Source organism: Rhinolophus hipposideros (genome assembly GCF_964194185.1).
Source record: "Rhinolophus hipposideros genome assembly, chromosome: 2".
Taxonomy (NCBI): Eukaryota; Metazoa; Chordata; class Mammalia; order Chiroptera; family Rhinolophidae; genus Rhinolophus; species Rhinolophus hipposideros.
Window position 1 is genome coordinate 42,894,492 of NC_138048.1, and position 144,179 is coordinate 43,038,670.

General features: G+C 38.5%; 1 protein-coding gene across 2 annotated transcripts; it reads left to right on the plus strand.

Moving 5' to 3' along the window:
- The first annotated feature begins 5,733 nt into the window (after window positions 1-5,733).
- GAP43 (growth associated protein 43) lies at window positions 5,734-101,918 on the plus strand. Of its 2 annotated transcripts, none has more exons than XM_081077112.1 (3): window positions 5,734-5,911; window positions 59,463-60,075; window positions 101,227-101,918. In XM_081077112.1, exons 1-3 carry the CDS (start codon window positions 5,882-5,884, stop codon window positions 101,313-101,315), a joined length of 732 nt encoding a protein of 243 aa, XP_080933238.1. In that variant the 5' UTR covers window positions 5,734-5,881; the 3' UTR covers window positions 101,316-101,918. The 2 variants fall into 2 exon arrangements, with proteins under 2 accessions (XP_080933238.1, XP_080933239.1); XM_081077113.1 differs by lacking the exon at window positions 5,734-5,911 and adding an exon at window positions 58,367-58,454.
- Window positions 101,919-144,179: the final 42,261 nt, after the last annotated feature.

The window sequence follows — 144,179 nt, forward strand, 5'->3', positions numbered from 1 at the left end:
CATGTCTGCCTGGAAGACTTTGGCAAGCTCAGACAATTTCTGAGTCTTCTCTCTTACAATCTGATCGTGTGGTGCACTTGAACATTTCAATGCTTTCATAAAATGAACACTTTCAAAACTGACTCATCACCTTCCTCACAATACCAGATCCCTTTCTGGATCATATGAGTTTTATATTCCCATTCTCCAAGTTGCCCAGGTTCAGTCTCCAAACGATTTTTGTTCTTCCATTTTTTTCATTTCCTCCTAGATATTCTTTTGTGAGGTAAATGAGACAGAATATGTAAAGCAAAAATATGCCTGGAACGTGCTAGGCACTCAACAAGTGAGAGTTCATGTCTGTTCCACCTTCCCTTCCTGATGTAGGCATTAAAACAATTTCACATTCCTCTCTGGGCCCTGTTGTCTCCTCTCCATTCCATACTATACAACATGACCATAGGCATTCTCTAAAATGCTCTTCCTCACAAATCTCATGTATAATTCCCTATTGTCGTGAGCGGGATGTGGCTATTAGAGTAGCAGTCTCACACACGTTTGTGTCTTTCCACAATGTCAGACTTTATTAGAATAGAGCCATGGGTTTAGTCCTACTGACTCAGTTTACTGCGGGCATTAACCAAGGCTACGGCCGGAGGATAGTCTCCCTTATTTGAGGTAGAGCAGTTCCACACAAGAGGGTCACACAAGTTTGCAAGCAATAGGGCTAGAGGTGAACAGAGGCTTAAGAAAGAAGGATGAAATAGAGTCCGGTGTCCAGCGACAGCCCCTTCAGCGCTGGAGTGTATAGCGTCAGGCATCAGACCTGGCTGGTAAGAAAGGCGGTCAGGAGGCGAGGCTCCAAGCGCTCCGCCTGGGACGAGTGCAGGTGCAGCTATCAGATGAGGTCTGAGCGATGAGCCGTCAGAGAGCTCTGATGTTATGCTCAAGGCTGGGTGCGGTGCACCCGTCTGCAGTTGGAGAAAGCCGTTCAGATGGTCACATTTCACCCTGTGTGTGGAGTTACCTGGTTAGGGCATTCACTGAGTACGACTTTCATGTGATGCTCTGGAATGAGTCACATAGCTATCAGAATTATTAGAGCTCATTTTGTGTCCACAATTAATGCATAATTACTGAGTTGACTTGTGTTCTTTAAAAAGCTGTATCCAAGTCCTAAATTCTAGTACCTGTCAATGTGACCTTACTTGAGAAAAGGGTCTTTGCAGATGCAGTTAAGACTCTGGAGATAAGATCATACTGGATTTACAGTGGGCCCTAGATTCAATGACAGGTGTCCTTAGAAGAAGAGGGGAAGAAGGCAGAGATTGGAGTGAATGCATCTTCAAACTAAGGAATGGCAAGGATTGCCCACAGACACTAGAAGGTGAGAGAAAGTTATGCCATGGATTCTCCCTCAGAGCCTCCAAAAGGAACCAATCCTGCCAACACTTTGAATTCAGACTTACAGTAATATGCGAGACACATTTCTGCTGTTTCAAGCCCTCACATTTGCGGAAGTTTTGTATGGCCCTAAGACATTAATACACGCCCTTAGCCTGACCTTCAAATCCTTCCTAATCAGGGTGTGTGGCCTACCCTTCCAAGGTTCTCTCTTACTACTCTCCTTTACAACTTCCCCTCTTCTGCATTTCGACAGTCCCTTGATCATGCAGTGATTATTTGTGCATTTGGCCTTTTCTAACGTGATGCCTTTGTTTCCTTTCTCTAAAACTCTCTAAAAGAAGTAAAGATACTTGTTCAAATCCTAATCACAAAATGAAAGACAAATCCTAGTCCACAGTGATTTCTTTTCTGTTCAGAATTCTTGTGACATATTTGACATTGACTCCTGTTTTGTTCAAATAGCAATTATTTTGCTTTTCATATATGTATGTCCTTGAGGGAAGGATGTTTATTCAACATAGAAAATTTTGAATAAATGCATGAAGTGAGAAAGTACTGATAGAGAACGCAGGTGTCATCAGCTGAATTGTGTACCCCAAAAGTCTTATGTTGCAGCCCTAACCCTCAATCCCCCAGAATGTGACAGTATTTGGAAATAGGGCCTTTAAAAAGATAATGAAGGTTAAATGAGGTCATATGGGTGGGCTGTAATCCAATCAGACTGATGTCCTTTAATAAGAGGAAATTTGAACACAGAGAGACCACAGGGGTGCACGTGTTCAGAGGAATCACCATGTGAAGGGGCAGTGAGAGGGCAACTGTCAGCAAGCCAAGCAGAGAGGTCTGGAAAAGAACTTTCCCTTACAGCCCCTCAGAGAAAACCAACCCTGCCAGCACCTTGATTTTGGTCTGCAAGCCTCCAGAACTATGAAAAAAAAAATTCTGTTTTGTTTAAGCCACATACTCACTCTGTGGTATTTTGTTATGGCAGCTCTAGCACACTAATACAATAGGTAAAAGGCTAAGACTAACATTTAAAAAAAAAATAAACTCCTAGAAGGGGGAGTAAAAAGACAAACATATTTTCTACCTGAATTGATGATAAGTTCTCTCAAATGCCAGTTATAAAATAGCAGGCTATTTGACAGAGCCCTTAGTAAAGCTCAGTGACTTTTGGGTTTATTATGAAAACAATATCACTTTTGCATGAAGTTCTAAAAGGTATAAGAATAGAACTGCAACCTGGCCTCCACCTCTCTTCACTTCTTCTAGAATGGTGTTACTGCCTAGTTTATAGTCGGGAAGTTACCTGATAGTTTTATAAGGTTAATCTGCTGATCGAAAATTATATAAGGTTCAATCATGGGATTTAAGCCTACGTATTTTGTGGCATTGGCTATCAGAGCATACAGATTAGGTAATCTATTGAATAGTTGGTTGGTGGGGATCAAAATAACACTGGTTATTTTATTTTTATTTTATGTATATTTTTTTTGCCAAGATCACATCAATATGTGCTTTTCTCTTTCTCATTCCTTTGTCATCCCATAACTTCCATTGTTTAAAGGAAAAACATGTATTGGAATTGATTCTATATTATTCAAATTAAATTTGTAATCTTAAATTCCCTTCTGGGAAGTAATTTTTAGAGGCTCATTGACGGAATGTACTATATCCAGAGGGAGATACCCAAAATAGGGAGGATTCTGAATACTGAGAGATCTGTAAGTGGTTGAAGTAGCTGATGTTTGGTCAGAAACATACGAAAGGCTCGCTACTGGATGAGGGTATCAGCTCGTTCTCCATGGTTCTTGACGTAAGTGCTGGGCCTAATAAGTGGAACTTTCAGAATGCTAATTTCATTTTAACACAAAAACTTCTACTACATAGTCTAATTTCCTAAGGAGCAGAAGTACTGAGGTATAGAGGCCCTTTGAATGGCAATGCATTTTAGTCGCTAATGGGGTTTTGGAGTTGTAGCTTTCTTTACCTCTCATCCTAGTAAGTTGTGTGACCTAGTTTAGGTACTTAATTTATTTAGCTTCCGTATCTCCTTCAGAATGGGATTAATGATTGCACCTACCTTGTTTTGAGTATCAAATGAAGTAATGCATGTAAACTGCTGAGGAAAGTGATGCTTAGAGGGTTAGTTTAATATATTTAGACACAAAGTTCATCTGGGCCTATGCCTAGTTTTATGTTGGACTATGTCTGATTTCATTATTCCACTTTGTTTCCAAGTTTCCTTTCATTAAGTAAAAGGGAAAAGAAGCTATAAATGGGAGGTCTGAGGGGAGTGCATTAAAAGGGAAAAAATTTGGCCTCTTTCTATGGACAACGATGTGGCCTTATATTTGGCCTTACTATTATCTCTGAGTCTGTTTAATCACCAAAAGAAGCAATTTCTTCTCCCTTGCCCCCAGGCCTCAACCCCTCTGCTTCCTCCCTTTATCACTCTCCTGTAGGTGGGGTGATTCTAATCCACAACTGGAATGTCTCTGATGAAGCCATTTCTGACCCTTTCTTTGCCCTCTTCTATCATGTAAATCCAGAGAAGGCTGTTTTTGAAAGCTTGGCTCTGACTGGGCTCATTACGACATTAACAAATATTAAACTCAAAACTAATTCTGTATTTTAATCACAAAATCTGAAAACCAAGAAGCAAATTAAGAGGAATAAAATACTGAGGAAGGCTGAATCTAAAGCAGTCATGCTCAGGAAGAACTCTGGGGACAATTTATAACCATTACTCCCTGGGTATCTCTCTGAGATCATCCATTCTGACATGGTTGTACCTTGAATTTTGTTCAAATGTATTAAGCACCTATTAAGCTCAGTGATCCTGATAATATATAGATGATAATAAGCTATAACTAGGCTCATGTCTACGAGGGAATAGGAAGAATATGAGTTGTTTAATTGGGGATGCCGAAAGTCACCAGTGAACAAGAGATAGTTTGGAAGTTTGGAAAGTTCTTTGAGATAGTCATTTAAAAATGTCACCAAAAGTTTAGAAAAGTACAGCCTGTGCGGTAAATCTATTTTGTATTGAGAATGGATCTGTTATGTTTTACATACATTATATTATTTGGTCCTCACCAGTCAGAGGTTGGCATTACTCTTACCTTTAGTTTACAGATTAGAAAATTAGGTGCAAAAAGGTTCAGTAGCATCCCCCAAAATCACATAGTAGTATATATATATCTAAAAATTGTGTTATGTTTCCTTTTTTTAAGTCAGATTTTCCTCCACCCAAATCACAAAAGACCATAGAAGGAATTAAAGAAGTAGGCTTCATTATGTACATTTTCTTCTCATAACAGATGAGTTTACTTGTGTTCTTCTTGCCCAAACTGTGAAATATCATTTTGCGCACTATTAATATTATAGAGATATTCAAATGTGCTCAGCCTTTTCAGTAAAATTAGAAAAAATATCCCAATTTTCAAACAGGTGTATGTTCATTAAGAAAAAAACAAAACTATGATTTTTAGATGTGGATGCTAGTTCCTAAACATTAGTTATTATTTCTGAACTCAAGTGCTTAGAACGTTTAAAATGCAATATATTTGTGTGGATTTTTTGATATTAGAGTATATCTGAGATATGTTTATGCATATCTAAGCTTATATGTATGTATTTGTTTTAGGTTATATGAATACTGAGTACAGTATGTATACAGTGTATGATATTTACACGTTATATAATTTTTTGAAAGAACTTAACCCTCACAATTATTAACTGTGCATAAAACCTAAATAGCAGATAGAAACATATTGTATAGGTCTGACTATCCATTTGGAATAGCTGTTCTTTACTTGTATGATATTGGGGAAAGAAAAGAGTAAAGAAATACAAGCATTCCTCAAGCCCCTCTTCCCTAAAACACATTCCATCCAGTCTTCAGAACCAGCTGGAATATCCTTCTCCGCACCCAACCCTCCCTCCCCCCAACGCTCACCCCCACCCCCACACACACTCTCAATGCAGCGGGAAAGTCGGTGGGTAATTGGGTCCAGATTGGAGATGTTTAAATATTCATGAGGTTGGCAGGGGACTGGGAGGGGGCGATGGTCTAGAATGGGGGTGGGGGCTGGGGGAAGTGATTAGTCATTGAAAGCTAGTGAATAATTCTGAGAAAGAGACGGGGAGACAGCGAAAAAGACAGAGTAGGTGGGGGGTTCAGAAAGAGAGGAAGTAAGGAAGTGGAGGGTAGAAGGAGAGGGGAAGAGAGAGAGAGAGAGAGAGAGAGAGAGAGAGAGGAGAGAGGAGAGAGAGAAGAGAGAGCATGTGCGATGAGCAATAGCTGTGGACCTTACAGTTGCTGCTAACTGCCCTGGTGTGTGTGAGGGAGAGAGAGAGGGAGGGAGGGAGAGAGCGCGCTAGCGCGAGAGAGCGAGTGAGCTAGCGAGCAGAAAAGAGGTGGAGAGGGGGGGAATAAGAAAGAGAGGAGGAAAGGAGAGAAGGCAGGAAGAAGGCAAGGGACGATACAACCATGCTGTGCTGTATGAGAAGAACCAAACAGGTAGAGCTAAGATTTTTACTTCTTGCTGATGTGAAATGACCAGAGTACAGTATTTCCCTGTAAAGACAGAAAAAGAAAAAAATGTTTTAACTGCTTCTGCTCTGGCCATGGTGCTCGCGTTTCCTTAGCATATGGGAATTGAGGATTGCGTCCCAGCTTTTATTCTATTCTCTCTCTCTTGTGCTCTGGTTTTGGAATGCTGCTCTTAATTAGGATGAGGTGAGGGAAAAATACGCCTGTTTGGCTGACATCAGAAATGTGTTTTGGGAGGGGGCTATTAGTAAATGTTCAGCATTTCAGGTCTCCGGTTTTGCGGGTGTGCATGTGGAAAGGGGTGTGGGGGGAAAGATGTGGGCGCTACCTACAAGGTAGGGAGGCAGCCCTGTATATTATTTGCAAAAAGCAGGATTGAAGGAATAACATTCAGTAATGAGTATTGCTTGTTCTGTCCTGCAATTTTGTCACATGTGCTGCGGAAGAAGCCTTATTTCCTACATGCCTGCGCCTCAAATGGGCGCAGGTGTCAATGGAAGAACATGTGAAGGCTTTATTTATTTATTTATTTTTCAATGAATGAATGAAACTGAGTTGGGATTTTCTTTTCTTTTTCTTTTTCTTTTTTTTTTTCAAAAAGAAAATCTCAAGACAACTGGGGCTGGGGGAGAAATTGGCGGTGTGGAAAGGGAACACCCCGGTAGCCGATTGTGCACCAGCTGGTCGGGGGAGAGGGTGGACCACGCCCCTAGGAGCTTTGAGCTCCGGGAAAGACGAGCCGCGTATTACCTGTTGGAAATCAGGTCTTTTCTCCCCTTCTCTTGCATCTTTCCTGGGATTGTCAGTGACTAGAGATGGGCTAACATTCTGGACGATAATCATGGTGACTCATTTTCATCCGGGAGAGGGACACATACAAGATTAGTGAGAATCTGAGCCCCCTTCCTTCCTCCCTCCCCCACTGCCCAGGTTTTCCTTCCATTTCAAATTGCTCACTTGTTTCTTGAAAGACATTTTAGAAACTTGATTGGGGTGAGAGTGGGGAGGAACGACGAGTATGGTATTCCGCAGGAACCCACAGTGCTGTGGCATTCGCCAAATGAAGCTTTCAAACATTTGTTGGAACACGTTTGGAGATTTTGGCGAAGGTTAAGGAGAAAAATGGGTGTGGGGTATGGGTGAGTGTGTGTTTGTGCGTGTGTGTATGTGCGTGCCCCTGGGGGGGGGCAGTCTTGGTAAAAGAAGCCCTTTGCAGATTGATTGCCTTAGGGATGGGGTGCAAGAGATAGGAATTGGGCATTATTCCTGTGCAGGTATTGGATATCGGGCAATTCGTAAAACACTCGCTAAACCCGAAGGGGGTGATGGGGGAGTGGAGAAGAAACAGTCTGCCAGCTTTGCACATTTAGCCAGCGCCCTGAAAGGAGGGGTGGGGAGTGAGGATGCAGGAGATGGAAGAGGAAGAGGAAGAGAGACTGAAACAGAATGTCATAGCAGTGGGTGGAGAGGGTGGAAAGGCATCGATTAAATAAATAAATAAACAAGTAACTAGCTAACTAGCAGGCGCTTGAAATTTTGTGTGTGGTTTTTGGAGGGGTGTTTGAGGAAGAGCATGAGAGTCTTACATGCAGTACTTCCCTAAACTGACTGTTCTATGGTTCTAGAGATTGATGCTTCCATTGGCTCTCATTTTTCAAACCAAGACACTTCCTCTCCTTGCCTTCCTTCATTCTAATACATAAATGCAATAGATACAGGTGGCTGGGTTAAGCACACTGTCAAGGAAATGTCCTGAGGTTGCCCCACTGGTGAGCTGGGGACATAAAATTTAGGAAGGCGGAGCCTTAAGGAAACCAGCACTATTCATTAAAAAAAGCTTTAATTTTGAAAAGAAAAATATGCCGGTTTATAACTTTTTGCCACTCTGTGTATACACATGCAAGTATAAACACACACCTTTCCTTCGACAAAGGAAACAGGCATAATTTTTAGAAAGGGAATTGAGCTAAAGGAATTCCCTTCCCCAAAAAGGGACAGCTGCCCTCACCAGGGTTCTAGCTCAGTGACAGCCCCAAGTGTTCGCTGGGATGTGCAAAGTGATTAGGTTGAAATTGTGTGTTTAGAGAGTTGTAGAAATTGGCATGTAAATGTGTATGACATCTGCACACTTCATATATAGTATGCGCTCTTCCGTATGGCTTCCACATGCCTGCCTGTGTTTTAGCATAATTTATATTCAAGAGAGAGAAAGCAAGGTATAGAAATTGTCCTATTTTGCCCATGCATTTTATGAATGTGTGCTTCGGTGTGAAATGGTCAGTTTCCCTATTTACCACTGTTATGTATCAGTCACATAAGTAGTCAGTGTTTAGGGTAGTATTAAATCTGACTGAAGGAAATGGTGTGTTCAGGGCGTGGGCTCCACACTACAGTGACTGGCATTTATATAGCGTGAGTACTTAAGTCTCACACAGGTTTCCTGTTTGGGGGTGAAATGATCCTATATCATTCATGGTAGAATCCGACTGGACTGTGTTTAATCTTTCTTCTGGCATCTATTCATCATCCTAGTACTTAACAGGGAATAAACAAGGGCAAAAACCTGCAAAGGTCTAAACTCTGCCACACCCATGAAATCCAGCAGAAACGTGGGAGGGGGCTGGAGAGATTGCACTTCCTTCCTCTTCCACTTGAGCAGCATAAAGAAGCAATCTTGGATTTCTGAGTTGTAATATGTTGTCCGTGGGTGAGAAGAAAGCATAAATGATCTTTATTGGTCATTAATTACCTACCACTATAGATTATTACAGCAGGAAGAAGAGAATGGGAGTGGGGTGGAGATGAGAAGATGATAAAGGAGTGGGCAAAGGAGGAATAAAATGAAAGAATTCCCGAGATTTTGCTAGCTTATGATTTTCAAATATCTTGGGGCTAACTTTAAATAGCTTAATTACCATGCATATTGCAGATGATGAAAAACTTGCAAGATAGGATCTGCGTCCACAAAAGCAAGAAAACTGTGAGGTATTTCCTTTGTTTAAAAATAAGGACTTTACTTTGTAATTGAAGTGTAAAGAACAGCAATGCCAGCAAATAGCCTCTCTACCCCCCACTTTCAAGGCCACGAGCATCTGCCTTTTTCCTCGTACAACAAATAATCCTTATCTTAGAGAGTGTGGTCTGTGGTTTAGAATTCCAGCCTCGCCTCTCCCTTGCAGTGTATGGGAAAGGTGTGGAAGGATGCCTCCTTGCTGCCTGGTGCAGACCATTCCTCCTAGTGATAGATTGGATTCCACCTAAATCTTGCTGAGCCACACCCAGTTTAACCAGGGACTAAGTGAATTAATTAAATAGAGGCATTCTACTTAATATAATAGAAACTGCTCATTTCTTAAAATGCTGATTTCTACCACACATTTTCAAATTTAAACAGAAGAAATCATTTTAAGAGCTTTTTTTTCCCCTCTGTTAAATTTTCTGGACTTGCAGAGAACCTTAGAAAATGCATGGTGAGTCTAGAAATGTGTTCCTATCTGGTGACTGAAATTCCTTCTAAGTCATTCACAATGAGCTCTGCTCTCTCTTCCTGTAATCTGTAACTCTGGTCCCTCCCTCCCCACCCATGCTGAGGAAACTGGGATAAGAACACGTAGGGTTAATTTTGTCTCTTGCTGAGCTGGCAAAACGATAGAAACCTCCTTTCATGGTTTATGCTAAAGAGCAGTGCTCCTATTCACTGAGAGGGAGAGTAGCAAGTGGTCTCCTCTGCCTCCCTCCTACTGAAATTGTCAGTGTTATGCCTGGGCCTAGTAATTCCATATACTACAGTTTTACCTGGCCCCATAAGGAAGGGGGGTTTCCTTTCAGGCAAGGGTAGAGCATATATATTAACCAAATGTTCTCCTTTTTCATATTGATAAAGTAAGACAACTTTAAAATCATCCTCTAATATTAAAGGAACATTTCAAAGGATGTACATACCCAGGTCATCTCAAGAGAAGCTACAGCATTCACTTCCCTATTAGTTATCATAAAGGCATTCAGGCAACCAAGCAAGAGTGTCTGTTGTCAAAGGAGTGACTGTCAAAGGGATTCTCCCTTCTGAATTTCAGAAGTGTGGTCAGGTTGCCAGTGAAATCTTTGTAATATTCTCTGAGGTGTTGGGAAGAGCACTGTGCTGAGAGCCCTTAGTTTATGCCCCTTATTGATTCTGTGATCTTGAAGGAATGACCTAATCTTGGGCTTCGGTTTCCTCCTATAGATGAAGACTAAAAAACAAAAACGAAATAAAAACAAGCAAAAACCCCGCTCTGCTTGCCTTAAAGGGTTTTTGTAGGGATTATACTAACCAAAATTAATGTGAAAACAAAGATCAAGGCAACTGTACAAACATTTTTCTGGCCAAGTTTTGCAATGCGAAGCTTGGCTTAGAATGGCCAGTTTTTCAGGACTGTTCAGTCCCTTCTATATTGCATTTTTCTGGTAGCAAGTAGTTCCTTCTGGTCACAGATGATTGCTCTGCTTGTGCTCTTTCTTCTCCTGGTTTTTTTTCTGCAGAATTTCATTCCATCATGTCCTACTCTCTCTTGAGGTTTCCTCTTCTGCAGTATTAACTCCTTTCCCCATAGCCTGTGAATATGCTCTTGTCTCCCTTATCTTAAAGGACCCTCTCCAGATTCTCCCATCCCCATCTCTGTAGTACTCTGCCTCACCCTTTTAGAACAAAGTTCCTAAAAGCACTCTTCACACTCACTTCCTCCTCTTCATCACTTCCCATTCGCCATTCCATTTATGTTACTAAGGCTTCTGTTCCCATAATTCCATTGAAATATATGGCCAAAGACACCAAATCCACTGACTCTTGTTCAGTTTGTGACTTATTTGATATCTCTTTGGCATTTTGTGTTATCTACTTTTCTTCCTGAAACTCTCTCCTCATTTGACCCCCATATAGCTCTTCTCCTCCTCCCTCTCAGATATGTCCATCTCAGTCTCCTTTGCTGGCTCCTTTCACTCTCTTCTCCCCCAAATATGAATTTATCTCCTGGTTCATGATTCATTTCTCCTTGATCCATTTCTCTTCTTACTTTACACACCAGTTCTAGGTGATCTCATTCCTGTCTGGAGTTTCAACCAACTGCAGGATTTCTAAATCTGTATACTGAATATCTCTCCTGAGCTCCTGACCCACAGATGTCTCTATTTAAGTATTTAAGAGATACCCACATTTACTGGGTACAAAATCATTCTTGACCTCCCTAAGTTTTCTTCTATCTACCTTGTTTTGTGACTGCTATATTTTGTAATATCACTATTATGTCACTTGTTGTACTGTGTAGCGTTTGTTTTTGTTTTTGTTTCTTTTTTCTTTCACTCAGTGCCTTGTGTTTTGTGCCACTCAGTCTTCTTTGAAAGTCCCTCCCTATACATCAACACTGTCTATCCAGCTTTTGAGGGACCTGGGAGTAATCCTAAACATAATCCCTTTTTTCAATCCCTACATCCAGTTACTAAATCCTTGGATTCTAGTTTAAAAGATTTGGAATCCATCCTCTGCTTTTCAACACCACCACACATAACCGGGTTCAGACTTTCACTACCTCTCGTCTGGACAAAGGCAATCGCTTCCTACATGGACTCCCTACCTCCATCTTGCTCTCCTTCAATGCTCCTTGCACATAACACTATATTTATCTTTACCTGACACAAATTTGGTCATGTGATTTTCCTCCTTAAAATCCTCTAATGGTTCCCTGTTAACTGTAAGCTAAAATACAAATTGCTCAGCATAGATGACATGATCTAGTCTTGTCTACTCTTCCAGTTCCATCTTTAAACATCTTCTTTCACCTTATGATACCACATCAATTTTTCAGGTCTTGGTGCCTACCTCATACTGTACTCCCTTCCCGCATTATATTCCATCTCAGCCTGGAAAAAATTCTCATTTGCCCTCCAAGAGTTAGATCTTTGAAGCCATTCTTGACCTCCCTAAGTTTTCTTCTATCTACCTTTTTTTGTGACTGCTATATTTTGTAATATCGCTATTATGTCACTCGTTGTACTGTATAGCGTTTGTTTTTGTTTCTTTTTTCTTTCACCTATTGGTGTCCGTACTGTGAGCTGCTTAAAGGCAAGGATAGGATAATTATTTTTCTATCTCCAGTGTCTACTACAATACTTGCCAAATATAGTAACTCGTTTTAACTGTAGATAATCTGTTTGCTAAATGAATATGGAACCAGGTTTACCGACTTTCCAGAAGTTGTAGCATGTCTAAATGCACGGAACCACTAGTTTTTTTTTCTCTTTAATTTATTGGCATCAAATTTTGACGTAGAGCTGATCATCATTGATTCTTATTATTGACCTAAGATGATAACCATCCCTTTTTAATGAAAGCAGGCACAAAATGAGCCCATTATTATTGTGTGTCTCCAAACTACCATAACTGGTATTATCTGGAAACCTCCTTTTGATGTCTTCTTCCCCCACCAACCAACAGGTAGCCGCACTCTCTGAGGTTAGCAAAGTCCTTGGAAAGATGCCTAGTTACAATAGTGTTGGGTCTTTTGATGCCCTTTCTTTTGGCCCCAAAGGCTTATGCTTGTTGCTTTGGTCCACAACTTTTCCAGATAAACCTCGACTCAATCTGTTGCTACTCTTGGTTGGTTTAGTTCATTGATCACACAAAGTTCAAAATATGCTGGCCTGTGCTCAGGGGGCCTGTGTTCAAGAATTAATTTTATTTCCAGTTGGGTTTCTTTCCTTTCTGCTGAAGTAGCCACATAATAATATTCCTCAAAGAAAAGTGTTGCATGGAGGTAAAGGGAGGTTGAATGGTAAGCAGTCCTTCAAGTGTCAGTTAAATGAAGGAAAATCAGATCAATTATCTTTCTTATGTTTGAAAGATAAAATTACACTGAAGGGATTTGGATTCTGAAGTAGGCTTATTGTGACCAATATGGGGCACATTGCAGCCACAGCTTTCCATGAAAATACTCCCTGCCAGACTCCAGATAGTATGTTTTCTCTGACTGAATTGGCGTGGCTTTGATAAGAGCAGTAAGACAAAATGATTTATAGGTGAAACTTGTCTTCAGCGGCTAAAGTTGAGTAGTGCTTCCCAGTCTCCACACTCTTTTCTATATCTGGCTCATTGCTCTCAATCTGTTTGAGTTTTTCTATTTTTTCTCCTCCTCCCAAATCCAAGTGGAGTTTTCCTGATTAAGTAATACTACCTCATACTAGTATTTAGTGGGTGAGGCTACGGGAAAAAAAAAAAACTTTCAGAAAGAAGTTGTCTCATCCAACTTTTCAAATGGATGTTTTAGACAAAACAGGCGTTTTAAGCTATGTCTAAAACATATTAACTTCTCAATAAATAAACATTTATCGAGATAATAAAAGTAGGAAGGGAAGGATCATCATGATGGCCCATTAGGGGAGATGTTTGGGACAGAAGACCATTCTCATATACCTTTTCAAAGCTGGCTGTACATACACATTCAATGATTCGTCCTCCTCACAAGTGGTGTGGTCAGTTACAATCCCTTCTTCTGTTTGCTTAGATCAGAGTGGCACATTTGCAGTGAGTTTTCATTGTAGTATGGGAGTCTGACCCTCCAGGTTTCCTATCCTTAATGATTTACAGATCTTATTTTCTTAGACGTTGTTGTTTAATGTCCTGTTTCATGTCTTTGTAGTGGAATAAACCTTTCCCCTGGGTTCTAGACCTGGCTCTGCCAATTGCTTGTCATGTGACCTTGGGTAAGTAACTCAATCGTCCTGAGACTCATTTTATTCATCTGTATAGTAGACACATGAAAAGAACACTCCAACTCCTCACTTGGATTTTCTATTAGGTTGGTTTGAGGCTCAAATAAAGTCATAAAAATAAAAGTGTTTTTCAAACAATGTGTTTTTCAAGTGTAGGATATCATTAATTCAGGAATTCCACATATTGAAACCTAAAGTATTCATGGTTCTATGCAAAGAAGTACCCTTGTTCTCTGTATACAATATAGATATAGGTCTCGCATTCTCATCTCTTCTCTCCTGTTCTCTATGGAGTAAAAATTAACCATGCAAATGAATGGGAGTATAGTATATCTTTGTTACAACAACCCAGGGGTCAGTTCAAATACATTAGAAAAATGCACTATATTTCTTTTTATCTTTTTATGTGTTAGTCTTTTCTTCCTGTTTACATTTCTTGTCTCCACCCACTAAGTTGACTGCTTCTCCTTTATCCCATCCTCACCCCCACCTCACTTCCAAACTGGGTTCTCAGCGTTAATGTTACCAGGCATGCTGTGCTCACATCCATCACATGAGGGCCCAGTCAGGCAGAAGAGTAGAGAGGGAATGTGGGACTGGTTGGAAGACTGAAAATGGGGTGAAGCCTGATTGGGGAAAGTTCAAAGATTGTCACCTGAGCACCATTTTTATAGAACTTCAGGGTTCCTCAGTGCATCAGAAATTAACCTTGACCAGAAGTGATAGGCAGTCCTGAGCCTTTTCCAACTCAATTCTAAATGCCATGAATAATTTCCTAAGCTTTCAGGATCTCTACAAAACACATTTCAGTTCTCCTGTATCCCTAGTTGACTGGGATAAGTTACCAATGTAATAAAACGAAATTTATCAAATTCTCATATAAGCAATGGGATTTAGCAAACTAAAGACTCTTATTTCTTAATATATGGATAATATTTGAAAATAGTTTTAAGTATAACCGTTGGATCAAGTTTATCTAAAATGATTCTGTTTTTCCTAGAAGCCAAAAGTCTAAAATAGAACAAATAATATTATGCATATTTTGAAAAATACTTTCAAACCTAGGGGAACCAGAGAAGTAGATTTGGGAACCTCAGTAACAGGAATTGATAGACTTTCTTTCTGGAGCCCTGCATTTAAAAGACTCAGTAACTAGTAACCGTAGCTTCTTTGTCTCTCCATTCAAAATTCTAAATGAGAGAGAGAGAGAGAGAGAGAGAGAGAGAGAGAGAGAGAGGCAGAGAGAGAGAGAGAGAGGGAATGAATTAGAGAAAGAATGAAAATTAATGAATCTGATTCATTTCTTGGGTCAACTAGTTATCAATGGACCAATCATCTCTCAATCTTTGTCTGCAGGAAGGGCCAGGTCACATGTTTAGACAGAGTTCTGAAAGGCCACACCTATCAGAGAGTAATTTTGTGCAAAAGAGTCTCCTGCATGTATACCTGTAGCACGGTAGCTGCCCAGATCAGGAGGGACTTACCTCAAATGTGGTAGACCACTAAATTTTCCCTTTGGTTGTTTTCATTTTGGTCTGTATTACATACTATTGTTGATAGGTAATCATCACTAATGATTCTAAAAAGAAGTAGTGACCACACAGATAACTGATCTCATGAGCTTTCATACCAAAAAAAAGAATGGTTAGTGCAAATCTCTACACTTGGAGTTGACAGGCACAGGTTTTTCACTGTCTTTCAGAAGCTGAATGCTGGCAGGTACTGCTTGTCTAAGAGGAATACCATATGTTCATGCTAATTTGTCATGGTGTGGTTTTGCTCTCTTTTCTTTTTTCAGTTTGCGGAATCTGTTTCTGTGAAAGTATCGGTCAATAATGGGTATAAAACATCTCCCTTGGATCTATATCAGAGAAATTCTACTCCTTGATATTAGTCATCTCATTCTGAATGTCCTTGAATTAATTCCAGCAATAATCATCATATTTATCTATTTTTAGCAAATTGGCACTTTCTGAAATATTGAGCTGTTGTCTCCATATGCACCAGTTTGCTCTAAATGCAGAATTTTGGCAATTAGCCTTACATCCATTATTTGTAATCCCAGTTCTAATAACTATTCAAAAATGTTATTTTTAAATGGAAATTTGAAAGACCCTCATATCTTCCCATTAATGAGTATATAAAGGAGCTAAATGAAGCAAAGAGAAAATAAATGAAATTGTCTCCAAATGTTAAGCAAACTCAAGAATTGGCTGCTTTTCTAAGTTGCTTCAGAACTTCTTAGTCAGCACAATTAGCCTAGAAACTAGCCTAGATTAGGAGCTGCTAGAATGTAAATTCTCTCCCCACTCCTATATGCTTTGGTTCAAAAACTAATTTATCTGCTTGGAATTTATGCTGAGAAGTAAAATTAATTGCCAAATTAGATCCTGAACAGTATTTCAAAGGATGCATTCCACAGTTGTACTCAAACTCCAGGAGAGGCAATCATCTCTATTATTTAAAAAAGAGAAAGGAAAAAAATCAAGGCAGGATGCTTTTTGAAGAAAAATTCTCAGTTTCCAAATAATTAACTTGCAGTTAGATTTCTTCAAAAAGTTGTATTGAGGGCAGCCTACTTTTGTTATCCAGACTCTTACAGAATTCTAATGGGGGAAGGGAAAAGGCATTGAGTATATTTAGGGTGGACATTGCGTTTCAAAATCCTTTCTCTTTAAATCAATGGAAAAAATAGTATTTCATTTGAGAGATGTAAAGAAATAGTGAGGCCTCATAAGAGATACATCATAAACTTCTCTCACTTCATCTTCACGTAGGCATTTGGAGAATTGTTCTTCCAGTGTTTTATTGGGTTAATAGTTCTAACAATTTCTGAGATTTTCAAAAGGAAGGAGAGAATGGTATTATCTCATTTAAAAAATATTGGCTCTTTCTTTAGTCAAATCTCACTTGGGGGTTTGATTTATTCAAATATATTTTTTTCTAAAGAGTAAGATCTTCAGAATCTTACCCTTAACCCTTGAATCTCAAGGATTTGTTTACTCCAGTGAAAGAGAAGATGATTCTGTTTTCTCTATCACCTGGGAAAGCTACTCTGGAGAAATCAGGTTGACATTTAGTATTCATTTGAACATCTTTCGTGCTAATCTAAATTCAGTGTTTCCCATGGCTTTGAGTGTCTCTCATTGAAAGATACAGGGTGGTCACAGGACAGTTAACTGGAAAGCTCCATAGAAAACATCAACAAGATTTAGTTTCTTGCATATTCTTTCTTCCATCTTGAACTTCATACTTTACATCTTTGGGGTAAAACCAGTATAGAGGATGAAATGAAGATTATAATTGAAAAGGAAGGAGGAGTTATAAAATAGAATTACTCAATTTAGAATTAAGCCATAGCCCTTGAGTGAAAACTGCATGAGAACATTGGGTCAGACTTCACCTCTGAACGTCATCTGGAATGCACAATAAGCCCAAGAACAAGAGTGTTCAGGAAAGAATTCAAGAAGTTTGGGTACCAGTATACTTAAGTATACTTAAGCATACTTAGGAACAAAATCAATTTTATCCTCACTTACATGGGAAGAAACTATTGATTCTTGGCTAAAAAAAAGAATGCCAATTTTGTCCTCACAGGCATTGTCTTATTTTATGCTAGATTATATTTCAGTGATTAAGGGTTTTCCTGCAGGCCTCTGTAATTCTCCTATATTATCATTCTAGTATCACTGGACACTGATTGACTTGTGTACAAACTGAAGTTTATTTTATTAAGTATGTCTTATCAAGATTGTTACTTTTACTGAACTTGGGTATATTGTAAAATCCATCTCTAAAGAACCAAACTATAAGAGCCATAGGGAAACCAATAGAAAAATCAACTTTCCCATAATTCAAGATCTACAGTTATTAAAATTGTTATTTTTCCTTTTATTCTTTGTTGTCACCTCAGAAAGTGTCATGTCATTTTTCCCTAGACTAGACCTCTGACTCCCTTACTTTTGACAATATCTTTTGCAGACCAGCACATTCCCAGTTACCCAGCTCATTACATGGAATAACTGATTACTCTTCCTTCCTTCATGAAAGCCACACATGCTATCTTATCAGTAGCCAAATTCTATTTGCAATGTCTTTCATATCTGTCCTTTCCTTATTCTGCCAGCCTTTCTCAACCAGCATTCTAAGAGAATCAAGACCTAATGTCCTAAGGCACGAAAGGCCAGAATTAACATCTAGCATCTAGACAGGACAGGTACTACTTACACACAACCGTTTGTGAGAATGGAGAAAACAGTTACTCAGATCTTTTTATTGTTGGTGTTCTGTTGTTCAGATGAAAAACCCCAGGTGAAAAAGGCTGGGTAGTCACCAAAATTCCCTGCTTTTGGCATCACCTTTGCACATTGCTTACTGGTTAATCTTGCATTTTACTTTCTTGTTTTCCTCAAAATTTCAATGACTTTTCTTTGTTTATAGGGCTAATTGTATTTATTTATGATTGTTTTCTCTGAATCTGATACCAGTCTTGTATTCTTGCCTTACCTCCTACTGGCTCTGCCATTGACGAGGCTTGTGAATTTAAACAAATTTAATCTCTCTGGATTGTCATCTGTATATAAACAAAAGTATTGAATTAAGTTGCCTCTAAGGCTTTCCAGCTTATAAAATAGCATGTTCTATAGCAAAGCTCCTCTTTCACGTTGGCATTCTGTCCCAGTCAGACTTAGTACGAATTGAAGTATTAGTTTCCATGTACTTTTTTTTATTGTCATTTCCACTGCTTCCCTTTCTGCCTAACTCAATCTCATCCAACCCCCGAGGCCTGAATCAAGAGTTATTTCATTTGTGAAGGCTTTCCCGACTACCACATTTCTCTGTGCCATCTTCCCCTCTTAGTTCTTCAGTAGTACATATTACCTGTCCCGTTTCTTTGGCATTCATTAAATCTTACCTGATTACCTGATTATCCGTTTGTATTTGTAGGTACGTAATTTTCCCCAATTAGTTTGCAAAACCTCTGAAGGTAAGGTATCCAGTTCAGTGCCTGGCTCAAAAAACACATGCTGATTGATATATGGATATCTACTTTGTGATAGTTCTGTGTTAGACTCTGTCGGGGTGTATAAGACAAAGACAAAGCTCTGTAAACTCTCAGAAAGATAAGTAGAATTATGACATTTCTGGGTCACTCAAAACCATGAATCATGGTTTCTTTCTTGAATCTCTTTACTTTCTTGGCATCTAGAACACCCATTTCTGCTGATTCTTTTCTCCTACATCTTTGGTTGCATATGTTTTTTTGGTGTTGTTGTTTGTTTTGTTTTTTTATTCTTGGCTCCTCTTTCTCTGACAGTCTCTGGAAAGCTGGTGTTACCCAGGTGGGCTTTTGTACTTATTCTTGCATGTTACTCAATGGAAGCGCCATAGATAATGTAATCCATGCCCCTAACTCACATGGACCAGTGGGTCTCAAATTCTTCAGGCTTTCTAATTCCTGGGTTCTAGAGCCTTACATCTAATTGTATACTGAAAATCTTTTGCTGATGACCCTCAGGAGCCCCAACCTCAACAGATCTAAAAATAAGTCATCATCTCTTATTTCTAAATCTCTTCTACTTTCTTGTCTTGTCACCTATATGGAAATGCAACCCTCATTCATTCCCCCAATCTTCCTTTTGTCATTAGATGCTGCTACTTTTTCTAATTTCTGTAAGTAAAAAACAAACAAAAAATCCTTTCATTTCTTCTTTTCCCTCACTCTCTACCTCAAAGTTATGTCTTGATCTTTTCACTTTTCTCCATCCCCACTGTCAACTCTAACCCAGTCATCTTTCACGAAGATTAATGCAATAGCCTTCTCTTCTAATTTTCCTTCTTTTACCCTCAATCCCTTAAATAATTCTCCTCTCGGTAGCCAGAGTGGCATTTTTTAAAATGTCAGTTTGATCATGTGTCTTCCCCACTTAAAAACCTTAAATAGCTTTTCATTCCACTTAGAACCAAAACCAAACTCATTATTACCAAGGCCTACAAAATCCTACATGATTCAGGCCTTGCCTCCTTGTCTGACTTCTTATACCTACCCTTCTTGATCACCAAGTCTGCTGACTTCCTTTAAGTTTTTAAAACACACAACACACATTCCTTTTTCAAAACTTTTGTATGTGTTTCTCCTTCTACACATAATGCTCTTTCTCTGGCTTTTTGAGACGCCTTCTGTGACAAATCTGAGTGGTATCCAAATAACTTTCTAACACATCGCCCCATTTCTTTCATTTTCTTTTAGGATTGCTCTTGATCTGACTTTAATATATATATATATATATATATATATATATATATATATATATATACACACACACACATACACACACACACACACATATATACACATATATATACACATATACACACACATATACACATATATACGTACATATGTATATATGTGTATATATGTATGTATATATGCCAAAAAAATGTATACAAGTGGAAACTTTGGTCAGCATTGCTCAAGTAGTAGTTCGCCGAAATCAGAAGTGTCTGGATGCTGATGGTAACCACTTTGAGTACCTCTTGTAATTGCAGAAATCAAACGTGACTTGTATTCATCTTGTGTTATCAGTATATATTATTGCAATTTTAATACAGTTTTTCTTTCTTAAAATATGTATACTTTTTTTTGGCACCCTCTGTATATATATTGTTCATTTTTTTGATCCCTGCTTATCTCTTAAAACTTCAAAGTCCACCCCTCTTCACATCATATGCTCCATTGAAATTGAATAATTTCATGGAATAACCCATATTATTTCACCTTTTCTCCTTTTCCAAACACTGTTCCTTTTGCCTGGAATATCTTTTCTCGCCTTTTCTATGTGACACATTTCCAATTTATTTCCACAATGTGGCTGGAGTTGTTTTTCTTTTGGGAGATCTCCCTGACCTTCCAGGCAGGTGTGAATATCCTCTCCTTTGTGCCATCATTGTGTCTAGTGTGTACCTCTACTGCAACATTCAACAGACTGTATAAGTATACATTTACATGTCTGTCTCTTTCGTTATAGTCGGAGCTCCTTTAAGGAAGAAATAATGTTTCATTTATTGCCTGTGTATAGTTCTAGTTCAATGCCTTGCACATAATAGGCTCCCATTAAATAAGAGCTGAGTAAATGGAGCCTACACAAATGAACAAACATCCATGTCCAATGAATAGTATGTAATGGCAAAATTTGGTTAGGTCTAAAGCAAAGGTTTCTCGATTTCCCCTGATCAATCATGGAACCTACCCATTCTGGTACAGTTTATAATTGGGCACCTAATAGGTAGCTCACACAGAGCTAAGACCATAGACTTGGATTTCACCCAAGTGGTCCCAGCTGGTTGCTTCAGCAAATAACAAGAAGCGTTTTGTAGAAATATATGTTAACACAGACTAAAACATGGCCATACTTAGCATGATTAACTTTTTCTGATCTAGGCTAAGGATGAGTAGCAGCTTAAAATATATAGGTACAGTCGTTTTCTTAACCCATTAATCTGCCTTCTAAGCCTGGTGCTAAACATTCAGCCCTTTCCTAACATCTAAAATGGGTGTCTCCGGGCGCTGATCCCACAGGAATCCTGGTGAGGCTTCAGGTCCTTCCTGTTTATTAATGATGTGGCATCACTTGTAGTTATACATAAACACACTCTCTCTCCTCTCACTCTCTTTCATTTTGAGTTAGAAAAATTATACAGTATGATGTTTAGTTGTTCTTGTTGTTTTTCCTGGTCCCTCTATATGTGCTATGAAAGCATCCATCTGTCTGATGTTGTTGTACCTACTTCCCAATTTATAAACAAAAGGAAAGATACTAGTAGATTTCCCTACAGGGAAATGAAGAAACAAATGGCCAGTTAATCATTTACTTATCAATGTCTGACTTATGTTTCTTACACACAAAAAGGATTCCTTCTGGGGAGTGTGGCTGAGAAGCAATGCCCCCTCCCCTACCTTGGAATTCTGAAGAGGGAGAAATAGTCTTCCATGTACTCTGTTTCCTTTTTAAGAATATGTTTGAGGATCAAGAAGGAGAAGAGTGACTCGTGGTTATTAGGTAGGTAGGTCCCTTTGAACTAAACCTAAAATAACAGAGATTAAATATACTCTTTTGGTTTGGATGGGAAACTTTAACACTTCTTTAGATTTTTTGCTTCAGGAAATGATATTCTAAGATTCAAACAACTAACATGTAAAAGCAAACTTGGAAACACATCTCATTTTTAGGTTTGGGTAAAGTTCACTCCAAAATCAAACTTGAAAAGGACCTAAAGAATATAATTTTCCTGTTTAAGGAATGGAAGAGCAAAAGGAAGGCAAGATGAAGCAGACTACAGTTGACAAAAAAAAAAAAAAAATGAGTCACTTTCCTCAGTTGTACATTTTTTATTTCAGCAATTATGTGGGAGGTGGCAAAGATGCATGAAAATATATGAGGGAAGCAAATATTCAACATTGGAGAGCTCTGGTGGGATATAGTGGAACTTTAAAAGACTCAGCAGACATGGGTGGAAAACCCTTGGAGCCATTTCTAGAAGATAATTCATTTTCCATTCCACTGATCTAGCTATACATTCCTTTGTTTCCATAGGCTGTTTTCTCAAATGAGCCCTTCAGAGAGTGGAGAACCATTTTCACATCAACGCTCTGGACTTATTCTCAATTGATGTGAAGAGACACTGCAGTGTCAGGCCACTGTAAATTTTAAGTTGCCAAAAATCTTATCATACTCCAGGAAGGGCCAACAAATCTTCATTGTTCTGATTAAACTAAATTTCAGCCAAATTCTCTGGAACTAAGAAGAGTTTTCTTTGGATTCCAGTAGAAGGTCAACAGGTCAGGCCTGTGTTGGTACAAGAAGATGAGAGAATAGACCAATGAGACTAAAGAGTAACAAAATCCTCGAGGCATTCTCTATACATATAAGCTTTTATTACGTCCTGACATTAAGTGATGCTATTATCACCACCTGAAATGCTTTCATTCTTCCATTCTGCCAAACCATGTTGTGCCTCCAAAAATTGTGTTGAAAAACAACCTACTTCATAAAACCATTCCAGACATTTCTTTATTCTACATCTGGATCCATGCTGCTATTACAATAGTAACCTTCCTAGTAACTCCTCCTCCCCCATGTTGTTCATGTATGTGTGTATGTTGTGTGTTTTATATGTTTTATACTTACCCGTGTTATCTTTTGCTATTTCCCTAGACACGGTTTAAGTTTCATTCCTGAATTCTCCTCTCTTTAGATTTCACGAGGGACTATGCAATGCTTGCACATACTGATTCTACAGTTTAAGCTATGAACTAACTTTTTATTTAATCTCCCAGGGAAAAGTTGTCATCTCTTTCACTGTATGCTCAGTGGTGATAATCATGGCTGATTAGTAGACTTAAAGGGATCTTAGATATTATCTAGGTGTTTTTGTTGTTATTGTTGTTGTTTTCCTTCTTTTTAGCCACAGAAACTTTTGTCCTAGATATTTCTCAAAACCCAAATGCACAAAACAGATAAAATTGGCCATTTTTGCTAATGAAGAGTTTGGTGGCCCAGAGCTCTGTGTGGTGTGCCCCATCATCTCTCCCCTGAAGCCCCTCAGATAAAGCTTAGGGAGCAGAGTTTTGGAAACACTGAGGTACATTCAGTCCTTCCTGGTGCAGATGTTGGGAAGTTCTGTGCTTAAGATTATTCCCCTCAGAAAGAGTGGAACTGGAATTCCTTGCTGTATCAGTACTACTTCTTTCAGAGGGGTGAAAGAGGTTTGTGTTCTTAATCTCTGGATGTACATATCTCTAAATATTCCAAATCTGTGAAGTCAGCATTTATGTGATTCGTCAATGGACAGGCTTCTTTTGCAAATGAAGACTAGAAGTTACTTTTCCGTTTTCTGTTTTCGACTCCTCTTATTTTCCAATTAGTCTTTTTCATCAGGACTAATTTTGGGAGACAGTATTTTCTTCAAATGTTATATGAAAGTCATTTATTCATTCAACAAACACTGATTCATCATCTACTGAGCCAGAAACTATGCCAAGTACTGAAAATAAAGAAATAATTTTAAAAAGAAAGATGAAGGCGGCTGGATAGCTCAGTTGGTTAGAGCGGGTTGCCAGTTCGATTCCCACATGGGCCGGTGAGCTGTGCCCTCCACAGTGAGATTGAAGACAACCAGCTGCAGCAGAGCTGCCAGAGGGGTAGTCAGATGGCTCAGTTGGTTGGAGCGTGACCTCTTGACAACAAGGTTGCCAGTTTGATTCCCGCATGGAATGGTGGTCTGCGCTTCCTGCAACTAAAGATTGAGGACGGTGACTGGACTTGGAGCTGGGCTGCGGCCTCCATAACTAGATTGAATGTTGAAGGACAATGACTTGGAGCTGATGGGCCCTGGAGAAACACTCTGTTCCCCAATATTCCCCAATAAAATTTTAAGAAAAAGAAAAAAAGCAAGAAACACTCTCTGCCAACAAGTAGCTCACAGTATAGTGTGGTAGACCCATCTGTGTCCATTTAAAAGTCTGTATTCTAGAATGTGCTGTTAGATAATTTCATTAACCAGTTGTATTTTCCTAATTGCTTAAAAATGCTTCCCATTATAGGAATGCATTAGTGTTTTGTTTCGTTTTCACGTAGATGTGACTATCCAACCTGCCTCGGAGGCCTGAAGGATGGATACCTTTTGTGAATAAGAGAACTTTTGTAGGTATTAAGACTTAAATACCACAATCTGAAAACCCAAAGGATTTTTAAGAATTCAATGTGTTAATACATGTACACTACTTAGAACTGTACCTGGCATATAGTAAGCACTTGATGTTAGCTATTGCTTGCTCATGATTGTTGATGCTTGATATTGTTGATTGTTGATAGTGATGTTGTGTGTACGTTAAATGAATCATATGTCTAAGTATCTTTTGGTAGGAATTCTACAAGGATTACTTTCTGGACTTTGGAGTGTGTGTGTGTGTGCGTGTGTGTGTGTGTCTGAAGTTTAATAACATTCAAAGCTCTTTAGGGCTAATATATATTCGTTCTTGAAGTCTGGAACTGGAATAAAATTAGCCTATCTTATAGATATGGTCAATAAAATAGGAATAGAAATTTCAGCCTACCTCACACTTAGAAGCTAGAGAAGCCCATCTTTTCCAAACAACTGGAATGTGAGCATCTCAAGAACTAGATTCAGCCACTTTGAATCTTCAAGGAATGATGCATAGATGTTATAAATTATCCTCTGTGATGGTGGCATTTGGGGTCTGGTGGCTGTGGTGCCCATGGTCCTGTCAGTGGTCTCACCTTGTCTGTGTTTCCTAGGGCCAGCTTGCTTCCCTCGGTTCCAGATTAGATTTTGAGCCTCATTTTCATGACTTGCTTGTTTACATTCTCAGGGCTCTTCTCACAACTCATCTATGTAGATCCCATCAGTGAGGTTTTCTCTCATCACCCAATGTAAAGTAGCACCCTACTTCTACACTCCCTTCCTGTCTCCTTTTTTTCTCTTCCATTTTTCTCTCTAGTCCTTATATCCACCCAAGATACCATGTTTCCCCCAAAATAAGACCGGGTCTTAAGTTTTGCTCCAAAAGACGCATTAGGGCTTATGTTCAGGGAATGCCCTCCTGAAAAATCATGCTAGGGATTATTTTCCAATTAGGTCTTATCGTCGTGGAAACATGGTGGTTATTATTATTATCTGTTCACACCAGTTGCATACAAACTTCATGAGTGCTTCTTGACTCTTTTATTCACTGATATTTTCTGGCATCTATTACAGTGCCTGGCACATATTGAATGCTCAATAAGTATTTCTTGAATGAATGAAAGAATTTAAATTCTGCTCAGATGCAATAATAGTAATGAGCTAAAAATGTGCTATACATCTCTTCCACCTTCCTCCATGTCATTCTCGATTTCTGTCCCTTATCTTGACCAGTAACATCCCATATACTTCTTTCCACCTGTGTCAAGATATGTGATGCAGTGTATTTTCTAAGATTAATGAAAAAGAAATTTGGTGCTGTCTACCACCACAAAATACTTATTTATTTTTCCTTTTACATTTTAATTGTTTAAATATTTGGGGAGGAATTTCCTGCTGTGGTAAATTTATACTCATTAAATTGTCAAATGTGACTGTATTATTTATTTATTTACTGCAGGCACCGTGAGGGGAAATGCTTGCTTTTGCCACTGGCACCATCTGGCTTTGACTGATTATTGTATTTTTACCTGATAGTCTTTGGACAGGACTATCAGGGTGATGAATGGGTAAGAGTGGGAGGAGTTCAAACACTGGTTGAGAAAGGATAACAAACCTGTAGCAATAAGTCAGATGCCATGAGGTATTCTAAACACTGAATAAAAAAGAACATCCATCGTATATCCTATTTGCATTCCGGGTTAATCTTCAAAGAGTCAACATGGCAAAAACATTCCAAGATAAAAATAGCAAGATCTTCTAGAGATTTAAGTTGCAAGACAAAAAGAAAAATCCTTTATGGTTACTGAGCATGCCACGATTCCACATAGTTCTAGTTGCATCTGGAATTCTGTGTATACCTTTTCTCAGCATCAGTGCCTTATAAACAGAGATTTTTTTAAAAAATGAAACTTTTTTTAAAAGTGAAACTTTTTTCAAGACATTCTAAGAGAAAATTTGATTTGCAGAATTTAAAAATTGAAATGCATAATGGTGCAATGTCAGGCATTAGGTTCTGTGGTTCCAATCTGACCTCAAATCTAAACCTATTCCCCCTGGAATTCTTGAATCCCCATCTTCATCAGAGGCTTTATTTCAGACAGAAGTGAGGTGATAGTTCTGTTAATATAGGGTATCTGCGGTATGTCTGGGTCCATCTGACAGTCTTATTGAGTCAGGGAGCCTAAAGAAGCTATTAGTCAATCTTTCATCTTTCCCCAGAGAAAGACATCTTTCAGGTACAGGTATGGCTGGCCCCTACCGTGTTTCCCTGAAAATAAGACCTAGCCGGACCATCAGCTCTAATGCGTCTTTTGGAGCAAAAATTAATATAAGACCTGGTATTATATATTATATTATATTATATTATATCATATCATATCATATCATATCATATCATATCATATCATATCATATCATATTATATTATATTCCTGGTCTTATATTATGTTATATTATATTATACCGGTATTATATTATATTAAAGACCCAGTCTTATATTATATTAAAATAAGACCGGGTCTTATATTAATTTTTGCTCCAAAAGACACATTAGAGCTGATGGACTGGCTAGGTCTTATTACCAGGGAAACATGACTATATTATAGTCATGCACCGCTTAATGAGGGAAAGAAGTTCTGATAAATACATTGCTAGGCTGTATGGTATAGCCCATTACTCCTGGGCTACAAGCCTGCACAGCATGTTACTGTATAAAACATGAGATTAAATCAAGCACAAGAGAAAATGATGCAATCAAAAGACGAGATGGACAAGAGATGTATGAGGCTGCTAGCATAACATGACAGTCTTTTACAGCAAACTTTATAAGTAGAAAGAGTACACTCTAAAATAAGAATAAAAAGTGTAGTAATTACATAAACTAGTAACATAGTTGTTCATTTTCATTATCAAGTATTATGTACTTGATACATAATACGTACATAATTGTATGGGTTATACTGGCAGAAGTCGGTTTGTTTACACCATCCCCACAAACACACGGGTAATGCATTGTACTATGATACTACAACGGCTAGGACATTACCAGACAATAGGAATTTTTCAGCTCCATTATAATCTTCTGAGAACCACTGGCCCCTCATATTTGTGGTCCATCTTTGACCAAAATGTCATTATGCGGTACATTACTGTATTTTGGTTTATTAATAGAGCATCTATTGCTTTCCCAGTATCTCAGAGTTAGAAGAGATTTTAGAAGTCACCTGGTCTATGAGCCACTCATTCATTCATCAGGAAATATTTATTGAGTGCCTACTATAAACTAAAGGATATAGGCCAATTATGTGACTCCAATAATGTTGTCCCCTCTACAGGATTCATTTATTCCTCTTCATGACATCCTTCTTGTTAGGTTGGAGTTCAGTCCTTGCTGGAGTATCTCCAACATTTTGTGTGTGGTTGTTGTTCATCCACACACTCTTCAAATGAGAAATAGTATGTTAGCCTTGCTTAAAAGGGGAGAGAGGCCCAACTGAAACTTGGCTCACCCCCATCATTCAAAAAGTCAGATGCAGAGATCAAAGTAGAATCTTTGAAACTTTGAACAGTTAATTTCCTGAACTTTTTCACCTTTGTCTTCTTATCTTGGTCCCTATCAAATTTCACTGTACCTGACAATTCCCCACGTTCATCCAGAGATGGGAGCTAAATACTACATTTGGATATTTGTATTCCAGTGAGTGTTAGTCTCATTGCCACAAAAAATATCCTCAAACCTCTTAAAGTATTTCAGAATACCTTCTCTTCTTTTGAATAAAGCCTCATTAACTCACTTTAGCTTTATTTGCATAGAAAAGTCAAGCTTTGGAATAAATCTAAAGTGTTAAAATGAAATTCCTACATTTGTAAAATGCTTAGAAATATCCCAAGAAAAACATTTCTTGAAGCTTTCCATCATTGGCTTTGGCAAGGATTAAGGCATCAGGAGCTCCCACAAAATGAAAAATCAAATGGCATGTAAACACATGCATATACACATAAAACCTAAACTGCAATTTTAGGGATTTTTGAGATTTCTGGTTTGAGTCTAAGGTAATGGTCAATTATCATTTATCAGAACTTTGGTTTAATAATAATTTTTAAAAATTATACATTGGGCTTTTAAATTTTAAAATGATACTAAAACCAAAGCATATTAGATTATGCCTCTTAATAAGATTATTATTAAACCATGATCTCAGATTCTCCTAATATTTCCTCACTGTCAGGGTCCAGAAACTCAGGGCCAAGGGTAAGTCAGCCTTAGATAAACAGATTGTCTGGCCTAGGCCACCAATCTGTCCAACATTTGTGACCTATAAAGATTTTTCCTGCAAGCATCTCTGCTTAAGCCAACTGTTTATGTGCACAGTGGAAACTTCCAAAGCTGTCATTTCCCAGGTTTGCTTTGCTTATACAACTAATTATTGCTGTGCTGGGTCTTTTTTTATTTCTTTCTTCCTCCCTCCCTCCCTCCTTTCTTCCCTTCTTTCTCTCCCTTTCCTCCCTCCCTTCCTCCCTCCCTCCCTCCCTCCCTCCCTCCCTTCCTTCCTTCCTTCCTTCCTTCCTTCCTTCCTTCCTTCCTTCTTTCCTTCCTTTCCTATTTGTTGGAGCCAAGAAAGGCTTAATTCACACATGCTTTTTGGTCAAGGATAGAAGTTGAAGGAGAAGATTTCAAAATTATAGTGTTCAAGGTTTGTACAGTATGCAAGGACTCAAGGATGGTTGCTGTAGGTGACGATTCTGAATGGTCTAATGAAAGAAAGAGAGAGAGAGAGAGAGAGAGAGAGAGAGAGAGAGAGAGAGACCTTTAAATCATTCTGAAGAAGTGGAAAAAAGTAGAAATAATCCAAGACAAAGGAGGTAGTGCTCAATAGGCATCGTAAATTAAACATAAGGCTTCAGAAATATTTGCAATGCCCTAAATTAGTAGGTTGTAATTTCTTATAGAGAAGATAGGATCAGTGAAGGCTCCAACCACAAGACATCTCTCCATTGAGACTCATTTGCAACTTGATGCCATATTTTGTCAGAAACCCCTTTCTCACCCTGTTTTATATATTTGTTTAGTATCTCTTTCCAAGAAACTAAACTACCAATTTGTGTTTCCTGAACCCCTATTATGAATCTAACTCTGTTAGGTATTATGGGACATATTCTGATGGGGTTGGGGAATGTAACCCTCACCATCAAGGAGGGGAAAAATGTTGATGTTTAAGAAATATGTATAAACTGAGGAATGACACATGAAAATAAAACAAGGCAGTCTATAAGTAAAGGATACAGGTGCTATGAAAGATCAGCAAGAGCTCATTGGAGGAGGCAGGGAAACATGAAGACTTTAAGGGTGGGAAATGCAGGGAGGTGTTTGGGATGAGGAAGAGGCAGTATTTCAGTTAAGTGAGATGACCCAGGGCATGCTTACGGAGCTTTGAGGGGACCATCCTGAAAAAAAGAGAAAAGTGTTTAATGATAGGAATTAGGGGGGAAAATAGGTGTGTAGATGAAGCCTAGTCAAACTATTCCGCCTGTTGTAGCAAGGCATTTGTGCCATTAGCAGCTTTTGGCTAAGGGAGTAAGTGACTTGATGAAGGTGTTATGTGATAGGGGTGTATAGTGTATATGCATACAGGATGGTGTGGGGAGACTAAAGACAAGAAGGCAAGTTAAGAGGTTATTCTTTTTTTTAAGTATCAATGAGGAAATGAAACCTTAGACGAGAGTGTTCACACCGGGAATTAAAATGTAAAGCTAACTGCAGACCTTTTGAGAAAAATGAACCATTTTCAGTGCCTATGGGGTATGAACAAAAGTCTCTGTCAATACATGAGGTCTGTGACCCTTCCAATTTGTCTGACCAAGTAACATGAGGTACAGGCAGTGTGACAAGGCAAGTCACAGACGCATTCTTGTTTTAGGAAATTACTGCAGGCCTTCTGCAGACCTACTTGCTTTTCATTTTTATTTCCTTAGTTCTTGGATTGCTAGCTCTATCTCCCATCCTTATTTCCTGCCTCTGACCCTTTCAGGTGGACCCTATCAAACATTCCTTCTTGGTCTTTAAAGATTGGAATCCCGTGTCCACGGTGCTCTGAGTCCTGCTTTCTTCTCTACCCTTGGGCGCCATCTATGGCATTGAACTCCATCACCCCATTTTAAACCTACTGAACTCTGCAAGGCATGATGACAATCCCCCTAACTGTTCCTGTGATGGGTAGAGAAATGAAACATAATTGTAAGATTTCCAGCTTAGATAGTGGAGTGGAAATGCAATTGGTACAACTGATAAACTTGAAATGAAGAGCTGTTTTGTAAGGAAGACAACAGCTTTGATTTGTAGCGTGGTAAGTGTGAGTAAGGCATCCAGAAAGTAATGCCTAGTTGAAGATTCAGAAATGGAAGGAGAGGAGACAGGTGCAAGTGATTCAAAGGGTGATTGAAAGCTTATTCATCTTCAAAGTCTTCAGTTGAGGGAGAGTTAGAAAGAGAAGAGCTGAGGGAAGGGCTTACTTTCCCTTCAATGGCAGAAGATAACTTCATTAAAAAAACAGAAAGATCAGTGAGTAAAAGAACCAGCACAGGGAATAAGAGAAGTCAGTAAAGGAGAAAGCTCCAAAATAGAATGGGCAACACTATTAAATCAGTGTCAAGAAGGATGAGAATGGAGAATAGACCATTGAATGTAAGAGGACCATTGATAGCCTCCAACTGGGCAATTTATTAGAGTGGTGAGAAGGGAAGCCAGATTGTAGGGGCTTAGAAGGGGATTGAAGTGAAAGAAATACAGACAATTGGCAGAGACCTCACATTCAAAAAATTTGGCACTGAATGGAGGAAGAGAAATGAGATTGTAGTAAAAGGGTACTACAGTATGTATCTTTCATGGTAGGGAGAGACCTGTTTCAAAGCATAGGGAAGAGTAGAGAAGGGGAGACTGATAGGCTAAAGGAGGAAGTAAATGTGACGTCAGTGAAGGGATGGGTTCAAATTCTTAGATTTCAAGAGGGTTCCTTGTGAAAAAACTATGTCCCTTAGGGAAAAGATGGGGACGAGAAATTTGTTGGATTGAGATGGTATCTATTCAGGGGATCCTGTCAAAATTCTGAACACCCCCCTCTTTTTTATTTCTTGGTGAAACACTTTGGTTAGCAGCTCAGAGTAGAAAGAGGAAACAAAAATCTTCAGCAGAGTTTACCAAACAAGAAGAATGAGTTAAGGAGCATGTTCCCAAGTGGTTTATGAGTCATCTGACTTCACATCACCTGGAGCAGGTTGTTAAAATGAAGGTTTCTGGAGGAGAGACTTCATTTACAAGCTCCTCAGATGATTCTTATGCATCCAAATTCAAGAGCCAGTGCTCTATTAGAACGTGAAGCCATCTTGGAAACACTGTCTAATTTAGGAACCTAACAAGAAGCTACAATGTCTCTCATCCTGTGTCCATTTAGCTCTTCACATCCCTCATAGTGTTTCCTTTACTAGGTATATTTTCATGGACAAGAATGAAGCACATCCCAGAGTACATTGGCATGAGCTCTTGGTTAGGTCCCACTATCCAGGAAAGCATTAAAGTATACCTACAACCAAAAATAAAATGTCAATACTGATCACCTATACACATGAAGTTTAGATGATGTAAACCACTTACTTTTTTCCACTGAATTTTTCTTTCAATCCATTAAGAGTTTACTTCAGGTGGATATCTGGGAGTCCTCTTCTCTTTCTGGCCTCCCCTTTTCCCCCCCTCTTTTCTCACATCCCATTTTGTTTCCCTTTGTCCTTCTTCCCCCACCCCAGTTTCATCCTAGACTTGAGGTGGGACATTATTAGATCTTTAGAGTTCTGTGCATTGCTCCATGTTCTATCCTAGAGGGTCTCCATTAGCAGCCTCAGACGTGTGGTCACTAGAGCTTTCGAAGCTGCACATGTAGAAGATGAAAAATACATTTACTTGCTCATCCTGACCCCCTCCCTAACCTAACTTTGTTATATTATTATATATTTAAAAAGTCTCTCTTTCTTAATCTAGTATTACTCCTCATAAAGAGTAAGAGGGAAAGAAAACGTGTGGAAAAATGTGAAGTTCAATTTTGCTACACTGGGATAGCTTTTATTATTTGGAACCCATTAGCCAGGAGGCCTACCATAGGGCATCATAGGCATTGGTGGTGGAGTTCTGTAAGCTGTAGCATGATGAGTTTCCTGCGAAGGGAAATATTCTCTCTCTCTCTCTCTCTTTCTTCTCACTCTCTCTCTCTGTCTCTCTCTCTACACACACACACACCCACACACACACACACACACACACACCACACAAGAGTTGTTGTTCTGTTTGAAAAGTTTGGCTTGGTGTTTGAAAAGTTTGGCTTGGTGTTTGAAAATTATCTTATTTGTTTTTAGTTTCATTGGTTGATTGGGGTTTTCTGTTTGGAAAAAAATAAATTATTACCAGTTATTTAAGGTCAAAGGGAGTCAACACTGAACATCACAACATTGAATTGGACCCTGTCATCAAGAGTAAACATATCCTAAACTCATTTCATACGTAAATTCTATATTTTTCTTTCTTCTCTCTGCATTCCATTTTATTTACCAATGCAGAAATAGGAGGTTTTAGTTTCTCAATTTCCTTCTGTCAATTTGCCAATATGCTCAAAATAGTATAGTAATTTCCTCCATTTTTATCTGTCCCACACTTTTCTTAAACACATGTAATCTGTCCTTCCTTCCATCCCTTCACTGTTCTAAAATTGTGCCCTCTGAGGTCCCTAGTGGCCTCTTCATTTCCATTTCCAAAGACCTTTTCTCAGTCTTCACTTAACAGTTCATTGGGTTGAACTCTGCTGTATACCCCTTCTTGGGATTGTTTCTCTCTTCTTTTGGCTTCTATTCTAAAACTTTTCAATTCTTACTCTCCTCGTCCAAGCTGCATTTCACTGGATCAACTTTCTCCTTTTGTTTTCTAAATACAAGTATCCCCAAAACAAGACCTTTTATCTCTAATTTTCTCCATCAGAAATCTCATCCACCTTCATAGCTTCAACTATAACCTTTCTATAAAGGACTCACAAGTTTATATTTCCTGTACTAACATGCTTCTTACTAGATATCTATAGTTAGAGTCCCCCTTGCAAATGTTTATAATTGAAACTGAGTCCATCACCTTTCTCCAAATCCACCTTCTCCTTTGAATTCCCTCCTTTCCGTCGATTCTTCCAGTCTCAGAGATGATTTTCTTATCTGAATTTTTAAAGCACATATTAACTTTACCACCCGTTTAATTCCAAATGTATGCTGCTATATGTTATTTACTTCTTTCATTTTATTGCTTGTTACCATACCTAAATCATAAATATTTTGAGGGCAAGACTTACATTTTCTATATCTCTATTTTCCTGATTCCTCTCCGGGTTCAAGAAATGATTTTTATTATTAAGATGTTTCCACTAAGTTGCTAATATTTTGCATATAGGTATTAACTCTCATTGTGGTCAGTTTTTAAAGAGTTGAGATTGTAATGAAAATTAATAGATAAGAAGATTTAATTGTGGTTCAGACCATCACCTTGAGACAAAATGGCAGTTAATAAATTTACTGATAGAATTGCTATAACATTAGTAACAGTAGATTCTGTACAATTTCATACAAGTTTGCACCAAATATGTCCTGCAATTCAGAACCTCTGATGGAGCAAGTTACCAGTCAAAAAGCTTAGGAGGCAAGTTGAAGGATCTAGAGTTAGGTTAGTTTTAGCAGACCCCTAAATGAGAGGTAAGGCTGAGCCAAAAATCAGCCTCCCTTGGGAGAATATCAAGGTATACACATTTTTCTATCTCTTGACCAAAATATGGTGCAGATATTCCAGTGTCAAAGGGGGGTAGGAAAATGTTGGAGGAATGGTTTCTGCTTACTTTGTGTTTTACACCGTTAGTTTACCAAGGGTAACCTCTACCTCTTAAACTCCTATGTCTCCCAGGACTAGGTTTACAGATTCTTAGAATTAATGAGCTGGAAGAGACTTGACCATCGAGTTCAAATCTCCTGTTTAGAGATATGTGACTTGCTCCTCTGGGCCTTATCTCTGAAGTCCCAATTTTGTCCTGGCCCTAAAATTTGGATAATTCCATCCAAATGAAAATATTGCTGTTTTATTAAAAATAAGATTTTTATGCTGTTTGTGTTTAGTGGAATTTTCCACCCCCAAAAAGTAGATTTCTTTCTTATTTTTCAGACACTTAACATTTGGAATTAAAAAATTAGTTCTAAAGGATATTTTCCAAAATATACGGAATGACAGTAGGAAAAAATATTACTCTCCATCTCTCCCCTGTCTAATCCTACCTTTAACCGAAATCCACTGTATATAGGGATTGAAGCATTGCTTGTGCAATAAGATAATTCTGCCATTTTTAAGGCTGGAAAACTCAGCTAACTGAATCACATTGGTATGAAGTTTTCTGCGCTGGTGTAAAACAGTGCATATTTCAAGTATTCCATTGTTTGCAGTTTAATTTATCAGTTGGTCACTATATGTGTAAAATAGAATTGGTGCTCAGAACAAAGTCCCAAGCGATTCAAATAATGACTATTAGATTCGTTTCTAGTATGACCTTAAGCTAGTCACATGCTTGTCCACTAACCACCTACAGTGGATGCAAGAACAAATTACGAGGGTTTACCTGAAAAGTTCTTCTTTGGAAAAAGACACATAGGCAAATACAAACTCTTCACTGAAGGACCCAGCTCTTTCCAGGGAGAACTGAGGAAACGGTGAGCAAACCCAATACTACTTCAGCACACTTCTCACAGTCTGTTTTTCAAAGCCCTGTTTTGTTTGAATACTACTTTCCTGAGTCAAAAGAGTGCTTCAGTAAAATCTGCCTTCGTGGGGGCAAAAGCAATCTCTCACAGTCATAGTCTCAGAAAAGCAGATACAACTGAACACTGACTGGACAAAAGATGTATTTTGGTTGTTGGTTTCGTTTTTTTTTTCCCTCCAGCAAAAATTGTTCAAATTGCTGGAGAAGGAGACACAATATGATGTTTATCCCTGTTTACAGATGTTTAACCAGTGCCCCCTCAAAGGGTCATGTGCCTACAAACAGCATCGTGGTAATTATAACCATTGCTGCAAAGAACAGATGTGTAAATTGGTGGTTTCTTGGGGAAAATAATACCAAGTCCACTTTCCAGAAATGTACACAGTGCAGTGCAGCTGTAACATTCTGTGCCAAGGTCTCTTTAGTGTCTATAATTGAATGTGCTTATATTTAAAGAATATGGAAGTTCAGTAGGGCACCTGGCAGGGAAGTCTGGAGGAATCTAGAAAATGATTCAGTTTAGTGTGTTTAAAGCTTTCTAGCAATAATGGCTGAATCTTCATATCCAAAGAAGGTAATAACAAATTTTGATTCTAAGTTTTTCTAGGCAAGAAATATGTATTGAGTAGAGAATGGAATTAGAAAACCTCTGGTGCTCCATACATCTCTGAGGTCTGTGTTTCTTAGATATAAACAAGACTTCAGCGAGGCCAGATTGTACCAAGGTGATCATACTTTTGACATGTGAACATCGGAATATTCCTAAACTGACCACTGCAGGGTCTGGCAGGGGTCAGGGGTCTCCAGGTCCTCTTCTGAAAACTAGAATTCAATGGTTTCTTACTTTAAAAGCCTATGTTGGCTTTTTTATATCTAAAACCTTGGATGTAACAGGAAGTATTAGATGAAATGATTTCTCCTAATGAATTTATTGCATTGAAAATATTTGCTCTCCCTCAAGGTGTATATTTATATAAATATATGGAACTCAGTATTTTATCCCTGAAAATTAAAACAACACTAACCAAGATAAGCTTATAGTCTTAAAATAGCTTATTGACAGGTCTGTTATCACAAGTATGTATGTCATTATAAGCTTCTCTCTGTATGAATTCTCTTTTCCTCTTAAACTATGTCAAATGTTTGTGTGCAAATGTTATAGAGTGGTCCAGTGTGTGCCTAAAGGATGAGATTTCTCCTGGACTGGGGATCTGTACCTTTACATGCACCAAAACTTTGCAGAAGACAAATATGTATCCTATAACTCAGTAAATATGATGAAACATTGGAAGCTAATTTGCATTTACATTGCATACTATAATATTCAGTGACATTATGACTAACTTGGGAATTTTGCTCCTCGGCAGAAAAGCATAATTTTTTTTCAGGCTATGCTTTTCTGCTTTCATAATTCCATACAAACTATTCAGCACCAAACCAAGTCTCTATGATTGAAATGTAACAGAGGAACAATCTAGTCTGCTAATCTGGATCTTTCAGGACCAGAATGGAAGGAAAATAAAGAAACATGCCAATTGTCTTAGGCCAAAGCATGCCTTTTCACACTAATGATCTAATTCAGCTACCTACTTTGTCCCAAATTCAGCCTCATTCTCTGTGGCCATTGGACTCAAATGGAAACACAGGGAGGAATGAATTCTAGCCCCATCTCTATCCCTGACTGCCTTCCCTTTCTAGGTCTCACTTTCCATGGCTATGAAACAATGTGGTTTGATGATTTCTTCTAGAGCTCATGTCTGTGTTAAGTGTGTCGATGCATGTTGGAATTTAGAACAGGAATTCTTGGTCATAGGTGTGGGATAGCTCCAATTGTCTCTAAAATTAGGAGGCAGTGGGATACAAATAGAAAATTCTGACTTGCTTAATATAAACATTTTCATCCAAATCAAGGAAGCTGCTTTTCCAAACAGAACTGTGGCTCAGGCCTCGTGGTGGTCTAAGCCACCGAGAGGACTTATTAAAATGCATTTCAGGTGCTTCATAGCTCTACACCATACTTCCTCAGTCAGTATAGGTGGTGGAGCCATGGATCTGATTTACACAAGCACCTCTGGTTGTAAATACATATGCCGAAGTATGAAAAACCCTAATCTAGGCGAAAGAGTACTTTTTCTGCTAATCTGACATTTTATTGGGGAAAAAATAATTTAATCTACCCTAAACCTCATTTTTATAATAAAGGAAACATTATCTGCCCTTCCTCGTTTTCCAGAAAGTGTAAGTGTTAGTGAAATAGCCTTTTAGAACAGTTTCTTAGAAAAGCAAGCAATTTCCTAGTTGCAAATGGATTATATTTCAAAAACAAATTGTTAAACTTGAAACTTAAAATGCTTTCCCTACAGAAATAGTGTGAAGTAGTCAGTCTTAAGATTTCTAGTGCTGTTTATAAAATTTAGATTGATCTGAAATGTAGCTGAAATTCTATTCATTTGTAATGGGGACATAGGAGAAAACAATAATGTTACTGGGTTTTGGAGAGTAATAAAACCAGTTCTTTATATCTAATTTCAATTGAAAAAATACATACATATGCACATGCATGTATACACACACGCACGCCCACACATAACTTTCCTTTTCTGGTCAGGTTTTATGCTAGCACCATTAAGCAGTAGTGAGAATGAAAATTATAGCAAAACTCTGGTTTATTAGGTACCTTTGTGTCATAACGGAATTCTTATGTGGAATGAAAAGAGGGATTCAAAAGGAAATTTCCAATGCTGATTGGGCAAAAGTTGGAATGGGAGGAGGGAGGTTTGGAATCAGGAAGAAAACAAAGAGAAAAAGAGGATTAAAGAGGAAATGAGAGGTTTATTTGAGCAGGTGATGACCGGAAGTGTAGGAGAGAAGAGCTGCTTAAGTCTACAGAGAAAAAGTTATTGGGTGTTTACATGTTCACCCCCAGGGTGAAAGAAAGGAAAGGTGGTAAGAGATTTTTGTCAATTACCCATATTTACCACCAGATGGCGAAATTAATCCAAGGCCTCTGGGGAACTGGTCAGTTTATAGGGAAGAGGGGAGAATAAATGTATCACTTAGTAATTCATTTATTTATTACACAATTAGTCCTTATTATGGCCCATGAACTATGCTAGAACTGATGTTGAAATGACCAAGGGGACAAAGTCCTGCCCTGAATGAACTTACAGTTGGGTGGAGGGCTAACCAGTCACAAGAGTGGACCTAGGATGCTAGTAAACATTTTTCTTATATAGTGAGGTATATGCTTACTCCATTGGTGACTTGCCTCAGTATTAGCCCAGACAACACCAAAAAACAAGAAACAAATACAGACCCAGTAGTTCATTTTCTTCACTGACCTGCCCATACCTCCTTGCCCGTCTCCCCTGCTGCTTCTCCACCCTACTTACCTCTTGGTCTTTCAGAATCTAGCTTTCAGGCTTCTCTCATGTAAATAATTTGTTTTGTAATTTGCAGTGGTCTAAGGATGGTCTTCAGGGTGTCTGTGAATCTGAAGTATTATGCAATCCATAGCTTTTCTAGGAATGTCAGAAGCGTCCATTACCCAAATATGGTCAACTTATGGACATTCAACAGAAAAATAACCATGTAAATGAGGTACATTGCATAATACTTCAGATTATATATAAATAATTCAAAGAATTGACCCAAATGGTGGGAGTTTGTGAAACAACAGGAGGAGCAAAGGAGAGTGTTTAGCAAACTTAAATTTTTCCTAAGCAGGGCTGGTTCTGTGTCTCTCCACTGTTTCTCTCCTGCGCAGAAAACTGTCCGCTTGGTCTCCCTTCCCCAAGTCTGTGTCTTCTTTCCTCGGCTTTTGTCTCCCAGCCCCCTCCCCCTGTACTAGGACTCTGGTCTCCTTCCCATAGCCCCTCTTTCAGTCTCATTCTCTGCCTCCTTTAGGCGTTCCATCCGGCTTCTCAGGGTGACCTCATCCCTTTGTTTCTGCACCGTGGCCACCAGTCAGCCCCTCCCTGCGCCCCATCCCCAGCTCCAGGCCGCCAGTGGTGGGCGGGGCCTGGCATCTTTGACCGGAGGACTGCAGGGCGTGGCTCGTACCCTGCCAGCCACCGGGAGAGAGTTGCCAGTGGAGCCCCTCCTCCAATGTCCTCCACCTTGGGGAGGAGTTTTGCTTCTCAGGAACCCTACGGAGTTTTAATTTAACGAACCTCCACACTCTTGTCTGGGAGATAATTGCTTCATTCAGTGGCTGGGAAAACAAAAGCATCAGCCCGTGCGCCCGGCCTCGCCAGTGCCTCGCCAGTGTAGCGAGGGGCGATGCGAGCTCCCTCCGCCCTTCATTAGTCTGTTGACCTTCACCTCCTGCTGCTTCAGCAGCAGCCAGCTTCCAGAAACAGAGCCCTCTGTCAGGTCAAGGTTACACAGTGGGCGGGGAAGGAAGAGGAGGGAAAGCTGGGCGGATTGGATGTTGTATTCTTGTTCCTCCCAATTTTTCCTTGCTAGGGGCTGCAAAGAACACATTAGCATTCCTAGGGCTGTTGGCACCAGTTTCTCTACCACCGAGAAGGAAAGAGGCAAAGGAGTTGGCAGGAAGGTTTCTTTACGTCTGCAGGAAAAGGCCTTTGGAAACTAAGCGGGAATGCCTTGTCGTTAGAATATAGCAGAGGAGAAAATATCAGCTAAGGTCTGCGCCCATAGACAGTGATTCTGCTTTATTAAAAGAAAAAGTTTTCTGATCTTGTTCAGGTGAGCTTTCTGTTTCCCACATGGAATGCAGGCTCCAGAGACAATTGCAAATGAGTTTTCCTTCTTTCATTCTTTTTTTCTTTCTTTTGGTGTTGTGGTTAAAGTAAATGAAGCAAGTGGGGAGAAGGGAGATGACTTCTGTAGGTGTGGCCAAATTTAGAATTGGTGTGAGATTTTCTTAGTTTGGAGACACGTGGCACCAGTACGTATTGGTTCATTCGTTCAATAATATTGTTTAAAAATGATTTAAAAAGACAATTTAGATGATACAAACTATTTACCATTTCATGAAGCCAGCAGTCTCCCTACCTGAGGGTCCAGAGAACAGCAAAATGGGGCAGGAGACAGGAAGTGTTTATAGATAAAGAATAAGTAATGGTCATGTAAGTAACGTGCAAACCTGTAGAGTTTTTTTGAGTTTATTTGAGCCAAATTGATGACAATTGCCAGGAAGCAAAATCTCAATGGATTGAGAAAATGCTCCAAAGAATAGCAGTTTCGCAGCTTTTTTTATACATTAGAATCAAAGGAGGATACATAAGGAGGATTGCGTGAAATCCATTGGTAGTAGAGTAAGGGGGCAGGAAAAAGCAAAGCTGGAAAATTTCTGGGATTGGATAAAAAGCAAAATGGGGAGACATTTCTTTTACGTTGGTGGGTACAGGATAGTAAACATTCACAGCACATAGAGATGGTATGAGGGCAACAAGATAACCATGAGGAGTTTTGTGCTGACGGTTGTGACTTCAAGGGGTCTGGAAAAGATTATGCTGACATTTCAAAGGTTATGTTATCTTAGACGCAAAAAGACAATAGACAGGCTCATTTAAGGTAAAGACTGACCTTTGTCAAGGAATCTACAGTCCTATGATGTGACTACCTGCCATGACCCTTTTTTAGTTTGGAATTTTTACTTCAGGCCATCCTGTGTGGGTATTTTTGGTTTCAAGAGTATGTAAATTCCACCATGCAGGCCTTCCCTGACCTTGCCCCCTTTTCTTCTACAGGAACAAGGAAGTAAATATAGAGCCTAGAGTTGGCTTGGTGTTTGGGATTGGCTAAGTGGATATACTGCATATCTGGTCAAGAGGAGCCTTTACAGGGACATAAAAATTACTTACGTTTTTGTTTGCTGACATGGCACCCCTGGGAGGAGTGGCTCCATGTTGGGCCTAGAAATTTATTTCAACACTATGTATTGAACATTTACGCCGTGATGGATTTTGTTTCTGGCTGTAGAATGACCTTGAGTCCACTTGAGAGGATAACTAAGCTGTAAGGAAGAGAAAAAGAGAGGCCAGGTGTCAAGTCATTGAGCTACGTAGGGCCTGGATGGGTCCCCAGCTCTGAAGGGGAACAACTGTGAAGAGAGATGGGAAAATGGAGGAGCTGCCGAGGAGACCAGCACACTTGGAAGTGCAAAGCGTAGGAAGCTGATTGGGAGTTGGAACTTCCTCTCTCTGTGTTCTGACCTCCTTTTCTTGCTAAAATAGGTTGAAACCAACTGTGGCAGAGGGTGAGTGATTTGCATATCTTACTTATTTATTTTTAGCAGTCTCGGTGTTTTTTTTTCTCCTCCAACTAGGACGGTGGTTTCATTCAGATTTTCCACACACACTGACAATTTGCTTTTCAAAATTGTCAAGTAAAGCGTTCCTTTAGAATACTTCACTCTCTCATGTAAAGGCTTTGGAGAAAGTGGGGAAGGTGCAACTTTTTGCTGACTGATGAAAGCAAATCTTTTGCATTCCGAGAGGTGCCTAAAGGAATTAGGTTCCTAAAGGAAGGTGATGTCTGCTTTCCTGATGAGGTGGGTCATTTACTGGTTCACAGAAGCACATGAATGAAGCCATCCTGAACTGTGCAGAGTCAGGAGTCTCAGTGCATGGGAGACTGGCCAACGGATAAATTCTGTGCTCGCTCAGGTTGGTGATCTTCTCTGGAGACTGGCACATTACAGAAAGATCTTAATCTCATGGTATGTTCAATGTGTATAACTAATTTAAGAAGTTAAGTGACAGTAGAGGCCAAAATGTATGGGGGTACGCTGTCCATGCCAGAATAGGATTAGAGATCACAGTCAACTTCTTTGACGCTGAAGTAGGAAAGCAGTACATATATAGCCAAAATTTGCACACAATTAGGACTTTCATACTTAGAATGTTTGAGTCTTACATCTAAGGGAGTCTTAACTCCCTTCATGCATAGACATAGTAACGAAGGCCCAGAGAAGTGAGGAGACATCCATGAGGTTCCAGTCGGGTTGGAACATGTCAGATTTACAGTCCTGGTCTCCTGGTTTCTAATCCAGGGCTTTTGTTACTTTACCCACTGCTTCTTATTTTCTGAATTTCATAATAGAGGCACCTCTGAAATTGTACTTTTGTTTATAAGAGGGTCTGTGGACTGCCCAGGACAGGTGTGTTTCGTCTGAGTGTTATAGGTCAGTACATTTCACACTGTGATTTGTTAAAATAAAGATCCTGATGAATAAATCTGGAGTGGAGTGAGAGTGCATTGTCACCCAGCTCTTGGCCTCCCAGGTGCTATGGAACAGCAAAATTGTAAACGGCATCTTTCTTTCCTTTCCTTCCCTTCCCTTCCCTTCCCTTCCCTTCCCTTCCCTTCCCTTCCCTTCCCTTCCCCTCCCCTCCCCTCCCCTCCCCTCCCCTCCCCTCCCCTCCCCTCCATCACTGATAATACAGCCCTGGGGATTTAGAGTCCTACCCCCCACTTTTTTTCCTGTTTCAAGATCACTGTGCTCCCTCAGCTAATCCAGATGCCTTTCACTGCTTTATCCTCACCCAGACCTGAGACTGTTAGAAACAGTCCCCAGAGATAGGTATCTTGAGCCAGAGGGTGTGATCTTTTGTCTAGTGAGATAGCACCATCTCACTTGATTCCACAAATCCTTTCTCACATACGCAACTTACTCAACTCTGATGGTAAAAAAAAAAAAAAAAAAAAAAAAGTCTTTTTTCTCTCTCACACAAGTGTCCTCCCAGCTGCAGCTGATTTCTCTCCTTCTGGGAGTGCAGCTGGCATGCTGCTAGCTCATAGGCGTGGCCTTTCATCTGGGGCTCAGCAAGTCTCTTTCAGCATTTCCCACCACTCACTTCTGTCCTGCATTTCTCAAGCTGCATATAATACCTATGAGTAGATTCAGGTCCGAGTGCCTTTGTGCAGCATCTGAGTTCAGCAATTAGCTAGGTGATAACAGGGCAGAGAACCTTCTACAGCGGGAAATTTTCAGGGAGGACCATTTCTTCATTCTCTGAAGCTTACCTGCCTCATAGGTTCCTCTTTCTTATTAGAAGCTGTTCTCAGGCAAGAAACAGAATTTAATCCAACTATAATATACATTCACCAGGCATTTATTGAGGCTTTACTATATAAAACTGGTAGAGAGGGTGCGCGCTCTAGTCAGATTACCTAAATTGTCAAATCCTAGCTCTACACTTATTAAATATGGAACCTCCCTAAGTATTAGTTTCCTCATGTGTAAAAATAATAATACCTACCTCATACATTATAATAATACCTACTATACATTTGTTACGAGGTTTTCCATTGTGGGGGAGGAACAAACTTTCCCATCAATGTTCTTCTGGCTAGTCTAATAATCAAATAGACAAGAGATAAATTAGCAAGAGAAAATAACTAAATTTAATACATATATATACATATATATGTATATATATGTATATATATGGGAATCCCACATATGTGAGAGAATTAGAGAGCCCATGCAGGAGAGGTTCAGAGATAGAAAGGGAATATGGATATATATGACATTCTGAGCTAGGGATGAGGCAATGCACCTTGGGGGCTTCAAAGAGTCATTACAGGATGATAAGAAGAGCAGATGTTTAGTAAATTGAGTAAATAAAAGTTTGCCCTGACATATAAGTGGGTCACGTTTATCACTGATAATCTGTTATTAGGGGCAAAGTCACTAATTTGAGTTATTCTAGATAAAGGGAGAAGCAGAAGTTTCTCTCTAACCTGAGGCTAAAATTACCTTTAGCTCAAAACAATCTGCATACTACAAGAGTACCTCTTGGGGTGGTTTGTTCTGAACCCCCACACCATGCAAAACATTTAGATCAATGCCTGGCACAAAGTGATTAATAAATGTTATCCTCTAAAAGGATCTTGAATTCAATTCCAGTGTGGAGAGAGGGGTTTCCCACACTAACAACAATTCTCCAGATAGCAGTTTGGTGTCCTACCATTCAACTCAGTGCTTACACTATCTACTCGAACATGGCATCGGATTGATAAGTAAAGGGTTCAGTCCCATAAGACTACCCGTCACTTAAGATGACAGTTACAAGCCCAGGTTGTTAACCTTTGCTTCTGATGATGAGCTGCAAATTGGAGGTTTTCACGGTGCCCTCCAACTCAGGATGCCATGGCAAGTCCAGGTTGTTACCTATACTTCTGACTGACTAGCTATAAATCAGAGGTTCCTACAACCTCCTCCTGGATTCAATTAGCTTGCTAGAGCAGCCCACACAACTCAGGAAACCTGTTTACTCACTAGATTATTGGTTTATTATATATATATGTAAAATGTTTATTATATATATATGTAAAATATTTATTATATATATGTAAAATATATAATATATATATGTAAAATATATTATATATATATATATATATATATATATATATATATATGGAACTCAGGAACAGTCAGATGGAAGAGTTGCATAGGGAAGATATGGAGAAAGGTGAGGAATTTCCATGATTTCTCTGAACCTGCCTCTCTGCCTGCACCTGGAACAAACCTGGAAGCTCTCCAAACCCTATCTTTTTCAGTTTTTATGGAGGCTTCATTACATAGAAATGATTGATGAAATCATCAGCCATTGATATTTTGATTCAACCTCCAGCCCCTCTCCCCTCCCAAGAAGTCAGAAGTGAAACTGAAATTTCCAACCCTCTAAGAACTGGGTTAGTTCTCCTGGCAAAGAGCCCCCACACATCCTTAGGTGAGGTCCAAAAGTTACCCCAGTAACATAACAGAACATACCTTTATGGCTCTCATCACAGGAAATTCCAAGGGTTTTAGGATCTCTGTGACAGAAATCAAGATCTCTGTGACAGAAATCAAGTATGTATTCTTACCGTGTTTCCCCAAAAATAAGACCTAGCCAGACAATCAGCTCTAATGCGTCTTTTGGAGCAAAAATTAATATAAGACCAGGTATTATATTATATATTATATTATAAGACCCGGTCTTATAATTATAATAAAATAATTATAATAAAATAAGACCAGGTCTTATATTAACTTTTGCTCCAAAAGATGCATTAGAGCTGATTGTCTGGCTAGGTCTTATTTTTGGGGAAACATGGTCATATAAATCATAATATCACAGACTCTATTATTAATGAGAATATTCTTGTCCTCAAAGAATTTGCAGAGTAATGGAGAGTTTGGGGAATAAGTACACTAACTACTATAATGCAAACCAAACTAACCAACCAACCAAACAAACGAAAAACAACCAAGGATGCAGTGGGATTTTAACATAAAGGTATCCCCTGCCCCAGATATTGACAATCTACAGCCTGTAGGCTAAGAATGGTTTTTACATTATAAAGTGGTTGACAGAAAATCAAGAGTAATGATACTTTGTGATACTTTAAAATTATATGAAATTCAAATTTAGTGTTCATAAATAAAGTTTATGGAAGACAACCATGCTCATTCATTTATGTAGCATCTATAGCTTATTTCACCCTACAATGACAGCGTTGAGTAGTTGTAACAGAGACAATATATGGGGCTTAGAAAACCAAAATATTTACTGTCTGGCCCTTTGCAGAAAATGTTTGCTGACCCCTGGACTGTCCATTTAGGGTGATGCAAGAAAACTCTCCAACCAAGGAGGTGAGAATTGAGATGAGTTGTGAAGGGTATGTGGGGTTTCAGCAGACCCATAGGAAAGAGAAATGTTTGAGAGGGGCCACGTTAGAAGTGAAGTCAGAGAATTCATGAAGTGAGGCACATGTTCAGTGAACAGGATGTGGATTTATTTGTAAAGGAAGGGGTGTGCTCACAAGAGAAGTGAGAAGGTCAGACTGGGTCTAGCCCATGAATTTCTCAAATGCTAAAATGCGTATCTTCTTAGCTTGATAAGCAGTGGGAATATTTAAAGTTTTTTTAAGGGGTTGGGGTTGGGGTGGGTGAGAGTGGGCATATTATAGAACCCTAATTCTATATTAGCTCAATCTGATAAAATGTATAGCATAGAGTAGAAGACAGACCAAGAGAGCGTCTATAGTGTTAGCTTTCAGTGTCTGTTTTAAACCACAAAATGAGGGAATAATATTCCAAGGTAGAATTTCAGATTTTTGGCAAAAGGAGAGTTTGTCTAGGTCTTCCCTGCATACCTCCTCTACCATTACTGCCAGCCACTCCCATTATTACCTTGATTCTCCATAGTGTTTTAAACCTTCTGTGGTATGTTTCTGAGTGCTTCTATTAGGTTGGCACAAAAGTAAGTGCGGTTTAAAAGGTTAAAAATAATTGCAAAACCCGCGATTGTTTTTGCACCAACCTAATAGAACATGACAGAGCTGGACTGACGTACACCCACAAAGCCGTGCAGTTTTATTTTGTTAGGCTCACTGGACTTTGATATGACTTTTAAAACTAGGGAATTATTTTAGCCTGGAGCTGTTTGTTGCATTGCCTCAACCACAAGGAAAGATGGTCATTGGATTACCTGTGGAATCTTCTATTCCTAGTCTGAGGTCTAGTCCTGAGCTGACACAGGAATAATGGCTTCGGATGAATGAATCAGAATTCTGGCAAGAGGGATTGCGTCATCCTACCTTGCTGGAACTCTCCAGCCCAGGACCACCTCCAAAACTCCATGTTAGGACACATCTGTAAAGATTTTCATTTTTTTTTGCAGTGTCACCATGCTAGGCAGACTTGACTCTCTGTGTGACACTGGGTCACGCAACATCACTTATGGGAGAGTTGTGGCATATCTCATAGTTGTCTATGCATCAAGAAGAAAAGTAATTTTTATTGACCTCAAGATCTCAGCATCAGACTTAATATATTTTTAAATTTTTACCCAATTCAGCTGAATTATTCTGACTCAAAGATCAGGTTATTTTAAATTCCTGGACAGTAGGTTCACATGGACTAATTCAGAAATTGTAGAATTTGCCTGCCTAGTTTAAAAACAGATAAGAGGTAATTCTCACTCTTTGATGGCTCCAAAGGGTGCAGTGTTTCTCCCTGTAGAACCATAATGTGGGAAGTGTGCTGGTTCTTTGTGTCATGCTAAACACCGTTACTAAATTCCTCCAGCAAGCTAGGTGACATAAATAATATGACATTTTTGGAGAATATAATCAGAACAAGAAGTATGACTGATGGCCATGGAATAGTTCTAGATGGATTTCTCTATCTGCCACAATTGTCAGGAAAAGAACAGGAATAGTTGTTTCAAGGAAAAGGCGATGTTTAATTCAGGAACTCTGGTTGGATTTAAATTCTCAGACTCGAGAATAAATCACAGAAACCTGCTCTTTACCACCTGCTCAACCCCTTCCTTCTCATAAGAATGCATAAGGGTGACTCTAATTTATTCATCTGCTTTTCTTGTTTAATTAAATAGTCTTAATTCCTGGTTTGAGGCCCCATACCTCCCATTTCCTCCAGTGTTGCTTTCTATGCTCTCTGATATTTTCTCTCTCCTGCTTTCAGAATTAATGGGAAACTTGGTCTCTGGGCTGTTGTCAATGTCTCAAGCGTGAATCTGCCCTGTCAAAATCTTCACAAGGAAAATGAGTCACAGTGTCACCTGGGTGATGAGGTTATGATACCTCAGCCCTAGCTTTGAAATGTTATTTGTACTTTTCTATCATACAGTGATTTGGAAAGAAGATGCAATGGCAGTGACAGATTGGAAGCCTGGTTCTTTAGACATTCAGAGCTTGCCCAGCATGGACAGGCACTGACCACCACAAAGTCCTGCTCTGGACTCTCCCACCCTCGATTCCACTTTTCACCTTGTCTGGGAGCCTTGAGAGAAAACCTGCAAGTGTAGATCAGCCCTGTTTTCCTAGGGTGATTTTACCTCACGTGCAACCTGTACAAGTATTTTGAGTTCAAATTCAGCTCTGCCTCTTACTAGCTGTGTGTGACTTGGAGCAAAGTACTTAATGTCTGTCTGTGTGCCTCCGTCCCTTCAGCTGTAAAATAATAGTACTGCATAGCCTTGTTAGAATTAAATTACTTAATATATATAATATATATTTTTTGTGTATATATATATACATATATATATATATATCATGATAAAGTGCTTAGAGAAGTACTTGGTGCATAGTACTATATAATTTTTCAATGTATTATTAATATCGTATTCTATAAGGATCTGAAGGTATTTTATAGTCTTAACCTTTAAAGGATATTTTGGGGGAGGGGTGCACTTATTTTACGAAATGTGCATAGCCCTGAAAAAATTCCTTTATGAGCTATCAGAGAAAAACAGGGGCGATTGGTTAGCTCAGTTGTTAGAACCCCTGTGCACTTAACAACAAGGTTGCTGATTCGATCCCCACATGGGCCACTGTGAGCTGCGCTCTCCACAGCTAGATTGAAATAACTACTTGACTTGGAGCTGATGGATCCTGGAAAAACACACTTAAATAGAAGTTTAAAACAAAAGGGGGAGGGGGACATAAAATATTTATCGAATGATGCACCTAATCCCTAGTCTCCAGAAAGAAAGTAGCAATTTTCACTTCATTTACATTGTCTTCTTCCAAGCAATTATTTATCGAGTTCTTAAGTACAAGGCACTTTACCAATACTATTTGTTTTCAAGAAAATTCTGCACAGTAGGTATAAGTATCCCAATGAGGGATGAAGAAACTGAACTCTAAAGAAATTAAGTAGTTTGCCCCAGGTGATACATTTTTACAGTGGCTGAGACAGGATTTGAACTCAAATCATTTGACTCCAAAGCCATGCCAGGGAACATGTAATCAATGAATGCCAGTGACTGATGACCAAGAGAGAAATGGATGCGAAAAACAAAGGGAGCAGCAAGAAAGGAAGAATGACAAGGATAATAACATCATAAGCAAATTTAGACTCAATTATGATTTTCTTGTGTATTTGCCCTTAAACTGTTTTTGCCCTTAAACTGTTTAGCAGCTCAGGGTAGAAATCTAGTTAAAATACCAAGGGTGCCAAAAAAATGTATACACATGACTTGTATTCATCTTTGGTTATCAGTACATATTAAGTATTATAATTTTAATAGTTTTTTCTTTTCTTAAAATATGTATACATTTTTTTGCACCCTCTGTAGGAGTCTGTCTTCAAACTGCATGCCCTTTACGTGATACCCATCCTCCCCAACAAAAACATTCAGTTGTTTTTGCCATATGTAGAAGAATACAACAACATATCTTCAAAAATCATAGAGAAAATATACTTGCACTTGTTTTAGATTTCTCAAGTACTGTTGTAATGGGCAATCACTTACCTTGTGATTGATGTGGACCATTAAATCATCCCACCAACCACCTTAGATAAGTAAGTATATTATAAAAAGCAGTATGTTTGCTGCACAAGCGCAGTTTCAAGAAAAATCACCTAGCTCCCCCTCCAAATCTGTTCTTGACCCTAGCTCCTCCTACATAGAGATTCTGGAGCCACCCCTGTCATAAGATCTGAAATTCTGTTAATCAAAAAGTCCTTCAAAGAGTCTTAGTGCTGATATTAGGACTGCTTCCTACTTAGTGATACTTTCTGAGTATTTAGTGTTGAATTCTTAGATTGAATTCTCTGTTTGGTTTCTTAAAATGTAGGAGACTGGAGGCCTAGGTTTAAGACCTATTCTACCATTTGTGGGTCTTTCCACCAATCTGTTTCTTCATTTTATAAGGGGGGTAGCACACTTATTTAGCCTCTTTTATTGTAATTCCTTGAGGAACAATTTTGTAAAGTTGAAAGTACTTCATAACCTGTAGTATAAAAATTCAAACTACTGTGTTGTTTTGTATTTTAGCAAATGGTGTTCCAAATTCTTTTCCATTCAGCTAGGCTTTATAATGACATACACTCTGATGACATATGTACTCTCACTAGATACTAAGTACAATGGCATTCAGAAGAGCTTTACTAACTATCTAGTGGGGGTACATCCCAAATCATGTTGGAAATCCCAAATCAGGATGCTCCTCTCTCGTCAGGAACAGATGCTCCTAAGCTAATCCCCCACGAAGTATCTGGCAGTTGCAATCACAGCTTTTACCAGACACGAGTAAATAGAGTAGGTCTCAGAATCTGCACAATTGTTTTACTGGGTGGGTACAGGATACAGCTAGATCAGTGAGATAGATATATGAAATTGTAGCTAACTGAGATTTTTTTGTGGGATGAGCATTGTCAGGCAAAAGGCATATATTTTGAGAATGAATAGACTTCTAATTTAAGTGGATTTCCATCACCAAGATCCTGGACCATGTGAAGGTTCAGGGATGGATAAAAGAATTAGTGTGTGTTAGGTGGTAGTGTAGTGGGATTGTGATTTATTGGTGACAGTGTAAACAGATCTGCCCCCTTCCCAAGGAGAGGAAAGAACCAGAATGAGTATTACAGCACATTTTAGACAGTTTTCTGCTTATCTCTTTGAGGACAGATAGCTCAGTAGTACTATAGAGTTAAGGAACTGGACTCTCCCCTGCCAGGGTGGGGATACCAGCAATCGTGGAGATAAATAAGGTCTCACAGCCAAACCTCCTTTGATATTTATCTTATTAAAATGTCTTCCCTTAGTCTAATGGTAATATAGAAATTACTCTGAGATGATATTTATAATGGCAGTGATTCTGATGAGAAAAATACTAGAGCTACCCTTTTTTGAGCAATTACAATCTGTCAGGGACTATGCTAAGAACTTTATATACATTAACTCGTTTAATTTTTACAACAACACAATGAGATAGCCCTAATATTCCCCCCATTTTATAGATAAGGAAACTGAAGCTGACTTGCCTAAGGTCAAGAGCTGGTAATTAAGTGGCAGAGCAGAGATTCAGACCTCCACACCTCTAACTCTACAGTCCATGCTCTTATACACCAGGGAATATTGGCTTCCGACATTCTATATTAAAAAGCACTGGATGAGGAGTGGGATTGAGGGTGGGAGCTGTCACTTAGAAGCTGGATAAACTGGGCCCCTTTATGCTTCCTTAATTATCTCAGTCATAAAACAGGCACAGTGATGTGTTCCTACCATGCTTATGATGAGGTTTGAATTGACATACTAACTATATGCTGTCTATTCATAAATGTAAGAGGATAGAGGAATGTGACTGCTGGAGAGTGGCTTGGTGCAGACACCAGGCATTAGTTTCTCAGAGCAAAGCAGGGTCACCCAGCCAGTGAGCTGGGTGCTGCCCATTTACATGCTCTCTGATCACTAACATAGTGTGACACATAGTCACTTAATTACAAATCAATATTTTTGGAGCATCAACTCTGTGCCAATACTATTTCAGCTACCAAGGCTTTGAGGATTGTACAGAAGTGACAAGGTCCTGCTCTCAGAAAGTTTATAATCCAAAGGAAGACTCAGTTAATAATGAAATAAAAATATATGTCAGGTGATTGTAAGTGCACAGAAGGAAAAATAAGTTAAGTAGGCCAAAGGTGACAATACTTGGAGAAAGGCACATATTAAAATAAAGAAGGTTTTTCTCAATCATTTATTCATTGAACAAAATGTACCGAGTACTACCGACTTAGAATGTAATTTATGAAAGTGGTTGAATTTAAAAAATAAATTACTAATCACTATTCAGCATAATAGGAAGAATATAGTAATTTAAATACTTATCGTGTCCTTTATTTCTTTGTGTCCAACAAGAGACAATTTGTGGCCAGGAAGGAATTGAGGGAGGTAGGGAGGTAAGAAGGAAGGAAGAAAAGAAAGGAAGGAGGGAATGAGGGAGGGAGGAAGGGAAGGAGACAGTTTTCTGCTTGGTTCCCTGGACTCTGGCTTTCTCTTCTGCTAGTTGGCTCTGGGCACCTTCTCCAGGGCACCTTCTCCAGCATCTCAGACTGTTGTTTGCTTTTGCGAACACTTAACTGAGAGGAATTCCTCTGCGATGGTGATACAAGGGGCTGTCTGCTGGTAGACTGCTTTTCTATCTTTTCCCAGATGTGCTGGCTGCCTGCCGCTCTTCCTTTTTCTCCAGTTGTTAGCAAAAGAATCTTCATGGTCCCTCTCGTGTCTTGGTGTGTCATTTCAGCCTTTTTAGCAGCCTTATGGGAAGTGCCTCCTTTTTTGTTCCCAGCTCAGTGGCCACTATAGGCACAGAGACCTCTCCAAGGGCAGGATTTAGTTTCCCTCATCTTGCCCACCTTTTTCTTCTTTGAACATGTGGCTTGTAGAGGGAATGAACACTGTAGAGGTAGTGAACACTGGTAGAGGTAGTGAACACAGGTAGAGGTAGTGAATACTGATAGAGGTAGTGAATACCTGGTAGAGGTAGTGAATACTGGTAGAGGTAGGGAACACTCGTAGATGTAATGAATAGGCAATGCTCATCAGAGAATCAGCTCCCACTGCTCAAGAGTGGAGCCCCTTTCTCCCAGAGCTGACTCTCAGCTGGTATTTGCTTGGGCATCAGTGAATTTGACTTTGATTCAGTCAGGTGGCTTATACCTATGGCTGCCATATCCAGAGGTTTTCTGAAAGAGTTTAGTCACATTATTCTATCCATCATGTGCCCTGACAGATGGACCAGCGTAAGTATGTGCCTCATCTGAACCTTGGGCTCCTCCCAACCCCAGTTTGAGGAAGGGGGCTTCCTTCCTTAAATAATGAAGAAACTAGTCATCCCAGCCTACAACTTAGGCCCTGGAGCTCATTGTACAGATTAAGCATTAATACAGGGAAGAGGAGAGACTCCAATAATCTCATAAATATTTTCACCTGTTTTACAAATAGAGAAATAGAAATATATATTTTAAAAATAATTTGATTGACATGACTGTAGCCAGTCCATAGATAAGATGAATATGAGTCAGTTGTTTTTATCTTAGATTTATTGACATTTCTATTTATTGATAATAGTTTTATAATTACTATTATCATAATTTCCTTTCTACAGTTTTATGACTTCTCTCCTTGTCTGACCCCTGCTCATTTATTTTCATAATTCGTTTTTGTGTTCAACCTCACCATACGAAGTCAGTTACTCAGTTAAGTGTTGGAGAAACATATCCTTGTCTTAGATGCTCTTGAAGTCCATCACTGGGAAATGAAGGATTTTAACAAAAATTGACAAAACGGAATCCCGGACTTCTTTGCCTATCGTCATCTTTCTAAAATGACACTAATTGAGGTGTTCCAATTTGGATTCGTTCAAGTAATATTAATGAGCATCTACTGTGTGCCGGACACCATTCTAGAAACTGGAGCTTCAGTTGTGAACAAAACAGACAAGGTCTTTCCTATGCTGACTTTTGTCTGTTAGAAGGTGCCAATTATAATATACTCTTTGTCTCTTCTCTGTCTTGTGGGACAAATAGTGTTATAAATATACAAAATAAAATACAATATAACTCTTTTTAATGGAAAATGAGTTCTCCAATAGTACTTTATAGTGTGTTGAATATGCCGCTTCATATTCTTTTAGAAGCAGGTGGTCTGTACATGTTAAATAAATATATGAACGTGAACTGAAGACCTATATCTTGATCACTAGCTATTATTTAAAAAGCTAATGATACTATTTCAATTTTCAATATAGGGTATTTTGTTCTCTTAGATAGTAAGCCAATCAATGAGCATTTATTTCCCACTGGCAGCTCTGGAGCTGCAGCAATATGTTGTACCCTTCAACTGAAGGAGGAAACCGAGTTCCCTTACTACCATTCTGCCAGGATTTGCAAGATCACTCCTGATGGCTGACATTCCCCTAGAGAATTGCTTAGTCATATACTTGTGCTCCCACCTGCCCAGGAACGAAAAAAGGACTTTTCTCTGGACTGAAAATCAGAGAGATGACAATTCTTGGCAAAAGCACAACAGTTTCATTGCTTTGCCTGCACCCTGTTCCCCACCCCCTCACATTGTAGTTAGATCTTTAAACCAGACTGAGTGTCCATGGAACCCCATGTATTCCAGCAGTGCGCATTCATCTTTTAAATGTAGGAAAGCTTGTTTCCTACAACTGCCCAGAAACATGACAACAATTCATCTACAGAACTGGAGGAGGTTGGCCCATCCTCCTTTCTCTCCTCCATAAGGGGCATTTCACTGGATGTCTGATCTTGGACTAGATTCAAAGAAAGAACAGAAGCTCCACTGTAAACTTTAATATTTGGACATTTTCTCTAAAGTATGTGCTATCAACTATGCTTAAAAATAGAATGAAATTTTCTGATGTGAATTTCACCTCAATACATTATTAATAAAAAGCAGTGAGTCATAAGTAGATATTTGACTGATTTCATACATATCCACAAACACTATTCTGCTTCCTTTATAGGCTGCATAAAATTGTGATAGCCATGAAAACTATAGCATGTTAAAGAAAACTTTGCTTAGGACATCTCTGACCTTTTGATTTTGCTTCTCAGAAATGTCTTTTGTTCAATCAAATTGAAATCTTTTGGTTTACTAAAGATAGTCTCGGAAAGAGAAACTGGTGTACATCAATGATTTTTAAAACGTTTAAAATTCAATCCTGCTTAAGAGAAAAAATGTGAAGTGTTATAATGGTGGTATTTATAACTGGCAGAAGTATACACAGGGCTAAGTTTTTCTGTGCTCAGAAGGTTGAGATATTCCTATGATAATTGGAAAATGTTAAATGAAGTGAGGTGTCCCAGTTGAGTGGATGATGTTATTTTAGTTCTAAAAGTAAGGCATTCATGGATTTTTGCCCAAAATTATTTTCTAACTTAAAGAATGCAAATGTTGAACTGATTCTGGGTGGTGAACACATAATGGGATTTATAGATGATGTAATACAGAATTGTACAGCTGAAATCTATGTAATTTTGCTAACAAATGTCACCCCAATAAATTAAAAAAAAAACAATACAAATGTTTAGACATCTTAGAATGAATCCTAAGTTGTCCACTCCTCCTTCCCTCACAGGGAAAGAAAACTATTCACCAGAGCAACAATGTTGGGTGTTGAATAACTACTTCTTATTTTTGGCTTTCTTATCTGTGATTCTTAAATACTGATGAAAATTATAGCTCTTTCATCTAATGGATTTAGAAATTTGACTAGATATCAACAAGTTAATGTAATGATACCCTTCGTCTTCTTCAAACTAATAGTCATCCAAGATTTTAGCGTTGGGTGAAAAGTGAAGATTTCATATAGTACCTTGACTTCCTTTCAGACTTCATAAATTACAGAGCTCCCAAATATGTTGGTCAGTAAAAATACTAAGCTACAGCAATGAAGATTCCTAAGAAAGTTATTGCAACTTGTAATGATATGCTTCCTACATACAATACTCTGCACTGGAATATCTTCCAGTGAATTCACAGACAACAACAATCCCATGTGAAAACGAAAGATTTGAAATTCCCTCAGAAAACATTAGAGCTCAGCACAAAGCTTGTCGGTGACAAGGCTAAGTTTAAAAAATAAATCTATTTTAATGAAACTTATGAACTGAGCTTTTAGCCACTAAATATCAGAATCTACTTTTTATGGACCTCCACTTTATGTAACTCACATATTTAGTTTATGTGCCTTACTCTACAGGATGGTTATAAGATCAGGTGTCTACTATAAATTCCTGGTAAGTTGCTGATTGTTAAAGTACTGTGAGGTTATTTTCAAAAGGCATATTTTAAAAAGAATCCTGTGTGTCCTGTGTGGGTAGAGGTCGTATCCATGCTCACTAGAGGGCTTAGCATAGACACTCAGTATATTTACATGAATAGATGAATGAGAATGTTGACAGGATGCTTTATGGATTGTCTGCTACAAGGAAGTCCAAGGGATTCCAGGTCATTGATGTAATAGAATTGGACTTGGGATGGGGTGGGAGGGGAGAGGATTTGAGTTCAAATACAAGTTGAGCCTCTTACTCACTCACTCATTCACTCTATGAATTTTGGCAAGTCACTTTTCTGGGCCACCACAGTTTTTTCTTTTAGAAACTGAAAGAGCTGTGCTGAATATATTGAATGCTCTAGTTTCCCTGGGTTCAGAAATCCTTTGTCTTAGGTAAGGTCTTCTAGTTCTAGCTGGGAAAAAGTCTATGTGGCCTGACATCTTGGGATGTCAGTGTGGAAGCCAGTCTTGGGAAATGTCTTCCTTCTTGTCTCGTCTCTCAAAAAAATATACTTTCAGTCCAATTACTTCTAGTACTGTGAAAGGACTTATGCCAGAAAATAACCAATAGTTTGAACCATATTAATAGAATCAATTAGAGGTACAAAAGAAACACACACACACACACACACACAATCTGGCACTGTCTGGCTTAAGATCCAGTTTGTACTTAAATATTTTTGTGCCCGGATGCATCTGTTCAGCCACTTAAGTCTGGCCTCATCTTAGGCTGCTTTCTTCTCTCCCTTACCCTCCTCCCTCCTTTCTCATCTCTTCCTCTCTCCCCTCCCCTCCCTTTCTTTTTCCTCCCTTCCCTTCACCTTCTCTCTCTGTCCCTCTATCTGAAAAATTTGTCATAGTTGTCTTTTTCCAACCAATTTCTAGAATCCAGCTTCCTTAAATCTCTAATGATGGTAAGTGATGCAGCCATTCCTCCAAGATGAGCTAGAAGCCCAAGGAGTACTTTGATCACTTCTCTGGGTGTATCCGCCCATCTGGGTACCTAGATCTTACGGAATCATCTTCTCCTCTCATTCCTGACTCTGCCTTTTCATAATTTTCTCCCTTCCTGCCCACCCCTTCCTCTCTTGTATCCCTTAAACTCTTGAATTGTTCAGGTAAGCCTGGTCCCACAATCTTGGCACCCAAGTCTAGTCTGAGTCTTTTTAAATAGTCGTTTTAGCACAGATGCTATGTACAGAAGCTTAAGTCCTGATCATTTGGAAAGGTAAAGTGGCAGATCATCTGAGAAATTGAGGCAGTGAGGGGAGAATTGAGAGGAACTCTTCCTTTATCCATATAAAGTTTCTTTATTTCATGCAGATTCTCAGCTTCCTTCTGTTTATGTTTTCCAGCTTGTTAAGAGTTTCATCAGCTTTGCTTTATGTTCTTATAAGAGGCGGGTCTGAATTTATAGCTTTCTTGAGTCACCAGAGGGTTTTTTCTGCACACCTGCCCAGTCTGAAATAATTGGTTTATCTATTTCCCAAGGAACAGTCTTTGTATTAAAGAACCACTTGGCGTCAACACCCAAGTGCAGATGTCCTGTCACATAAGATGGTGCCTCATTCAGAAAACTCAAGATAGAGTAAAATAAATTAACCGTATCTTGGCTCCATGCTCCATTCACAACTGTTAATTTAACAGGGTTATGCTTCCATTTCGGAGCAGAGAGCTCCTGGCAGGGCCAGCTGCTCCTGTGCCCCAGATTGTGCTGTGTGTGTCCCAGTAGGAACCATCAAGAGCAGCAGGACAGCGGGAAGGTAGGGGTACATGAGAGAACTCAGCAGTGAGGCAGCATGGCGCTGGGAAGAGGGAGCAGGCAGGGCCTCTGCAAAGTGCTTTGCACCCACTCCTTTCTTTGTATGGAGACATGCACAGTTAACTGAGGAAGAAGGAAAACTTTTCTTAAATTTTATTGGAAAATTGTTAGTCCTGTTTTATTCTCACATGTAGTTTATTTTCAAAAATGCCTTTGTATATCCACTAGCATGTTGATGGACCTACATAACAGCAGGCTTGTCCAAATTATGTCAGACAGGGCTGCCTCATGAAGAGCTGGATCTAGGTCAGTGGGGCAGAGCTGGTATGACAGGTGGGAAGCATACCATTGTGTTGGCCTACTGTGGCTGACCTCCTAAACTGGAGTGAAGGCGAAGGTCAGGCCAAGGTTAAGATTGGGGCCAATCTAGCCTTTCTAGATTTCTCATGATGAGTCAATGCATGTCCGTGGTTGGATGCACCTGTAGTTCGTTTATTGGTCAGTGGAAATGAAAAAAAAAAAGTCTGCGTCCATTGCAGTTCCAGTTTTTCTTCCATTCTGTGTCACAGACACCAACACACCACTCATTGGAAAATGGAAAAAAAAATAAAAATAAATGTACAATGGATGCATTGAAATTATATGTAATTGTATAAATGGTGCAACAGTAATAAAGTTAAACAATTAAAAAGGAAAAAAAAAAAGATTGGGGCCAAGCACAGGACTTGTTACATGATAAGCACTCTTTTATCATTGGTCTTTTGAAGGAAAGTTGCTGCATTGTTCACTGTTGTATTTCCCCATTGTTTAGAACATTGTTCACAAAAGTGAAGAAAAGTTATGTGCTCCAAAGTTGAAGGAAGGAATGAATGGAGACTATCAGTAACCACATTGGGGAACCATGGTGAGCAATGGAGTGATATGGAATTTTATGTACTTGCCTATGTTTCTTTCCATAACTATACTTATCTTCTGATTTAATTTCCTTGTGGAAAAATATTATTTACGGCATGTTGTAAATATTTTATATTGCAACCAAATAGTAAAAAATTTGTATTCCAATCTCTTGCTTTCAGTACTAGGATGGCTCTATTGACAATAATATAGAACTAATTTTAGGTTTAAATTGCTTTGGGAATAAGAAATTAGGGTTTGGTAAATATATGCTGCTCTTTCAAAGGTGGAAATGGTGGTTTCCACTCTTGTTTTAAACTCAGGAAAAATGGCCATTTTCTGTCTTCAGATTTTGAGGGTCTGGTATGTTGATTACTGGTTTTGGACCATAAACGGGGGAATTAGACATCATTTTGTGACTAGCATTCTGAGTTGTCACATTCTGAACTAAACCCTCAAAGCCCTGGAATTCATTTGCATGTTGCATAAAAGCCTGATAGAATTTGTTGTCTAAACCTCTACTGTACTGTTTGTCCCAGATCTATTGATTTCACAACCAGACCTGAAATCTTGGGTAAAATAATCAGACTTTCCCATAATATTTTTTTAAATTGTGAATTTTGAACAGAGTCCCACTCAGAAACCCTGAGAAAGCATTATCTTTTAGAGCTGTTTATGTAAAACCTAGGGTGAATGTTATTTGAAGTATCAAAGTACATCTATATAAAAGCTGGTTTAAGTTTGGCAATGGAGAGACATTGAGCTGGGGAAAGAAATACATATCAAATAATGCCAGTGATTCTGGAAGACTGAAAGGACATGAGTTTTCCCATAAAATAATGTGTTCTCCATTCATACCCCCACCAGAGAAAGGAGGCTTGATTTGAATTTCTACAGTATTGTAGATTTCTGTACCTGGCCCAGAATAAATCATTTGATAAATATTTGTTGAATGTTGTTATTTGCAGGGAAAAAACATCACTCTATCTCTCCTTTTTCCCCCACTTTGTCCACAAAGGTTGAAAAAAATGATGAGGACCAAAAGATCGAACAAGATGGCATCAAACCAGAAGATAAAGCTCATAAGGCCGCGACCAAAATTCAGGCTAGCTTCCGTGGACACATAACAAGGAAAAAGCTCAAAGGAGAGAAGAAGGGTGATGCCCACGCAGCTGAGGCTGAAGTGAGTGAGAAGAAGGATGAAGCCCCTGTTGCTGATGGTGTGGAGAAGAAGGGGGGAGAAGGTCCCACCACTGAAGCAGTCCCAGCCACTGGCCCTAAGTCGGAGGAGACCGGCAAAGCAGGAGAAACTCCTTCAGAGGAGAAGAAAGGGGAGAGCACCCCCGATGCTGCTGCAGAGCAGGCAGCCCCCCAGGCTCCTGCCCCCTCAGAGGAGAAGGCCGGCTCTGCTGAGACAGAAAGTGCCACTAAAGCTTCCACTGACAACTCGCTGTCCTCTAAGGCGGAAGACGCCCCAGCCAAGGAGGAGCCTAAACAAGCCGACGTGCCTGCTGCTGTCACTGCTGCTGCTGCTGCTGCCACCACCCCTGCTGCAGAGGATGCTGCCACCAAGGGAACAGCCCAGCCTCCAACGGAGACTTCAGAGAGCAGCCAAGCCGAGGAGAAGATAGGTGAGCAACTGGGACGGTCAGAGGCCAGGAATGGGGAGCTCATTGGAGCCTATTTGGAAGGCCAGGCCACGGGGGCCATCAAGGGAGAGGGGAAAAGGCTGGAAGGTGTTTTCAGGAAATCAAGGAAAGCTGTGCTTAATTACCCAAAATGGCAGGACTAAGAACCAACTCTGGCCACTTATATTCCCAAATGTCTCCAAGCCCGAGAGACAACTCAGGCAGGTCTGTGTAGCTGCCAGTACTAGAAGATCTAGCAATTATCTTGTTAATTGGATTGGCATAAACACTAAAACTAGGTAACCCTGATTTAAAATATATGTATATATATTGTATGTATATGTATGTATACACACAAAATATATACATATATTTTGTATATATGTATATATATGTATGTCATATATACATATATATGTATACATATATAAAATATATGTATATATATTCTATGTGGTGGTTAGACTTAGTTTAATAAGCAATTTCTGGGGCCACATATGTTTTATGGATGGGAATTAGCTAACGTGATGATTTGGCTCTAAGAAGTGCCTGTTATAAATACAGCCAACTCCTTATTGATTCAGACGATCTAGTTTGTGAATTGCCAGCAGCAAAAACATAATCTCAGACCACCTTTCCCTTATCTCACAATATGTTACTGCGCATTCTTCCCACCATCAAATTGGTGAACAGTGTGCGTTGTGTGTGTACTCAGAGAATGTTAATTGTAACATTAATCAGGGTCAAACTAATTAGGAAAAGAAGTCTGTTGAAGTTGCCAAAAACAAAAGAAAAACCCCAAATATAGAACATATTGTGAAATCAAACATAAATCATCATTTTATTATTGAAGACGCTACTTCCTATCATATGAGTAAATAACTGAGAGTTGATTATGATTGTAGAAAGGTTCTGGATTCTCTTTCGTTTGGAGCTCTTACTTGAAAATTGGAGTGTTTTTACTATTATTAACCAAAGAGCCTGCGCAATATTGAAATGGAGTAGTCCCACAGCAAGATACATTTAACAGCCCTTTACCTCTGGAGACTAGACCCGTCCCTCACCCCACCCATCCGTGGTTCTGAAGGAAGCAGTTTCCAGAGTCTTTCTCTAGCCTCATATGAGCCATGAATATCTTTCAGCCCCAAAGACCTTAAGATAGAGTTGCTTCTGTGCCAGTTTAAAAGGTTGAGTTTAATCCTTTAGAGCTTCATGGACTTAACCCATGATGTGTCGAAGGACCCAAATTTGCACTGGACCATGTTGTGCCCTTGGAAAGGACCTACTGCATGAGAATGCTCTGGGAAATGTTTTGACATCTGACCATTAGATTGAGAAAGTAATTATTGGACATGAGCCCTCATTCTATTTCTCCAAATTAGATACTAGAGGATGGCAGATGATTAATCTAGATATTTTCAGGTCTATCTCTTTCATCTTACCCCCAAATTCTGAGTAAAAAGCCAGATTGTATTATTATATTTTTATATAATCTTGTTAATGACTTTTCTTTAGGTTGAGGATTCTAGCCTCAGATAAGACAGCTGGAAATCACTTTGCATATGATAGACTACCTATTGGGTCATTTTCATAAATCTTAGAAATCAATCATGCTTTTAAAATATAGAAAATGTTTGACATTGCTTACTTAGACCATATTTTTTTAACTGGGACTTCTAAAGTTGTCAGCACACAGAAAGACACAATGTGATTTTAGGTATATAGTCATGTTTTTGTTTAATAGAAAAAAGACTGCTTGAATCAAGAAAAGTTTTAAATACAATATACTTTTAAGAACATTTAGTTTCATTACTTTTCAAGTTATGTTAACCCAAATGAATAAAATATTTTATATAGTACACAATAAATGTCAAATATTGAATGAATGAAAATTGACTAGATTTAATTTATAGACGATTTGTTCACTCATTCATATAATCCTCCTGCAACTTTGCTTACTCACTTGTTTATTTGATTGAAAATACGCCTGGTCCGTGAAAACAGAGATTGTGCTCTGTCCCACATTTTACAAATTCTGGCTGGAAAACACCTCAGTCTGATTTTATTATGTGCATTGAAAGGTAATTGAAGGTGTAAGTAAAGTTCAACTTGAAGGTAATCGCAATGGGCGATTTATTTTACGTTGTTTCTGAGCATTGGATCAGTATTGTCCTCTGAGTTAGGTCCTGAAATGCTACCTGTAGTTTTTTTCTGGCTGATGTATCTATTAGCCTTGCTGCTGTATGTGACAAGCACAAATTACCTAGATATGGTGAATTTTACAGAATCACAGAAACTAAAGGTGACAAGATCTATTATAACACCTCTGGCCCAGATTCCCAGGGGGCCCTGTATGACATTTTCCTCTGTCTCCCATTGGATATATTTAACCCAGATTTACAACCCAGGTTAAAATAACAGTATTTCTAATTGGGTGCTACCGTATTTCCCTGAAAATAAGACCTAGCCGGACCATCAACTCTAATGTGTCTTTTGGAGCAAAAATTAATATAAGATCGGTCTTATTTTACTATAAGACTGTGTCTTATATCATATCATATCATACCACATCATATCATATCATATCATATCATATCAGGTCTTATATTAATTTTTGCTTTAAAAGATGCGTTAGAGCTGATGGTCTGGCTAGGTCTTATTTTTGAGGAAACACTGTACTGTGTGGAAATGGATGGTTACCTTGGATTGCTTTAGGATTCTATAACTGCCTGGAGGAATAATCTGAAAAGGTAGAGTGGTGTTAGGGCAGAACGTGTCAAAAGAGATATTTAAGACAGTTTCTGTCAGTTAAGAGGGTCAAAAATTTTGTGTCAAATCTGATCACTGCTTTAATACATATGGAAATGCTTTGTAAATTATAAACATGTTTATTTTACTTCGTTTACCATTTATGGGCTTGTTATAGGTGGATGCCATTTGCATTAAGGCCTTTGGAGTTCTTTTTAATACTCTAACTATGTCTCCGTCTCATTGCTTTGCCACTCTGCCTTCCCATCTCTTGACATGCCTATGATCAAAAGATTTCAGTGTTTCTGATGATGATTCCTTTATAGGAAGATGAGTGTTGAAAGCATCTCTAGGACATTGCCCTTCTTCAGCCATGAGAACGCCTCCTTTAATGACTATGTCACTGGCGTCTCCTCCTGGTCAGTGTGTTTCTGTGCCCATGGGGCTCTCAGCAAAGGAATTCTCTGTTATGTCTCTTCTTCTCCATGATATCCTATTGACTTTCATCTGTAGCGTGTTGCGTCCAGCATGACAAGAGCTGTGGGAAGCGAGAAGGGCAGCGCAGGGCTAAGAAAAGACAGCAGTCAAGAATAGGGTGCAAGCTGGGCCAAGGGGCTGCAGCCTTAAGGACTGGCCCCGAATCGCGCCAACGCTTAGCTTTTATTGGTTAACGTCTAAGGAGGTAAAAGATTGTTAATCTCAAGATCTGCGTGTTAGTAGCCTGCTGGCTGTGTTTCCGAAAGTTCCCATTGTGTTCCAGCTTGTACTTTGCCTTCACACACATGCACATCTCCAAGGAATCCACTGAAGGGGAGGGACCAATATAATTCCATTGTGTCTCAGTTTGCTGAGACTTCCCCTCAAAGGAGCTTTTCCGATATCTCTCCATCGGGCCTCAGTTTGCTGAGGCACTCCCTTGTGAAATTCTGGGAAGAACGCGGGGGAAGCAAACGGTTTGGCAGCTGTAAGGCAACAGTAGCGGACTCCAAAATTTCTGCTATGGCCATATTCTGCGACATAGTATTACCAAGGTAGCACATTCAGGAGACTAGAAATCAGACATGTTGACTGGGTGGCTGCCACAGGGTCCTAGACTAATAACTAGTAGGAAGTGTAACTCTTGAGTTCCCCTAGATTTTTCTGTATGTTGATCTTGGCCGTATTTTCTTTTCATGGTCTCATTGCCTCTTTTGAATTGGGGTCATTAATAATGATCTGGGAAAGAAAGGAGTTTTATTTGCCATTCTCTGACTAGAAAAATTAATTTAGCGTCTCCCTACCTCTTTTTCTCCTCCCTTGTGTGCTTCCTTCATTCTTCCCTCCCTCCTTCTTTTCCTCTCTTCCTTTCTTCCTTTCTTTTTTTATTTTTCCTTCCATTTATATTAACTTTCTACTGTGCTAGGCATTGAGGTCACAAAGAAGAGTGAGATATGGTTGCCGATCTTAAAAGAGTTCTCATTTGGTAGTCAGAGTGGGATGAAATTCAGGGAGAGGTGTTGAAAACAATCACAGTAATAATTTCAACTCAAATTCTGCAAATAGGTATACAGTGCCAAGGCATTGTGGGACACAATATGAATGAGCTGGTGCTTCTTGCAGTTTGATACATGCCATAAATAAGTTTTTATATAATGTGTGTCTTTACAGCTAAATTACTAGCAAAAAGAATAGATGCAAAATTTATAGTTTCTGAAATGATAATTATGTGTAAGAAAGTGAAATACTCTGCCCTTATTTCTAGAGTTGGAAAAATTATTTATGTTCCCCAGAAAAATGTTTGCCTAAGGCCCAAGGTAACCATTCATAATATTTTTATCTCTCCAAAAGCCAGATCTACTTCCACTAAGCTCTGTTAGATGTGAAATTTCCCGAGGATATTTACACTTATTTGGCAGAGTGCCTCTTAGGCGGTTTTGATTTGAAATGTGGTTTCAACCACTTCCCAAATTTATACACCACTCATAAAGAGTGAAAATTTGGATTGTGAAAGTCCATAAATGCTGTCTATAAAACATGGGCACCCTGTCAGATACTCAGTGGCATGCTGCTTAAATACTGTTGATTATTAAGCTTTTATGGTGCTTTTTTATATTGCTAGAGTAATCATTTTTATTGGCATTTCTTGACAACAATCCAGTAGCATTTGATAATATTTTCGTTTCTACTTCGCATTCTGAGAATAGGGGCTAAGTAAATAGGTATTGTGCCCACAGGCATAGTCAGTGACAAAATAGATCAAATTGATAGACCTCTAAAATCCTCCCCTTAACTTCAGCCCTGCAATTCTTTACCTCTCTTTTAAGGTACTATGTTTTATCGCAATTCCTGCATTTTTCTCTTAATCTTAGCAGTTATGACACTTTTTTATTATTGTTGGGAAATATCACCCACGACGTTCCTCGGGCATTTTTGGAGTGCATGCGCAGTAAGATAATGCAGGGGAAAGAGCCCTGTACTAGAATAAGGAGACCAGGATTCTAGTCTTAATATTTTTACTAACCAGCTGTGGGATCTTAGGCAGGCCACTGCATCTCTCTGGGTCTCAGTTGTCTCATCTTCAAGAGGAGAAGGTAGGGAGTTGGTTTTTAAGATTTTTTTTCAAGGCTTAAAATACAAAGTTTCTGTAATTGCACTGAATGAGCATTTATTAAGTGGCAGGTCTTGTGCTAAGTGCTCTGTGGAGATTATCACATTTCATCATCATAACCACACTGTAGTGTAAGTACTATAATTTCCTCTTCCCCTTTTACCAATGAGGAATCTAAGGTTTTGGTGGTCTCTAATCATTGTCAACAGTTAGCAAGTAGCTGAACCAGGAGCCTAATCCAGATGGACTGATTACAGAGGCCACATATTGAACTCTAACACCCCCACAAGTACTATTCTGGAAGAAACAAAAATCAAGAGAAATGTCTAAGAATCCCAACATCGTGTCCTAATCTCAGAACATCCCCCTCATTTGTATAATTGGAAATTCCAGATATACATTTACAGATGGGTATCCAGTAACTAACCATAGTCTTTGGTCATAATTCCCTCATAGGCTCATCACCCCAAAATTATTGGGAATATTAAAGTAGTTTTGAGTAGTTCTTAATTTGAAGATCATCAAGTTTCATTAGTCCTAAGAGAGCTGTAAAGGTCAGTTGAAATTGATTGTTCTTACCAGGAATAATACTGACTCCATTAAATATTCTGAGAGAACTAAAAATTAGAAATTGAAATTGTCAGATCTCAATCAGATGAAAGTAATTACATGTATTCTAGGTGATTCCTCCTCTAAATTTGCCTTACAAAAATTAGTATCTTTTTAAATTCTTGTTTATATTTCACCCCCTTTTAGCAAGGGCCCTGATACCTTTATAACTAAAATGAAGAACTTTGAAAAGATTGAGGAGTAATCATTATCTCTTCATTGAAAAAAGTGTAAGCAGGCAAAAATAAGAAGAAATGTGTTTTAGAGTCAGTCAAGAAACTCATATTGTGAGGCCTTTGATCCATTTCTTTCATAGCTCATCTTAAGTAACTACTATCACTTTATAAAGAAGCAAGTAAACAGAAAGGCATGTAAATAACTCCCCCAATTTTAGAACAGTGAAACTATATTTGGAACTGAAAATCAAACAATACTTCTTAAAATGTAGAATATATTTCAGATACTAATGCATATTCATCAGATTTTTTTTTCTACACACACGCACACACACCACACATACAGAAGGATTGAAAGGAAGAGGAGAAAGAACCAAGAGCAGCAAGTACTACACAGTCAGTCCATTTGGCTAAACATGGAGAGAGAGCAGAGCACTCAATCTAATGGACTAAAAGCACTGAGTGGTCACCACTCTTATTTTGTTCTCATAATTATAGCTTCATTAAATAAAGAATGAAAAGCTTTCTATAACCACACATAAAAGCAAGGGAAGGAAAAAGCCAATGGTGCTGTTTAAAGCTATAAGACCTGAGTCCTTGAAGATCTCCCAAGATGATATGGTTTACTGCATGCATATAAGAGGAGGGGAAGGTTTGAAAGGGATGTGTCCATAAGTTTTGCCAGCCCTCTTACTCTTGTTTGAATTTTGTGCCATAAAAAAGTGGCTGAATAAGGTGCTGAACCTCAAACCAATTTATATAATTAAGAAAATTTGAACCACTTCCTTCTTCAAAAAAGCTTTAGCCAGTTATTGATCTCACAGCAATAAAGCTTGGCTCTCTAAGCAAATAATTTATTTCTGGGCTTCTTTAAAAGAACTGCCCATAAATTATTTTCATAAGGATAATGAATAGTATCATGTTTTTAATAGATCCAATATCTTATAGGAAATATATAGTGAAAACACTGTATTTTCAGCACAATAGACTAAACACCATCTACAGTGAAGAGACCTGTGCTCTTGTTAAGCTTCTGCTGATGATTTCAGACCAGCCTTTCTACCCTCTGGGCTTAGTTCCAACATCTGTCAAGTACGTGTGTTCAACTAGGTCTTCTTTACTTTCTAGACCAAAACACCAGTATGCCATGGCAGGTTGAAAAGGCATCTTTGAAGTGTGGGCAAATAGCCTCTTAATCTCCCATCCTCACTTTCCTGTGTTCCCTTGTTTTCTAAACTATTAGATAATGGGTTTAAGGGATAGGCTGACAGTAGGTAAGTCTGGATAGAGGAGCAAAAAATCCAGGAATAAATTAGCTCTAAGAAAGTGTATGGTTACACAAGAGGCCCAGGAGACTGCAAGGAAATCTCAATGAAAATTTCTAACCTTCCTTACGCTTGAGATTGAAAATAAAGAGCTGACAGTGATGTTTTCTTATATGGTTTGGAGTCTTGCTTATAGGCCTCCTAACCCTGTTTCTGAGGTAGAACCCTATAGCTATAGTGGCCATAATTTACTGTCAATAGTTTCACTTTAATTTTAGACTTAATTCATTATTAATTTATTTTTATACCCATCTGATTTCATTAGAGTAACTAAAACAGCTTTGAGAGTACAGAAAGCCTTGGGTTCCTGTATAGAACAAAGGCAGCATCTAACAGACAATTGTGATTGATAGCTTTTAAGAATTTTCAGTAGACTGTCATTAAAACATAAGAATTATATAAACAGGCCTAAAACAACTTTCCTCCAATTCTTTTATGCACTCTACAGTCACAGTAATTGATCTTTGACCATTAGTGAAATGACCAACAGGCCTAAGTGTTTGGAACTGGGCCATAAACATCCTTAGAAAAGATGGTGTAAATGATGAGCATGTTAGATACGATTACTCAACAATTCTCATATTTGAAGATATTTTCAGTCTTCAAATCACAAATTATGGGATTGTGGACTGTAAAATATTTCAGTTTGATCATCTCACACCATTCTATTTATAAGGGAAACTACAATTTTTAAGGTATCTTCAGAGGGGTAAAAAGTACCCAGGAAAGCTATTTGCCTTTCCTTATAAATCATGCTCAATATTATTGTTCTTTCCTGGAAATATATACTTCAAATATGTATATATTATACTTCAAGTAAGCCCGGAGGCTAATTGAAAACAAAAAAATTCTAGTATGATTTGGTGGAATCTTTTGGATTTGGGAATAGAGACCAGAAACCATTTACCTAAAATGGTCCCTTCTTGTTAGCACATGGTGAATGTGTCTCTCAGATACAGTGGAAATGAACATTTGTATAACTCTTCAAGAATTTTCTCTTTGCCTTGCATATGAAAAAGTGAATAATACCATTTCGATGTGCTTAAGCACTGTATCCATGCCTGTACCCTACCCTTCTGCCAACTCACAAACATGTATGTATGTGTGCGCACACACGATACGATATACAGGGACAGGCCTGCCCAAGAGTTCAGGCTGTCACAGAAAACCTGGAAGAATAATGAGCTGCACATTTTCTTCACTCTTCAGGAGAACAAGAAGTGGAGAGTGGCTTCAAGACAATGTCTTTCTGTTGGCATATGTGGAGAGTGATACTCTTTTCTCTGCTGGGTATATTACCAGGATGTGCTTGTAAATGTACAATGAGATGGCGAGAATTAGAAGTTGAGACTAGGCTATCTATGATGAAATTTATAATGTCTGTAAATTAAGATCTGTTTAGGGTAATTAGGGGAAAAATAGTCTAGGAAGACTTCTTGGTGTTGAGGTTACCTCAGCTGAGCCTTGAAGAATAAGATGTATCAAATGAAAAGGGATACCTTTTATTTAAAAAAAACAAACAAAAAAGCCAAAAAATAAAAAAATAAAAAATAAATAAAAAACCTCAAGAAACTACCTTTCATTCAAATTAACATAAAAATACAAATAATTTAATTCATCATAATTCAGCAGCAGCTGTTAGAGATTAACCCTCAGTCAAAAAATTAGCTCCATGCTACGTTGTGTTTATTGTTGAATCTTTTGCCCTTGTAATAATGATTGGGATATAGAAGACAGTAAGTATTTGATAAATGAGTTAAGAATGAATGACTAATGTTATTACAGTAGAGGAAGTCCAAAACTGACCCAGGAAACTAGATTAAAACTTTGGTCAGGCAAATTCCTTGAGTTCTTTGGGTATGAGTTTTTCCTTTCATAAAACAAAAATGTTAGACAGAGGATCTCAAAATCACCACCATTTCGGCAATGCCCATGTTATGACACATTCTAATCTTATATACAGAGTCTAAGTGGCAAGGGGACACACACACTTGCACAAACAGAAAGCTGTGCTGCCGTCAACCTTTCTGCTATTTCGGAAGCTGAATATAGAAGCTCACTGAAAAGTTTTGTTGTTACTCAGGTGTATTCTGCATGCTTGAGATGGCCAGATTTCAAATCACTTAGAGCTTCATAGACCCATGTGAGCATTTTGCATTATGTTTAGAAACATATTGAGAACTAGAGGAAACCAAGGCTGCTCCCTTCTGAAAGCAGGTGATTAATTTCATTCCAGCCCCATGAATGACCTGTGTGTGTGGCTCTTGCCAGTGTGTGACAGGTACACCCAGGGAAGGAATGATCTGCCAGGTTCCTTGGCTCCTTTTCCCCATCTGACATGTTTTAAGTAATCTTTGCAAGGTGTTAAAATCTTCTAAACCTGCTGTGCCCCACTATAGGATGAATTGTTAATATATTTCCGAACCAACAGTTTTGGGACAGAGACCAGAAAATAGGCTTTCCCATTTCTGTTGCCTATTCTCTGTTCCTACAGTAGTATAAACATAATTTGTGTACAGCTTGTGAGCTATTCATACTGCAGACCACAGGGGACATTGGAGTGGGAGGTTGAACAGATTTTTTTTCCCCCCACATATATATGTAACTTGAAGCGACTCTCATATATTTGATAAAAAGGCAGACAGGGCCCCACTTCGTGAAACTGTCTCTAGTCTGATTTTTAAAGGGCTAAAAAAGCGAGAGTTTAGCAATTTCATTGCAGCCTTCTCTCCGTTGGTGTAATCAGATCTTTTTAGAAAGAATAGCAGCGGCAGAAGATTTCTTTTTCCCTTCTTCCTTCTCCTTTAATATGGATGGCTTAACTATAGAACGTTGATAGGAGAACGTGGCTTTTATTGCCAGATACAAATCAGTTCTCTGTGTCTTGCCAGTTTTTAAAAGAGGAAAAACAGAGGGTAAAAATGAAGCAAAACCCTGCCACTTTCTGATTAACTATTTATTTCTGCTTTTTACCCCAGCAGAAAAGCAGACATCTAAGATGTACCACTGTGTTTATAGGACATTAATAGTTGGTGTGGTTGTCAAATTACATGTTGCTTTTGAACTTTTATGAGGAGAAAGCCTTCTCTGTTTTCCTAATATGCTGGTAAAAAGTGGGTTTTGTAAGAGTATCTATCGATCAACAAATGAAGAAATGGTTTTTCACATTCAAGATTAGGCTGTGACTCTGATTACATGTTTCTCACATCGGGAGTCCGCATCATAGTGTTAGTTTGAAATATGAGTTAAAAAGAGCATTTATCACATTTTCAGGTGTCGTAAAATAATATTTCTCTTCCCCAGTCTTTCCTTATATTCATTTTAGTTATTGGCCATTTGCCCTGAGGTACATGATGATTGCACATGGATATATGTTACAATGTAAAGCGAACAAACAAACAAAAACAGGATATAAGTCCTTCGTGATTGATAGTTTTATCAGATATCTGCAGTGATGTCCTGGTAAACTGGATCTTTAAAAGAAAAAAGAAAACACCCCAAACTCAAAAAACCCTCATTTATAGGGTTTGCCAGTCCCTATGGTATAAATACTCCCATCAGGGCTGATTTCAAGCTGCTGATGAGTTGTCACTAAACACACAGTTGGGAAGGGATGTAAACAACTTGCTCTCAGTAGCCAATGTGAACCAGCTCCATCATACCCCAAATCAATATATTTTAATAATTTGATGAATTTTACCTTTGATAACTTTAAAATATTGGAACAGAAATCATCAGCTCCCAAACAACGTATCAACATAGAAGCACATAAATATCTATTTGTATGTAGCACTCACCTACTTATATACATATGTATGTGATGCCCTGAGAACTAATTCTAACATTTGCATTGATTTCTGTTATGTGTTGGGCACTTACTTAGGTTAAGGAAAAGGGTAAAATTTGGAATTGTACCTGCTATTCAATTAAGAAAACAATTATACCGAAGGGATGAGTGTATTGTATTCAAAAGTGTGATCTGCGCTGCACCTTTTTAATGAATTGAAAGACTTTTTTATCTTTTCAGAGATGTATTTCAGGGTGGGATTGAATTGCAACCACTGCTGACGTTTCTAACTTCTAATGTAGAGGAAGGGTTGCCTCTTTGTTTCCTCCTAATAAATTTTAGTGTGAATGATGTTTTTAATTCCAGGAGGAGCATTGTGAAACAATGAATTCATAGAGGATAGTATAACGAGTTTTCATAATTCTTAGCCTGGGTACCATTTGTTCAAGTGACTTTCAAATACATATATACTAACCCACAAAAGAGAGCTGATCTGGATGAGAATGGTAGGGGAAAGTGGAGATGGCTGGAGAGGTCCAGAGCTCCTGGTACTCTTGTTTCTAACCCTCCTCTCCACATGGATTTTCTTTGGCATGTTAAGTGCAGCTTGAAAATATAAATTTAAGGACTTTCCCTATTAATGACTTTGTGTATATGACCAGCAAATAGTTAACATTAAGTTCGAATCTATTACTCTCTCTTGGTGCAGCTGGACTTAACAATGAGTTTGGATAACTGTGACCATATTGATTAAAGTAATTATGTGTATTATTTAGGTCAACGAGAAGCACCCCCTCATATTATAATCCACGTGTTCAGTTACAGATAGGATTAGTCTGAGTAACCTCTAACTGTGATATTAGGTACATTAAACAATGTTCTCTTTTATTTTGGTACCATATAGTAATAAAGCCATGAAAAATTTATTTTATAATAATGTTTTATAAATAATAAACCCAAGAACATTTTATTTTCTAAAGCCTTGCTTTAAAGCTTTGAATCACTGAATTTTGAATTATACTCCTTTGAATCCTAGAATTCCTTGCACTTGGAGCCCAGGAATTCCAAGCACCTCAGAAGTGGCTTGTGGGTATTGGGTTATTTTGCAGAGGCCAGGCTGGCAGAGATCTGGGTCTTCCACAATCCCACAATCCTCTATTTCCCCACTGACTATTTCTGGATCTTGGTAAAACTTTGAGATTTTAACTAATAATTATTGAAAATTATTGTTCTAAACCTAAAGCCAATTTCAAAAGTCCTTGAATTTTGGCATGATTACAACTTAACTGAAGATAATTCAGAACTCATCTTTTCATTGAGGAGTCTACTCTATACTTAGCTTGAATTATCTATTTTACAAACAGATGATCTTCCCAGATATATTATAGGAATTATTCAAATTCTAAGAGTTTGCGTATAATACAAAGTATAAACAAATGGAAGGTAAGTGACTCATCCAGGGCTACTAATCAAAGCTAAGTAAAACTACTACATCCATGGCTTCTGGGTCTTTAGGAAAAAGAAACGCTAATAACACAATAATAGTATTTAGTTTGCAACATAATTGTACAAACAAAACATTCTCTCTGAGGAGATACCACTTAAGGAATTCCATCTATGTAATTTTGAAATATCCACAAAAATAAGATTTCTAGAAAGTTAAAGCCAAAATCTGTCTCAAGAATTCTTAAAAAATCTGTCACTTTTCTTTCTTCCACTCCTCAGACCTAGTGGATGATTGCTATTTATACTGTCAGAAGGATGTCTGAAAGGAAAACACTCATGAGTAATGGGGTTAGTTCTTATTTAACTCCAGGTATTAATATCATAAATGTCACTTAAATGATTAATATCACGTGAAACAACCCATCTGGTAAAAGGAGTATATCCAATAATGTCATGATAATCAGGCTTTGGGTTTGAGAGGCTGCAGCTAATTCTTTTAATTTCTAACAGACTGTTCTGAAGACCACTCATACAAAGCTACAAACTTATATCTATCCATATAATTACCCTACATAAAATCTTAATGAAATCTGAATGAAATCTAAGTTATTACCATGGCCTAAAGGTTGAATATGATCTGACTTCTGCTTAGCTCAGTGATCTTATTGTCCTGCTCTGACCTTCGCTCTTCTCTAGCCATACAATCTTTGTTAATGTCTTTTGAACACATTCAGTTTTTTCCTACCACAGGACCTTTGCACTTGCTTTCTTCCTTGATCTTCCACAGCTGCCTCTTAGCACTTAGGTCTCTATTTGGAGGTCGCTTGCTCAGAGACTCTCTTGATCATTTGACCAGAATGGTGCCACACCTGCTAGCCCTATCAATTCTACATGTTTTTTCCCATATCACTCTCAGTGCCTAAAATGACTGTATATGTCTATATAAGATGACTTATTTATATTATCTCTCACCAGACTTTCCATTCCTTAATGGCAGGGGCTTAGGCTCCTTAAACACAGTATTCCCAATGCTCAGAATGGAGCCCGTCACACAGATAGCCCTCAGTGGACGCCCACTGATTGACTAACAATACGAATTTCACTGAGGGAGAGATTTCTCTTTATAAGCAGTTTGAGAAAGGGAAAGAATCATTTCATTTTTCCAGTTTAAAGCCCACAAAAGGAGCTAAGAATTTTTCAGGCAACAGTCCATTTTTATTGCTTGCAGCCCAACTCTTTTAGACTTTATAAATTAGCAACCTCTTTTCCATGACCTACTTCTGAACATCACCTAGGTACCCAGACACTCTGCGTCTGGATGAGGGTGTTTGGCTCAGAAGGAAAATTGGTTGGAGTGTGAAAAGTTCGGGTCCCTAGAAAGAACCAGCTGTGGGGTGTGGCTGTGGACTCTTCACTGAAGGAAGAGGAAAAAGGAAGTTGACGGAAGGAAGAATGAGGTAGAAAATAGGAGGGGAAAAAAGATGGCAAAGAAAATTAGAAGAGAACCAGAAACGTAAGTATCAGAGGAGGCAGAAAGAACAAGGAAGGAAGCAGAGAAAGAAGAAAAGGTAGGAAAGCGAAAGAGGGGAGTTAGGAGAAAGCATGAAGCACGGGATAAGAGGGCTGGAGACACAGTTCAGAGAAGAGGAAAGTCACAGAGCTAGGTATCAGGAGACTGGGTTCCTATAGCTTTGCTGCTAACACACTCTGGCATGGGCAGGACAAATTTACTTTGTTCTCTTATGAAAGGATATAGTTTTTAAGGCGTCTTCCATCTCTAGCATTCTCTGTTCTTGACTTCACAAATAGCAGCCCCTGAAGGGGCTCCCTGGCAAATGGATTTTCTGTCTCTGACAAGACTTACATGGCAGATGGGGCCTGGCTCCCCAAGGACAGATACCTCCCAACACACACCAGGCTGACTATTGTTAGAGCCCTCGCTGCATCAGTCCCCAATCAGCTCTGCCTCAACAAACCGAGAGATGAGACGCTGCCTCTGCTTGCTTCCAGGCAGGAAAAGGAAAGAGAAAGTGAGCTTCATTATCCTGCAAGTTTAAATGTAGGTCTCTTTTCATACAAATACATTATGAATTCCAAGGTGTGTTTCAGAAATTTTTCTTCCTTTCTTTTTTCACTTAGAACACTTCATAGGGAAGCAGTATCGAAACTGGACAGTCCTAAGTTCAATTCCAGGTTTCTCACTGTGTGGCTTTTATGATTTGTTTAACACCCAGCCTCTTCATTCATAAGTTGGAGATAATAATGCTACCTTGAACAGTTGTGAGAATTTAATAATGTACATATTTAAAGAAACGGGTACAGAGTGAGTCCTCAATGAACATCACTTTGCTATACCTTTCTTCTGATAGTCTGAAGTAAATAGTTCACTCCCAGTATGGAGATCCTCGGGGATGATCTTCACGTTGGAGATAGTAAAAGCAAGGATGGTCTGTCATCTTTCCATAGATAAAACAAGTAGTGGAAGAGAATCTTTCATCCAGTAAATAAAGAGAACCCTTTTTTTATTTTTATTTTTTGTTAGTCCAAAGTAAAGATTTCAATGAGTATAAACTACTACAAAAGAAAAGCGCATTACTTGGTGGATCCTGGAACAGTAGGCAGAGAATTCCAACAGCCATGAATTTAGCCAACTCTGTTCCTTGGAGGCCTGCAGTGCAAGAGAAAGATCACAGGTGTTGGAATTGAACCTGTCTTTGTTTGAATCAGAGACCTGCTCCCTAACCAGCTCTGTGACGCTAGCTCGACATCAGTTTGTCACCTGTGTAATAGTATAATATTCTCATTGCTGAACTTAGTATTATTAAATAGATCGAGTGTAAAGTGCCTACTATGGTGTTTTATTGAACACATAGTAAGTGCCTAATAGAAAGTCACCCTTGGTTTGGATCCTTTTGACTGAAGCCATTAGGAAACTTTTTTCCTTGGCACTACACTTCTGATTTTATAAAGGAAATTAATGTGCTAGTAGGATGTGTTTTATGGCCAGCAAAAAAGACACACAATGATTTGCAGTCTCGGCTGGGAGTCAGAGACTACTCTATTTGGCCTACCTTGTAGCTCAGCTAGATAACCAAGTCCTTACCTTATCAGTAATGATTGAGTCTGGGAGTCAGCCAAGGCCACCATGTAGTGACGTTAGGATTAATCTAGGCTCCAGGTAATTGGTCCCTCAGAAACTGCAATTCAGGGATTCAATAAAAGAAAGTTGGGGTTCCCTAAGGGGAAATAGCTAATGTACTCTTTCTAGGTAGATACCAGCTATCAACTGTCATATCTTGGTTCAATCTTAGTCTTAAACCTAAAAGAAAACTTAAAAATCACATAGACCTGGGAACTGGTTAGGCTTCAGGAGGGTCCTTTAATCCCCTGAAATTATTTGCAATGTGATATACTGTGTGTGTGTGTGTGTGATAGTCTGTGTCCTTATATTTCATCAGATACTCCACTGGGACCATGACACAAAATGATTAAGCTCCACTGTACTCAGTCTTTAGGAAAAGCTGTGTGTTTTAATGAAAGATGAAACATACTCAAGGATTCAGGTTGTGTGGTTTGTAAATGGTCACACAATGAGTTAGTATCAGGGTAGAGAAGATAAACCCACATATCCCAACAACTGTACTTCTCGGCCATTCAACTAATTATATTTATTAGTATATATAATTTCCATGCTGCACTAGGCACTATGAAGGATATCGGAATATAAAAGTCAATATCTAGTGTCATGGAAGTTACAATCTGGTTGAGGATAAAAAGTAATGGTCCTAAAAAAAAAATCCAAGATCAATAAGGAACAATGTAAGTGCACGATTGCTTGCAAGCTGCAGTGAAATTGCAGAGAAGGAATTCAGAGGTCAGGATGGTGGGTAGAGCCCAAAGGAAAGAAATGAAGTGTTGGAGCATTGGTGAGGATACTGGCCCCAGGAGCTTGTGTCAGTGTGGAAAAGGTGGGATATGCTGGGTTCACTTAATTGAAAGCCTTCAAATGGTCAGAGAACTTCACTCTTCGTGCAGTAGGAAATACAGGGTGGTTGAAGTTCTTACTTTATTATATTATTGTTGCTCAAAGAATGACTTTTTTGTTTTTACAAGGTCTACACAAAGTATAATCCACACTTAATAATTCAGTTCAAAGACATAATAATTTTAGTTTATTTGATAAAGCTGCTTTAAAGAACAATATTTAGGCTGAGTTTTTAATCATTTTGGAAGATCTGAAAAATAAAAATTAATTTCAGGACAGCTTCAAAGTAAGACCCAGTCACAATAGATTGTTTTTTACCCTATTGCCTTTCTCTAGCTCTTGCCTGGAGTCACTTCTTCCTGATTTTGCCTTCCACCGAGGCTCCACAGCTGGGAACAGAATTACGCTGGTGCCCTCTGCTGGGAGGAGACGGGAAGTTCAGCAGGAAACAATGGTGTACTGGTCTTTGCAGTGCAGGAGCTGAGTCCATGATACTAGGCCCCCAGCAGCCTTCAGCCTGGACCCATTTAGTGCTATTTACAGGTCTCCCAGTCAGTTATGCTCTAGCATCATGCCTGAATTTATTAACCAGATGGAGTAATCGGATTTTCATTGTAAGGAGGTTGTCAATTAATTTTTAAAAGTAGTCCAAGAAAACTATTCCCTTTTACTCTGAGAGTTTGAGAGCTGGACACTCCTTTCATTGAACACAAAACATGACTCATGGTGGGTGGTGGCCATCTTGCTATAGAACAATACCTCCTGACAGGCCAGTGAGAGACTCTGAGGCCATTTTTTTATCCTGTTCAGTTATTGGTTTTTTTTGTTTCTTTTTGTTTTGTGGTGTGTTTTTTTTTTTTAATGGTGAGAAAGCATGTTGACATTCATTGCTAATTTCTTGGCTCAAATAATCAGAATCAATGCCATGGTGGTAAATTAGAGTGTCCACTCTGGTGTTCCTATAGTACCCTGATCAATTGATTTTTTTTGTTTTGTTTTGTTTTTGTTTTTCTTTTGCTAGAGGTGAAGAAAGATGCAATTGTAATTAAGAAAGGAGTAGGGGAGTGCTAAGAAGGAAACCAAAAGAGAGAATAGTTGTGAATTCTCATGTGTGAAAATCGGAGGTGAACTTCTAAATAAAATGGTGGGGGGTAGAGAGGATGGATTGAAATTATCCTTTTCAACACCCTACTTTTATTTTATTTTTTCCAGGATCAATAGTGTGGACATGGAGGTCTGCCTCTGGTTTCCATAACAACCTGGCTTATTGAAAGCCTGCAGGCTCCACAAATCCCCAATTATCAGCCTTGCAGGGCTTATTAATGGAGCTGAGGACCCCAGTGAGGCAGGCAGCTCATTGCTGGCACGTGCCTGCTGGGCTGGCAGGAGGGTGGAGGAGATAGGAAGGGAGGATGTGTGGTGAGACAGCAGCCATTTGTCCCCCTGTCACTTCGGGAGGGTACAGTCAATCAGAAGGCTGTGTGAGCATCTCTTGAAGCCTTGAGTGGCTATGGCTGCTGTTGCGGGCAGCCTAGATTGTTTCTTTCCAGTCCCACCCCAAAAGCCATCTATCTGGAATAAATCCATATGAATATATCACATGTGTATGTTTATTGAGCTCCTATAATTAATTGAGACTTCCTCACAAAGACAATGATGACTCCAAATTTCTAATATTAACTCAAGCCTTAATTAACATTGGAAGCCAACTTAAGGCATATTTGATAGCTTTGAATTACTCAGTCTTTGGTCTGGTGTTTTTTTATTACATCCTCAACAGAGAATAAGTGCGATAGTAAAAATAATACTGATGATGATAACAATATGAATAACATTTACTTGTCTTGTGCCAGCTTTTCTGCTAAATTCTCCACATGGAATTTCTTGTTTAAATCTCACAATGACCTACGATGAGGGCTGTCATTGTCCCTTTTTTACAGATGAGAAAACGGGAACGAGAGAATTTATCTTAGGCCACATGACTAGTGAGTGTGACTACATTAGGGTCTCATTTCTGCTTCCTCTATATAGTCACTTTTATTGTCCTTATTATTTAACTTGGGTGTCCTCAAAATTAAAGACAATGCATTTACAGTAAATTCTGTGTTCTCCAATGTGCCTGGGAAATGGAACATTCTGGCTAATGTTTTAATCAAGTGTTTTGATTAATAATTGCCATCTATATTGTTATTGAATTCACAATTGGGAAAGATTTGAGACATAATAAAATATACACAGCATTAAAAGTATAGTAGTCATAGTCATAAAACACTTCAAGACCATTACATAAATGCCAATTTTTATTGTAATGCAGCAGCGTGAGTTGATAAAGGTGTCTGTTTCACAGAATGCCCCATGAACTTTTTGTAGCACAGAAATATCAATGCCTTAACACTTTGAATTTTGTATATTTTAAAGTACTTCATGTGAACTACCAGTGAAGTTCAAGGGGTTCAGAAAAAAATCTTTTGGGGTCTTTCACAGTTAAAGAATATTAGTGCTTGTAAAACCTCAAATTCATTAAGTACTCTGGATCCCTAGACTATGTTTTTATTAAACCAGAACCTTACGCTATGTGAAAAATGAAACATGACACTCCTTTGAGGTGGTTCAATCCAAATCTGTAATAAAGCAATATGAGGGTAAATCAAGGCTGGCAGCTTTCATCATAGTTGCTCAAACAACAATTTTTATTATGTTAGTCTCCAGAGCTGATAATAGAACTTGTTCACAAGGACTCTTATCTTTTTAAGGATTAAGAGAAGTGACTCTCTTAAGGACTGTTTTAGTTAATACTTACTGAGCACATCATTTAAGCATTTTATATGTTTCATACTTTACAACAACCCTATGAGGTAGGTATTGTGTTCCCATTTTATATAGATGTGGAGAAATCAAGGTACAGGGAGATTACATAATTTGCCCAAGGTATCACATTTGGGAAGTGGTGGTTCCAGATTGAAACTCAAACAGTCTAGCTCCAGAATCAGTACTCTTAACCACAGTTCTCTATACTCACTGTCTCCAACTTATTTCTTCCTGTTCTTTCTTGAATCCACAACAATCATACCTTCCCTCTCAGCCCCCACTGAAAAAACTTTTCCAAAGTCAGAAATGACCTCCACGTGGTTAAAATGTAACGGTCAGTTTTAAGGCCTCATCTGCTTTGACCCACTAACAGCATTTGATAGTTGGTCACTTTCTACTCTTTGAAATATTTTTGTTACTGGTCATGCAGCATATTACCTATTCCTAATTTTTATGCTAACCATAGTGGCTGTTCCCTTTCAGTTTCCTTTGCCCTTCTTCATCTTCTGGTTTCTAAATGTTGGAATATCCCCATGGTTCCATCTTGTACCTCTTCTTCTCTATGGCTTGAAATATTGTGTACAATTTAATAAATCCCCATCTGTAGCCCAGACCTCTCTCCCCACTCCAAGCAACTGCTTACTCTACATCTCAACTTATATATCTAATACGTGCCTCAGATTAAACATTTTGGAGACCGAACTTCTGTGTTTTCTCCCTGAACATAGTCCTCAAGGCTTCCCCACTTCAGGAAATGGCAAGTTTATCTTTCCCTGAGGCTCAGGCCATATACCTTGGAATTATCCCTGACTTGTTTTTCTTTAACAACATGAAATCTGTCAGCAAATCTTGTTGGCTCCACCATCAAAATATATCTAGAATCTGAGCACATCTCCCTTTTTCTAGCACCCATCTCACTTCAATAAAAGCCAATTCCTTAAAATGACCTCAGTTTCCTCTGTGATTAACACACTCCTCTCGAGGTTGCTACTTGAAGATCATCTTCCTTTACTGTCCCTTTCTTGCTCCATTCTAGCAATACTGATTTCCTTGCTACGACACCAACAAGCACGTGTGCTCAAATCTAGGGCATTTGCCATAACTGTTCCCTCTGTCTAGTAACCTCCCTCCTTTAGATGCTCACTGGAGTTCACGCCCTAACCTTCAGCTCTCTGTTCACAGGTCACCTCTCAAAGAGACTTTTTCACTGTTTGATATTGTCACTCACTCCACCTCATCCCAGCACTCTCTATTTCCCTTCCCAACATTATGTTTTTCATAGCTCTCACCATCACCCAACATGCTATATATGTTACTTCTTTATTTATAGTATAAATTCCATGAGGACAGGATATTTTTTGTTTTATTATTGTTTTGTAAACTGCTATATCCCCAGCAACTGGAGCAGATAGTGAATGCCCAGTGGATGTGATTGGTTCAATGAGTGAGGAAGAAGGTAGCTACTTACAGTAGCTCTCTACAGCTAGCTATCTATAGCTACTTACAGTCAACCTTTATGGTCAGTGCATATGTAGCAAAGGCGACCCCCAATCACTCTTACATTCAGTTGCTTTGCCTCCCCTTGACCTCCTGGGAAGATGCTCATGCTTCTTCCTTTCCCCCTGCAAGTTCTTTGGTGACTCATATAGTTTTCACATGCAATGTTATCCCTCCTAATGACCGGAGGATGTAGGCAACGTGACAGTGACTGTAAGTGGGCGGTGTCAGTGGCACCAGAGGACCAGGGCCTTGCCCTAGTGCTACTGCTTCACAGTCACTCCCTTCAGGGAGCACAAATTATAGGGACACATCGGTTTCATCTCCCCATGCAAAAGATGTGTCTCCAAAAGCAGAGGACCATTTGAGCAATTCAAAACCACTGGGAATTCTATCCTGACTGGGAATAGATGACAAAAAGCAGCCTTTGCTTAGGAGCAAGCTGTCTTTCTCTCATGTTAGATCATCAGATCAAAGTCATGCAAGTTTTAATTACTAGTAAAGAGTCTTTGGTGGATTAAAATGTTCTACTTATCATAAATTATAGTTAAATGTGCATTTACCTATCAGTAGCCCTTTTTTAGTATGTTGAATATTTCTACATGTTGACTATAAATTAATATGGTTGAGACGTTTTTTCCACACAGGAGCATTTCTTGAGAGGAACCATTGCATAAAAATCTACAGACAGTATGTATGTTTGTGTGAGTGTATACACATATATACAGTTGTGATATATATACACATACCAGGGGTGCCAAAAAATGTATACAAGTAGACACTTTGGTCAACATTGCTCAAGCAGTAGTTCACCGTAATCAGAAGTGTCTGTGCACTGATGGTAACCACTTTGAGCACCTCTTGTAATTGCAGAAGTCAAACGTGACTTGTAGTCATCTTTTGTTATCGGTATATATTATTATAATTTTAATACAGTTTTCCTTTCTTAAAATGTGTTTACATGTTTAGCTAGATATATATTATATACATACAATATATTATATATATAATATATATATTATATATATTATATATATACATATATATATTCAGACATCCCTGTTGGCTTTTATCAGTCAGAGTCCAAAGATTAACAGTTAAATCATCTGTTAGCTTTGCACAATTGGAAACAGTTTTGTGACCCAGATAACTACAATAAAACCAGCAGGTCTCCTATTGAATTCTAACTGTGGTGGGTAAGGTCGCATGACTAAAAGTGAAACACATGAGACAGAGTACATCTAGTCTGTATAGCTGTAGACAAACGGATGAGAAAGGGCTGCTCTGCATTATCAAAGAGGCTGGAGGTCCTTGGGAGTACGTGTGTATGTGGTGGCACTTAGTCAAGGAAATGGGGTGGGGAGATGTGGGGAGGGGGTGGGAATGGGCACAACATTTGGTGATGAGAAGGATGGGGTGGGGTGCCAGTGCTGCCTCAAATCCCAATCAAAAGGAATGTGTTAGGGTAGGAAGGAAAAAGGGTGACAGCAAGCAACTGCAAGGCTTCAAAATCTATGGACTGGTAACCTCTGATGATAGAAATCTAACATGAATAAGAGAACAAAATATGTTTGTATGATTGATGATTTGTCCCCAAACTGGTAACTCTTCATTTCTGACTCATTCCCTCAACCTTCCTACCACCATCCTCCTTTATTTGAACAGCACATAACCCTTGCATATGACTAGAGAAAATGGGAGCAGCAAGAAGGGAGGACAATATAGATGGAAAGAGCTGTGATTAATTTTCACTACTGAGTGTTTGTAAAAGTGACAGCCATTCTTGGGGATGGGAATTTCCTATTCCTGAGACTTCAGACAATTGTTGATTGTGTCTGTTTACCAGGGAAAGCTTTGGTTTACTGAGGAAATACTTTGGCACTGGCAGGAGGTTGATGGGAATATAATCATTCCAGCTCAGCTATTCATCTTTAGCAACCTGTGTCCTGACGCCTGCCCAGTATGGCAGATTTGTACCTTGTCACCAAGTGCAAATCTGCCATGAGAAAAAATGGTAACAAGGTTAATGCCACCCTTTCACAGAGAGAGTTTTATTTTCTCTTGTTCTCTCCCGTATTACTCTAATACGCTCTGTGCCATCTCTCCCAACCTTCTTTCCTCTGCCCCCACCACCATGTTCCCACCCAGATCTCCTGAGAGTCATTACTCCTCAGCCCATCAGCCAAAGTTACTGGGTTCCCATGGTTACCAGGCAGCTGGTGTCTAGACACTGAGAGATGCCTTGCAATTGAACTGCAAATCTAGCTTTTATCACACATACTCCTCTTTTCCCTCCTCCCTTTTCCTCCCATTTCCTCTTTATTTACAGCAGGCATTAATGCCAACACAGGATGGAATTACCTTTTGACAGGCCATTAAAGGAAGGAGGGCAAGAGAGAGATGGGGAAAACCCCAAACTTGCTGTCTTGTCATATCAGTGAAGTGAGAAAACAACTGAGGTGACAGACTCCAATCTGGCTCACTCTTTCTTCCTCACGAAGGATTTTATTTAATTAAAATATTTTAAATTAGAAAGCAGTGCCACTAGTCCATTGGGATTCATAAGCATCTTTAAGAGCCAGTAAAAGCATTTCAGGATAGAGCTTCAGCTGATGGCACTGGGTAGAGGTAGAATCTTTTTACTGTCTCTGTGCAATCAATATGATTTCTCTTTTATGGTGCTCAAGGGAGTCACACGTCCATAATATTAGTAGATGGAAAACTTTGGAGGGGGACACAGGCAAATATGAGGACGGGCCTTAATAGTGATGCCTCAGATATGGAAAAGTCAAGTTTCATCTCCCCTATTTCTCCTGAAAAAGAGAAAAGCAGTCTCTGACAGCCAGGAGCTGGCCTGGTGCTCACAGATAGTCCCTACTGCTCCTGTTATAAGAACAATTTCATAGAATATCAACATCATAATTTTGTGATTGTTCAAGACAAAACAAACCACCATAATTCTGTTTGAGCACAAACTAAGTATGGACTTCGTCTAAAGCATAATGTCCAAGTATTTCCCTAGCCTGGCTAATATGAATGATGATGCTTGCCTCATTCTTCCTTCCTTCTAGATAATATTTATTGAGATGCCCAATCATAAAATGATCCCCATTTCATGACAGCATCCAATCCAGAGCAAAGCTCTGCTTCCTTGAATCCAAATCCCCTAGCATAAGCCCAAATAAGTCCTTTCTAACCCCCTTCTCATTGCAATGCCTCACGGTTCCCCATGGTGGATGTTCCCCATAGCTGCAACCTGTCAATAAAAGCCAATTTGTTCAACTACAGATGTGTTCGCGGTAGTCTTTGGCTAGAAGGTATTGACACTCCGTAGAATTTCTTTTTGTGTTAAAATTTATACTCAATTTACTTCAGTAAAACTTTTCTTTTGTTTCTTTTTTATTGGGGAAGGAGAATAGGACTTTATTGGGGAACAGTGTGTACTTCCAGAACTTTTTTCCAAGTCAAGTTGTTGTCCATTCAATCTTAGTTGTGGAGGGTGCCGTTCAGCTTCAAGTTGTTGTCCTTTTAGTCTCAGTTGTGGGGGGCGCAGCTCAGCTCTAGGTCCAGTTGCCGTTGCTAGTTGCAGGGGGCACAGCCCACCATCCCCTGCGGGAGTCAAACCGGCAACCTTGTGGTTGAGCAGCCGCTCTCCAAACTACTGAGCCATCCGGGAGCTCAGCAGCAGCTCAGCTCAAGGTGCCATTTTCAATCTAAGTTGCAGGGGGCACTGCCCACCATCCCTTGTGGGACTCGAAGAATCGAACTGGTAACCATGTGGTTGGGAGCCTGTGCTCCAACCAACTGAGCCATCTGGGAGGCAGCTCAGCTCAAGGGGCCATGTTCAATCTTACTTGCAGGGGTCGGAGCCCACAGTCCCTGTGGGACTCGAGGAGTTGAACTGGCAACCTTGTGGTTAAGAGCCCACTGGCCCACGTGGGAATCGAACAGGCAGCCTTTGGAGTTAGGAGCATGGAGCTCCAACCACCTGAGCCACCGGGCTGGCTCAGTAAAACTTTTCTTATTCCCCCACACACATATTCTGAATTTTTTCCATACTGCCTTTATCCCCAAATTTATGACTATTTGTCCCTTAATTCACCAATTCTCCTTTCAAGATCTCATAAAAATCTAACTTCACAAAACAAAACTCCTAGTTTATTTTTCCTATCTGTAGTATTTTCTTGGTTTTGGTCTCAACAACTAGGCAAGAGAGCCTAGGCCTCTGGATGAGTTTTAAAAGCCTCTGTACTACTTAACTCTTTGGCAATTCTATGACCTGAGTCAGCAGTGATGGCAAAGACATGTGGGTTAAACAGACAGCTGACATCAAACACGTCTATGCAAAATTATAAGTGAGATTATGACCAAAAAAACTGTATTTAGTACACCTTCATTTATATGACAAGGAAAGTCATTGTTTTTAACTCGATGATGTCAGAGAATTTGTTGGGACAGCAACCATGTGAAAAAGCCTCTCCCTTTTCACTTTATCATCTGTTGGCTTTAAATAATGATTTTATCTACCACTATCAACGACAGAGACGTTTTCAAGAGGGCCACCTCGGAAGCAGAAAGACGTATTAAGAGATGATTGCATTGGTTCAGACATTGGTGACTCCACCACCCCCTGGAATACCAGCCTGCTGTAGTGCCATCTGTCCCTGTAGGCCCCACTGTTGAGGTCACTCACCATCTCTCTTTCAGGTTGAGTTCTATGTCTGGTTCTGGAATTGATGTCATTCTCATTACTAGGCTGGGAAAAGTAAACGGCCCTACACACAACTGGCTCGGCATCAAATCAACTTGGGCCTAAACACTAGTAATTGGTCTCTTACTTGAAACCGTTCCACTAACTGGATTTCAGCTTGGTTGGCTTTACCTAAGTCCCTGTCTTATTCATCTCATTTGTACTCTGGTTTCTCTGAGACTAAGAACCTGCCTTATTCTCATCATCCTCTTAGAGATCAGAATATTGTTCTTGGACCCATGATTAGGGAGCCCTATTGCTGGCTGACAGACTTTCCCACATGTCCCTGGTCTATCTATGTTAGCCTCTTTCCAGTTGCTGTGTTCTACTCGCTTCCAATGCTTGTTGACTTCCCCTGTTATCGACCTCCTGCTTGACTATGTCCCTTAACCAGGTACTTTAGATACTGTGTCATCCTTACCCACTTGTGCTTCCTTCCACTGCTTACTACTGGTTCTATGCCCACGTAGTAGTAGCACCGTGTTTTCCCCAAAATAAGACTGTGTCTTATATTAATTTTTGCTCCATTAGGGCTTATTTTCAGGGGATGTCTTATTTTTTCATGTACAACAATCTACATTTATTCAAATACAGTCATGTCATCTTCTGGAACATTGCCATAACATACTAAATGTGTCCGTCTGGCTGAGATCTTAACCGGGGCTTATTTTCGGGATAGGTCTTATTTTGGGGGAAACACAGTAATAGTAGTGGTATGGTTAGTCTCTATTTCCTCTGAATGTGGCATGTTTTTCATCAAGTGTATCAGTACAGTTCTTATTTTTATTTTGTATTTCTATTTTTAAGTCCTCAATTGGAGAGATGTGTTGTTGAGAAAGAAAAATAAATAGATATAGATAAGTGTATGTAGAGAGAAAGAATTTAAACTTGGATGCCTGCGCGAATGATAAGGCCAATCTGGTTATATTTGTAGTGATAGTGATTGTGTGATGTCCAGTATAGCCTGAGATATAAGACTAGAGCCAGAAGTAGAGTCAAGGATGTGGAGAAATATTTGGCAGTAGAAATTGGAATTTGATGTATATGATGCCAGGAATCATTGAAGTTTTGTGATAAAGAAAGTAATATGGTAACAGTGATGTATAGGGATTAACAATATGACACTGATAATATGTATTTAGTGGTTATATGGTTATGGGTTGAACTCAGTGGAGAGATTGGGTTTTTTGATACAGAGTCTACAAAGAGAACATAGAGTTGAATCTTGGAAGGTGGGATACAGGGACTAAAAACTAGACCTAGAATAGCAAAAGAAATGCTGGAAAACAGCAGAAATAAATCCAGATCATAATCTTCACTGAAGTTTAAAAAAAAAAAAAAAAAGAAACTTTTTAAGATGTCAGAAAAACAAAAATGCACCAACAATTGAGGAGATGATTTTGTTCAGGCTATTGCAATATGGACCCCAGCTCCCCAGGTCAGTGTCTCCGTGGGGTGGTTTTTGCTTACGCTTTTATAGGGAGGAGCAGATAAGTTACAGGTAGGGTGATTTACAACTGGGGTTGTTTTTCAATCAGAAGGGTAGTCAGTTAACTGAACAGGATTTGTTTATCTCTGCCTCTAACTTGTTCTAAAGGGACAAACAATTCTAATCTCAGTTACTCATTTATGAAACAAAGAATAGGAAATTGGAAGGTCTGTGTCTGGCTTTGTCAGCAGGTTCAGGGGAAAGATTTGTGTTTGGCCTTGTTACAGGTAAAAAAGGGAGTCACCCATGAGTCTTCTGGGAGTCATGAGAAATAGTGGGCAGTAAATCATATAGAAAAGAGTGTTTTGTCAGAAGCCATTTCCTGGAATGGGGACACTTCAGAAAACAAAATGTTGGGGGAACCTCCTAACTGTCACTGTTTTCTGGAGCATAGAGCTTAAGTAAAGGTCAACAGTATCAATATCAACAGTATCAATATCAACAGTATCAATAAAATAAGGCGTAGTCAGAAAAAAAATCAAGAATGAGAAAAGGCCTTAGGACTTATATGTATTTGTTTGTTTGTTTTTGTTTTTTGGTGAATTTGAGGAAGCACTTTTAGAAAAATGGTGAAGTTAAAGTCAGCTCATAGAGAAATAAGGAAGGTGAGATGAAAAGATGGCATAATTACAAGTTATTCTTTCAAGAAGCTTGAAGAGAAACAAGCAGGTTTGTAAACTACTTGAAGAAAGAAGGTGTTATCTTTGCATTTTTGGACAGTCTTGTAGCAAAAAGAAATTATATTGAGGATCTATTTTGTTCTGTGTTATCCCACAAGAAAGAACTCCATAAAAGCTTAGGGGAGGTAGATTATAGCTCAATATCAGGAATAATTTACAGTTAGAGCCGAAATGACCTACTGAAGCAGAGGCTCTCCAGTTAAGTGTTCTAGGGGATTCCTGTACTAAGTGAGGTGTAAATGAAGCATCTCCTAAGGCCCTTTCTAATCTAAGGTTTCCTTACATAGTCTGATTACTTTCAAATAAATAGGTTCTGAAAGACAGAAGACAGTAGGAGGTAGATTCTAGACATAAGGTGTGTCTTGGAAAATGACTTTGTTAGGAGGGGAAAAACAACAACACTGGGTCAAGAAAAGAGAGAATGCCTTCAGCGGTATGATTTTTCTTTTTCTTTTCTTTAATTTTTATTGGGGAATATTGGGGAACGGTGTGTGTTTTCCAGGACCCATCAGCTCCAAGTCAAGTCGTTGCTTTCAATCTAGTTGTGAAGTCGTTTGTACTAAATCTAGTTGAGGAGGGCACAACTCACTGGCCTATGTGGGAATTGAACCTACGACCTGGGTGTTATGAGCACTGCACTCTAACCAACTGAGCCAACCGGCCGGCCCTGATTTTTCAAATGGCAGTATTATATAATGGGCAGACATATTTGATTTTAGAGTTCTATCCCAGATAAGCTTCAGACTCACCAGGAGTCTTTATTCTTTAACTGGGTATTGTACCATCATGTCCCCATGATGTAATAGCCAAAGCTATTACATTTTTTACCACTAAATATAAACAAAGAGCTTTGGGATCTTTGACTAAAAAGAGAAAAATCAGTACAAATACAAATATTAATTTTTTTGATATTTCTGGTTGTGTTTTAGTGCGTGCTATTGATTCTTAAAGCAATTTTTCTCTCGAAGGCAGTGCCATAATTTGACAAACCCCAGGAAGCTGAAACTCACAATGAGTACAAAATGAATTGTCACAGTAAGAGATAGGGATTGCGTTTATTTACCTACATGCAAGCATATAACACAAACACCTTTTACAGTGCTTTCTTGTCATAGTAATGTTTTTACATTAATTTCAACATTGAGTTAAACCTTCTCAGTTGGGTTTTTTAACACTCTGCTTTCCTTAGGAAGTGAGTGTGGTGGTAGATGGGGGAATGACGTACTTTTATTTTCTCTTCTTCAGGACGTAGTCATAATCTCTTATGGATTCTTAGATATGACAGTATTTGTAGTGATTTTAGCTACTTCTGGGCTTTCATTATCTAGTAATTCTTTAGTTATTTAATTTATGAAACCTAACCATAATCAATGATAACTATTCAGCCTAAGTTACAATTTTAGAGGTTCCCATTTCTTTTCCTCCCTGCATAGAATATCCACTTCACCTGTCACAATCTGTACGTAATATGTTGATGTCTGATACAACTATAATTTTCAGCCCTGGTTCTGCAAGCCTCCATAGTATCTAAAATTACTTCCAGTAGCCCTTAAAGCAAAATTATATTGAGGTTACCTTTTATTTCACAAAGGGGAAAAGAAATGGAGGGAAGGAGGAAGAGACAGATAAGGGGAGGGAGTACAGTAAGAAAGAAAAGGAGGGAGACAAGGAAGAGAAGGAGGGAGAGAGGGAAGGGAAGAATAGATTTACATAGTGCATTTAGGACTACTGGAAAGAAAGGCAAATTGAAATCAAGCAGTAGAATTCACTCATCCCCAAAGGTTGAGAGAGGTATTATGGTATTATGGGAGGATTCACTGAATTCTAATTAGCTGTGTGACTTTGGGCAAGTCATGGAAACTCTCCATCTTCAGTTTTTTCTCAGAGGGAATGAGGGGCTGAGATTAGATGATCTCTAAGAGCTCCTTCAGTTTCCACTAGTCCATAATTTTACAAATAATTACAAACCAACTCTATGACAATGTATACAGATTTTGTATTTTTGTCCTCAATTGTGTGGTTTATCCATTTGCTTTGTTAAAATTAGCAAAACAACTGCCAAGTCTTTAGTTTTCTTAGAGCTGTTAGATACAGCCATAAGGAAAAATTAAACAACAAAGATACATAATTGTCTGGCTAATCGCAAATACTACCTCAATACATGATGGCAGGACATGTGCTGAATATGACTCATAAATGTAGTGCTTTTATACTAAAATTCAAATGTTACCCAAGCAATAGATAGATGTTCACACATAGGAAAATAATTTAGGTGGCTGTATTGCTATTGGAGTGACTCTTACAGAGGTAGAATTATGTCTAGTTTTGATTTCTGTATTTTAACCCTGGAGTCAGATAATCAAATCATGTAATCAAATTTCAGATTGTAGGATTCCACAAACCTAGATCTGTTTTTGTTTTTTAAGACAAATGTTGAAAATACAAACTTTGTAATAAGGCACATGAACTCAATGTATGTTAAAACATTACAAATAATTAGTTTACTTTTTAAATGAAAACCAGTGTAACCCAGAAGATTGTTCATTAACTATCTCAAGATGTGACAAACACAAATTAATAGACTTTTGGAACTGATCACTAGATAAGATCTAGGGTGACTCATTGTTGAAAATAATGAGTATAATAGAAATACCTAAGGAAAAACAAACTTGAAATGGCTAGTACAATGTCTAAGCAGCCTGTTTCAATAAATGTGAAAAACTGCTAAGAAAGAAAAGCTAAGAAAATATATTCAGTGAAAAATGGCAAACAAACATGTTTAGCCTGTTTCATTTTTCCTCATCTCTTAAATATGGACCAAAATAGTTAATATCAAATACCTGAGGTCTGATTTTTTGAAAATTATTATCTTCTTCCAAAATGCAGCAGGAGGAATTAGAGATAATTCTCAGGGGAGGAGGGAAATTGTTAACTTTAACCCAAAAGAAGTATGGTATTACTGTGCCTGGAATTCTTTTAAGAGAATGGTCCCTTCCTACTCCATCTTTACTCTGTTCTTCAAAGTCTGCCGGAATTCCTTGCTTCAGAAGACCCAGAAATGAGAGTGTTGTGCATCAGTAGAAAGAATAACCTCATCAGAGCAGTCTTCTACACAGTTTCATGATTTCTCCCCCAACATATGTCCTGTCCTCAGAGGACTACAAGCCCTCTTGGAAATAAAAAGATCATTCTCATCATGAAGTTGAAAAATTTCACTGTATCTGGTTATTTTCCCCAAAGTTAAAAGACAAGAAGTTTAAGTCTTTTTCAAGTTTTGGATTCAATAATTATTATTGAATAAGGAAATTTCTCTTAAAATTACGTATGCTATGATGTCTTAAGCCTGCAGATTTGTCATCCCTTCTGTAACTTGCCTACTAGATGCAAGAATTACTCCACATCCAGGAGCAGGGGGAGATGGTTCTTGCTCATTCAGTATGGTACATTCTTGCTACAAAATTTAGGGAATCAAATGGAGTTAAGGCCGAGGATAAGGTTATTTCCTTTTGAAATCAACTGGCTGCTCTTCTTTGGGTAGGAAATAGAGAAGATTGTTCTGTTCTGAAGTAGAGACAATAACAGAGAAGTTCTTGCCTTTTAGCAGCCTTGATCTTTTCATTATAGAATCAGGCTCCTCAAGTTTGGTCAATGGTTATCTCTGCCCTTGTGATAATTTCTGGACGTTGGCCCTCGGTGTCAAAGCCTTTTTAAAAAGAATGATTTTTTTTCTTCACTCTACAAGAAAAAATTTCCTAAGTCACAGACTTTTTCTCTCCCTTTCTCAGGATATTTGAAGAAAGTTTCTTCTTGACTGTGGGCTAAGATCATATAAGCATGAATTAGTGGTGATGGAGACGATAACTGTCATTCATTAAGGCACATGGGTGTGAGCAAGGTAGTGGCACTGTGTGAGGTTTTATTCCCTCATTTAATGCTCATCACAAATCTATGAGGTAGATATTATTATCCCCACTTTACTGAGGAAGAAATGGGAAAGCAAGGAAATACATGTTGACTACCTATATGTGGAACCCCTTAGTGCAATTGTTGGCACAGAGCAAACACTAAAACCAATGTCAGTTCCTGTTCAGTCACTTAATAATAATAGCCAACACTTATTGAGCACTTACTGAAACACCATTCGTTATTAACAACTTGAAATAATTAACATGTTTAAATCTCATAACAACCCCATGAAATGGAGACTAATATTATCATCAATTACAGATAGGAAAATGACACAATAAGAGGTTAAGTAACTTTCTCAAAATCATGGTGTCAGAGATAGAATTTAAATGCAAATAGTCTAGTTCTAGAACTAGCTCTCTTAACTTCTACTCTTTATAGTAGCTACCTATTTTTTACATTGGGGCCTGTTTTATTTGAATAATTTGTTATAAATTGGAAGACATAAAATTAAAATTAGTGAAAAAAATGGAAGATGATGGAACAATGTTTTCCATGGCTATAAACCAGGATAATATTAGGACTCCTTTTTATAATCCAATATTTTGAAATTCAGACAAATCTCTGCTATTTGGTCATGGTAACATTACAGGTCCATACTTTTTCTGCCTGAGGTTAATTGAGGTTTTATTTAAACATCACAAACCTTCTCCCTTGGGAGAGATAATGGAAAAAATGGGATTTCTCCCTTTTTCCATTATTTTCTTTCCTTCTATAAATATTGAATGTTGGTCTTGTTATAAGCATGATACTAGCAGTTGAGGGTAATATACATGCATTGACTTATTAATATAGCCATACATATATACAATTTCCTATGCATTTGGGATTCATCAGTGAACAAAATAAAACATTTCTTCTTTTGTAGAGTTTAAATGTTAGCGAATGTATCCTTTTCCTTGGAGAAGTTAGTTCTTAGTCAAGAAGACTAGAAGGGATACAACAGAGTAATGTATAATGCCAAGGATATATTTTCCATATAAATAAAGAAAAGGAAGTGATTGATTCTGCCTAAGATAGGTTTGGAGGTGTGGAAAGAGCATTTCAGCTGGGTCATGGGGCATCATTCAGCAGCACTTGCTAGATACATTGGCTGGGGTCATTGGCCTGCCTCCCAACTCTAGTCCTTAATTTTTGGTTAAAATAATAACTTTGGTTTTGTTCTCTAGAATCAGAGCCTGAGAAGGGAATCTTGTACAAATACCTTATTGGTGGAAATCTGTAAAGAAGTGAAGAAAGAGGAGAGGCCAGGGGAAGAAGTGCATTCAGGAATGTGTAATCTCAGCCTGATCCCACAGTGAGCTCTGAAGCACAAATTTCAGTACAGACATTGTTTTGCCCAAAAGTAAGGGCTCTAGAGTCATGGGTTGTGAAGGAGGCATGATCTTTTAGGCACTTCAGGTTGAGGTGGTTCATATATCCCCTGTCCAAGGGGCAGGTGTGGGCATTGGCAGCCAACACCCTCAGTAGCTGGGAGATGGGTACCTGAGCCCGGGCAAGAGAATCTGAGAGGATCACCAACAGTATCTGTGACAAGGAACGTAGGACGTCTCGAAGGTATAGGCAGGGATGTAGAGATGTTGAGAATATTTGAATGGCAAGGAGGGGAGAGAGAATATTGAGAATTGATTTTTGGCTATCTCTTTTTGCTTTGGTAAGCCATTTTTAAAATATGAAATAGTCATGATTTATTTTTTATTTCCTTCACTAAAAATTATTTAAATATGAGTAATTTATATTTAGCAAAATGGAAAAGGCTGCACTGTTATTCAGGACTTCTGATTTGAAGTTCGTTCTTGAAGACAAATATGACTAGATTTTATACTGATTAAAGGGAACCTCTTTCATTTTGAAATAGGAGTCCACATTGTATCTTCCTAGTACAATTTAAGAGTCTTATTCCATTACCCTGCCCCCTTTTATTTATTCAAAATTTTTGAATGCCTTTAGGAAATGCCTGCACCTTCCAGTTCCCCAGAGACTCCACCACTGGTTTTACCTATGGCCAGGTTTTCACATTAATGGTATTATCTGCCTGTCCCCTTAGACAATTGAGTTTATAAAAGCTGGAGAGATGCAACTAAGATTTTTCTCTTGGCTAGGATTCTCCTCACCTGGAATACTATGAAGTGAAAAGGAGAGATGCACAGTAGAACTTCGGTCAAATGGAATTTTGAACTTAAATACATACACACACACACACACACACACACACACGCACGCACATACTTCTATAGAAAAGAGCAAAACAAACTTAATTTCTAGGCTGAACTGTTTCTAATCATGACTATTAGCAACATTAGATATCACAACATTATTTCTCTATCCCTGACATAGCCCTTCTCAAAAATTCTCAGTATCAGAGGAGCCATCAATCATTGTCCATGCTAACTTGCCATCTTCTATTCCTCCCACATACTGACATTAAGCAATGCCTCAATAAATCTACACATTTAACTGCCAGCTCAGCACGTCGTTTAGTAATTTAGCTAGGGGGAGGAATAAACAAATGAGTCCACTTGACTATTATGCTAGAATGAAAATATCCCCCAATTTTTGATTTTTAACATTTAAAAGTTGACTTATTCGTTGGGATAATGGTAAGAAATTTTATTAACACTATTGAATTTTATATATTTATTTCATCTTGTCCCAAAAATGATTTGTGGCAACTATGCAAGCTGCATAAATTATAATTTTTATCTTTCTGCATGTTTCTAATGGGGGAAGAAGGTAGAACAATAATATTTTGATGGTTTGGACATTTTGAACAGAAAACTTGTAAGATGTTTTCAATGCCAGTCAAATTGTACCTTGACTTTTGTTTTAGTTTTTTTTTAATCTCTAGGTGTTTTCTCATTTCAGAAAGAAAACACTAACTTTTGTTCTACAGATTAGAAATCCTAGATTCTTTTCTAACTTCTATAACTGAGTAACTGTTTAATTGATAAATCAATTGTATTCTTATTTTTTGGTCAGAGTCAGAGACTTTGTAGGAACATTCTAGGGAAGAGGTTCTCTTAATCTTTTATCTGGCAAAGAAGTGGTTTTGTTTGTTTATTTGTTTTTTGGGGGAAATTGCTTTTTTCTTCCTGGGATGAAAATGTTAAACTCGATGGGTGTTTTTTTTTTTTTTAAATCTAAATCCCACAGGTTGGATTAAAATCTCGACATACTACATTCTGCAATTTAAATTTTAGAAAGTGCTTTCAAATACCTTCCATCAACCTCCAAACAACCTCCAATAAGGTGGGGCAGACATTATTTACTATTTTTTGGAGATTAGGAAACTGAAACAAATAAAGGAAAAGTAACTTCACTGACGTAATATGACTAATTGGTTACATTGCACGGTCAAGTCTAGAATATAAATCAGCTTGGTCCTAGACCTAAATTTATAAGAGGAGAAGTAGTGTGTTTCAGATATCACTGCCGCCCTGCCATGCTGCTTCTGAGTTTTCTTCTTGGTTAAATTCTTACCTGTTACTCTTTGACCTCAAGTGAATAATGTTATACGTAATAGGATTATTCCCTCTTTCAAAAGCTCAGAAAGCAAGGAGGGGACATAGGTGATATTTGCACCATTCTGTTGACATCAAAATGGTGTACACTGGCTCAGTGCTTTGAAAGGAACTTAAAGTATAGAATAGGATAATGAAAAGAGTAAAATGTGGCCCCAGTGACCACAAAAGCCACGATCAGGCTCCAGATTGACATCTGGTACATAGCTCAAGAGGAAGATCCTGAAAGTAATGAGGGACGTATGTGAGTTAGCTAAGGAATTTTTTTTTTATTACTTTCCTTTGAGCCTTTGAGATGATGATGCTTAATATTCAAGAAAGATGAAAATAAAAAAAGGAAAGGGAGCAAACACCCCAGCCCAGTGGTGACTGGTAGAGTAATTGTGGGCATGGCCCCAGGATGACAGCAGCTTCTATTTAATCAATGTTGACAAGGCTGGGGAGAGCTGGGCAGGTCCCAAGAGGTAATGTTTTACTCGGAAATCCACTCAACCTAATTTCAGTAATGTAGGGCTGTGGAGGGGCCTGGACCAGAGCCAGCAAACAGGGCCATTAGAGCTCAGTGTAGGCGATGGCAGCTGGGAACACCGCCATCCCTCCAGCAGCATTGCAGCCCGGCTGCCTGGCTGAGCACACGAGCAGCCGCTGCTGCATATGCTCCTGGTATTTGCTTACCAATACAATGTGCAGACGTGGTATTCTCACCCTTTCGAGGAAATGAATGGAATGCACAAGGGCAAGAACTGCTTCCAGAATTTATTTCAACAAGAATCAGAGAGCCAGTTTGGCATATGTTTTTCAAGGACCACGGTGGCTACCATTACTCGTTTAACGCTATCAGCGTGTTGTTTTCAATGGGTACAGAAATGACTTCCATGTTTATTGCTTTCTTAATGTGGTCTTGCTCTTTTTTTTTAGGAATGGTGGTTGTGGATCCAGAATGTGAAAACTACTAGGGTTTTCCATATCTCAAAACTTAAGAGATTCATTAAAAATGCTCAACTTTGGAAATCCAGAAGCAGTGGCCCAGGAGAAATTATGCCCCTTTGGTCCGAGTTCTTGTCTAGTTACTATGTTTTCCTTTGCCACTCCTTCTCCAACAAACAAGACACATGACAGTAATTACTAGTAGGTAGATTCCAAGAAGGTAGAGACTTTTGCTGTTTTCATTGCTGTATCACCACTGCTATATTTGCAATGCATAGAACAATACATGGCACATAGGAAGGTCCAGGATCTTTCACTAAATGAATAAATAAATGAATTAACACACTTTTTCTTCTCCTTTGAAGCATCCTTGAAGTCTAAAACATTAAAAATACGTGGTGTTACTGTCTGTGATGTTCACTTTCCCTTTTTAATACGGAAATGATAAAATTCGTGGAGACTGCTAGAGAACATGGTGATTTCTCGGATGTCTTTGGACCAGAAAATGTAATGTTTTTGTCACGTCTAAAATGCCAAGGTTGGAGAAGGTTATAGTCCTTTACCAGATTTTAACATCATCATCCGTTTAAATTGACAAGATATAATTTTTGAGAATTTAAATATTATTTGGTATAAATAACGATCATAAAAATCACCCTATTTTGTTTAAAAAAGAACATTATTTCCCCTTTTAGACCAGACCATCAAAATGCATCATCAGTTTTTTTGTTTGTTTGTTTGTTTGTTTTTCTTGAACATATTCCATCTTATGGTAAAACTGGATTTGAGGGTTGATTTCCCCTCCAGAGGACTGATTTGAGGGAGAAGCCATCACTAGACAGAACATTAATGACTCTTAGTGAGGTAAGTTCACTGGTCACCTGAGGTGATGGATAGGTGATAGAGATAGACAGATAAATGATGATAGATAGATAGATAGATAGATAGATAGATAGATAGATAGATAGATAGATAATAGATAGATGATAGAAAGAAATAGATATCATGTGATTAATCTTGGTCTTTTCCTATAATCTCTTAACAAAAATTGTAGTATTATTAATAGTAGATGAACATATAATGGAACTTCATTAGCATTAGGTTTTCATGTTTTAATATAAACAAATGTATGTTCAGAACTAAACTGAAAAGGAGAAAGCATTCCTACTCTTTAACTTGCTAGATTTCAGCTGTCATATCAGCAACTTCAGGCTTTTCTCATTTGTGAGCTCTAGACCCATTTACTTCTACTCATTGGTTCCATGTCACTTGGTACTGAGAATTCAATCTTTAGCTTCTACAGCCTCTTCTTAAGCAATAACTATCTCAGAGGGAGGTTGATCCTTCTAGATGGGGAAGGTGATTATTTACCCTAATTAGATCATGATAATTGGAGTGACCAGCTGGCCTCAGCAATTCATCTATCTTTGACACTCACCATGATGATCAAATTTTTTTGCACAAAATACTAAAGATTGCATATTAACTCGTCTCTAGCAATTATAAATTATGTGATTAGTGCCAGAAAGTACCAAGACAAAATTTCATAGTATTCAAGACTGATCAGGATTCTTCCCTCCATTCTGAGCTGTTTTTACCAAGACCAGTTTTTAGACATTGTAGGCCCTAGACATATATACCTGTGGGCTCCCTGTGCTAGCTCCCACTCGGGACACACCCACCTACCCTTCTTGGGCAAAGTTAAGGGTAGGAAGAGCAATTTAAATTAGATTAAAGGGCTATGTCCTAGGTTGGAGTTCACTGCTGTCTTTCACAGTGTGGTCTTAGGTAGGCTACTTTATCTTACCGTGCCTCAGCTTCCCAGCTATAAAATGGATGATTAAGGTACCTGTGAGGATTAAATGGAATGACACAAGCACGCTTAGAAATGTTCTGAGTATATAATAAGAGGCCAAATATGTTAGGTATAGCTAAATGCTTTATACAAGAGGCCAAGAAAGTCATAATTCATGGTTCTTTCCAGGCAGTGAGCCTGCTGAATAGAACAGGTTAGAAAATATAGATATACACTATATGGTCAGCATGATTAGTTAACTAGACTGAGTTGGCATGTTCAGAGTTGGCATTAGTGGGAGAAGGAGCAAGTTAGCAATATTCAGAAGTTCTCGCTGGCATTCAGGCTCAAATGGACCCAGTTACATATTACTCAGATTCTTTTCACAATAGTTTCCCTTTGAGATTAAAACCTTTTCCAAATACATGTGCAGTCTCCCATCAAAGTTAATCTAGCTAGAGTAGATGTGTGATCCACATCTGATTATTATTTCCTTCATTTGCATGAAGGTTAATTTAAAAAATATTTTGTTATGAGTTCTTATTTTACCTCATTTTTGTGGTTGTAAAAGATTATTACTTTAGATAGTTTCCTGCATGTTTTTTTTTCCCCTGGTGGCCTATAAAAGTTTTACTGAATCCACTGACTTTACACATTTTGTTTTTACTAGTTATTCCTTCATCTAACATAAAGATGACCCCTTTGTTTAATGTTCAATTATGTCAAACAAGTATAAAATTACTCTCATCTCATATCAAACATAATGTACATATATGTAAAATTGTGTGTGTTTAGCTGACTTGAGTCCCAGCTAACTGAATGACATGTTTTCTTTTGCAGTCACCTAACTGGACTTTATCAATTTCAATATTACGGTTTTTATTTTACATTTTGAAGCCAACAATTCATTTTTAATCACAGAAGTTGTATAGGTTCACTAAAAGCCTGTGGACTCTAGCTACTTAGTTCCCAGTGGTGAATGCTAAAACAGATTGGACATGGACCCCCTCTGGTTGAGTTTGGCCAACTTATAAAATCGGAAAACCTGGATAAGTAGAAGATCTCGGTTTTAGTCCTGGCTTGGTCATAAGCAAATTTTATTATTTAGGGAAAATCTCTTTATGTCCCTGGACTTCAGTTTCCTCATCTGTGATATGAGGATGTGAGGATTCTTTCATTGAATAAATATTAATTGAAGGCCTTCCCTGCACTAGGTTCAGTGCTGGACGTGTCAGGAGAAGGGGAGGGGGGTTAGTTGTTCAAAGTTGAGCAAAAATAGATATTATTTTGAAGAGTTATGGTTTAGTGACTAGATATTCTTAAAGTTCCCTCTCACTGCTGATTATAGATTTCATTGTCTGTTAAAATTATATTATAAAAGTCTTAAATAAGGGGAACATTATTTGCTGTTTTTTTTTTTCTTTTTTCCACTCCTTCCCAATACCTAAACGAATGTCTGGCACATTGCAGGTGCTTCATAACAATTTATTGAATAAATACAAAAATAAATAAATAAATTTGAAATACTTTGAAACATTTAAAGGGGACCATGTGTAGATGTTGAAGCTCTTTTAATAGGAAATAGCAGTGACTTGCTGACACAGTAAAGAAATGAGTGCCAAGTTTCACCTTTTCTCCTAGGCCCAGGCAAAAGATGACAAGAGAAAGTGGGCGACTTTGGGAGGATTTAGCCTGATTCTGCTTTAATAGGGGACAAAAAGTATGGCTGCTTCTCAGAATTACCTGAATCTTTGTTCTTTGGTTTTCACCTTTTGAATTTTGTTCCCATTATTCCACAAATATGTAATTCTTCTTACTTTAACCTCTGTCCATCTTTTCTTTTGAGTGTCCTAATCTCTGTCAAATCATACATAATAGCTCCCAAATTTTTATTTTTGTAAGAGAATTTTAAAGTCTTATCTTGTCCCTATAGCTAATCCTTCTATATGCTTCTAAACAATTTAAATCAATGTTCTGTTCTTTTGCAGTTTGAAGAGGTCACTAGATGTGTTGTTTTTTTGGAGCTGATAAGGATAATAAACCACCCTGGACATACCTATAGTATCCAAAGATTTGGGCAAGGCTGTGGAACTAAGTAAATTCTCTGAAAGTACTTCCAATTGCTATAGAAGGCCCTCAGTAAAATAAATCTGGAGGCTTTCTTTTGGCAGAAAATTAAATGATTCATTAGTGTACCAAAATTCTGTAATCCGTGAGGAACATTACTGGTACCTGGAGTAATGCGATGATCAGAAATGAGTTAGTTTCATCCAAAATGTTTTGCTGGAAAATGTGATTGGTGTGCTGCTTTTTTAAGAGCTAATAATCGTCACCTTGGAAATGCTACAGTTACTCAGTAATATGTTTTTCCCCTATCTTTCTATTCCACCATCCTTAGTGTAGTTTTTGTCTTTATGATCACAAGATAGCTGCTACACTGACAGGTATTGTTGATGCCTCAGTCACCAGGAATAGGAGAAAGTACAGGTCAAACACCTCCTCTGGAGTCCTCCCCAGGGAATTCTGTCTCTATCTAATTGGCCACCACTGTGTTCCATGGGCATCCTTAGCTTTAAGGAGAGCTGGAAATTCAAGTATTTCACTTTACAGCCTTTATGATGCTTCAAAAAAAAAGGAATAAGGGCGTTGGGATGGCTGTTCAATCAATGATCCACATATAGTATCTATCACAATTAGTGTGACACTGATGGAAAGGTGATGCGAGATTACTGTTGATTCCCTACGTTAAGAGCCTGTATGTGGATACATTGATTGTGAAGCTGAGAGATTAAAGACCATGGTGATTTCTATGTGGACTCCTTGCCCCCAATATCATAGCTTTGTTCCTGAGCTCTCCTCTAGATGTGTCATTGAACCACCTTCTGGAGGTCAACTCTTCTGAACTTGAAAATGATATTACTAAGATAGCAGTAATCTCTTTTTATCTTAAAGTGCTTATGAAATGGTATAAAAAGAAGAAATGCATTGTGCTTTCATATGAACAGATGAGACAAAAATACTAACTTTCCCCCTACCCCCATCTTGTTTTCTTCCTCAGAAGCTGTAGATGAAACCAAACCTAAGGAAAGTGCCCGGCAGGATGAGGGTAAAGGAGAAGAACGTGAGGCGGACCAAGAACATGCCTGAACTCTAAGAAATGGCTTTCCATGTCCCCACCCTCCCCTCTCCTGGGCCCTGTCTCTCCTCACCCTCTTCTCAGCTCCACTCTGAAGTTTCCCTTCCTGTCCTGCTCACGTCTGTGAGTCCGTCCTCTCCCACCCACTAGCCCTCTTTCTCTCTGTGTGGCAAACAGTTTAAAAAAAAAAAAAGCAGGAAAGATCCCGAGTCAAACAGTGTGGCTTAAACATTTTTGTTTCTTGGTGTTGTTATGGCGAGTTTTTGGTAATGATGATCCAATCATTTGGGGAAATTCTTGCACTGTATCCAAGTTTTTTGATCTGGTGCGTGTGGCCCTGTGGGAGTCCACTTTCCTCTCTCTCTCTCTCTCTCTGTTCCAAGTGTGTGTGCAATGTTCCGTTCATCTGAGGAGTCCAAAATATCGAGTGAATTCAAAACCATTTTTCTTTTCCTCCTTTTCAATGTGATGGAATGAACAAAAAGGAAAAAAAAATCAAAAACCCAGTTTGTTTTGAAAATAAATAAATAAAGCAAATGTGCCAATTAGCGTAACTTGCGGCTCTAAGGCTCCTTTTTCAATCTGAATATTAATAAATCACGAGAGTAATCAAACTCCAGTGTCTCTGTGTTTCTGTTCCACCTTCTCATTAGTTGGTTTGACACATTGGGGTCTTACATTTTATCTTCTTTCTGGCCTCCCAGTCTGACACCAACAACCCTGATAAGGAAAAGGCGGATGAAGCCTAAAGCTCTGGTCAGACCAATGGCTTCGATCCTTGATGGGATTGTTGGGGGCTGTGTATATTAGTTTGCTAGGACCACAGACTGGATGGCTTAAACAATAAAAATTTATTTTTTCACAATTCTGGAGGCTTAAAGTCTGAAATCAAGGGGTTGGCAGTGTTGGCTCTCTAAGAGCCATGAATGTAGGATCTGTTCCAGGCCTCTCTCTTCAGCCTATAAATGGCCATCTTTACTCTATATCTCTCATTGTCTGTGGGTGTTTCTATGTCTAAATTTCCCCTTTTTATAAGGACACCAGTCGTATTTGATTTGGGCCCACCCTAATGACCTCACCTTAATTTTATTACCTCTGTCAAGACCCTATCTCCAAATAAGGTCATACTTGGAGTTACTGGGGGTTATAAATTTGGGGAATAGGGGCACAATTCAACCCATAACAGGCACTAAGATTTCTTTTTACTAGAGTCATCTCAGAGTATTTTCATCTCTCAGGAGAAGTATCCAGTGGCACGTTATTCTAGGTTTTGCTCTGTTAAATATTGTAGGCATACATCATGCTTGGAAACCCCCAGTCTTGTTTAAATGATTTATTTTAACCCAAGTACTGACACAGTCCGTTCTTTTTCTGCTTATTTACTTCTGTTGGACTTCTTCCTACACAAGGCAGCTGTCAGATTCTTGATTAGTTATAATCATTCTTCTGATTGTAATAGTATATAAAGAAATGGTGTTCATTTAGCATATCTGCCCTTTTCAATTTTCCTTCCAGTTCCTGTTTTCTAAGTAGCCTCTATTAGAAGGTAAACAGTTCCCATGAGAAACAGCAATGTCCTAAATCTTGAAGTATCTGATGCTGTTCTATTTTTTCTCTAACTTTCCTAAATCTATCCCGGTATAAATTCCTAACAAGTCATACACTGCCTGACTTTCAGTCTCCTCCCACAGACCAGCTTGGTCAATGGACACCCTTCAGGTTCTTACACTCATCTGCACATGGGATTTTTTAACAAGGAAGTGAAAATTGTTTCTAAACAGTCAAAATAATGAAGATCATAGAAATAAGTGCTCTTAGGAGGTACAACCTATGCCTTGGTAACTCTACTCAGCTCTGTGTGGAGGTGATGCCTGGTTAATGCTTTGAAGAAAGCTGATGTCAAGCAAAGGATCAGCCCTCAATAGATCAAAGCATACTTTCTTGGTGCTGACACTTTAAGTGGGATTTTCATTGGGAGAAGCAATCATAAAGAAAAAAGGTCAGAAAGCATCAATAATATATTGAAATAAGAATTTGGAATTCAAACCACTTGGTGTGGTTTCCAAATGGGAATTTGGAGCAAATATCTGGGGCTCAATCTTGATCTGATTCGGGTCTCATCAGATGTGAGATAAGGTTTTGGAAAAGATCATCCATGGAACCATATTAGCAGTATATTTCTTTAGAATTCTACTTTAACTCTAAGTTTTTTTGGTAATATAAATTCTTTCTCAAATCTACACTTCAAAGTAACGTTCCTATGACTTGGAATATTTCAACTTCTTCAGGATAAAATTCTAAGTTTCCACTGAATCCATGGTTATACTGAAAACAATAGTATATGATGTTTTAAGTCTATATTAATATACGTTGTTTAGTGATCTTAACTAGTTCTGTCAGAGTTGAGATTTTGTTTTTACTTATGAATATCTTTTTATTTGGTTTATAAAGTCTTGGCTCCTTAATAGAATTTCAAAGATGGGGGAAGACACATCAACGAAGCTCATAATGATCTTAAAAGAAATACTGAGAACAATAGCAGCTAGCACCCTGATACAAAACAGTATGATTCAAGCTTGTATACAGCATACACAAAGTCAGGTGATACTGGGAAACACAGATCATTTGAGATACAAAAACAAACAGATTCTAAATCTGTTCCAAAAGTGTCATAATTTGTTGATTCTAAAACATCTATACCCGGTTTACTTTTCAAAAAGTAAAAACTAGGTTGAGAACAAGTAAAAAAGGCCTCAACATTGAAAAATGATTCTTTCAAATGGTGATAAGATCTTTAATATTCTGGCCAACAGACCCAATATCCCATTGACAGAAAACTATGTCCATGTCTGCATGAAGTAGTCTTTTGACTGAGTTGTATTACTTAGATCTAAAACATTGTCATGTTGTAATACAATTGGAGTCTCTTTGAAGATGAAGGGATTTCGATAGAACCCTTTATTCCCATCACTCTATTTACACTTTGCTCATCCTTCAATCTTTTCCACCATCGTCTACCCAGTGGGTTAGTTCAGAAATTCAGAAAGCTGCCTGAATTCTCTTTTTCTTCCATATAACATTTTATTCATGAGCAAACCTGCTGATGTGAATTTCAGAAGAAAATAAGGATACACTTGTGCCTGCTGCTCTGGCCAAACCTTCCCTGTCATTGGTCAGCTTGAAGTTATCTCTGGATCTTTTACAGTTGTCCCTTCCCATATTCAGCTCATAAAGGAAACTGGGGAAGGATTACCAAATTTCTGTTTCAAATGCCTAGGGAAACGGTACTTTGGAACTGTCAAAAATGCATTATTCCCAACATCAGCCAGTCCCAGGAAAGCCAATTCTGCAGTTGGCATGGAAGCCTGAGCAATAGGAAAATCAGATTAATGTATGATTTCCATAAAGCATTATGAAGATCACCACTGATTCCATTAGCTTTTTTTTAACCTTCCCATACGTTGTCTGTTGTCATGGAAACACAGTTTCTGCCAAGCTGGCTATAAAAGTAATTTAATAATTGGTGACCCTTCTGGCTAAATGTTGACTAATGAGTATTAGAAACATGGGCTTTCTTCAATTAAAAAAAAACCAACAACCCTCACTTAACTTTTTTCCTTTGGAGATTAAAACTCATTCCTGTCTATCATGTAGGCAAAGCCTGCATCCACACCCACCATCTCTTTTAGTCATAGTCCTATATAATTGGAAAGTCAGTCACTGGGAATGAAGACAAGATTCTAGCTATGAGAATGTGGAGTCATTAAACATTCTTGGAGAATTCTGTTAAAGTGGCAAGGACATTTTTAGTGTACATTTTCCAGCAGCTCGGTTACCTGATTTGTTTTTTTATAGGTATGTGTCATTGTTGGTAATTACCACATCTTCAGTGTCACAGATGGTACCTTACTAAGTATATTTTGGAGGAAGTGAGATGCCTTTATACAAAAAAAATAAATGTTTCCAGTTAACATCATTACAACATACATGATCAGGCTATGAGAACACATGCAATTCTCATATGAATCTTAAAATGATTTTATTGTTTAATCACTCAAATAATACTGTTTCATTCTAGAAAGGTAGAAAATATAAGAAAAAAGAAGATAACATAATCTACAGTTTATCACCCAGATTTGAGCATTTTAATACTAGAGATAGAGATTTAGATAGTCCGTCTGCCTTCTTATCTGCCTTCCCACCTTTCTATACAGTTATCGATTTATTTATCACTTATCTATTTATTTATAATCATATGTATCTATAGATATGTACATTTAAGTCGAGAATTGGCTCATGCTGTACATATTATTTTGTAAACTGCTTTACACATTGCAGAGATTTTCATATAGATTGCCCGATTAGAGACAGAGAACTTCAAAATTTGTGGTGTTCATTGCTTTTTGGTGCCTTACTTAAGCCTGAGACAAAAGGAAAAAATGTGCAATTCTATAGACACTTATTAAAATGTTATCCCCTATTTGAACTAAATGGGAAGGTTAATAAAAGCTCTACAATCAAAATCATGGCTCCATAGAAAGCCCCACGTTGCCTCACCTGTTGTCAGCACTCAGAAACCCTCCTGCTGGTGGCCGAGAACTGCGATCATTTCTGAGCCAGGAGCCTGAGGGCTGATTGGAAAGGACGGATACCATTGTGCAATCATGCAGGGTGGTAAAACAAACAGCAACCTGTCTTTATTTGATGTGTTAATATTTTGTTTATCACAGATTTTTTTTGAATTAATTTTGCTTTTTAAAATACTGTATTAAAATTTTATCTTGATTGTCAGGTTTTTTGATATGACTGTAAATTTCACACTTGAGACAAGTGCCTCACTTTTCTCATCCTCACCCTAGTCGGGGCCCTGAGGGAAGGCTAGAATCATTGTTTTCTAGACCAACATTTTCTGATGACTGTTAGACATCTGTGATTATGTGAGGTCTTAGTAAATATCCAGCGACTGTAAGGGTTGAGAGTGGGTTGGGCCATGAAGAGCTGGGAATTAAATGTCTAATATTCCTAGAAAGTGAATACGATTGCTTTAAGATGTTTCCTTGCTTTGTAGAGAAGGTATAGACTATGAAACAGCTGGATATAGAAAACATGGAATGGTTCCAAGCTGGTCCAGGCTGTGGTGAATGAAAGAATTCATGACTACCTAAACTCTCTGAACATAAATTAAAAAGTAAACAAGAATAACACCAGGGCTGCCAAACCAAACCACCAGTTTGCTATGCCTAGTGAGCTTTCACCACTCCTCACGGCTTCATTCATCCGGGAAGGGTAGGGTTATAAAACTGAATATGGTCACTTCAAAACTTGTGTTCATGAAGCTGATCAACTAGGGCCTCTTATAAACTGAAACTACTACTAAGTGTTGTGGGAACTAAGCACTCATTTATTAACTCACTCTGAGTGCAAATTTTTGTTTCAACTGTAGTTCTATTTCATTTTATACATAGAAGTAAAAAGAAGGTATTTCTCTGTCTTGGAATTTTTTTAAAGCATGGGAAGAAGAATTATGCTTTTTAAACATTTCTCTTCCACCCTGTTGGGAAAAGAGACACACACTGAAACAAACGAAGGAACATTCATTTCTTTCCTTGTTTCTCTACCTGCTGTTTTAATTCCGCCTTCTTCCTTTAGTAAGTAGAGGGAGGGTGGAGCCTGGAGACACTGAAGTGTTCATTAAGCCAAAGGGAAGGCAGAGGGGCAGCACCTGTGCCTGGCTTCTACAGCAGCAAGTCACGGAAGGCTCTCCACCTCCACCTGGAGCCTGGCTGGGCTGGAAGGTCACCGACAGTGCTCTGCCGAGTGGCCCTTGCTGACTTCCTGACCTCCAGCCAGCCTGAACCTGTGAATCCTGCCTTCCTGTCCTTGATGGAGCCCACCTGTCTGCAGAGACGACGCCTGCGAGACGGTAAACTGCTTACGTGTGGGATTTTTGAACTCCTTAGTTTTGTACTCTGGTTACCTGAGTGCCTGAAATTAACAGTCAGATATTAAATAAGTGCTTCACGAATGTATGAATGAATGAATGGGCTTCGATTCTTTTTTTATTTATTAAATAAATTGGGATGACATTGATGAGTACAATTATTTAGGTTTCAAGTGTACATTTCTATAATACATCGTCTGTATATTGCATTTTGTATTCACCACCCAAATCAGTTCTCCTGCCATCACCATATATTTGACCCTCTTTTCCTCTTCTACCACCTCCTCCCCCCTTACCCTCTTGTCGTGCAGGGTATCACACAGGGTCTCTGGTCCCACTCCCCACATAAGAACACAGGATATAGTGAGGCCCAAAAGGAACACCCATGGAGCCATAGGTAGGGGAGTCACACCACTGTCGTCTCACTGGAGGCTGGATGTATACGACGTGCAACCTGCTGTCCACTTTTCTGCCAACTGACCGACTCCCCTTGCTAGCTGCAATCTGCCGTGCTAACTGCAATCCGCGCTTGCTAGCTCAGCCACCATCTTCTTGCTAGCCCCCATTTGCTGCTAGCGTAGCCTCGGCAGTTGTATTAGTGGCCAATGGCTCACTGGTTACACCTGATGGCCAACTAGCCACAGCTGATGGCCATCCAATCACAGTTGATGGCCATTTACTACCCAAGTGTGCACCTTTCCACGTGAGGGTGAGAGCCTGTAAACGGCACTCCTGGCTCTGTCCCCACACCTCTGGTAATCACTAAACTGTTGTCTGTGTCTATGATTTTTTTGTTTCTTTGTTTCTTTGTTGCTTTCAGTTTTATATTCCACATATGAATGAAGTCATATGGTTTTCAACGTTCTGTTCTCCGTCTAACTTTGCTAAGTACGATAATGTCAAGATCCATCCATGTTGTCACAAATGGCAGTATTTCGTCTTTTATGACAGAGTAATATTCCATTTTATATATGTGCCACTTCTTTATCCAGTCATCTATCGAAGGATGTTGTGGCTGTTTCCATGTCTTGGCCACCATGAATAATGTTGCAATGAACATCAGGGTACATGTATTTTTACTGATTAATGTTTTCTGATTTTTTGTGTAGATACCCAGGAGAGGGATTGCTGGGTCATATGGTAATTCTATTTGTAATTTCTGGAGGAAACCCCACACTGCCTTCCATAGCGGTTGTACCGGTTTACATTCCCACCAACAGTGTATGAGGGCTCCTTTTTCTCCACAGCCTCTCCAACACTTGTTACTACTTGTCTTGCTGATGATAGCCATTCTGACTGGGGTGAGGTGGTATGTCATTGTGGTTTTGATTTGCATTTCCCTAATAGCTAGTGAAATTGAACATTTTTTCATATGTCTGCTTGCCATTTGTGTGTCTTCTTGAGAGAAATATCTGTTTAGGTCCTCTGCCCATTTTTTAAATTGGATTGTTTGTTTTTTTGTTGTTGAATTGTAAGCGTTCTTTATATATTTTGGATATCAGCCCCTGATCGGAGATGTTGTTTGCAAATATCTTCTCCCATTCAGTTGGTGCCTGTTTGTTTTGTTGATGGTTTCCTTCGCTGTGCAAAAGCAATTTAATTCGAGAGATTCCAGCCACAACCGCCTCGTCATTGTCCCTGATTGTCCCTGACTTTGCAGGAGTGGATCCTCATGAATTCATCGCTCCCTTTGCATTTGTGGTTTCCTCTGCTTGGAACACTCTTCCTCTAGATATGCACATGGCTCTTTCAAGTCTTTTATCAAATATCACCTTCTCATTGAAGCTTTCCATGACCAGATCACTCAATATTTTTCATCACCCTTTCCTATAAAAGCATTTCAAGTAAAGATAAGTCTTATTTCCATTTAAAATACTATATCGTTTATTCAGTATTTTATTTATCTGTCTTTCCTTCCTAGAATATAAATTTCACAAATGCAAGAACTTTCCCTGTTTTGTTTCTGTCTTCAGATCTTAAGACACTGCCTGGCATTGAGCACAATTTTAGTAAATGGCAAATGAATGAAACTCTCTCAGAATTACAAAACACAAATTTTACTTTAAGTCTTTTAATTGCTCCTTGAATTTGTATTTTTTTACTTTCTCACTTTTAAAACTGATGCCTCTTAACTATAGCATTCACCCATGGGTCACTGTCTCATAATATTACTTAGTAATAGACATCCATTGTTCTTGCCCACCCAGCATCTTTTCACATTTCTCTAGTAATAGACCACTTCTTTCCTATGTTAGATCTGTTCCATTAAGTCTGAATGTAGCTGACCTGAATCTTTTCCTCTCATTCGCAACATAGAATATATACAAGAACCAGGCCTGCCTGGCCAATCAGACCATCACATTTCCTGGTCAAAGTGAGAACTTACGCTAAGTACTCTCCTAGAATTTTCTGCCAGAGGTAGCAGGAAATAAAAACTTTCTTCCTGGTAGGATTTCTAGACAAGTAAATGCAAGTCTTCCACCAATAATGGCTGTTTGCTCACCATGTGGAGAGAGCCCAAGAAATGGAAATAGACAGAGTCCCAGTGACAAATGTTTGGTCTTCTAGTTCTAACAATTTTTAAAACAAGTATTGTTCTTGAACTTTTCAGTTATGTATTTTAATACCCCTTTTGCATAAGTATTTGAATCGCACTTCTGCCATGTACAAATTAAAAGGTTCCTGACACATCAGCCCATCTATGCTTCCCCCACCCCTATAAACCCTACACATTAGTAACCCAATGCATGATGTTCCTGGTTTCCAGGCCCCTGAACGTTTTCACAATATCTGTGGCATAAGCATGGTGATTTGTTGTCCAACGTGTGTAGCATTATCATTTCCCCCCCATGTGTTAATCAAATATTTTCAAGATTTAATGCACAAACAGAAAATGCTGAGAGACAATACCATTATATCTCTAGAGGAGGAGAACATAACAGAGAGCTGAATTTGGAAGTGAGGTTCTGTGATGCCAATGACATTCCTGCCATCCCCAAACTCGGAGTAGAAGTCCTAAAGCACGTCTTATGCTTAGAACAGGGTATTGGATATGATTTAGTCTTGAAATCATAGGTGTCCCCTTTAAAAATTGAAACTTATTTTACATTAGAACAGCATATGGTATGAAAGTAATTATACATCTTAACGAACATGAATCCTTTCCTATTAGCAAACTATGTTGAACAAATATTTTAAAATATTTACTCTGGGTATATTACTGTTATGAGTGGGTGTTTGTTGAAATAAAAAATAGTGTAGCTTTGTTGCCTAGAGTAAGAAAACATGATAATATATGTATGTACACATACACATATATATATGTACATATGTATTTTTTAACATTTTAAAATTAGTTTCAGGTGTACAAAACAATGTAATAGTTAAATATTTATCATTTATATCCCTCACACAGTGATAACCCTCCTCCCCCCATCTACTACCCCTCTGACATCACACACAGCCATTACATTTCCACTGCCTCTATTCCTAATGCTACACTCCACTTCTTGCATATGTATTTAATATATATGTGTATATATGTATAATTGATCAGATGTAGAAAATGAGATAAGAAATTAAAAATTAAAAACAAAATAAAAACAAAAATACTGGAGCCACACCTAAACAGCTATAACACCGAATCAATTGTCACTTCTGTCTCTCCTGGATCTCTCCCAAAGGAATTAGGAGATAGAAAGAGTTCATTTTGCCAGGGTATCACATAAAATAGAGATGATTACCTAGCACCCGAGGCCTGCCCTCGAAAGGGGCTTTATAATATTCCTGAACAGGCAAAGTCACATTATTGTTTCTCTCTCCTCTTTGCTGCCTTTTCTCCAAAGGGTGTTTGGGAGCCCTATGTTGGAGCTATTGCATATTATTAAGTTCAAGTCCTGATCTGCTACTTTAAAATCATTACTAGAGCAACTCTGATGGACTCACATCTCCTATGTGTATGGGCTCAATCTTTGTCTTCTGGCTACTCCACAGGAGTCTAGAAGCTACGGATTCAAGATGTCATCGATTGACTTCACAGAAATTTATTAAACACTTATACTGTCCTAGACACAGGTGATAGCACAGGAAACAAGACGAGGTCCATACAACTAAGGGGTGTTTCTTTCTACTTGGACATCTTGTATAACAAAATACTATAGACTGGGTGGCTTAAACAGCACACATTTATTTTTCATAGATCTGAAGGCTGGTAAATCCAACATTAAGGTGGACAACAGATTTGGTTCTTCCTGGCTTACAGTTGGCTATCCCCTAGCTGTATCCTCACATGGGAGGGAGGGAGGGAGGGAGACAGAGAGTGAGAGAGAGAGAGAGAGAGAGAGAGAGAGAGAGAGAGAGAGAGAGAGAGAGAGACCGCCTGGTGCTCTGGTGTCTCTTTCTCTTTTTAAGAGAGTACTAATCCCATCATGGGGCTCCACCCCTATCAACTCATCTAAACCTGTTTGCCTCTCAAAGGCGCCACCTCCTACTTAATACCATAATGCTGAAAGTTAGGGCTTCAGCATATAAATTTTGGGGGAAACAAACATTTAGTCATAACACCTTCAATTATGATTGTAGCTAACAAACCACAGTGGTACTAGCAGTACCTGTGACTTTGTCACACACGAAAAATCAGGTATTCTCATTTCATGTTACAGTTGTTACAGATACCTTGAAATGTCCATGCTAATCACTTTTTCAAAATTTTGGTGATGAGAACTACCCGCTACATATTGTTATTAACAAGGAAGCAAATCGATAACAAATTTTGAAAAAAAAGTTAATAACTGTATTTTGCAGTCATTTGTGTCATAAATGTATGCATGTTTTATGATTTTCACACATTTTGAGAAGGGGATCATGAATGCATATGTTTAGTCAGCTGTCAAAGGATCTATGGAACAAAATGTTTAAGAACTTTGTATAAATGATATTTTAGAAACTGGGTATGTGGCTTGAAAAGAAAACTGGTAGTACTGCAGAGTCCAAAGAAGTTGTGAAGATGAAGACTCTGATTAGAAATTTAAATTATTGTTGAGATGAGAGATGATGGAATATGAATGAAAGCACTGGAAATAAGAGTTGAGATGTTGGAAGCTGTGAAAAGAAGTGAGGAAGGAACAATGAAGTAGTGGAAACAGCAAGTACAAAACCCTGAAGTGGGCAAGAGCTGTCTGTGCTCTAGGAAACAAAAGCAGAGTAGTGTGGCTAGAAGGTGGTGAGTAAAGGGGAGGGTGGGGCAGTGTGGGACTGTCAGGATGAAATGGACCAGGTCATTAGGTTATTAGCCTTGATAAGAAGATTGTACCTTCCCAATAGAATGGGAAGCTGCTTAAGTACTTTAGGCAAGAGTGTCAAGATAAGTTGATTTTAACTCTGATTGTTGTACAAAGTGAGGATTGAAGGCCAAAAAAAAAAACAAAAAAGAATGGAAGTTCCAGGCCACGTAAGAAATAGTGGTGGTTGGGACAGGAGAAATGGTGGTAGGTAAGAAGGGAAGAGGTTACATATAGTTAAACATATTAATAAAATAAAAATTTTGTGTCAACTTGGCTGGGCCATGGTGTCCAGATAATTGATCAAACATTATTCTAGGATTTCTGTGATGGTGTTTTGGGTGAGATTACCATTTAAATCAGAGGATTTTGAGTAAAGCAGACAGCCCTTAATAATGTGGTTGGCCTTATCCAATCGGTTTAAGGCCTGACTAGAATAAGAAGATTGATCCTTCCCAAGTAATCGAGAATTCTCCAATAGACAGACTGTACTGGAGCATTGGCTTTTCCTGGTTCTCCAGCCTGATGGTTTTCAGACTCAAACTGGAACATTGGCCCATCTGTGTCTCCAGCCTGCCAGCCCACCCGGCAGATTTTGAGCTTGTCAACCTCCATAATCATATACGCCAATTCCTTATAAGAAATCTTTATATAAACATATCTTATGTTTTTTGTCTCTGGAGAACACTGACAAATACATATGGTGTTATTAAGGGTTGATTCAACAAAGCTTGCTGATAGACTGTGTCCGGAGAGTGAGGGAAATAAAGATTGGAAGGATATTTCTCACTCTGGTCATGAACAACTGGGAATACAATGGTGCTATGTAGTGGGGAAGCAAAGAGTGAAGGAGGAACAGGTTTGAAAGATTAAATGAGTTAACCTTAATTATGTTAATTTTGAGATATCTGTGATACATTTAATTGAAGATATCCACTAGGAAGATGAATTTATGGGTCTCTAACATAGAGGAAAAAGCTGAGCTGGAGCTAAAAAAATTAAATACTGTAGATAGTGTCTCAATGGAGTTGGATAAAGAAGAGAGAAGAGGGCTCAGAACCAAGACCTGGGGCACTCATGGATGGGAATAAAGAAAACCAAGAGGCAGCAACCATAAAGATAGAAGAAAGACCATGAAAGTGCAAAATTTTTGAGAAAGAAGAGTGTTTCAAGAAGGATATCAGGGTTAATCATAATAAATGTAAAATATACTTTATTGATGTATACCAAGTTTCTCAGAAAATAAGACCTAGCTGGACAATCAGCTCTAATGCGTCTTTTGGAGTAAAAATTACTATAAGACCCGGTATTACATGATTCTATTTTATTCTATTAAGTGATGATATGATATGATGTGATATGATATGATATGATATGATATGAAATGATATGATATAAGACTGGGTCTTATATTATAGCAAAATAAGACCAGGTCTTATATTAATTTTTGCTCCAAAAGATGCATTAGAGCTGATTTTCCAGCTAGGTCTTATTTTTGGGGAAACACGGTATACATATAATTAAGTGCATGTATTTTAGCTGCACTGTTCCAAAAACTCTGACAAAAGTATACAGTTGTGTAACCCTCATCAAAATCAAGATGGAAAACATTTCCCTTAATCCCAAAAGCTTCCTTTTTTCATCCTTTCCCAGTCCATTTCTAAATATACCACCGATAATCTTTCAATCATTGTATATTTGAACAGTCTTTTCCAGATTTTCATATAAAAAGAATCATATGGTATATACTATTTTGTGTCTGCTTCTTTCAAGCAGCATTGTTTGGAGATTTATCCAGGTTATTTAAATGTACCAGTGGTTCATGGATTCTGTTGTTGAATATCATTCTATTGTATGGATACACTATAATTTGTTTATTCACTCACCTGTTGTTTGATATTTGGGCTGTTTCCAATTTGAGGTTATTGTGAATTAAACTGCTATTAACATTTATGTACAAGTCTTTGTGTTAACATATGTTTTCATTTCTCTTGGGTAAATAACTAAGTAAAGTTGCTGGATTAGATAGTAAGTGACTATTTAATTTTTTAAGAAGTTTGCAAACTGTTTTCCAAAGTGGAAATTTTTCATTCTAATCAGCAATGTAGCAGAGTTCCACTTGTTCCAAATCCTTTCTCACCAATGCCTGATATAGTCAGACTTTATAATTTTAGTGGGTGTACAGAGGTAGCTCATTGTGCTTTCAATTTTCCTTTCACTGATGATTAATGATCAAAATCCCAGCAAGCTTTTTTTGGGAAATATTAACAAGCTAAATTTAAAATTTATTAGGAAGTGCAAAGGACCTAAAAACAGGCAACTTAAGTTTGAAGCAGAACTAGTTTGTACTACCTGACTTTAAAATTTGCTATAAAGCTACAGTAATCAAGACATTATGATTTGTCATATCTCAAAGGAACAGAATAGGGAATTCAGAAATAGCCCCATAGTTATACATTCAGTTGAGCTTTGATAAAGAGCCAAGGTAATCAATAGGGAAAGGATAGTTGTTTCAATAAAAAGCACTAGAATATCTATATCTATATGGATATCTATATGAAATAAATCTCCACTCTTTTTTTCTTTCTTTTTTTAGTATTTTTTTAATTTCTCAATTACAGTTGACATACCCTATTATATCAGCTTCAGGTATACAACACAGTGATTAGACATTTATATAACTTACAAAGTGATCACCCTGATAAATCCAGTACCTATCTAACACTACACATAGTTATTACTATACTATTGACTATATTCCCCATACTATATTCTACATCCCCATGACTATTTTGTAACTATCAATTTTGTACCTCTTAATCATCTTCCCTCTTCACCCATTCCCCTTCCCTAATCTGGCAACCATCAAAATGCTCTCTGTATCTTGTTTCTCTTTTGTTTGTTCATCTATCTTGTTCTCTAAATTCCACATGTAAGTGAAATCATATGACATTTGTCCTTTGCTGTTCGACTTACTCCACGCAGCACAATACCTTCTAAGTCCATCAATGTTGTTGCAGATAGCAAGATTTCATTGTTTTTTAAGGTATATATGTACCACCTCTTCTTTATTCATTCATCCATTGATGGACACCCAGGTTTCCTCCACATCTTGGCCATTGTAGGTAATGCTGCAATAATCATATGGATACACATGTCCTTTTGAAGTAGTATTTTGGGTTTCTTTGGATAAATACACAGAAGTGGGATTACTGGGTTCTTCTTTGTCTCTTAATATTGCTTTTGTTTTAAAGTCTATTTTGTCTGGTATAACTATTGCTACTCCAGCTTTTATTATCTGTTTGTTTCCATTTTCATGAAATATCTTTTTTTATATCTTTACTTTCAGTCTGTGTATGTCTATTAATCTGAAGTGAGACTCTTGTTGGCAGTTTATATATATATGGGTTTTGTTTTCTTTTCCATTCAGCCACCCTAGGTCTTTTGTATAGAGCATTTATTCCATTTACATTTCAAGTAATTGTTAATAGATATGTAGTTACTGCTATTTTATTATTTATATTTTTTAATCTTTTTCTTCTTCTTGAAGTCCCTTTAACATTTCTTGTAATACTGGTTTCGTGGTAATGAACTCTTTTAGTTTTTTCTTGTCCGGAAGTTCTTTATCTGTCCTTTGATTCTAAATGATAGCTTTGCTGGGTAGAGTAATTTTGGTTGTTGGTCCTTGCTTTTCATCATTTTGAGTATTTCCTGACAATATCTTCTGGACTGCAAAAGTTTCTGTTGAGAAATAAGATGACAGTCTTATGAGAACTCCCTTGTAGGTAAGAAAAATTGCTTTATTCTTGCTGCTTTTAAGATTCTCTCTTTGTCTTTAAACTTTAGTATCTTAATTATGATGTGTCTTGGTGTGGGCCTCTTTGGGTTTATCTTATTTGGGACTCTGTGCTTCCTGGGCTTGTATATTTATTTCCTTCACCAGGTTAGGGAAGTTTTCCACCGTTACTTCTTCAAATAGGTTTTCAATTCCTTGCCCTCTCTCTTTTCCTTCTGGTTCCCCTGTGATATGAGTGTTGGTACACTTGATGTGTCCCAGAGGCCCTTACACTATCCTCATTTTGGGGGATTCTTTTTGCTGTTTTGATTGGGTGTTTTCTGCTACTCTAATTCTACATTTTGTTTAGTTCTTTTTTCTGGAGCTTTCTTCTGTTCTTTCATTTGGGTCATGTTTCTTTTTCTCTCCATTTTGGCTGCCTCCCTGTGTTTGTTTTTATGTATTAGGTAGAGGAGCTATGTATCTTGGTCTTAGTAGAACAGCCTTATGTAGTAGGTGTCATGTGGGGCTCAGAGGCTCAATCTCCCTGCTCACCTGAGCCAGGTGCTCCAAGTGTGTCTCTTATGTGGGTTGTGTGTGCCTTCCTATTGTAGATGAAGCTTGGTTGCTGTTTGCATATCAGTGGGAGAAATTGACCCTTAGGATGATTGGTTGTGGGTACTCACCATGACTACAGTGAGGGAGCTGACCCTTGGACTGATTGGTTGTGCAGGGGCTGACCCTATGGAGATGATTTACTTTAGTGGGGCTCTGGTGCTTTCCCAGTCTGCCCTTTGCGTGTTTATTTTGTGGAGGTGGTTGGGTAGTGCTCTGGTGTGGTCTGAAGCTGGCCACCAGGTGTGTTGGTTCTGGGGCCTCTTGGGAGGTAGTAGGCCAAGGTCAGCTGCTGCCTTTGCTCTGTCCAGGGCAACTTGGAATGAGCTATAAAGTGATCTGCAGATCGTTGCCACTTGTGCTGGGCTTTCATGTGCCTGGGAGAGGCTAAGCTGCGAAGTGAGGCCAGCTACCGCTGGTGCCATGCTTGGGGCTGCTGAGCAAGAAATACAGGGCATGCCGAGGCAGATGCTACTTGTTTAGGGTTTGTGAACCTTTGAGAGATTTTAGGAAAGTCTATGGCATGAGTCAAGTCAGGCCATTTGTACAGTAAAGCCACTGAAATTGGTTTGGGTGTACCCAAAAGTTGGGTGGGGTGGGGTCTCAGAGAATCACCAACGCAGGCCTAAAAATGTTAGCCAGGTTGATGGAGACTCAGATATGGTGGCCACCTGCATCTACATGCTGGGTGAGGGGAGGGGAGGGCTCAACAAAGAAACAATGGCTTCTGCCAGCACTTCTGTTTGGGAGGAAGCTGCCACTCCAGCTCTCACTTTGAAGCCATACAATTCAGTTCCTCTCTATGTCCCTGGCACCTTTTGTACTGCTGCCCCAGAGCTGGAACTCAGAGTAAGTCTGTCAGTAAGTTCATGCATGGGCCCTTTAAGAGGAACACCTGGGACTCCAGCAGCCTTCTGTCTCATTCAGCCACCATCTCCACTGATTTTAACAGCGAGAAGTTGTGGGAACTTCTTGGCCTGGCTCTGGAGCCCTGAGCTTGGGAACTTGGTGTGGGGCTGGGATCTCTTTATACTTCAGGGGACCTCCACAACTGAGGAACACTCCTGATTTTTACCCACCACATGTGGATGTGGGACCAGCCTGTTCTGCATCTCCACCCCTCCTATCAGTCTCAATGTGGTTTCTTCTGTACATCTTTAGTTATAGGAGTTTTGTTCAGCTAAACTTCAGGTGATTCTCAATGATAGTTGTTCTGTAATTTAGTTGTAATTTTGATGTGGTTGTGAGAGGAGGCAAATACAGCATTTACCTACTTCACCATCTTGACCGGAACACAAAGCTGAATTTTACATCAAATCATACGCAAAATTTAAGTTAAACTAGATCATAGACTTAAACATAAAAGCTAAAACTATAAAACTTTGAAAAAAAAGAAGAAAGTCTCGTAATCTTTGAATAGGCAAAATTTTCTTATATAGGAGACAAAAATGATTCATAAAAGAAAAAAATGATAAAATGCCATCAAACTCTGAAACTTCTGATTTTCTAAGGCCAGTATAAATAAAATAAATAGACAACCTATATATTGAGAGAAAATATTTTTTATATTTTGATATACTATATGTGTGTACATACTCTTACTACTGAATTATAAGAATTATTTGATATATTCTCAATATATATATTATCTAACAAATGATTGTACCCAGAATATATTAAATAATTCTAACAACTCAATAGTAATAATAAAAAGATCCAATTAAACACTGGTTAAAAGATTTTTACAAACATTTCACACAAATAGCCAATAAAATAGTTCTAAATAACAGCTTGTTTTTGAAAAAAAAATATATAGAAAAGGAACATTATTACATTAGGTGTATATATTGCTTGACAGTAAATATCATTTTAGAAGCATTAACATTTGAAAAATCCACATTTTAGGAATCTAGGAAACATATAATATGTTTGTGCCCATCTTCAAATTGTTCACCTTCCAGATTGCCATCATCCTATTACCCAGGGAGTCCCTGGTCCTCAGTTTCTCTACAAATATTTTTCAAATGTATTAGCGAGGACACTTTTTTTCCTCATTCTCTGTACATTCAGAAGTGATACTCTTCCCATTACTCAAGACTCCCCCAAGTCTCATATTGGAGAATCTTTCAGACATCTCCAACCTAGTTTGGAGGCCATCTGCCATGTTTATTGTAACTATTCTATAACATGACGTTGCTTAGAAAACTTGAGTAAATATAATGCCACCTGAAAAATAGCAACTCCTTCCATGTCTTTGGCATCCTGACACTTAAGGTTTTCTTAACACGAATTAGCCTTTTTCTGAGAGCAAGTTATACAAAGCTATAGCAAGCTGACTCATGCATCACTGACAAAATTTCCAGATCACTTCTAATCTATTGGTCTTGATTTCATACTTCATCATAAACAAAAGAAAGGATAGCTGGATTTTCTGCTGATAATAAAATTTATAACGCTGACCACTGGGAAAAAGAAAAGAACATGTTCTGATTGGTGTGACCAGGTTCTATAGTTAAGAGAGCAAACAGTGCATAAACCCAGAATCCTCTAAATATATATTAATATTCTGTACTTATTCTTTTTCCATCTCTCCCATATTAAGTTGGCACATTTAGCAAATGAAAATGAAAATGAAAATAAAAAAAGATAAAAATCTTCCCTTACACGCCTGTAAAGAGCCCAAAGAAAGAAACATCTGCAGGGAAATGCTGAAGCATCATTATTATAAATAGGGTTGCTGCACCATTATTCCAACTTCAGCTTATACCTTCAGAAACAATCACTTTTATTCTTCTTTCTTCCTTTGCCAGCACCAGACAGAGCTAAACTGACAATTGCTGAAGTTGGGTGAGGAAAACAGCTTTGCCCTACTCCCACAATATTGACTTTAGCTCTGCTGACAGTGGGGAAACATGTCTATTTCAACGACATAAGCAGATGGGAAGTCCATGGTTACACCAGGCAGCATTCTTCTCCTCCAGACAACCATCCTCTTTGGGAACTGGCCATGTAGTAGACTCCTGAGAAATAATGCAAAGAAGAATTTATCAGAAGTTGGTGATAGATTGCCAGTGAAATATAAAGGGTGAAAAAGAGAGAAATCAAGGGTGGCTGTAGAGTTATGTCTGAGAATTTAGAAGGATGCTGGTGGCAAGAAAGACAGATGGAAATATGTGATCGTAGGGACATTTGATATTAGATAAACAACTTGGATGTTTGCCTCTTTAAGCCCCATTTATTACTACTTAGACTGAATTGATTTCTGCATGGCAAATATTGACTCATCTTTCAAAAGCCCCAGCTAAAATGTCACCTCCGTGGAGAAGCTTTTCAGGCACTCCCCAGGCATTTAATCGCCTCTCCAGGGCCCACAGAGTACATCGTACAGGCACTGTTCATGCTGCTATAATATTTCTCATGCTGTAATTTGCTGCTTATACATTTTCTCTCTCTGACCAATAAGCCAACACAGCATGGTGAAAAGACTACTGCTTTTGGAACAGACAGACCTGGTTCTGTAACATAGGGACTTTATAAATAACTAGGTTACATGCAACACAGGAACACTAGCAATTTTGTAAGATTGTGGTGAGGATTAAATCAGAACTATACCCCACAGAGAGCTTGGCACAAAGCTGGCACTCAATTCATGCTCTTTTTGTCCCTTTCTTTATCTTATTGAGATCCTCTGCTCCTTGAAGGCAGGGGTTTTGTTCTTGGAGTTCCCTGGTTCCTGGCACAGTGTAGGTGCTCAATAAATGTTTCCTGAATAAATGTGATAATGAACATGGCCTAAGTTCATTATCTACCATCTGTGTCCCTTAGTTAGTGAAGTCACCTTTTCTGACAGTTGCTGTAAAATCTTTATTTGTCCATCTTCACTACACAATGAGCTACTCAAAGGCAGTAGACCACTGTATCACCAGAACACCCCTGCTGTTCACCAGTTCGTTATAGCTCTCTGCCTTCTCTCTACATGCTAACATTGTACTTCTTCTCCTTGTGGCTGTGTGTGTGGTGGGGGGAGGGTGGGGCGGTCATGTGTCTAGTTCTAGCCATTGTGTTATAAGTCATAGTGACTTCCTGGCAGAAGCAAGTATAATGTACCCATGTGAGACTCTCAAATTCTTTCTTTCTGTCTCAAAAACTGAGTACTCAGGATGGTAGTTGGCCAGTTGCTTGTATCCCTGAGTGACTACAAAAGTAGAGCTCTCATCTCCCACCCACAACCTAGGAGGTACAAGTCAAGTACTTTAGTTGCTTTAAGTCACTGAGACTTGGGTCATGTCCATTATCACAGCTTAATTTCACCTATTCTGACTGGTACAGGCAGAGATGGATAGAATATCTAGCATTATATTTAGGAAAAAGTAATTGTCAGGAGGTGTGTTTGAGAAACCAATTTTACATATTTTACTATTTAAGAAGCATTTTACAAGTAGTTGATCATTAACATTACACATTCCCATCTGGTGGCTAAAAGAGGGATATTGTCCCATTTTATAGATGGGACAACTAAAATTAACAATTGCTGTCCATTTGAGAGCTTCAGCCAACCATGCAAACACTTTCAGAATCAGGAGTAGAACCTATGTTTTTTGCCTCTCTGATAGGTGACTTTTGACATATAAATATAAAATTCACATTGAAAAACCCCTACTCTTAAGAAGCTAATTATTTTACTGGAAGTAAAAAAAAACTTGAAACAGTTGTAAAACCGCAATGAAAGGTTTAGTTTTGTTTAAGTTCTAAATTACAGGTATAAGCAAATGAGCAATAGAAAATCAACAACCATGATCAATTTGCGATAGAAGATTTGGGCAGTAGTCTTTACAAAAAAAGATGAAATTTGAGATCAAGTACATAGCATTTCATTTGAAAGAAGTTGCTGTGTTGCACCAAAAAAATGCATTTATTCTTACTCAGATTTCAGGAGTCAGTTCACATGCTGCCACCTCTGAGAGGTCTTTCCTGACTGCACCCATCTGCTTTAGGGCTCCTTCCACTGATGTCTTGCCATGGCACTTCTGCACTAGCATTCCACTGTATTATAATCCCCCATTGAGTTATCTACCCAGTTAATTGCCTATTGGATGCTCAATTCAGTTGTCTACTAGACTCTAAGACACTATAGTACAGCAGGGATCAAATATTCTTTGTGCTGCCACCATCTAGTACTGAGGCTGACGATAAAGTAGTCATACAATAATGTTTGTGCTGTGGACTGAAAATATGTGTCCTCCCAAAATTAATATGTTGAAATCCTGCCCCCTGATGTGATGTTATTAGGAGTTGGGACCTTTGGGAAGTGCTTAGGTCATGAGGGTGCCCCTTGATCCTGGACTTCTAGCCTTCAGAACTGAGAAATAAATTTCCATTGTTTATAGGCCACCCAGTCTATGGTATTATGTCATAGCAGACTGAACTGATTAAGACAGTTCTTGAGTAGAAATTGCAGTATTTTTCAATGGCTCACAGAAAATTTTATAATCTGGAGGATGGTTTACAAATTAACTGATTCCAAAATATCTTGGTCAGAGCCACCTCTGCCCTCAGGGATTCCCACGGAAATCATCAGTGGGAAAATCGCTCCTATTTCTGCTGTTTCAGTAATGCCAGAATCCGAAAGAGAGACACACTTGGGCTCTGAGTGGATAATGACAAACATGGGTGATCTGACAACTCAAAAGTGATTTTTATGTATTGTAGAGGTAGCTAAAGAAAGGGAAAGAAGAGAGGTGTGTTTTATCCTCAGACCAGAAAGCAGACGGCATCACCTGTTACACACCTATTGACTTAACCGGTCCTGACAGCACAAGGGCCATTAATAAAGGTTTTCTACCCTGTCACATGCATGTGTAGGCTTAAAATCCCTGCTCCCCCAGGGCCATTAGAAAGAGAACTGGGTCTGCTACAACATATGCATCTGTCGGGCCGACTCTGGCTGCTTGCCACTGGAAATTTCAGGGCTACCACCAACGTGACCAATGGATGGGGCAGAGTCCTAGGGCAGCTATGGTTTGGAAAGAAGTTGGGAGAATAAGATAGTTTTTATGAGTATAGAAAAAATATTGAGGAGGAGTACATAATTAAAAGAAGACACATGTAATAAGCAATTAGCCTGTGCTATGAGATGTGTGTGCTTTGTCATATTTAATTCTCATCACACTATTCTTAGGCGAGTGGTGCCCCACTATCTCCCTAATTCTGAATTTTTTCATCTCAGTGTGGAAATAAATACCTTCCAAGGTAATGCTGGCAGTCAATCTGAGAAACCAGATTCCAAGCAGGACTCTTGGACCAGAGAAGTTTGTCTTTCACCACTGTGCTTTGTGGCCTCCCATGTCTGTTTGCAGTGACAGCACAGACAGGGACTTTGGAGATCTGGACAAAACTGGTCCAGAGAGAAGTACAGAGAGGAAATGAAGATTTGGTCATAGTGAGAAGTATTTTATTTTATATCTGCTTGTTTTGCTCTGAAATCACCTTAGTACCTCTGAGCATTTCATTATTCTGCCTTTCTCCATTTACAGACGAGTGTACAGGATTTAATGGAGTCCCTTGGCTTTTCCCTTTGAAATATTCATGGGCCGTTAGCAGTTTCTTTCATGCTCACCTTTTCCTCCATTAACGAAGAGACTTTGAGGAGCTGAAGGAGAGGCAGGGATGCGGGAGGAGATGTGTGCAAGTGTGGCAGATGTTCTCTCCTATCTCTAGGGGAGGAAAAAAAGTGCTTTCCCGCAAGGAGCATGCCTGCTTTCCCCGGATCTGAAAGAAAGGGAGTGTAGGAATGGCACATTTTGGGAAAAGGGACGTGGCTCTGCCATTTGTCTCCCTGGGTCTGCCCTCTCCACTCGATAGAAGAGGCTTCTAAGAACAATGAGAAATTGCTTCAATGGAAGGCTTGGTGAAGGGTCAGCAAACAAGAATGAAGCATCAATTGACCTCACACTTCTCAAAATAGCACATTCATCCTGCTGCTGCCTTTGGGCCCCTCCTCTACCTTCAGACCCACTGACCCACCTCCTGCTCCACACAGCAATCACATGGTAGCATAGCAGGCCCCTCAGTGATTTTAATCCTGGTTTACTAAAGTGAAACAGGAAGAATATATATATATATATATATATATATATATATATATATATATATATATATATATATATATAAATATATATATTCATGTGTATGCATTCATTTAACAACCACTGCCTATCCACTTTCTAGAGCAAAGTCTACCTCTTTCAATAGGTATCCTTCACAGAGTACCTACTGTGTGCCAGGTACAATCTTGTTGAGCAAACACCATCCTCTTGAGAGAGAAAGAAATTGAGGCTCAGGTAAATCAAATAACTTTAAGTCTGTCTTGGAAGAGCTGAGCTTTGAACCCCACTCTAATTCCGAAGTCCAAGCCCCCTTCTTTTTACCTCCTGTCTTAATAAAGGTAGTTTGACAGTTCCTACCCTTACTTTCATGTTAAAAAAGTAAACCAAAAATGTTTTTCAAGCAGAATATAGATACTCTAATTTTAAGCTTGGGGGATCCATGAATAACTCCAATTAAATGAGTAAGTTTAAAATAAATTAAGAGCATAAATTAAATAAAACCCATAATAATTGCTCATTGTAAGCTTATATATGAGTAAATATTATGTAATCAGACTATAAGTCATATTAAATAAATTCCTATGAGAAGGGACTATGAAACTACATTTACATGCCCAAAGGAAATGCTAGATAAAACTTAGAGATGAAATAAGCAGGCAAGATAGGAAGACAGTGTCTGGGAAAAAATAGATTATTTATTAATACTGTTTCTTTAGGCCCTAAAAATTTATCCTCCCTTCTCCTAGGGATTTTTCTATTTAACGTAATCTATAGTCAGATATATGATATTAATATAACATCTCTTTGTATTTATTGAATATATATTTATTGAGAAATAATAATTAATATTTATTAAGTACTTATTATGTTTTAGGCACTGATCTAAGTATTTTAAATATATTACCACATTTAATCCTCACAATAATATGATGTAAACTTATTTTTCTCCCCATTTATTTGTGAGCACACAAGGCACTGAGAGGTTATGGAATTTGCCCAAGGTCAATCAGCACATGGCAGAAAGAGAAACCCAACTCAGAAAGTCTATTTCCATACTATAAAAGATGCATCTTCTAACATTCTTGCCTACAAACTCAGATGTATCCTTTGTAAAAGGTCCATTTCCAGACCCAATCTCTGATCCCCTAGGCTAAACTACTTCTCACTAAGTGTCAGGTACTGAACTGGGTCATGAGATGGAAAAGGTGCATGCAACACTCTCCTAAGGATTTCATAGTGTCATAGGAAATAAAGCCTGGGATCAGGCCTTCCACTTATGGCCTCACACTTGAGCCCCCCAAATATTCAGAGCTCTGTTGATATCTCAGTGAAGTCAGGCCCCAGAAGCACAGAAACAAAATAAATTCACTAGCCAATAAGAAGTTAATATTAAATTGCTATAGAATTAATTGTGTGAGAGATGTCAAATAAGTACAAAAGAGCATTATTTTACACCATTCTCCTAGTATAACACACCTCCTAAGGTAGGAAAGCAAAAACTGATACTAGATCTAAAAGTGAGCTCTGATTTTATCCGAGAAACTGTTTGGCTCACTTGCCCTCATATGCTGAAAAGGCAGTTCTGTCTGGCCATATAAAAATAGAGCTTTTCCCCCTCAGCTCTGTAAGGAGGGGTAGGACTCCAGCTTTAACTACAGAGATAAGAGAAGCAGAGATGAAAAATGACACAGCAGGTTAAATGGGGCTGATGCAGGGCTGGAGGCATACTTCCTGTCCCTCATTGCTTTGTATTTTTCCCTGTACAAAAGTTAACTTTTCTTGCAGAGGCTTTAACAGCACAAAACAATATTACATAATAATGCCAGCTGGGATAAAGGCTTGATGGTCTTCTTGCAACTTCAATTAATGAGATCACCAGGCAATTTCTCCCCAAAGGTCAAATGAGTATAATGTTTCAGTTTCCCATCTCTAAGGCCTGAGATGGAGCTGAACATAAGCATCAGGCATCACCTGCATATGCCCCACTATGTCAGAATCTGATAAAATAAATCAGGATTGGGGTCCAAGAGAGGACTGTGAGAGCTAAATGTAAGAGAATCTTGAATGCCATGTCTTCTTTCATAAGATACCTCCATCTCACAAAATCAGCTCATTTACACTTTAATACACCCTCACTGCCCAGCTGGTAATGACCTTATCTTCTGCTGCTCACTTAAAATATTTGTCTGTAAATTGTACCTGAAACCTGTCCCCCCACATCATTAGAAACCATTTTGCCATCCTCTGGGATCCCTTCAGTCATCTGTTTTCAGTAAAATGTAGCTAATAAATCATACCGCATCAGATTATGCTGCCAAAGACATAAAATGATATTTGTTAAAATGTTAAAGCAATAGATGCCTGGATATGGCTGGTCTATTGCAAAAATGGCTGTAGTTTTTGACTCCTTTTTGTGTCCATGTCCTTTGTAATATGACTTTGGAACTTCTCCTCTTAAGAGGTGAAGTGTGTTTCCCAATCTGGGAATCTGGACTGGCCTTGTACTTGCTTTTGCCAATAGAATGTGGCAGAAGAGATGGTGTGTCTTGTATTCTTTTGTTTTCCCTATTGCTCTGCTACCTTTGCCAGGAATAAGATTGGGCTAGCTGGCTAGGAGGATGTGGGAGAAACCAAGGCTGTTAAACCAGGCAACAGACAGCCAACAGCCAGTCGGCGGCCCCAACATGTGAGGGAATACAGGCAAATTTAGTAAAGCCAATAGCCAAGGGACTACAGCTTGCTGATGAAGCTGGGCCCAGAAGAAGCACCCATAGACTTCTGATCAATAGTAAATGGTTTCAAGCCATGAAGCTTTGGGGTGACTTGTTGTGAAACAAGAGCTTATTGATATATTAAACCTTACCTTGATCCTCTGGAGCAGAGGACCCAGGGGGAGAGCCCAGGCTTCTGCAACTTTATAATGTCCCAACCCCACATCTGGGCTGTTGGTTAGAAAATGCACATGTCTAGGATACATCTCAGGTATCAACCAGAACTTAGGGGTAAAGTGACCTGGAATTTGCTTGTTTCACAAGCTCCTCAGGTGATTCTTAATTACTGAGAAGAACCGATGATCTAAGGCAAGGTACATACCACACTGAATAAACTCATCTCTATCTAACTAGGGTCATAGAACATCAAACTTAAAAATACTGTCCCTTTCCATTGAATTAGGAAGGAAAAACTTTACAGATAAAACTATGCAAGTGTTGACAGACACACACCTTTACACATAAAACTTCATGAATTTTAACAACTACTTCATGAGCACCTTAACAACTACTGAGCTTGAGTTCAAGCCCCAGAAACTCTAATTTAATGGTATGTGGTATGGCCTGGGCATTGGGATTTTTAAAATATCCCCAGATGATTCTAATGTGCAGCCAAGTTTGAGAACCACAGCTCTAAATTTTGCTGTGCAGCACCATTTCCAGTAAAATGGGGAAAAAAAATAAAACAAACAACAGGCGTTTGCGGCATGGTCATTAAGATTCCCTGTGATGGTCCAAATTACGCACTCTTCAGGAAGCCATGTAGCTCAGTTGACATCATCTATCAGCAGCCTGTCTATCCTAGTATAGATTTAGAATGGAAGGAATCATGGGACACACAAATCTGGCCAGATCCTTCTTAAATCGCTAACACATTAAATTTGTCCACAGGGTTAGTTGATTTAGCAGTTGGGCATTCCACACATTTTTTTTTTTTTTAGAAATATGAACTTATTCTAGGAGTATTTTTCACAGTGCAGGTGCTTAACGTGAAGTTTACTGTCAATAGCCATTATTGGAGGTCACATTTGATGACATGTCTTAGTTTGATTGAAAAGAGCAATCCTGCCATGGCCTTGAGTGGTTTTTTAGTCTAGGTTAACAATTGTCCAATTTTACAAACATCGTCATGAGTGGATGCCTTGATTAAAGTGTCAACACTATCATTAATGCAGTCTGTTGATATGATGCCCAGGTCATTACCACTCCCTTCCCTTAATATTTGAAATTCAGGTTAATTTCTCAACATAAGCAAGGATAAGAGGAGAAAGAACATGGCACAAAAGCTGATGCTTGAAATTTTTGCCAACTCATTGGCTGTGAACTAAGCACTTTTAAGCTATGGTTTAATTACTCACTCAAGCACAGCCTGAAACAGCTCTTGTACTAGACTGGTTCTTTCCTGCTGAGTCCTGATTGTGAAATAGTAATTTAAAGATATAAATGCTCATAATTGTCTTATCTGTGACAATTATAATAATATAATCACCAAAAATTACAAAGCAATTGTTGAGCACTTAATAAGTTTTAGGGGCTCTGCTTATTTAATTCTTGTAATGGTCTTATAAGGTTGGAGCTATCAATATTATCTGCAGTTTAACATGAAGAAACTAAAGTACAGAAAAGTTTATCTCCATAAGGTCCCTCAACAAATAAGTAAAGAAATGCAGTGGAATCAGGGTTCGATCTTTGGCTGATAACTCATTAATCACTAGACCATAGTCCCAAATGCAGTATGCAAGGTACTCTAATGGCACTTACCAGAATCAGTATATGTAAAGTTGGGTAGAAACTTGGAGATGTTTCCAAACCCTCTATTTTATTTTATGGATGAGAAAGGAAAATCCCAGAAAGATAAGTGATTGATTCCAAATCATTGTGTAAGCCTCTAGCAGCGATAAAATTAGAATTCATGATTCCACAGAAAATATACTTACAGCACCACATTTTAAAAATATTTCTTAAATCTTAAATGATTATCCATAAAAACCCAAGTTCAGGGAATGTTTTCATGTACCAACATATATGCAAAATGGTTAGCTCAGTGATTGGTACACAGTGGGTACTCAAAAATATTACTGCCTCCCTTGGCATTTTCACTGAGATGCTTCCTCTGTTTATTAATTATTCAGAAGAATAAGAAAACATCCTTCTTCTTTACTCAGTACACCCTCTTAAAACCCTCTATCTTCTTGGATTCTCTTGATCAAATTCCACCTCTGAAAAGATCACTTTCAGTCTTCTTCAATGTTTCTTTTCCTTCACCTGTTCCCTAATACTAATGTTTCTGGATTTTGTCCTCAGTTCTCATCTCCTCCCAGTGTGCATGTCCTCTCCAGGCAACCTCTTACTTCTCCATTGCCTCACCTGCTTCCTGTGTGCCAATGAGTTCAAAACCTGTACTTGAGGCTAGATAGCTCTCTTTAGCTACAGTCTTATTGCTTAAACTGCCTACTATATACCTGGATGTTATCGTTGCTGAGGTTTGGGGACAATATGATTCAATGCAGAGCATTTGAGGGGATGGTCATAGTGGCAGGTGTTTTTTGGGATAACTAAAGTTTCATCTCACTTGTCTGAAATGAATCACCTCCCCTCCCGATATTTGTCAGCAAAGCAAAGTGTTTCAAATCTACAGAGATGTCCAGTGGGTTAGCCTGCTCTGCTTGCAGCTTGCATCCAGAAAACTCGTCATTTCAAAGGTTCATTTTAAAGCCTCTGTCTATTTTAGAATATGAAAGTATTGTTTTTCTTTGATTTTTTTCTAGGCACCACTATATGTGTGTGTGTATATATATATATATATATATATATATGTATATATATATATGTATATATGTATATATATATGTATATATATAAAATAAATTTATATAATATAATAAATTTATACAATAAATATATATACATGTATTTATATATAGACGTGTGTATTTATACAATGCATTTATACATGCATACCTATATACACACATATACATTTATATACATATACAAACATACATGCATATATACATAAATATATACACATATATACACATTTCCCCCCTCTCTTTCTCATAGCATGGTTGAAAAGTAGTGGAATGAGGTGGGGGTGGAGGCCACAGAACTCACATATTTATCTGTAGCATGAAAATATTCATCCGACCGCCTACACACTCTCCAAGAGTGAAATGTTTATGAAAGTGTTCACAGAATTTGCCATGCTGCCACAAAATCATCCTAATGTGCCCAGAATCATGTCAATTACCAGGTATTCATCTGCCTCCCACAGATTTTTCCACAGGGGCATGTCATTGAGTGAAGTGTCTTGTTTCTTCTGTCCGCCTGCCTACCACAGACAGAACCATCAGAAGCCAAGTCACTGGAGCAGTTATCCAGAGGGAGGGACAAGCAGGCAGATAGATGCGCTTTCCTGGTGACGACCAGTGTAAGCTCCCACCACCACTGCAGGGTCTTAGTCCACAGGGATGGAAATGCCCACTTCCAAGTGGCCTTTAGCACACAGATTGAATTTTATATTTTATGAGGCTATTATTTCTGAGTCAGCTTTTCATTCTCACTCTGTGGCAGTGCATACTCCTAAATTCAATTACCTATAGGCACAAAATATATTACCTTTGTTTTACTCTACTCTGGATGTGGAAAAGCATATAAAGGAGTGAGACAAATTTCATTTCTACTTCTCACCTCAATTCATCAACCAACTTTTTTACTCTAAAATAAAATTGTTTTAATATTAGTATTATTTCAAATTACTCCTGAACATGGATCATTGCCTATACAATTGAGTGCTTAATTAGTGCTATTATTTTATAAAAATCAGAAAACTACAGGTATAAATTTTATAATTGAAGATCACCATGAATTTGCATTTGTTACATGCATATAATTAAAACTTACTGCTTCATCAGGTTTTTAATTTTTCCTATAAAGTTTTACGTTAATTTTAAAAGCTTGAAATCAGTGTAGCATAGTTGAGAACTTGGAATTTTAAATTTCTTTCACATGTGCCTTTGGACAAGTTATTTTCTATCTTTTAGGTTGAGTTTTCTTATCTGTAAATTGATAATAACAATGTCTACATCTCAGATTGTTTCTAAGATTAAATTAAACAATTTCTGAAAGGTTAGTTCCTTACCTCCTGTAAGACATGGGAGAAAGGGTGAAGTGAATTCTCATCCTGCCTAGCTTGGCTGGAATGGATGTTAGAGAACTAAGAGCTGAGGGAGAGAGGTGGCTTTTGTGAGGGTGCAGCAGGAGGTCTGCTAGTCATTTGCTTTATTTACCCTTGATTTTTCAGGTCTTAGCTTGCTCAAAATCTTTCTGGTAATCTCTGAAACTCTCACATGGGCTGACCCCTTTGGCATTGCGGTCCCCCACTCCTCTCTGATCCCAATAGGTTACTCATTTCACGAATGGCTACCTAGACAATGCAGACCCCACAGTAGGAGGGAAAGATGATATAGATAAAATTAATGGGTAAGGAACCTGCCAAAGCAGTGGATTATTTTGTTGCAAAGGAGTTTTGTTAATGTGGACACACTGAAAGCAAACAAACTCTTAGACTACAGCAAGAAAAGAGGGAACAACAGGTTCAGCCTGAGTTGTAAATTAATAACTGAAAAGCTGTCCTGCAGGGAAGGAGCCATCTAGACCCAGCTCTAAGCTTCAACCTCTCTCAGGTTTTATTCTTGTTAAATAGAGTTGGGGGGCGGGGGCGGGATTTCCATGGTAGTAAGACCAAAGAAGTCTTACTACCTTAGGGCTCCACTGTGACTCAGCCCATCTTTCCTCCTTGCCCACAGGGCACAAAAACAGTACATTTTTTAGAGTTAGAAGGTCCTATGAAGGAAAATCTACAAAGGAAAGCCTTTGAAAAGGAATTTGGTATAGAGCCCAATCTACAAAGCTGATTATCCCTGGTTTAAAATGTCCCCATAGCATAACGCTTTTTATTCTGGATGAAGTGGGCTGTAGAGAAGGTAACAGATGACTCACCCACCCTGACAAATTGCAGCTGATGACTCGATATCTTGAAGTAAACCAGAAAAGATAAAAAGATGGAGAAGTAATTCACTGTGGGGGCTTAGGAGGATGATGGAAGGGGCCAGGATCTCAGTGAATTCCATTTCTCGTGGTAGCCACTTGTACTCTCCCTGAGCCCTGAGACCAAGGAACAGACAGATCAGAACAGCGATTTCTCATCCCACTCTATTCAGCATTAACGGCATAAAGTCCCATTAGTGCACTCTAGGGGTTCATTTCAAAACAGACAATGGACTCTGAATCAGCCTGCCATGCATAATCATCTGGCAATTGGGAAATTACACAATCAAAAATTTAGCGAAGGACCATAAAAGGCAGTTGTCTGAGGTCACGCCCATTCCTTCTTCTTTTGTGAAGAGGAGAGGAACCACTTCAAGGCCAGAAAGATAGATTTTTGCTGAATTCTTATGATCAGACCAGCAAAGATATCCCATACTCTTTTGGAGGAAAAAGTAACGGGAAGGACTCTTGTTATTATGATTATTTTATAAATGATTGAAGACAATTTTACCCCCTTTTGACACTCCTGTGTTCCCAACCCACTTTTGATGGGCCCAGCACACTTCTGCTGCATGACTCTGCTAGCTCTTTGCCCACCTTTCTAAAGGAAACCCTCCTTCCTTCCCTTTTATTATGATCAAGTCCAGGACGACTGTCCTTCGTCCCTATCTTCAGCCTACACTCTCCTCAGCTCTTGACATGCTTTTACAATAGTTTGTGAGATTTTATCACATGGACTTCCTTCAAGTGCATATCTGGTATCAAAATAGCATCATCATGCTTCTCATCCTTTATTTTTGGACACATTTATGGGTACATTTATATAGTTCTTTTCTGTTCTTAACATGGATTCATATACATTATCTTGATTCTTACAATCAGGGAGTAAGAAATTCTATCAGGATTCTTTTAGACCCTTCTTTCTGTTTCTATTCTCATTGCTGTCACCCTGTTTAAAATCTTCTTGTGCCAAGCAGAGATTATTGGCATCTTTATTCTGGGCTTGTGTCTTTGGTAATCCCCTTCTTCAATATCTCCTGCTGCCAGAGTAATCTTATAATAGCAATACATTGTTTAGCTCTCTACGTCTTAAATCACTTAAATTGTTGACTTAAATAAATGGATTCAATTATTTACCACTTAAAAATAAAAGTCCTTTGGCCTAGCATTTAAGGTCCTCAATTAAAAAGGTCCAAGTTATCTTTTTGTTCAACCTTTATTTTGCGATTACCTCCCACCTGCCTCTGTATTTCCTTCTGGAAAAGGTCTTTGAAGAGTTCAGTATGCCAGGTCTTCCTGCTTAGCCCTGTGGCCCCACCCATCTGCCCACAGATGATTGACACAGATGGACCAATCACATCCTCTGTCGAAGGAATTTGGATTTGGGACACAACAACTCAGTTGGTTATCTAATATTACTGGTAATGTTAATGCACAAGTGTTTGGCTGTCATTTCACCACAGCCATCTGGGGCAGATGGATGCTGAGAGTTGGACAAAAGGAGCACTCTGACAAGAGAAGCAGTCAATAGAACCAAAAATCCAGGAAAGAGCAAAAATTACAGGCCCAGAAAGAGAGAGAAAGATGGAAAGTAGATGCCTTGTCTCTTGAAGGCATAACTGCTCTTAGTTCTATACAAATATGAGGTTTAGCTGGTCTTTCTGTTCTTGGGTATTCTAGTTCTTAGAATAAATCCTAATTTCTGTTTCTTGCAACTGAAGATCCCCTGCCTAATAAACATTCCTTAGGGGCAGCCAGATTGGCCTTCCTGTCAGACCTGAAATATATCTTGCCATTTCTCCCACCATCTGTCAGAAAGGCCCTCAACTTTCATTTTCTTGCATTCTTCAGTATTCACTTCAATGCCATTTCTTTTATCTACACTTCCATAATTGCCCTCCTCTAAAAGATAAAATAATCTTTAGCAATTCTGCAATCTGAAAGTGCCCAGAGAATTTCAGGAATTGACTTCTGATTTATTGGATCTTTACATAAATTGTTTAGGAAAGAAAAAAGAGGACAAATCTCTGTTTTGTTTCAGAAGAAGGAAAAGATCTTCTCTCACTTATACTTAGGGACAAACCAATTCAACATATTAAGAGATGTTTGGGGGCACTGAACTAAATCTTCAATTTTCAGTCTCCATTTGGCCAGTGCCTTGTCTCTACCCTCCCTTTCTACCAATACCTGATTTTCAAATTATTTGAATGATTCCCTTCTATGACCCCATTTTAGTGGTGCTACACATCTGAAGTGGAACAGCTTGTCCCAGATACAACTTCCCTGGGAGTACTGGGAGGACCACTTTTTCCCCTCTTCTCTTGTGTTATGAAGCCCAAACTGGTTACTCCTGACTGTCAACTCACACTCAGTTTCTTGCCCACTGTCACTTCAAGGTCTCTTTCTTTATCATTATTGTTCCCTGCTCATAGAATATATGGTGCTTTGGATATTTCCCCCAATGATTTAGTCGGCCTTAATTCAGGATGAAACTAATTTTCTTTCTATTTTTATAGATCCTGTTTTGTGCTGCAGAACAATTTCTTTTTTCTCTCTTTCTTACCTTGCGTGTTAGAGAAGCCTATTGAATTATGTACTTCAAATGTTTAGCCCGAGCTTTGGCCTGACAGCTTTGCAGTATAATCTGAATCATTTTTGAAGCTGGTTGTTGTAGTGATTTCTCCTTCATCAGAGGTGTCAGTTGAAGAAGTCTCATTTGATTGCAAACATTATTTTAAGATTCACTATATTTGGAACTTACTTTTTAAAATCACTTACACATTTGTTAATTCAAATTTTATTTTTATCTTTCTCTTCCAGATAAGTCTTTAATTCTGTGAAAACTGTATTAAGAAATTCTGATATGATCCCACCACTTGTTCTGCTGGGGGCTATTACCAACCCGTCCTCTTAGATCCTGACCTTTGCTAATTGGTCTAGAGTTGAAACATTATACTTAAATACTTCACCTTGACTTCCTGGACTTGGAAACCTGGATTTCTCAAACTGTGGTATCTGCAAGACACTCCTCTTTATCAAAGGTCCCCTTTATGTTTCCTCTTAGTCCTCCTGTTTCTGAAACTTCCCCATGCTCAGTTATGACCAATTTTTTTAATAGCCATGAAATATGTATGTTAGTGGTATTTAAACAACATTTTTCTCTATTCTTCTGGGAGCCAGATTTCTATTCTGTGACCTTGCTCCCTTCACCATAGTGGGACAGTCAACCCAAGCTTCAACCATTCATCCGTTGTCTTTTAGGAATTTGAACCGAGAGATATAGTAGTATATCATGTTTGTATATCTATGGGAAAAATTCAGTGAAGAGTAAATATCTGATGAATTAGGAGAGACAAGGTACTTGCTGGATCAATGTCCTTGAGTAAGAAAGAATAAATGGAATCCAGCTCACAAATGGAGAAATTAGCTTTGGATAAGAATATGGAAATGCCATCTATTATAATAAGAAGGAAAGCATGTATGTAGTTACAGAGGCTGGTAGATGGGTACATATGATAATATACTGGGAGTGTTTGGAATGACTCTGCTGATTGTTTCAACTATCTCAAGGAAGTGGAAAATATGTCTTCAGTTGAGGATAAAGATTGGTAAGGAGATGGTAGAAGTTAGAGAAGAAAAATCTGAATAGTTGCACATGAGATTGGAAGAATGAAATGACTCATAGGATGATTGCTTGTCAGTTGTAAGGCCCACTTGGGATTCAAGATGATAAAGTTGAAGTTAGTGCGGTAGTATATTTTCTTTCAATTATGTTCAATGGCACAGGTGCAGTTTGGAGTGATCAAAGAGTTATATTTCAATGTGGAATTTAGCTACTAAGTTATGTAAAAGGAAGCAAAAGAGTAGAGAGTTAAAAGAGTGATTTTAATAACAAACTTAAGAACTTAGCTGGATAGGAGAGTAGTAAAGACATCAGGGGACAAGAAATAATATCAGGGTGGAAGGATCAAGAGTTTAAAGATCTTCCTAGAGTCAAAGCATAGTGCCTATGGGGATATTAGAGGGAATGCGCCAGACACAGAAAGTGATGGCTGGAACATGGGAGGCAAGAAGGTAAGATTGTAGAGGCTGTTCAGTTATTGGTAATGAAAGCTAACATGAGAGTGAGTGACTGAGGTTGGGGAAGAACAAGATATCTGGAGGGAAGGAGTTAAAAAAAACTGAGAGGTGAGGGTATTAGAAAAATCATCTAGGTGTATATAAAAATCATGAAGAATAAAAACAATCACATTTTTAGAGAAAATTACAATGATCCAAAAGTACAAATCATCAACAAATGAGGGTGAATGGCCTAAGTGTTGGTAGATGTAAAGGGTAACGGGAAATATGACCTTATGTCATGAGATTCAAAGTTGGGGAAATTTCAGGGAAAAGAAAGGGAGAATGGTCTAAAAGTGGCGCTGGGAAACATACTCAAACTCTAGTCTCAGTGGTACCAGCTTTGAGAGAAAAAAAAAAAGTGCCCACTTTCCCCACTGCAGCAGAGGAAGCAGAATCCTCAAGAGACAATAAGGTTTCCATCTGAGAAAAAGGGGAAGGAGGCATTCATAGAATAGACTGATGGTAAAGGGACTTCTGCTCACAATAACCATGAATTCCAGAAGACCTGGTGAAAGAATTTCAGAAGCTGGAGGGCTAGTGTGCTGATTAATTTTATGTGTCAATTTTGAGGGTGTTTTTGGATGAAATTAATATTTAAATCAGTGAACAGATTGCCCTCCATAATGTGGGTGGGCTTCATCAAATCAGCTAAAGGCCTGAACAGAAAGAAAAGACTGGCCGTCCTGAGCAATTGGAAATCATCTAGCAGATTGTCTTTAGACTTCATCTGTGCCATTGACTCTTCTGGGTCTCCAGCCTGGGCGTCTACACTGCAGATTTTGTACTTGTCAGCCTCCATAATTATATGAGCCAAATCATGTGTGTGTGTGTGTGTGTGTGTGTGTGTGTGTGTGTGTGTGTGTGTGTGTGTGTGTGAGAGAGAGAATTGGCATATATGTATAACAATTAAGTTTGCGAACTTATTGCAACAATGTTGCTAATGTTTTTTGATATCAGAGGGATTATTCATTATGAATTTGTACCAACTGGACCAACATTTAACCAAGTTTACTATTTGGAAGTGCTGAAAAGGCTGTGGGAAAAAGTTAGACGACCTGAACTTTTTGCCAACAATTCATGGCTCTTGTATCCCAACAATGCACCAGCTCACACGGCACTGTCTGTGAGGGAGTTTTTAGCCAGGAAACAAATATCTATACTGGAACACCCTCCCTATTCGCCTGATCTGGCCCCCAATGACTTCTTTCTTTACCTGAAGGTAAAGGAAACACTGCAAGGAAGACATTTTGATGACATTCAAAACATCAAGGATAATATGACAACAACTCTGATGGCCATTCCAGAAAAAGAGTTCCAAAATTGCTTTGAAGGGTGGACTAGGTGCTGGCATTGGTGCATAGCTTCCCAAGGGGGGGAGGTTCTTTGAAGGTGACCGTAGTGATATTCAGCAATAAAGTATGTAGCACTTTTTCTAGAATGAGTCTGCGAACTTAATTGTCTGACCTTATATACCAAGAGTGCCAAAAAATGTGTACACATTTTCAGAAAAGGAAAAAACTGTATTAAAATTGTAATACTCGATATATACCAATAACAAAAGATGAATACAAGTCATGTATATACATTTTTTGGCACCCCTGGTGTGTGTGTGTGTGTGTGTGTGTGTGTGTGTGTGTGTGTGTGTGTATCTGGAGAAACTTGGCTAATATAGGTGATGATTGGGTGGAGGTGGAGTAGTGGGGAATAGGAAGTGTAGAGAGTCTTATACGGATTAGTGTGTGAAAGATGAGAGGTGACCTGGATATCTAAGAGGTTTTTGTAGTCACAGACATAAAGAGAGATGAAGGGCATGATGAGATTAATTCCAGAGGTGACAAGGCTCTGTGTTTGTGGAGTGTAGAAGAATATGTTTCTGAGGCTCACTCTTCACCCATGAAGAAGACCTGCATCATGGTCTCAGTTCACACTTCTCTTGACCCCAGATGCTGGGATGGAAGGTTTAGGAAAGGTTAGATTGCAGAACTGTTCATATTCACTTTTGATCCCTTGTTGGTGGAGACATGATCTTTCTCTCAGTGTAATGGCCAGTCATGAGCCCTGCTGATAGACTGGAGGAATTCTGTGGAAGCTGAGTGTAACACCAAGAGCATGAGACCGCTCTCCTCCTTTAGTGATGAGGGTAAAGAGCCAGGGAAGGCATGGTCTCAGACCTGTTGCAAGGCTACTCTTCTAAGTGCAGGGAGAATAAAGTAGGTAAGATCCCTGCCCTCATGGAGCTTACATTTTAGTGGAGGGAGACAGGAAATAAATAAAACATAATTTTCTTTAAAATTTCAGATAGTTTTAAAACTATGAAATAAATGAAATAGGTTGATTTGCTCATCAAAGAGTAGTCAAGAAAAGACTCTTTGAAGACATGGTATTTGATCTAAGACTCTTGGAGGATTCAACATATATTATACCTCTCTTTGCAGAGAAGGGTAAATGTTAAATAGGAGAAGATGTAATAAAGTTGAGAATTTTATTCACTAGTTATTTCTTGAAAAAAAAATCACCCAGAGAAACTAAATGTATCAACAATACCAGTTGATCAAAAAGCAAGGAAGCAATGGGGACATGGAATGATGGTACTCTCCAGACTTCCTTAGACTGGCTTGGTACAGGTGGCAGCAGAAGTCTGTGTGGCAACTTCCCTCAGGGAGATGAGGCAGCAGAGTACAGGGGACAGAGAAAAAGGATAAAAGGAGCGGCATGGGGAGAAGCAAACTGGATTGGGTTAACAGGGAGGGATGCTTAGAGACTGTTGTGAGTTAGGAAATTTGGGGAAAGGAAGCAATGACTAAATATAATATTTGAAAATGGGTCTCTGTGTTCAATGGCATAAAATTAGGATGACCATATATCTAGGAATGCCTGAATTAGTCTTGGTTTTTGCCTGTTGACCTAGCATATTTTTAAAGAGAAACCTCTCTCTGTCGAAAGCATCCCAGTTTTGACAGTAGTTTATATGGTTACCTTATTATATGAAACCCCTTCATCAGCCCTATATGAAAACCCACAATAAAAATCTACATCATTTTACAAGGTTTGTAGAGTTAGATTTATGATTCCTTTGAATACCACTCGGTGTAAGACTGGATTACTTGGAGCCCTGACTCATATGTGAATTATAAAAGCACTTACTGTGACATTTTTAAATTGGAATTTGTCAATCTTTATTTGTTTTTTATACAAATAGTTTATGATCTTCCTGCAATGAAGTAAAGGTGAGACAGGTCTAGAAATAAATAAATGAGTTTTATACTAAACTAAAAGTGGAATGTATAGGAAAAGCTATCACAGTTGCTTTATCTTAGTCTGAGATATTACGTTAGAAAGAATTGAAGCTCACCCAAATTAGTTTAAGCAAAAGAGGAAAATGTTTTGGATTTCATTATATTTCCTTATATTCTTCCAGGGGCATGATATGCAGCCAGGTCTCACAATGGATGTGTAGCAAGAACTATAAAAATCATCCGAAGCCAAAAAAGTTATACTCACTCTCTCTCTCTCTGCCTCTCTTTCCCCTTTTTAGGGACTCAGTCTCTAATTATTACTGCAATCTTCTGTTCCCTGTAGTCTGGCTTTTCTCGGTTCCATTTATGACTCATAATCACTGTTCTAAAGTGTTCTCAGTCTCTGAGTAACAGTATATTCCAGATTCAGCTTCTAGAGTTACTTGACTCAGTCTCTCTGTTTCCATATTGTAAGTTACTGGAAGAGCTTGTCTGATCAGCCCATTTCAGTGGTATACAGGGGGACACATTCCTAAAAAATGTGTGGGATTAGGGAGCAAATACTTTTAGTATACCTATTTATTTTTTAAAATACCAATTTAACATTTACTATGTGCATAGTGTTGTGCCAGTCAGTGTGTGTGTGTGTGTGTGTGTGTTTGTGTGTATGTGTTATTCATGTAAGGTATGGTATATTTCTGTGTGTGTATTAGAAGTGAAGGTTCTAGGGTGAATGGGGCCTACCAAGATGAATACGACACTTAATTTCACAAATTTATACAGACATTATATTAATATCCATTTTTATATGTCACTTGCCTAAAATCATGTTCAAGGCCAAATCTGAACTCAGGTAAGGTTGTCTTCAAAACCTACTGTGTACCCCGAAAATAAGACTTAGCTGGACAATCAGCTCTAATGCATCTTTTGGAGCAAAAAGTGTTATAAGGCCTGGTATTCTATTCTATTCCATTCCATTCCATCCAAGACCCAGTCTTATAGTAAAATAAGAGTGGGTCTTATATTAATTTTTGCTTTAAATAGACACATTAAAGCTGATTGTCCAGCTAGGTCTTATTTTTTGGGAAACACGGTAGGAATAGCAATATAAGACCTACTCTGTGTTAAATGATCTGATAAACACAGAAAGTATTACAGAAGGACAGAAGAAGGCAGAAATAATGGAGGAAAAATGTTAAAAAACAAAACAAACCAATGCTTATTGAGCTAATTAAGTGCAAGGCGTTGTTTTAAGGCACTAATATATTGTAACTCATTTAATCCTCATGAACATTCAATGAGGTAAATACTATTATTATCCCTGTTTTAAGAATGAGGAAATCAATATACAGAAGTATAACTTGCTCAATCAAGGTCATACAACAAGTGGTGATCCAGAATTTAAATCCAGGCAGACTGGCTCCAAGGGATGGGCTTTTCTTTCTCTTAAATTTTTTAAAAACATCTTTTCATTTATAAATAATTTTAGAATTACAGAAAAGATGCAAAAATAGTACAGCATTCCCATATTCCTTTCACTTGGCTTACTCTTATGTTAACATCTTACATAACCATAGTGCTTTTTAGAATAATCAGGACATAAATATTGGTACAATATTAACTAAACTACAGACTTTATTAGAATCTCACCAGTTTTTCCTACCTTAATGTCCTTTTTCTGGCCCAGGATTGAATCCGGGATCACATATGGCACTTAGCTTTTGTGTCTCCTTAGTCTCCTCCAATCTGTAACATAATCATTCTTTCCTTTTCATTCATGAACTTGATACTTTTGAAGAGTACTACCCAGTTATTTTGTAAAATGTCTCTCAATTTTAGCCTGTCTGGTGTTTTCTCACAATTAAACGGAAGTTATGTCTTTTGGACATAAACATCACAAAAGTGATGGTGTGTCATTCTCAGGGCATCATGACAGGGGGTGCATAATACCCCCTTACTACTGGTGATGTTAATCTTACAAACTTCATTAAGGTGGTGTCTGCTAGATTTCTCTACCCTAAAATGACCGTTTTTTCCTTTGTAATTGATAAATGTTTGCAAATATCCTGTTTCTTTGCAGAAAAGGTCTGCTCTTAACTACTATCTTATACTTATTTCCCCCTAATCAGAATAATCTTGTTGGGGAATCAAGGACATATTTATAGAAAAGAAAGCATTTGATCTGAATCAGAAGCTAGATTTTAATAGGCAGAAATGAGGGGGAAGAGTGTTCCTGGCTAAAGGAATAGAATCAGCAAAGGTTCAGAGGTCTGGATATGCATGTTGCATTCAGGGAGACTAGTGTGTAGACTGCATGTGGGGAGAAAGTGAGAAATGGGGCTTTGATCATCCATGCATTAAATTCTCTACTGAAGAGTTTGGACCTTTTCCCACATGCCTCATATTTTTCAGTTTCCAACAAATTATGATTTTAGGGATGGGGATGAGGGGAGGGAATCATACTGCTTAGAGCTGTTATCTTCATGCGTAAAATGAGATTAGATAGTCTCTAAGGTCCCTCTCACTCATGAAACTTTATGATTCTGTGAGTTGGTAACATATTGATTCTTACCATGCCGTTGTACATAGAAGACTCCGGAGTTCATAGCTTAGTGGTTTTCAAAAATCTAGCCTGTGAGTCCCCTTCATTTTTTCCTCTCATAAAATCATGCTTATCTTTTGAGCTGGTCAAGAATTTATTGACCAGACTCTCTTTCCCATTCCCCCATTTTCTCCAATAAAAAATAGAAGAAGAGAGGGAATAAAGTGGGTTTATCAGGGAGGATGATGGACTAAAATGTGGACATAGCTGAATTAAAGAGACAACAGGGTTTGTTCTTTAACCAGATGCAAAATATAGGATTGGCTGTCAGGACTCCATCAGTTTACTTACAGTCTGCCACAGGTAGGTAGCAATAAAGCTAGAGACCAGGTACAGCCTCCTCCTGGTACCATGAATTTAAATAATTTGAAAATAGTGGTAGAAAGAAAAGAGATAAATTTACAGGAGGAAGTTGGAAAAGCAGGGAGGGATGTCAGTAAATTGACAGGAAATGTAAAAAGCATTGGTTATGCTGTGAATTTAGAGAGCCAGCTGAAAGGTCACCTTGATCCTTCCCTTAGGCAATGGAAAGAAAAATAAAGGGGTACTCAGATCAGCAGTTAACAGGGATTCCTAAATTCACTCAGTTCTATTAGCAAATGTAGCTTGCTAGACCCTATTGATAAAAATAATTTTACATGGCCTTCTTTTTATTACTGAATGTCACTATTTTTTATAAGAGAATCCCAGACTGATGTTAACATTCCATTATGAGTGAGAGACAAACAATGATATATTGTCACTAGGTTCTTGATGTTCTCCATGAACTTATCCTGTAATGACTCTTTGTGTACTGGGTGGTGCCTTTGATAGCTCCCTTGTATAGAAATATACAACAATTTTGACACCTACCCAATTCACTAGATGTGTTACCTTAGAATGTTTGTCTCATATTAAAAACTAGTTAATAGTTTGTGTAATTTTAGCCATTCTATGTTTTTCAAGTGCATTATCACAAATAATGACACAGATTTTGCTTTCTGGCTTATTGGTATTGGGGAAATTTTATTTTACATCTGCATTATTCCAGAAAACATCTTAGATAATTTCAAAGATATATGCCATACATCAAAGATAACACACATTAGGAAACAATAAGAAAGAAAAAAGTTAAACAGCGGGTCATGAACTTAACTAGAATCAGAAATGAAACTAATGCAAAAATAGATTTCTATTGTAAGCTTTCTAACATCCATTTATATAAATTCTAATACTATAATGTCTTGGTAAACAAGTTTTTCTCAGAGAGGAATGGGTTTATTTCTTAGACTATAAGAATATTTTTCTTGAGGGTATTTATGAGACGGATACCACAGTGTCATGAACAAATCCCTCAACAACATTGAGGCAATGCATTTTGTTGGGCTGCTATTTAAAGAATTCCTCAAATAAAGGCTGGTGGTATCACATTAGACACAGTATAAAAAAGCTATTCTATGGGGCTTTTTTAATTGCCCCTTGGAAAAAGGTTGGCAATACAAAACTAATCCAGTTAGCACCTTTCTGCTGCCTTGATGTAATCCAGATTCAGATTTTTAGAGTATCTTTAGAAATGGATGTACTGCAAACCATCAGGCTTTCCGGTGTTAGCTGCTTTCTCAGCTAAGCTTATGCTAGACATTGAGTAGCAATAATGCTTTAGTCAGGAGCATTGTTTGTTGGAAGGAACAGAGACTCACATACATTGGTATAAAGCAGGGGTGTCCAAACTTTTTTCAATGTTTTTTACCAAGGGCCATATGTGGTAAAATACGCAAACAGCTGGGCCACTCACTCGAGGTGAAGTACTATTGCCTCACCTGGTTTATTTACTGGTTTATTTAAGTAAACTAAATATATTTTTGGAATTTGCCCCGGGCCAATTAATAATGGATTGTAGGCTGCAGTTGGCCCGCTGGTCGCAGTTTGGACACCCCTGGTATAAAGGACGCAGGGATACAAAGAGGACTCCCAGAATTTAAATGTAAAAATGAAAAATAGCTGGGCTTCGTGGGGAATGTCTCTGGGATATATCTATCTGTTTGTCTCTCTCTCTTACCCTGTCTCTCTCGCTTACCCTGCCATTTCTACTTCTCTCTCATTTTGTGTCAGCTATTTTCTTCTCTCTGGAGAGACTTTGCCTAAAACAGCCACTCCAGCCCTCAGAATTAACAAGTCAGCAACCCACAGATAATAAATGTCATTTACTTGAATTGACCAAACCCAGATTCCCAGGAAAGAAACTTGACCCAGCTCTTCTTTTTGACCACCCAGAGGTAGCTATCCAATGTTAGAGAAATGGCCTTTGAATCAAATGTTCATTGGTCCAAAGAGTGTGGCTAGAGGTGTGGGGACACTTCGTCCAGATCTTACGTGTGACACTTCAGCATAAGGGGCATA

What these genes read in the sequence shown, in the direction of transcription:
- GAP43 (XM_081077112.1), top strand. Translation starts at nt 5,882, where the DNA reads ATGCTGTGCTGTATGAGAAGAACCAAACAG. An exon ending in GTATGAGAAGAACCAAACAG is followed by an intron (nt 5,912 to 59,462) that starts GTAGAGCTAAGA and finishes TTGTCCACAAAG; the next exon opens with GTTGAAAAAAATGATGAGGA. An exon ending in CCAAGCCGAGGAGAAGATAG is followed by an intron (nt 60,076 to 101,226) that starts GTGAGCAACTGG and finishes TTTCTTCCTCAG; the next exon opens with AAGCTGTAGATGAAACCAAA.